Source organism: Coloeus monedula (assembly GCF_965178545.1).
Source record: "Coloeus monedula genome assembly, chromosome: 8".
Taxonomy (NCBI): Eukaryota; Metazoa; Chordata; class Aves; order Passeriformes; family Corvidae; genus Coloeus; species Coloeus monedula.
The window spans coordinates 26878629-26991252 of record NC_138788.1 but is presented as its reverse complement, the minus strand read 5'-3'; the positions used below and the strand labels follow the sequence as shown (position 1 = coordinate 26991252).

Genomic DNA, 112624 nt, shown 5'->3' with positions numbered 1-112624 from the left:
AAAAATAAACCCCGTTGCACGATACCTCAAATGTTGAGGCAGTTTGGATGCATTTGTTAAACCTGCCCTTTTTTGGGTTTTGGATTTGTTTTTTTTAAACCTTCAGCTAATTTAATGTCACAAATATTTTAATTTTTTTAATATGTTAAAAATGGACTCCTGAGTGCAACGGTGAAAGTGCTAATAGAACTTCTGCTGCAAATTTATCAAGAGGATTGGATCTCAGATTCTCTGGAGCTTTGAGATGGCATGTCTCCAAATTCACAGGGTATTTCCTTCAATCTCAAGGATGGTCCCTGCTTTAAATTACTCATGCTCTGTTGTACAGACATGTTAACAGATGAGTTGCACAAGAACAACAGAAAGTTTGAGATTTTAGATCATTTGCCAGGTGAGATTCCAGTAAGGTTTTACAGGAACATAACACATGAAAAAGTCATCCTGTGCATTATCACTGCACTTAATTAGAGCAACGCCCATGTGCCCCACCCCAAGTGGGATTAGAGATTGTTTGAAACTGGGAATATAGAAGGATGGTGCTACATGTTGGGTGCATGAGTTTAGTGTGCTACATTTAAAGTAGAGGAAAGGAAATACTGTCATCAGTATTCACTGATGGGTAATGACTTTAGGAAAAGATCCTGTTCAGGTTGGTATTACATGTTTAGCTGTGTTTACTCCATTTGCCTATGAATTTACCTGGTGTTTACACAGCGCTGCAAAAACATGACTCTCCCAACATTTGGCTGGAGACTCCTGACAGAGCTGGGAACTAGAGTGCCATCAAGCACTATCCAGTGACTATCCAATATTTTTATTGCAGAAACACAATAGTGATGGATATTATGTTATCTTCAATTTAATGATGGCAAACCAAAGTCAGACTGAAACCTTCCTCTCAAAAACTGCACATCTGTTTCCCTTGAGGAAAACAGATTATCCATGTGTCATTGATACTGACATGTTTATGGCACACTGCAGAGTGTTTCTCCTGCTGTTCTGCTAAGCTCACCAGTAAGGGCACACAGTAGCACATTCACTGCAATGCAGTGTTTATGAAGCGCTATAATGCTATTGTTTGATTTCTTTTATTGCTTTTGTGATCAGAATAGTTCGGGGTAAGCAAAATAAATGAAAAAAAATTAGGAAATTGTGGACTGGGTAATAAAATGATTTATCTCTATTTGCTGAACATACCGCTTCCCTTCAGATAAATTAGTTAAACCCCAAGGAACCAAAAGGAAAATGTCCTCCTTGGTTTCATTTTCTTTGGTATTTCTGTGATGACATTTTAGTGATAGGATTATTTTTTAGTTCCAAGTGTACACCAGTTTGTCTGTGCAGTTGAAAGATAGTATCCATGTACCCTCTCAATAATCTTGTGGTACCAGAAGAGCACTGGGGCTGACACATCAGCACTCTCAGGACAAGGACATGTTTTAATTCCCCTATGGGCATCACCTGTAGTAGCAAAGCCAAAATAGAAAGTAACAGTAAAGGATACTAGCTTTGAGTTTAGAAACTCCAGTTTGGCCTTTATGGGTTCTTCTCTTCCAGAGTGTCAGGAACATCGCAGAACTTCCATTTAACAGTTTTCTGGGCACTACAACCAGGCCTTTTCCCCCTAAACATTGCCACTGAGTAACTGGGGTGTTAGTCAACATACTCTGTCTTAAGGCACACATGTATTACCCCTTCTCTCATTTTTCTGATATCGGTTGATCTTGTTTAAAGCCAAGTGATGTATCCTGATGCATGAAGTACACTCCGCACTGTCTGCGTATTCTCTCTTGCCTGGGGCAGGAGGGTGGGGTGTTTTTATGTGCCTAACCACTAACTCCTGCAGAAAGTTTTAAAATCCTACCCACTTCAGCATCAGCCTAGGGCTGTGTTTTTGCTGGCTGCTATTCACTTCTCAGAATGATGTTCTGACTTGCTTATAGCCATGTAAATATATCAGGGAAAGGACTTTATAGACCAGATTTCTGGAGTAAAACCAGTTTACTACAACAAAAGCTGTTCTTGGGAGATGGATTCTGCTGTCATAGTGGTGCAAATGCCCAGTAACTAAAAGTGAAGTCTCTAGAATGACATCAGCATAAGCTAAAGCAAAAGTAAATTTTGCTTTTTCTGCTGTACATCTGTGGCTTGCGATTTTCAAGGTACCTGACTTGAAAAGAAAAACTTCCTGGATTTATTGTAGCTGAGGGGCACTGCAATTTGCCATTACAAAAGATAATGTAAGAGCCAGGCAGGATGGGCAGCGTGTGAATAATCAAGTGCATGTGTGAATAATCAAGTGGGTGAGGCACGGTGCTAATAAAAGGGGTCGGCATATGCTTGTCTCTTGTTTCTGTGTCTGTGGGATTTTCTCTGACATAGCAAGCTAAAGATTACAGTTTGAAGTCTTTATGAGACTGTAGCAGACAAAGGAAACAATAAACAGACCTTCAGTGTTCTTGTCTTTGCTGGAAAATTGATTGATCATTTTTTTAAGAAAAAGCCTTTTAAATCTAAGCCCTTGCCCAAACTAGTCCCTGGTACAGCATTTACATCATCTCTGATGGTCTGAGCATATTTTTGTGTTAAAAGTATTTGAGTTGTAGTGGAGCTCAAAGAGTTGTTTCATTTTCTCACATACCTGATTAAGAGTTCACTCTGTGCTGTGTGCACTTAACTCTTGGGTTGCTCAAATTTACCTGTACTGCTGGAGTTGGTGAAGCTGACAAAGTAAACGTGGTTTGTTCGCAAGTGCAGCCAAGCTGATTTGAGCAGTTACCCATAGTTTGGAGGCCTTGGCAGGACCCAGTGGATTAAGCTGGTGTACCAAACAAGTCATCCAGTGAGCAGGTAAGCACAGAGGGAGACTTCTCTTTCTTCCTGAAAGTCTGGGGATTTCACTGTTGCTCTGAGTGCAGACATGAGTGAATAGTGTCTGTCATCACCTCAGCAGCACCACTTCTTATTTTTTTGTTTTAGATCAAATAACCATGCTACTGAGCACACCCTACCAAACTGCAACATCAGCAGGCAAAGTTTAAAAATTCACTTCCTCCCTGGAAACGAATTAGGTCATTTACCTGAGACTAGAGAAAGCCTTATAAAGTAAAAATTTAGAAGTCTTTTCCTAAAGGTGAAATATTAAAGTGTTCATGGCAGTTTTCCATCTCTTTATGCTGCTGAGAATAAAGTCATATCTAGAGGGCTGAGATTTCAGTGTGGCAATGTTGTCAGCCACTGACCACCACCTTGTGTTGCAAATCAGGCTCACAAGTAGTACCCTGATGTGAGAGCTGGCTTAAAGCTCTCTCCTGTTTTCCATACAGTTAATAAAAGATATAACATTTCAAGTGTGCATGATTGATGTGAGATGGGGTTATGTCTGTGTATTATTTGTGCAAACCAAATCACATGTTCTGAGGACAGCTGCCTCAGAATTGTGAGGCTGGCAACTCACCAAAATTTGTGAACAGATATAAAACTGTCAGGTCTTAATGTAAAGGTTGAGGCAAATTCTTAAAAGTCAAAATATCTAAGGTACTCAAAAACAATGGGAACTCAATAAATACTCTTTTATCACACCTTCTCCCAAAATATTCAGCTAAAGGGAAGACAACAAGAATGTCTTCAGTGCCATTTCCTTTAGCAAGTAAAATGTGCAGTGAAGCTTTTTTGACTTCTTGTTTCTTGAGTGAAATATGCTGTTTATGCCAGTTATGGCTCATTAAAAAATTTTTTTTTTATTGTTTATGACCTGTATTGCTTTTGTTCCAATTATTTCCAAAGCAATTTCAGTGCAAATTTTCTACTCATATTCCTACCTGAAATAACTGCATTTTGAGTCTCTTTCTCTACACAGACATACAGAAAGCTTTACTGATGAGTGTGTAATATTTTCTTACAACCTCAGTGGGTTCAAGTGATTACTCTTATGTTATTTTTACTGTTGTTGTGTTGTCTTCCTGCAGAAGGGCACCTTAGCCCTTGTGACATTTGAAGTCATTGAGAAAGTTCCTGCTGAACTGAAGGGAAGCAGAGCTCTGCTATCCTCATGGAAGTTAGTGGAAGTGTGGCATATGGAGTTAGCTAATGGTATTATTTCATGTGGTGCTGAGGATACTGGAATTGCAGCTGACTGCATTAGTGTAAGTGCTTCACACTGTGTGGGAATGCAACCAGTCTCCCTCTCAACACATTAAGGCAACTGTATTTTGGGTGAAGAACATTTGTCTCAAGTGGAGTGCAGGAGCACTGAACTGTTGCTGAGTGAACCAAGTTAGCGAATGGCACCTTTTTTAACTGATGGGATGTTTTCCTGTCAGTAGCCCAGGTAACTTTGAGTCTGTGTCCTAGCTACAGTGACCTCCACCACATATCAACAGACACTGAACAAGCTCTCTTTGTCATCGACCTCTTTGGTGGCACCCATGCCACACCATATTACATGACACTCCTGAAAACAGAAATCCTGCGCTTCATTCACAGCTGAAAGAGTTATTCAGCTGAAAGAGTTTTAAAGTTTAGTGCATTTTTTCCTTGAGTTAATTACAATCATTTCATGGGCAACATATGCCAGAATAAGCTATTTCATCACTGTTAAATACATGGTGGTAACTCAACACATGGGTATGCACTGACAAGTTTTCTCTTGAAAGGCTCCTCAGGATTTAGATCAGCAGATAGATCACTCTTAAATTTTACATGGTGCATACCCTGCCTGTTCTTGAGACTGTGAAACTGGGCCTTAAAACTGTCCACATGATGTCTGGATAGGAAGTCTTATGTGGGATTCATTTTTCTGGGATCAAAAGTGCACATATGGGTGTACACTGCTTAATCACGTGTGAGATGTGGGTGCAAAGATTAATCAAGAATATTACTACCTACTCCCTACAGTCCACTCTGTTTGGTGACATGTTTCTTTTCCATCTCAGTGAGGAATTCTGGGTCAGAAAATTTTTTCTTTAAAGCAGGATTCTAACTATCTAAAATCAAGCCTAGAAGCTGTGAAACTCTCTGGTTTAGCACTTCCTAGTCCTAAAGTTTTGTCTCAAACCTAGAGACATGCTTTTTCACAAATACCACTATGATGCGAGTCTATTTGTCCCTGACAGTTCCTGAATACTTGACACAGACCTATTCTATGAATATTGCCCGTTCACACAATACACAATAAACAATTCTCTTGTGTTGGATCATACACTTGCTTATTGCTAAGTTGTTTATGTGTTGGGAGCTGTGCATCCCAAATTTTTTATTGTACACTTGACTTGTATTGCTTCTAGATGCTGGTCTTTTTTTACTAGTTTGTTATTGTTTCGTTGTGCAAACGCTATGCAATTGTTTTAGGCAAAGCTGAAAGATTCCACTTACACTGCAAATAGCTGCAGTAAAGTAAACAGAACAGAAGTAGCAACCTGTAATTCTAATAGCCCCTTTAACACCAGCCCAGTCATGGTTCACTGCCCTCCCACCTGTGAGCTGATTGCTCTTGCTTCTGGCAGTTGCTCAGTCTCTGTTTCCATTCTTATTCCCACTTGGTCTCTGTCTGCCTAAGTTTTCATTATAATCTTTTATGCACATGTATTGGCTTGTTGATTTCTTTATGTTTTGCTTGATTGCATACACTTGGCATGTGTCAGCTACCACAGATGCTGTTCTGTCTGCTGCATTTTGGGTGCTCAAATAGAGGGGATTGAACCTCATTATGGATGAGGTTGGGGATATATTTGTGTATCAATGTCTCACTGTGTATTAGGAATTTGGCATGGCTGTTCATTTTCAAATGAATTTGCTTCTAGACCTATTAAGAACAGCAGTTTCCAATATACACTGTTCATGCCTGCACTCTTAAGGAAATACCTTATGAAACTGTAAGTTAAACACTGCCTGCTGGTCAGGTAGATAAGATTCACAACAGTTTTGGCGCTGGTTGTCCATTAGCAAAATTTGGTTTTTACCTGCAGTTACAAATTTAAAGACATTTGCAAAACTGCCAGGTTTATCGTCAAAACAGTAATTAACTGAAATGTCATGCAATTAAACCAGACCAGCATGTGTTTGACAGCCTTGGGCAACACTAGAAATGAAGTCTCCAGCTCAGCATAGTAGTTAAATAGGTGTGTAGCTTTAAGCATGTGGATACTCCCTGTGAAGGCTGGAGGTAGTTTCCAGTGATTGGAAATCTAGGAAACTCAGTGTCTGAGGAAAGCTTCAGGAACAAGAAAAGCTTAGTTTGGTGTTGAAAACCCTAATGGCATATGTGACAACAGCATTCAAATACATAAAAGGTGACAGCAAGAAAAGAGATGAGTTACACTGAAAGGAAAGAGAGGAAGTGACTGTCAAGTCAACGTACTTGTTTGGAACTTCAAGACATTTTCTAACAGCAAGTGTGGGAGATACAGAGCAGATCACATCAGGAGGCTCTGAAACCTCATGGAAAGTTTTAAAAGTGTTTTAAAGAAAAATTTGTGAAGAATAATTAATGTGGAGGTAGGCTTTGGACAGAGAGATGGACAAGATACCTAATTGAAGGCCTTTTCAGCCTTATTTTCTACAGTTGTATAATTTTATGTGCTTAAAATTACACATGTACATCAAAGTAAGTGTATAAGACTTCTCACAGTGTTTTTCTTTACAGGCTTAGACATATGCTGTTCTGACAGAAGTTGGAGCCGTGGATCAGTGCTCTTATTGGGCCTCATCTTTCAAAATGGAATGGATTCAGTGAACTCAGTGTACTGAACTCCAAAAAATGCAAACACTGGTAAGTGAGGGTTCTTCAGATCACCACCTATATTCTATTTTATCCATTAGTTTTATATTGCCATTGTGCCTAACAGAACGATTTCTTAGTAAAAATTTTAATATTTGGGGGAGGAGGTGTAAATATTTTGTTCTGAACTCTTTGATTTATGCTGAAAACTGAAAACATCTTTAGATGTTGTAGTTACAAAGCCTTCAGCTGACAACTTTAATCATGGATGTTATTAAAGTAGAATCCAAAAAGCACCTTTGCAGTCACTGGATAAGGAAGGCAGCCACCATACCATATATCTGGCAACCCTATGATAACAATAAAAATACCCAAAAGGCTCCATGGGAGCAAGAATCTGAAATACATAACATATGGAGTGAGGATGAGCCCAGAATGCCTTGATTTTAATAAGAGAAAGCTGCGTGTTATCACAGGTCTCACAAGACAAACTTCTGATGGAAGCATATTAATGAGAATCTGAATGGCTGTAAAATGAAAAGTTTGAGTAACAACTAAGATTCCAGCCAGTCATCTTGCTGAGAAGAAATGACAAACAGACCTGGCTTTTGGAAAAGGTAATACTTTTGTGCTTTGGATAAGAAACAGGATTTTTCAAGCAGAGACATGAAAATAGAGATGGGCACAGTCAGAAGGTTCAGAGCCAAATCAGAAAACCTGCCAGAAACTGGAAGCAGATGCAACTTAAATAGCTTGGATCCAAGTTTTGGGTGTTCATTTGCAAATATTTTCTTCAGAACTATTTAGAAAAAATAATCTGCTAGTCTGAAGTCAGTGATCAAGGCCTGAAAAGGAAAGCTTCCTTTTTCACCAGGGTTCTGCCCTTCCAGCTGAGCAGCTGGAGCACAGAGTACTTGCCATCATGCTGTCTTTCATCCTTTTACTTTTGATTTTAAATACCTTCTTGGTACTGGAGAAAAGCTGGTTTGTAAAATTAGATCCTCTTATAGGTGACATTTTGAAGGAGTGATAGAATCTCTCTAGTGATAGAGAGCAGTAGTGATAGAGTGATTCTATCACCACTGTTCCTGACTGGGGAAAGCAAGGAGTAAAAGAGTCACTTGGAGCTTGGGAAACAAATTATGTAGAGGCTTTCCCAGTAAAGCCAGCTGCTGCTCATTGTGTTTCTCTGAATATTCCTTGCTTATATCTTTGTTGTTTTGCTCATTGCAACTGAAATTTTAATACTCACATTTAGCAAAGATGGTGAGCTATTCCATGAAAAAACCCCTTTGTGCAAGGCAGTGTTACCCTCAGCCAGCTCAGGATCATCAAGAGAGATGAGTGAAAAAAGTCAGCAGGTAAAGTGAAGAAGTGTTCCTGCCTAACTCCACAGAGATGAGTCCTGCTGAAAAGAAAAGACATCTCCATCAGTTCTGGCATATTGGAGAGCTGGTCCTACAATTGTCACCTTACCATTGTCATTTTCATCATAAGAAAAAGAGTGACAGCTCAATTAAATGAATTGTGATAGATGCAGCAATTTAGGATTGTCTGAGTTCTAACTACACATGAGGTAACTGTAAGACTACCACGCATGAAAGAGCTGCATGATTTTGGTAAAAATAATATTAGCTATTATTATTGTTCTGTCGTTATTACTACTCCTTTTACTACTACTACACTAGTAGTCATGGGTAGATATTCCAGAGACTGCACAGTCAAGAAGATAAGGCTTTGAGGTGACTTAATTATGGCATTCTAGTACCTGAAGGGAGCCCACGAAAAAGCTGGAGAGGTACTTTTGACAAGGGCAGATAGTGACAGGACAAGGGCTGAATGGCTTCAAACTGAAGGAGGGCAGGCTTAGATCAGATGTTAGGAAAAAATTCTCTGTAAGGCTGGTGAAGCCCTGGCACAGGTTGCCCAGACAAGTTGTGGATGCCCCATCCGTGGAAGTGTTCAAGGCCAGGTTGGATGGGATTCCGAGCAATCTGGTTTAGTGGGAGGGATCCCTGCCCATGGCAGGGGGCTGGAACTAGATGATCTTTAAGGTCTCTTCCAACCCAAACCATTCTGTGATTCTATGATTCTTCCTCGGTGTTCTTACAAGGCAGAAATAAATAATATGAAAGGGCTCACACTCATCTGTTTTGTTCTCTTCTGGGTCACAAATCTTCTCTGTTTATTCTTGAACATTCTTGGCTTGGAATTAGCATATCACTTTTGGTTTGTATGGAAAAGGTGTGTCTAGCTAGAGATTTGCTTGCAGAAGCATGATCTCTAATGAAAAGTGAGAAACTTGGAGAGTTTCCCATTCTGAGGGAATGGGAGCATAAACAAAATAACCATGAATGGTGCTGAAAACTGCTTTAAACCCACATGAGAGGAAAGCTGCAAACTAAAAGAAGTCCTAGATTAAAGGACAGTGAAAGATCATAAAAAAAAAAGATTGAAAAGCACTTGTTAATGAGCTGTAAGCCATGACTTTTTGCTTCTATAATATTGCTCAAATATTTACTCTTATTCTAACTATTGATAAATGGTGTGTCTCTAACTGCATTGTAACTCCAGCCACAGTTTCCAGCTTTTACGTAGGTCTGTTCTTAACTGACTCCGAGTCAAAGCAGAAAAGAAAATGCGAGGTCTGTCTTATTTTAACCTTTGTATCTGTTCTTTTCCAAATGGTTTCTGAAGGGAAGTATTGAGTCTGTGTTGTGACTGTTCTCTGGGGATCTGGTCTGTTCTGTTTCTGTGGGAACATTTGTATGGTCAGGAATTCTGTGCCAGGGTGATGGATGTAGATGAGGAACTTGATCAAGATTATTGAAGTGCTGCATGTCAAAATAGAAGGAAGTCTGCAAAAGCTATAATTTTAACACAACAAGATACAGGTGAAAGACACTGTGAAAGAGATAAATAATTACTATTTTCAAAAATCCATATTTAACGGTGGAATTTGGGAAAAATAGACCTTACACCTTTTGATCAAGAGCATAAAAGTAAATCCCAGTGTATAAAAACAATGGATTCCAATTTCAGTCTGTGTCAACTTCGTCATGAACAGAGCAAAGATCTGCGTTATCTCCAGAATAACCATTAGGGAGAAGGCAGCACACTGTAGACACTTTACTCTCTCCAAACTTTTTCAATGACCAGCTGAAAAAAGAAAGACCACTATGCTTTCTGCAAACATCATGTAAAGGAGTCTTTTTGTAAACAACCAATTCACCCTAAAAGTCAAGACAGAAGTATGTTCTGGTGAAATAGAGGCACAGTTGAAGTACTAAATTTGAAAAACTCACACAACTCTGTTTCACTGTGAATTGAAATAACAGCTTCCCTCCTATGACCACAAAACTTAGGAATTAATAAATTCCCATAACTACTTGCTAAAAAGAGAAGATGAGGAAAATTTGTGGAAGAAGTAGAAGGAGGACTGTTAATCTCTGTCTTGAGGAAGATACTAAGGAATTCTTGAAGACTGGAAGAGGTAGAAAACTGTTGGAGACATAATTTCAATAATTAAGGGAATATTTCCACAGAAGACACAACTGAAGAAATGAGAGCTACTGTCTCAATGTGATTGACTCATTCTTTACTTCAGTAATTTTTGTAGTGTGAGAGAGAAGGGTCTCCAACCTCAGTTCTGACGACGTGTCCGAAGCTTCCAGCTGCCACGTGAGGTGTGTTCTGGAGAGCGATTTTACCAAGAGTCTCATGTCCCATCTTGTGCTTGCAGTCCTGCAGGAGATCAGCAGTCTCCTAGTCATGTGTATCGGATAATAATATTTTATGCCTCTGGAATGTATCCTCTAATAAAGGAGTGCCATTTAAATTGGGGCTTTGCAAGCCTGCACATGGCAGGTTGAGCCTGTGTGCCCCAGGAAAAGCAGGTGCAGCATGATAGCAGCCAAGAAGAAGGATTCAAGCCTTTCTGAGGACCAGTTCAGCAAATAAATAGCAGTAGAAATAAGAATAAAAGCAGTTTCGCACACCTTCTTGCCACAAGCAGTAAAAACAAGTGCTATGTTGCCTTCAGAACCAAAATAAGATCCAGATTGCTCTTTTATTGTATGCTGTTAATCCAGATCTAAACAAATGCAACAGGAACAAGCCCAATCCATGTTTATGCTAATGAAAACCAGTTTATTGATTTAAAACTGTTTTGCAGTACTCAGATAAGCATACGTTTGAAAATTGTTTTATGGTTGTGAAGAACCCAGGAGAACAAAAAGCTGCTGTGAGCTGAAATGCCCATCCCTTATTATAACAACAGTCTGTACTGTGATAAATTCCAATCCATGATAAATCCATAATGATCAGTGGCAATAAACAGGGCTTACAGCAGAGCATGTTCCCTTAGAGGGATACTGTAGTAGCCCAGCAGGGACTTTTCATTCTGTTGTTTACACTGGCAGTGAAAAGTTAGCACCACCCTGAAATGTTTAAGAGCTTAATCACAGGAAGTACCTTCCTAGCAAAGAAGGAGAAGGATCATGGTGACAGGGACCATCTCTAGACAGAAATCTGGTAGAACTCTGCAGTCTTCCATTCAAAGTCTGACTCAGGAAATTTGCTGAATAGCCTCAGTCTTTATTATTCATGGTCCTGGGGGATAGCCAATACTTCCCAGGATATACAGAGCAATTCTGTTCTAATGTTTTGTACAAACCCTTTTTTTCCCCCCGTTTAGAAACTTTGCTAGCAAAGCCTGACAATTCCCTCGAAAATCTCATTATTTTAAAGGAAGCATTTTCTCAAAGCCCCTTCAGCCCAGGACAGAGTGCCTAATCTCATAGTTGGAGAGAACAATGTGAAAATCACAGGTTTAAATCACTGTACAGGTGTTTACATGTTCCAAGTGACTATATTCACCACTGGGATGGCCTTCTCTCACTTCTTCACAAAATATCAGAGTGTTTTGATTTCATTTTGATATAGGTTTCAGACTAAGGTTGCAGTTCAACTCTCCCTGTAGCAGCAGGTCTGGTGCTTTCTTCACTTATTCCCCAGCAGTGATCACAAGTGCTTGACCAGGTTCCTTGGACTGGGTATGAGCTGTGGGCTTTAATCACAATCTTGTGTTTAGTTTCATTCTCAGTGCTCAGGTACTTCCAGGAGATATTCTTCTTGTATGCACAAACTCACCTGAGTGACACAGCATCAGTGGCTCTTCTGTTCCTAAAGACTCCTGGGTTGTGAAATAATCCTTGATCCAAAAATGACCCTTTGAAACTTAGCAGGGAAAAGGGCTTGCAGGGCAGGAATGCATAGGGCTGGAAAAGGGGAAAGCAAAAGTAAACTGCTCTGGGAGACCCTTCAGGCACCATCCCCTTTTGCCTGCCTTTAGCATTTACCTTCCTGCTAATGAGAATCCATCTCTCTGTATAGGAGGTGAGTTGCTACAACCTGTAGCTGAGCCCGCCAGAGATTTTTCATCAGGATTCTTTTGCCAATGTGTGTTTTGAATTTTCTGTCAAGATTGCAGATAGAAATTGTGCTTGTTTGCCAACATCCGTAATTTTCTGGGGCAGATCTTCAAGATAAGCGGAGCTTTTGTCCAGCTTTTGTCTCCAGCTTTTGTCCTGTATGCAGTGTTGCACTGCAGTTCTCCTTGTGTTGCTTTTTGTAACAGTGCTTAAACATGCAGGCTTTGGACTGGCACAGGTAGAACTGGTAGAATTGTTTGTTTGTTTGAAATACTAATTCATTGAAATTTCAACCATGGAGAAACCATGCTGGTGAGCTGTTCACAAATCATATCTTATTTTCTTTGGCGCTGCAAGAAAGACAGGGTTTTTTTAGTGTTTTGGGGTTTTTTTTCATGGTGCCAGTTTTTTGTAAACAGCTTGCTTTGAATTTTCTCCGCTATGTATATTGGCAACACCACAGCCAGGTCATCTGGCACTGGTTGTGTCCCTTTGCTGTCTGCCTGAAACATTTGATATCTGAGGTTAGCACACATAGTTTTTTTCTAGAAGGCACTGGTGCTAAAACTGTTTAGTTGGGCTTTCAAACAGGCAGGAGTTTTCTAATATCCAGGGGATAGGAAATTATTTGATTCCTTGAATGCAAGTTGCATTCTGTGGTAAGTAAAATAGTCAAGGACTGGTTCCCTTTGACCAAGCAGATTGGGCAGTAGGCTTATTGGGAATAAATACCAGCATCAAACAAGAGACTCAGTTCAGCTCATAGCTGTGCTGCCATATGCAGCATGTGTTGCAGGCAACTCTTACCTAGAGGACAAAGTGAAAGGAATTATTCATCATGCCAGCACTTCGAAGGAGAAGAATCTTGTGGATGCAAATTACTTCATTTAAACTCGCAGTGAAACCCCTCAGAGTGGCAGTGATCAGGATCATCCGCTTCACAGCCTTGTTCCCTGGCAGATGCTGTGGTGTGCTGGACAGCTGGGGTAGCTCCCTAATTTCTATGGGGATGGTGGGGTGGGGTTGGAGAGAGGGGGAGGGAGAGATGACAGCAGGTCACCTTTGCACCCAGGTCAGCCAGCCGCAGTGCCATTAGAGGTGAGTCTGAGAGGGGTAGTAACTCTTGGCTCTGCCAGCCAGCTCCTGCTGTACAGCCTGATCTGTACTGAGATGTAAAATGTGCCCAGGCATCAATGTGCATAAAAAGCAGCATGGAGGACAAGGAGACTTGAAGACGTCACAGGTGTGTTTTGTTTGGATCTGTCTGTCACCAAAACTTACATTATCAGGAAACTTACATTATCTTGTATCCCAGAGACACAAGACAATGCACATGTCCATCCCCAGCCCTTGGACTGGGCTGCTTGCTAGTAACTATTAGGCAGTTGTATTGCAGACCACCGTGACAGCACCAGGGCCCTGCTGTCTGTACAGACTTGTGTCTGAGCAGAGATATGCAGCTGTCTACAGCTGCTGAAAAGACCCACTCCTCCTGTCTATATGGTGATAATAAGAGCAGCAAGCCCAAGTCTTCAGCTGCTTCTTCCCAGTTGCTGTGCCCCACCAGAACAGTCCAGCCCCACATCTGTGGGCCAGTACAATTCAGTTTGTCCTGCGCTGTTGAGGAACCATGTTTTGCTATACTCCATAATATGAAGCTATAGCTTTATTATAAATATTGTTATTTTTTATTTGCACTGAGAAGCTATGTGGAATGCTATATAAACTCAGGAGAGAGGAAAGGGAGTCCTTAGCTGTACAATCTTTGTATTAATGAGTACAAACAACCAAGAGTGTTGATCACTGAAGTATCCTGGGACCTGAGAGATGAAGTTAGCAATGTTTTTTTGCATCCTGACGTTACTCACCTCCCTGCACCCCAGAAAAGATGATTAGTTCCCAACAAGGCTTTTATTCATGCCCGGGGTTACTCACAGTGAGTTTCCCAAGTGATGTGCAAGCCATGGACTCAGGGCATTGAGTCAAGGGGGTGACTCAAGAGGCTCTGGTTGGTTCAGTGGCTGCCTGGCTGCCTTGTGTAAAACCAAGGCATGGAGGGAACTACAGTTGCTATACAGAAATAGGTGTGCCTTCTTCCTTGTGCAAACCATCTTTGTGTGGGCCTGCACTATTCCAATCAGCTTCTTGGCTGAATCACGAGTTGTGTAATTTATGTGTCAATCAAGACAGAATTATCAGACCAAGGTGCACCTTATTCTGTGCTCCACAGCTTCCTTTGAAGCTGAAGATGACAAGTTATCATAACTTGTTTGCTTCTAAACCATGAACACACCTTAAGCTTTTAGAGAATGGCCATGACAAAACAAGCTGGTTCAGCTTTGAGAACCTTTATCTTTGGACTCCCCTTGCAGAGTAAGAAGTGATTCAGATGTGCTGTAGCACAGCTCACCTCCAGGAGCAGTGAATGTGCAGAATAGAGTTCTGCTTCATCTTCTCAATCTTTTCAGTGTCATCATCAGGTGTCATAATCTCTTGGAGCATCTTTCACCAGGAAAATGGTGCTGTCTTCAACTGTGATTTGATGTCTGTAACTGCCAGACTGAGGCATCAACTGAAAGCTCAATGTCTCTGCAGCTGCTTCTTGTGCTGGGAGCAGGAAAAGCAGTAAACTCTGCATCTGGTAGAACATTCCCAGGTACACCCAACAGGAGCATGTCTCTACCTCAACAGACTTACACAGCTTCTACAAGCAAAATAAAGCAGGACAGATGGGGGATGGGAAGATGATGGTTGTTACTCCGAGAGGAGCTCATGGTGCCTCCCCTGCTCTAACCACCAGTCCACACATCACTGTTAGTGCAGGAGTGGCAGCTGATGACCTGAAGCTGGGTCTGCTGCAGTTCTTTGCACTGTGCCACTAGACATCTGACTTTCAGTGACTTTGAGTATCTGAGGCAATCACTGACTTCACTAAAAGGTGAAGAAGCTCAGGACCTCTCTAAATTATGTCCTTCATGTTGACACTTGCCCAGTAGGAACTTGAGTGAACTAATTAGTGTGTTTCAGCAGGCAGCACTCCCAACTCCATCTTCTTTTATACTGTCCCTGTTAAATGTGAAGTCAGTTCTCAAGAGGTTCTCAAGATGTGATTTATTTTCAGTTTCCTTTTAAATCACCTTCATGTTATATCCTACCTCCACCTTCTTTAACTTTCCAGTGAGAAATTGGCAAAATGACTCATGAAAAGATGCTCCTTGAGCACTTCGTTCTTAATAAACATTAAACCAGGATCTTTGTCACAACATTGCAGGGATTAAAATACTGTAATTTTCTTATTTTATTGAAATTGTGATGGCTTTATTTTGTTTATACATAAAGAAAACTGGTAGACGGAGGTAAAGGAGGATGGAAATGTCTCCAATCCTGAGAACTTTGTCTGAAAATGTGATGTCCTGTCTCTTGCTCCAGTGAAGTCTGTCTGCCATTCCAGTAAGTCTTCCTCATACTGATAGATTTTACAGAGCTAGAATAGCCCAGTGCATTCAGTGCTGTTTTCCTTGAGCAACTTGTGTGTCTGAAGCACACACTGCATTATGCTAAAAGTGAATGTAAAATAAGATGAATGAAGTGCAGGTTTTAGGTGCAGTTGATAACAAGAGGGACAGTTTTGTGTCACGTTCAAAGAGCACCAAGTTCAGAAAGCTAAAGCCAGTTTTATCCTTCTGGTCAAGTCTTAAAGCCAAATGCAATTTGACCAGGTCTCAGACTGAGTTATACACCTCTTAATGACTTAATTACCACATGCAGCTTGTTTAGACAACTAAGTGTTCTTTGATTAGTGTTCCAAAAGCAGAGTAATAGATGCTTCCTGAATGCAGGGAAGAAATCATGCTGCATAAATATCTGTCTGACTGAAGATAAATATAAATACAAGGTCTGGGATTTAGGAGATGCATTGATCAATTCTGAAGAATTCTTGATCCCCATCAAAAACACAGGGCATAGCCTTTGGAGTGGAGTGCAGTGCAGTGCTGTAGAGCAGCCATGTCCCTACACACCTTTGGAAATTTCCAATATGGAACTTAATAGGGCACCATCTTGACAGTACAAGGCTACACCCCCTCAAAAGGTCTGGGCAAAAATCCAAGTGTTAAGCAGAACGAATCTGTCAAAATCTGTGTGGGGCGAGAAAAGCCAAAGTGAACTCTGATTCTTACAAAGAAGCACAGGGCACTGTTACGTTCATTAGGAGGAAAAGTCTTTACACAAGGTATAGTTAAGCTATAAAAATCTTTGCTGTAGGACACTGTACGTATTAAAATGTACAGATTAAAAAACCAATTGGACAAATTAATGGAAAATCGCTTGTCAGCAAATGACTGCAGTGCTGTCACTTTTGACTCTGTACACCAGGAAAATATCTGCATGTGCTTGTCCTGTTCACCTGGTGTTCCCAGGGCTGTTACAATGAGCTGTGGTTAGAAAGCAGGGTCATGAGCTAGATGGAGGTTTGCTTTGACCCACCATGGCTGCGCTTCTGCTTCAGTTCCTACTCAGTGAGAAGTTTGCAGGTAGTATACATGGAAGAAATTCTGTTTCTTACTTAGTTTGGTGCATTTTTTATTTATTAATATTGCTATCTTCTGAATAGAAATAAATATCGATGGTGTTGGCAAAACACTTCGGATCACTGACTTGAGTTGTTTTCAGCCAGTTTGTAGTAGCTGGTAGTTCAGCCCATTGTATTCGCAAGCAGCAGAACATGCTTAGCTTGAAGGCAGCTTTGCAGCGGCATCAGCAGGTGCTGTGTAATTTCCTGCAAGAAAATGCCCAAACAGATCTCAGATCAGGTATCAGAGAATACTGCTATACATGTTTATATTCCCTGTCATAAGCCTTTTTACCTTTGTCTGGGATCTTAATAGTTAATCTACCTGAGCAAATAGGAAGGAGCATTTTTGCTTTCAATAAAGTTTGATTCCTGGAGGCAGATCTTTTTTTTCAGTGAGTGTCAGATAATTTGAAGGGTAGGGTGAGGCAGGAAACCACGACACGCCTTTGTTGGGACTTGTATAAGAGCAAGGGAATAGAAAAGCAAAAGAAGGGCGAGAATAAAACAGGATAAATAAAGAAGAGGTGAACATTTTTGGATGATCACTCAGGTTCCACACACCTTTGGAAGGACATGATATAAAGTGTAGGTGGAAAATTTTTGGTAGAAGGGAAGCAGTTGAGGAGGAAAAAAGATTTTCATTTCAGTAACCAAAGCACTCCAGGTAAGTTACATTACTTAAAAAAAAAAAAAGGGCACAAAAAGGGATCCTTTATTTTCTGTCTTCCAGATTCCTTTAAGAACAACGCTGACTTTTCATGCAGGATAAAGGAGGTGTTACATTTTTCTGTGGGGAATACAATATGAAAACAAGTTTGCATAGGGGCTGGGTCATTTTGGGTTTCTCTTTGTCAGTGAATACTACTCTTTTGAAGTGAGTATCCAGTGAAAGGAGTTTACCTGCTGGGAGAAATGAAATTTGAAGCCAAGTTATAGGTACATTTTTAATGCATTTTGTGAAACTACCACAAAATAGATGAAGTTTAGCTGAATATTCTCTGTTCCATAAGGGTACTGGCATGGTGAAATGCAGATCATCTGTTGGCTGTTTTTAAAACTGAGCAGATCTGGAATGTGGTGGAGGAGTAGTGATTGTAAATTGGAGCTTCAGATGGTGGGTGCAGGGTGTAATATTAAGGAATTAATAGTCCTGAGAATGCCTGGAACTGCTTCTGAGTGAAAGTTTGTGTTGCTGTGGACAAACTTGGCTTTGTCTCAGAAGTGGGTTGATTATCAGCAGTGACTCATCGATCATGTACTTTGTGCTGTATTTTTGTCATAGAAGATTATGAGGTGTTTTGGTCACAGTAAGTCAGAAAAGTGTGATTTGAGATTCAGTTTGAATCCTTTCTACAGCAGGTCCAGCAATTTGAACATAGTGACATAGAGTAAAAGATTTACCTTTTCCTGTCTTCAGACTGACTTGAGTGGCTTTAGGGAAGTTACTTGTCTGTCTGTGACTAGTTGCTTCATTTGTGAAATGGTGACAGCAGATCTTTCCCCTTCTGCAAATGCTTTTTTCATTAATACCAGATTGTTTGTCTCCTTTCGCATGCCAGAGCCAAGAAGCTTGTGCAGGTCAGGATGGCCTATTTCTTTTTGAGTAGCACAGTTAAGTAGGGACAGTGAGGACACACTTTTGAAAGGAAGGTGTCTGGCAGAGCAGAATGAAGTCTGGGCAGCTCTACTGCTTGTTCTCTGAGTTGTGAGCACATATTGGTGTCAAAGAAGCCAGGACAGGTTGTGGGCAGGGAAGAATTTGGTTCCTACAGCATGTCCAAGCTTTGGCTGGGCATCTAACTTGCTTCCCTGGAATTTGCATCATTTCAGCCTACAAAATGAGCAGATTTGGAAGTATGATTTGGTTTATTCAATTCTGACTGTGTGGGTTTTGGTAAAATAACTTGAAAGCAACAGCTTTTAGAACAGAAGATCAAATTCCTAGTCTGTGGGGTAAAAGAGATAAGGGATCATTTTTTAACCAGTTCTTTTAATTCCAGGCCAGTGGCACCTGAAAGGCTTGGTTAAAAGGAAGAGGCGCCCTAAGAGACGTGATATGATGGGAGACATAGTCAGTGGTATAATTTGGAGGCATCTGCTGAGTGTCAGAGTATTCATGATCAAAAAGTTCTGCTGACATTAAATAATATTGATCTCAGCAGCTGCAGGTGCCTCTTTCTCCTAATAGAGTGTATTACAGTAGGAACCTCTGGAGAGAGGAGAGAGCTGAAAAGATGTGCTGTGAGCACAACAGCATTGTGAGGTGAAAACTGGGAGAACATTGTGGAGGGATAAAAGTATCTGAAACTTTTTCCACCAAAGGACAGCTTTGTGGCTGTTCCACTCCCCTTTGAAAAACGTCTGTAATAAACTTTATTACCATTGCATACAATACCTAGATCCTAAAATAATAAAAGGGAGTTGAATGTCCCATCTCAGAATGGCTTAGTGTCCTTGCCAGTGTGCTGCCCTGCAGTAACATGGAACAGGGGGTGCAAGAGGTCAGCTGCATTGTCAGGCTTTTATGGAAAGCACAGATCTGAGCATGTCTTGCAGTGCTGGGCAGTTATTACTATCCTGTTTTCAATGCTGTACAGAGAGGAAGCAGCTTGCAGTGTGGCAGTGTGGCAGTGCCAGACCTCTCCTGGTTCCTAGTGCCAATAATGGCTGCAAGTTCTCTGTTTCTGTGGGTGCCACAAGCGCACTACAGCCCCTGAGCTTATGTAAAAGGGGCCATAGTGTTGCTTCCTGCACTGAGTGATCCCACTTCACAAGTTGCTGCTTGTTGCTTCAAGACAATTGCAGATGACTTCTCTGATTCAACAGCACTGTTGCTGTGCCACAGACATAGCCCACAGCTATGCTTTTGTGACTCCAGATAGGAGCTGGGGAGATGAGTCAGGCCTGACAGGTAATGGAAATGCAGTGCAGTCTGCCTGCTGGCATCCATGTGCCAAGCACACATGCAAAGGCACTGTGTGCTGGGGCCAGGCTGTGGCATGCATGGCTCCAAAGATGGGCTGTAACTTTTTTTTTTTTTTCCTAATTGATATCACAGCAAGATACTTCCCTTTCTCAAGGAAAGGCAAAGATGCAAAAGCTGCGTTCACTCCATGGTGGTGTTGGCCTCTTCCAGCATCCATAACTAGCACCACCTCCCAATAGCAGAGAGAAAGTGGAGTTCTGGGGCTACAAAGCAGTAGGAAAGCAGTTTCCAAATACAAAACTGTGCTCCTTGCCAAAAACACTGATAAAGCCAACAGTGCTGACATCTACACAACAGCTTCCAGCATCTGTTTCTAGGGAGAGAGCTTGAAAGATGCTTCCACTGTTGATGCAGTAAAGAAGAGTAGCAGGGATAATGCCTTTCCTTGGAGTGAATGACCAGAAACCCTTCTGTTGCAGGGGACTGTTATCCTGCTAGAGGAGGAAGTCTCCTAATGCATATAGCTCCAGTCTTGCATATGCCTTGGAATCGACACCCTGGAAGATCCCTTGGAAATCCCTAGTTTTAGCAAGCATTGTAAGGGTTGAGCAGCATCCTATTGCCACCAGGTTGTGTAAGGATTTGGATGTGGCCTCGGGAGCCCCACTTACAGGGCTGTTTAGACAAGCTCAGGGTCCGCAGTGCAGAGTGAGGGCTAGTGGGCACTGTGGTGTTCTCTGCAAAGTGCAGATGAGTCTGTCATGGGGGGCTAGAGTGGCTTGGCTGGCACTGTGCCTTCTCCACTCAAATTCCTGTCCAGCTCTGGGAATAGCAGGGGCTGGTTAAAAACAAAATTAAATCTGAATGTTGGATATTCCTGCAGATTCTCTGCTGCATCTTGCCTTGTGTCAGTATTTGTGCCTGGGCAGTACAAGTGTAACATCAAGGGGGCTGCAGTTTACAAAAGAGTAAGAGGAATGATGAGGATTAAACTCAAATTTAACAGAACTGGGGGACATGGTCTTGGGTTCTGCATCAAGCTGGGCTTTAAAACTTGGAAGGAATTTTGGCCAAAGCTTTTTTTAGACTCAGCATCTTAAATGTGTTGGTTTTGGTACAGCTGGGCCTTCAGTTTTAAGGAGGAGACTTCAAATCCAGTGAAGGGCTTTGCCCTATGGTGAGCTTGTGTGTGAATTAAAATCTTTTACTTCTCATTGTCTGTGGCTGCACAAGATGAAATGTTATCTTAGTAAGACTAGGAGTGAGCAATTGTGTGGTTCCTTCTGACAGAAGTGTTTTCTCTTCTAGATGATGTCTCTTTTCCACAATCATGTTTTTTGTGGTATTCTTGCCTTGGCAGACAGTCATACCTCTGCTAGAGATTATAATTTTGACTAGTGAGGGATCCAAGTAACGACAAAGTGTGTACACAGCATTCACAGCATTGATTCCAGTACTGTGTAGACTGACCTGAGCTGGCATTAAATTAGATCAGATTCCAAAGCCACAGACAAGGTCTCCAAACTGTTGCTGCTCTGCTTGTAAAGCAAGATAAAGCACTTCCTACCTTAAGTTCCTTGCTGCCAGAAATAGCTCTTTCAAAGGTACCTCCAGTGCTTTTTCTGCTTTGCTAAAGTCAGTGCTGTGGCTTTAGCATAAGTGTACCCTGAGAATGCACTATTACTGTCAGCAGAGCAGCGGTATGTCTGCTGAGGTTTTTCTGACAGTACTGGCAAAGTGCAGGTAGCTTACTCCTGCAACTTTGCCTGCACAGTTAACCCTGTACTGTTGAGTCCTGCCCAGAAGAGGTGTATGGGAGTAGTGCTTGGATCTTCTGGTTTTCATCAAACCTTTATAGGGGCACAGCTGGAAACCATAATGTAGTGTAGTCTGGATATAAATCCAGGTCTAAACTCCATCACTGAGTGGATTTGCTTCAACTGCCTCGACCTCACCTGTTGGCTTTACAGCCCCTCCTGGTATTTCAGCTCTGGTGCCTTGTGCAGCATCCAGTGTTGTAGGTGCCAGTCCGACAGTAAAAATCATATGGCTCTGGAAGGGCACTGTAAATTCCCTGGCACAGACATCTTCCAGGCAGTCTAGTCCCCATCCAAAGGGAGCAAAGTGGTGGGACTTGTGGGGAGCTGTTGTCATTTCTTACTCTTCACAGAGCTCTGAGTGCAGTCCCTCTGTTTTCTTTGCAGGTGGCAATGATATGGATTCTGTAACAAGGAAAACGAGGCAAGATGGATCAGAAGTTACTGAAAGACGTAAGGAGGAGATTTTAAATTTTTGTATCACACCCCAGAAACCCGAGAAGTGAATGGCCATTGCTGTAAGGGATTAAATGCTGACTGGAGGTCCAGAATTAAATTCTGCTCCGGGCCCTGGTCTGTATTGAAGTCAGAATAAGGAATAGAATGGGCCAAGATCAGACATTTAGAGATGTGTATCATGACCTGATTGTTTAACCAGATGATTGCCCTGTTGTAGCATGTCTAACCAGTAGTGCAGACACTGGTGTGCTGCTCCTACCTCTGCTATCAATGCCGTGGGTGGCCTAGAAAATGTCTGAGGACTTTGTGTGAAACAAAGGTTAATTTCTACTGACCTTATGAGAATTAACTAGTAGGAAGATACTAAGGGGTCTGACCATGGGCTTTGCTGTTACAGCAATGGCTGTGGTTCAGAAGTGCCCAGAAATTTTACAGGGATCTTTTTACAGGTAAAGAAAAAAAATCTTTCATGGCAGAAGCTAGCATTCAGAAGTAGAAAGACCTGCAAAGAAACACAGCATTGTGTGATAATGAGCCTGTAGCCACAGCCCCAGGCAGTGTGGTCTTAAGGAACTTTTATTTAAATGAGTCAATCTTCTTTGAACAAGTCATGCTTTTGCATAGAAAATAGGTAGAACATTGATCCAGTTTGGCTATATTAACATGCTGTTACTTCTGCACCCTTTTCTTCCCTCAGTTATTACAGAGACTGTAACCACAAGACTGACATCCTTGCCACCCAGTAAGTAATTCTCAGTCATTGCATTGCTTCTGCACAATGTTCTGTGCCTCTCCATGCTATTTATTCGTCTGCATTATTTTCATTATTTCCATAAATCCATGGGTGCAGCAGATCTCAGTGCATAAAGATCTGCACCCAAAGGAAAGCAGAAATGCCTTTCTCCCAAAATACTTGTTACCAGAGAGGAGTAGTATTTGGAGACCTGTCTGGGTATTGTCAGAAACAAAGCTCCATACTCCACTAAGACTGGAAGACCAGACTCTCCAAAGATTTAAGTCCAGATACTGGGTCTCCAGTGGTGATTGTTTATTGGGAAGAGGGATCAAAAGTGATGGGTCTGCAGCCTCCCCTGCTTGGGCTACAGTGTATTATTTTCTGTGTCATCTTACCCAGTTGGCAACAGTGAGCGAATCTTTTCGGATAATATCAGAAGTCACATGTTATTTCTACCTCTGCAGAGAAGTACAAGCTCCAAATAGGGAAGAATCCTCCACACTCTTTATCTCACCGTATCCTTGATTAGCTTGCTGCAGCTGAGTTGGCAAGGAATTGCACTACCATCTCATTTATGATGAGGGTTAACAGGAGTATTCTTCCGTCTGTGTATGGAGGAAAACGTGACTACAAACCTGCTGGCTGTGGAGTGCAAGTGTTTGTCTGCTCTGCCAAGACACTTCTCTGCAGCTCTGATCTCTCACCAGATAGGAAGCTGTACTTGTAATTGAGTGTGTGGACAACTTTGGGTCCCTCCTGCCTTGTCTTGAAGTGTCCTTGCCTTTCTTATCTTCTGCCTGGAGACAATGTCTCATTTTGTGCTCATTTCTTTCAGAAGGAGGGAGCAGCAGTGGGCTCAAAACATCATCCCACACTGGAGGGAGTGGAGTGGAAAAGCGGTCGTACACCCATGGAAGCAGCTATGTGACCTCAAGTAAGGAATGAAAGCATTGCCCAGTAGGAAACAGAGAGCAAAGGCAGCAGAAATGGGCTGAGGAGAGATTCAAGGCAGGGAAGTAGGGTGAGACAGGGGTAAGGAAAAGAGGGTTTATGAAAGTAACAGTGGCAAATAGACACGCAAAGTGAAGGTATTCCTTCCCTAAAGTTGGGTTTGAGAATGGGTAAGTTAGTGGAAAAAGTTCAATTTTCCACAGGGAAAACCTAATTTCAGGAGAACAACAAAAAAAGTCATTCCTACTGTTTTTAAGAAATCATTCAGAAGCTGAATTTCCCTTCTTTCAGTTTTTCCAAATCACAGTCTTTCTGACAATTTTTGTTCTAAAGGCAGTTTTGATTAATCTTTTTGTTGATCTTGCTGAGGGTAGAATATTATGAAAGAATTTCCTAGAAAATGTTTTCCTATGTTTGTGTGTCCATGACTTTAGCACTTTGAACACTCGGCCAGATTTTCTGGACATGCTAAATCAGTGTGTGCTGCCTACTCCATAAAACCAGGATTCTTCTCTAACAGCATTCTTTGCTCAGCTGTTAGACTGTCATAGCAAAGGCTTCTAAAGACAAAGCTTCCTAGCCAGGTACCTGGCACACTGCTCTGTCTCCAGTGGGACTGACTGTATAACTCTCCTTATGGAAAACATTCTTTGTGCTCAAAGGGAGCTGGCAAACCAAAGGGAGTGAAGTGCAGATTGGAAGCTCAAGGGGAGAGTTAGCCATACCAAACAGATCTGACAGACACCTGCATGCCAGTTAAAGGCCAGAGTGTGGAATCACTGGCTCGGGGCAGATGTGAAGTAACTCCAGTAAAGATGTCAGTCTAATTGGACTGGCACCAGTGTGAGAACTAAATACAGTCCTGCAAACTCAGAGGGCCATGCAGCATTACCATCTTCCTTTGATTACTTTCCAGTATGTGGAAGAAGAGAAAAGAACCTGAACTTCAGAGATACTGAGTTCTTGCAGTTTCACAGAGCATTCTGTAGTCTCTTCTTTCCCACTTTCTTGCAGAATGCCTCTAACAGAGGCCTACTTGTTACAGTAGTTCTTTCTGCTGAATTGAATGGAAAAGTTACAGAACAAAACAGGTCCTTTTAGAGGGAAAGTTGGCACAAAAACACTGTTGAGACCAAAAGGACACACTCTTTTTATAGGGATGGGTAAACAATATCCAGTTTGATGCTGCTGATCAGCATAGGTAGGTTGCAGTTTATCACAGAGCTCCCTTTTTGCTGCACCCTGATCATATTCCAGCATTAGATTTTGTGCAAGAGTATGAACACATTAGTTACAGCTGCTCAGTTCCTTCTCCACAGCACTGATGTGAATTAGGAGGGAAATTGTTTCCTCTGTCTACAAATAACAGCTGCTATTAACCTCCAGGCTGTCTCAGGCCTGATGCACACCTCAATCACTTCTCCAGAAAATTGACTAAGTGAGAGCATGGATAGCTGCTTTATAGGGAAGTGGACTCATCTCTGCTTTCCATTATCTCATAAATTGCATCCTTCAGCATTCTGAGTTTGGTTTAACAGTCTCCCAGTTTTTGTAGTCTGTGTCATGTAACACTTGAGTTTACAAGTGAATCTATATCCTAACCAAAACTCAGCATCATCCAGAACTAGATTGGTTTCTGCTTGGGGGAGATGGCTCACTATTGCCCTAGGCCAGAACCCAGTTTCATACTTATTATTGACAAGATTTGTCTTGAAACCACAGTAATAGCCAATACTCCTCTCTGCATTGAATGCTGAGGATAGCCAGAGTTAGACCCAAATATTGTTCTTGTCCATCTCTAGTTGTGAAACACCAATGCAAATTTGTCCAGCTCAGAAGACAGTAACACAAAGCACCCAGGGCATACAGAGTGAACAGCCAGGGCTTCTCTTCCATTTGCTGAGGGCGTTTTGTTTTAACTATAGGTGGAAGTGGTAGATTGAATTCAACATCATCATCCTCCAGCTACAGACAAGCTCAGTCTCCCAGCTCTACTCTCACCAAATCACCTGGCTCAACATTTGAAAGAAAAACCTATGTCAACCGCCATGCAACATATGAAGGTATCACAGAACGTGCCATAGAAGGGAGGCAATGTGCAGTGCACTCTGAGGTCACATTAATGCAGAATTGTCCCCAATAGCACAAGAATCCCATTGTGGTTTTCCTAGGAAATAAGCCATCAGGGACACAATTTAATGATTACATCCTTTTATCCTAAGAGTAATGCTCATTCCTAAAAGGAGCTGTGACATGTATTTGTTGAAAGATATTAGCAGTTCTTTCATGTGAAACCTGAATAGCTCTGTTTTTAAATGGAAATGTTTGCTGCCTACTGAGATTAAACAGTTGCCAGGAAGACATGTTTTGAAAGCTTTTAATGATCGTATGCAAAGTATTAACGAACACCTTTCTGTTCTTTGCAGGGAGCTCCAGTGCCAACTCTTCTCCTGAGTTTCCCAGGAAAGATTTTGGTATGTTCTTTTTAGAGCTGTTCCTCTGAATGTTATTGCAAGATCATGTGAGTGGATGACCATAATGGCTTTTTGTACATTGCTGTGTCCTGCTCCACCTGTGCTGCTTCTACCTGGGCAGTCATGCCTCTCCTTCAGAGGAGTTATTTGGGATTTACATTAACAGCTGACTGTCAGGTCTCTAGCTGATTATATTCAAACAGAGGGTGCATACTCTGTATCTGCTACTCTCAGCTGCTTTTGTGATGCTCCCTGTATGATATAGGACATGGACAGGAGAAGAGAGACATGGGTAACTCCATAGCATTCCCTTTACCCTTCAAAAATAGCTGGAAGAACAGCTGCAAGCAAGAAAGTCCAGACTCTTAGGGTTTTGAGCCATTGCTGGACATACTTTTCCCATAGCTCATTTCTAGACTTCAGCAAGTATATATGGAAAGATGAAGTGGTTATCAAGTGATATATTTACACTGAACGTTGTCAGCAGATACGAGCTTGCCCTTTGCAAACTCTGAGCTGCTGATCATGATCAGGTCACCTTTGGGCTCATAGAGAAGGCAGGGTTTCACAATATCCAGCATTGGTCAGTGGGGTAAACAGGCCTATTAACTTCCTTTTGGCCATTTGAAATGGGACATTGCCATATATGAACAACATTTCTCTGTACAATAAGAAACATCCGGTCCAGAAACGATAAAGGTGCTACTGTTTCTGTAAGATACCTTGTAGTCTAAAGGGGGCCTGGTAAAAACTCTTATGGTTCAATTCTCCCAACTGTGCTCCAAGAAAAGTTACTGTCTGAATATGAGCACCCTGAACAAGATCGGTATGTTAATTTTCAGAGGTGTCATAGGCATTAAAGACTAATACTGCTTTTCTCTCATTGCTGTTCACAGCATCTGCCTCTACAAGGGGGAGAAGCCAAAGTCGAGGTGAGTGATGCTGTTCTTTGAGAAGCCTACTTTTTTCAGTTCAGCATAATTCGGGTGTGTTCAATAGACCTGTTCTTTAGCTGGAATCCACCAGTTTACATGTAGAGCAGTCAGATGAGGTATGTGGATCTACACCACTTCAGATGTGAACCATGAATATGTAAGCAGTTGTTTAAACATGCTTGGTGTAAAAATTGACTTTAGTGAAGGTCATGGTAGTTTGGACTGTGTTGGGATCTACTTGGGAACCTGGATGTCTGAAGGCATAGGACATAGTCTTCCATCTTGTCTGTTCACTACCATAACCTTAGTCCATCCGTGCTCTGGGACCCACCTCTGACATATTTACAGTAATTGCATTCATGCTTCTCCTACTGTGACCTTTCTTGCAAACCATAAAGGCATACCCTGAAATAATCTCATGCTGGTAGTAAAGAGATGGTAAGAAAATTGTGGACTTACTGTGTTCTGTATAGCCAGCTCACTGTAAAGCTCTGCATTGTTTAAATCATTCAGCTCTCCTAATAATTTATTAACAGTGTTGGGGAAAGAAGGATTATCTTGGTCTCAAAGAGTGTAATATCTGTTTCCAGTTGCTTGAAGAGGAAACTATAGTGTCACTTTATTCAAGTTAATTTTAGCAGTGGCTATAAATCACAGCATGGTCTTGCACAGTCCTCCTGGAGTGTCACATTCCCAATTATTCTGCCTCAGATTGTCACAGTTTCTTCTAGCACACTACATACCTGAGCTCCCAGCAGAACTAGGCCATGCATAATAAAGTAGACACCAGAGAATCAAGTCCAGCTTCTCATATTACTTCAGAAAATAATTCCAATCCATCATCTTCTCCACATGAATGCCAAGATAGTGTTTCTTTTATAGTGCATGCACTGTCCGATTTCATCTTGAGGAGCATGTATCACAGGTTCTGGCTGGCCATTTTGCTGGTGGGAAGTCAGTTTAAAGGCTTACCCCAGCCAAATCACATTAACTTTGTAGTTTCGTGTGCTGGACAGTAAAGGTCCGGTAAAAGCAAAGTAATAGCATTGGGTACCTGGTGAGAATGTTGTCTCAAAACTGGCCTGGTTACATTCAGTGAGCCAAAACATAAGTCAGCACATGCTAAGAGACTGAACCATGCAGACCATTGTAGAGATGTCAGTTTTATCCAGGAAGTAGTAGGAAAATTGTGTATTTAGTAAACTTATTTTGGCTCTCTAGTTTTTTTGTTCAGAAGGACAATAAAAATAATATTTGTGATGAATGGGAACATCAGCATCATTGAGGACTGCATAATTAGACCTTCTGTTTATCTGACAGTAGCAGCACTATTGACTTCAACAGAGGCCATCAATGAGTGAAATATAATTCCCTGGAATTCAGAGTAACAGAATGTGATCCCAAAACAAAAAGTCACCCCAGCCAATTTGCAGCCAATTCACATGGGCCATAAGTACTGCTCAGATTAAGCAGCAAGACAGCAAGGTGGAATATAGACAGCAAGAAGGAAAGAATTCATTTCAGCCTAAAGATTTGTTCCCAGCCCAGGGCACAAATGAATGAATCTCCATATTCATGATCTGCTTTTTATCTTCCCAGAGAGTGAAATACGAGTCCGACTGCAGAGCGCATCTCCCTCTGGCAGATGTAAGTGCCATGACTTTTATCCCAGGGGTATCAGGGATAAGATAGAGGATGTTGCTGCTAGGGTTATGTCTTTTCCTGTTAAGAACATAAATTTGAGTCCCCTTTCTGGACAAGGAAGCATGCTGTGGGTTAGGTGGTGCTCTTGCAAAGATTAAAAATGGTACTTAGTCCCAGAAACATCCTCTGGAGCTTTGTCATTAAGTGGCACTCCCAAAAAGTAACAACTTCATAGACATGCAGATAAATTCCACTGAACAATTTATATCCAGAGCAAGATTACAGATCGGTGAAACACTGGCTTTTGGGTGATTTTGGACACTTGCTTTTCCTGCTAGGGACGGAGTTGGATGATGTGAAACGCTTGCTGAAAGGAAGTCGATCTGCCAGCTGCAGCCCTACTCGGTCATCATCCAGTACACTCCCGATACCAAAAAAGGCTGTGGTGGAGACGAAGATGGTCACTGAGAGCTCTCAGTCAGGTACTTGGCCTTTAGCAATGTTGCAGTCATTCCAAACAGCATTTGCCATAAAAAGTACTCAGTTGCTAAGAACATCCAGGTAAGAATACATGGTGTCCCAGTACAGGAAAAGGGTCAGAATGCTGAAAAACTGTCCAGGTGTTGCCACAACAAGAGCCATCTTTCTAGTGACTAGTCTAATTTCCATAAAAGTAAGTCCATTCTTTCTGCCACCAGCTTCAATTCAGAGGTATTTCTGGCAGAGATAGGAGCTCTAAGCAAATGTGTCTGAGAGTGATTTGATCTCTTATCTCCAGGTAAGATGGAGATAGTACTGAAGACAGCATTTCAGTGAGTGATTTATTAGCCATACCATTTGGTAGTAACTCATCAGGAACTGTGTGACAGGACAAGGGGGAATAGCTTCAAACTGAAAGAGGGCAGGCTTAGACCAGACATGAGGAAGAAATTCTTTACTTTGCGAGTGGTGAGGCACTGGAACAGATTACCCAGAGAAGCTGTGGATGCCCCATCTGTGGAAGTGTTCCAGGACAGGATGGATGAGACTTTCAGTAACTTGGTCTAGTGGAAGCTGTCCCTGCCCATGGCAGGAGGTTGGAACTAGAGTGTCTTTGAGGTCCCTTCCAACCCAAACCATTCTGTGATTCTAGGGTCCTGTGATTGTATAATTGAAGTGGTACTTAAAATACTTCAGCCTTCTGTAGTTATTTATATGCCTCACCACAGGGCTTGAGGAAGTGGTATTGACATTCACTCCATTGTCTTCCACCAGTATCTAAGAAAAATATCTTTTATCTTACTCAGAGCTCCAATCTTGTCTAAAACTGAGAATTTTAGTCCAATACACTAGTGAACCAGTCAGAGATGTGTGGGAAGCAAAAGCCATACATCCCATGGCTCAGGGTGATTTATTAATAGAATGGCAGACTGGAGTGGTTCATTCTGGTATACCGTAACATCTATGAGCAATGAAATCTCTTCAAGGTGTTTTGTGAATGATCATGCTATCAGGTCAATCTTTATTCCATTGGTTAAAATTTGTGTGGGCTGTAATCAGCTGACATTTGAGGTCAGTTATGCCATGTTGACCTGGCGTTGTTGGACTGACTCCACAAGGGTAATTGAAATTTAAGTTGTTTGCCATATAAACCTGCAGTGCATGCTAAGCCATACACCTGGTTTCATTGAAAACCACTTTTGTTTGTTTGGGTTTTTACAGTGTCGGGGACATATGACACAACCGTACTGAATACTGCCCTCCCTTCATACATGTGGTCCTCCACTCTGCCTGCTGGCTCTTCCCTTGGTGGATACCAAAGCAGCTCTTCCTTGATCAATGCCATGTCTCACTCTACTGGATCAGGTATGCTCCCTGGATTGCTCAGGTTTGAAGGATGGAATTATCCTGAAACTGAGTCAAAAGCAGTGCCTTTTTTTTGCACAGCATAAACTAAAATGATGGAATGATCGAGATGGTGAGGGGTATGCTTGAATTTTCTCTGGTTTTCTGTAATTTGGCACTCTCTGCTTCTACACTGACTGTATCTGAAAATTGTTCTTTGTGAGGACCTATTGTCCTGATTCTCTAATTGTCACTAAACTTTAGTGATGTCTTTATCAATGAGGTCAAGCTCACATTCCCTATAGTTTAGACTCAAATAAATATTGAATTATTCTGGCCCATTGTAAGAATGGCTCATATATTAAAAATAAGTAATTTTTGTGTGTTCTTACACCTGGTAAGTCCCATTTCTAAATGCCAGGGATTCTGCATTCCCCAGTTGCAGAGAAAAAACACAGGAAGCTTTATGATGGCATACTATTAAAAGCTTTACTTTCTCTCACTGTCACACAATCTCAACTTGTCTGAGGTAGGATTATTTCCTCTTTGTCAGTTCAGTAAAAGGGTGGTTTGTTGTCAAAATTTTCAAGATTTTTCCTCTGTGCAATTTTTGTGCATTATCATTAATTGCACTTCCAAGTTGACTCTTAATTTCTGGGACTGTGCCAACTGACCTTTGAGTGTTGGATTTATGATTTGAGAGAAGTAGTAACATTTTACTTCCTCTTTTTGCAGTTTTTGGTGTTCCAAATAACCTGGCTCCCACCAGTCATACCCTGAACGCGGGCCTGAGCTCTTCCTCTACAGGTCAGATTTTTCTTCCCTTCACGCTTTGACAGCACCACATTTCTGGCAAACAAGTACAGTGAGATAATACCTATATACCAGTTTCTCTCCTATTCCTGATCTGAGTGTCAGCAGCTTTTTCCCAGCTGCCCCACCTGCAGAAATGTCCATGCAGCCATGAGAGTGGCCTTGCAATGTAACTCGAGATAATGTTTTAAAATGGTCACCATTATGGTCCTGGGCCTACAATAACAATACAGCAAAGTGATCTAAGTTACAAAACATTTTGTGAGGAAGATCTTTCTACAGAAATGCTTAGGCCCGTGATGCCTCCAGATAGCTGGTGAAATTTGTTGGGAGAGGTCATTACTACTGTATCATTGGTTTTGTTTGGATTTTAGCCGGAATGCCACCTGCACTGCAGGACTCCTATAACCCTCATTGCAATGTTTTTCTTTGCAGTGTTTGGAGTTCAAAACAACCTGTCTCCAAGCTCTTCATCTGTGACCCAGAATGCTACAGCAGCCTCTGCAGGTCAGCAACAAAGTAAGCCTAGAGAAAGTGTGAGGGTCACCAATGTGTGCTTCCTTCTTCCACCTTTTCTGCAGTGACTAGAAAGTTCTTGACAGAGGCTCCCTCATCACCATCTTCTTGTGTGGCACAGTGTGGTATGAAAGGATATTGAGGAACATTTCCTCTGCTTTGCATGTGCAGGAGTAGCTCCCAGTGCTGATGCACTAGAGATTTGCTTGCTGGGGAAACCCTTGGTTGTTTGAGTTGTCCTAGGAACACTGAATGAGAAAAGATTTTCAAATGCTTTGGTGTGTGTACATCCCTTGTTATCCTTCATCTCTGTCATTGCTGATTTTCTTCTTTGCAGCATATGGGATGAAGAACACTTCTCAGAGCAACACCATGGCAAGTACTGGTGTCTCTGCCTCAGCAGGTGAGTGTGTCATTCACAGATGTTCAGGCATGGCCTTGTATAAGAATATCATAATACAAACAAGTTAGAGATTCAGCCCAGCTGAGTGATGCTCAAGTGCATAACTTGTCACTAGCCAAGTCTACCAGTACCTTTCTGAAAAGAAAATGAGTCAGAAGCTAAGAATGAGCAAACGAGCTGGTCTGATTCAGATCTCTGTAATAACTTGGATTCTTTAATTCTGAGCTATTTCTGCTCAGCAGGCAGGGAGCTGGATAGAAAAGCACGCATTAAATTGTACTTCATTTGAGGCTAAAACATTTGCAAGGTTGCTCTTAAAAATAATTTTTCAGTAGTACCAGCTTCAACCACTCAAAAATGAAGGAATTGACTTATACATATCAGATTATGTTTTTTTAATGAGAGAAGCCCTTTGTCCTTGATCAGTTAGGATTCATTCTTTCCAGCTCTTTTCTGCAACTCTGAGAGTTATAAATTATACTTTTCTGTGTGTGTAAAGTAAGCCAAGTTTGCTTTGTAATCCAAGGACTCCCAAAGACAAGGCTTAAAAATAGATGTAAAGACCACAGAAGTTAGGATAACATTTCTAATAAAGGTTTATTCCAGGTTCCGCAAGAGTAATGGAATAATACCTTTCTGTTTATCTTGATTTTCAATATTGTGTCAATTTGTGTGCAAATTCATGTTTGTACACCATTCCAGACATACTTCATAATGCCTTGTGGCACAAGAGTGACCACAGTGATGGTTTTGAACCTTGTTTGGCCTGTGCCAAACCTCAGTAAACTGCAGTTCAGTGTCTCTCCTAACCCTGCCTGGCTCCCAGGATATGGAGTGCTTTGTGCTTGACAGAGTAATTTGGCAGTGCTTGATGGGCTCCTCAGCTTGAGCTGTGGTGGCTCTGCTGACCCCTGAATTTCTCTCTCAGGTTGAGTTTCTTTGACTCCGTAGTAAGTGTGAGGAGCAAAGAGGTCATTGAGCAAATCACTTCTACATGTGATTGAATTCCAGATGTTCTCCATTTCTGGCAGCAGTTGCTCCCCTGCTAGTGAAATGCACATCTCCAAAGAAACCTAATGACATGCACAGCTCTCCTGTTACCTTTAGTGACCAGTGTGTCTCTTACAGGGTGCTTATGGTAGTGGCAACTCCAATCACAATGTGACCACCTGTTTTTATGAACAAAAGTGATGTGGCTTGTAGTTATGGACTCAATGGCTCACACTCATCTCCTCTTTACTGGCTTTTACCAATACTCCAGGAGGAACTGTTTTGAGCTCCCAGGGAGATGACATTCTGCGCAAAGACTGCAAGTTCCTGCTGCTGGAGAAGGAGAAGGCACCAGCAAAGGAGATGGAACTCTTGGTCATGACAAAGGACAGTGGCAAAGTCTTTAGTGCCTCTAACACTGGGCTTAATGGAGGTAACTTCCTTTTTTCAGGACATGTGGTTATTCTGAGGACAGAGAAGTGGAGACTGATCATAAGGGAAGTTCAGCGTTCAGGACACTATACCTGACTTGTACATCATACAAGAACCTCTGGAAGGCAGGCAGCTTTTAACCATGCCAGCTGAAATCTAGCTCTGGCTTTTGCATTTGAAGCTCCAGAGTATTGGAGATATTTGGGATATTTCACAAAGCTCAGGAGCTTTGAGAGCAAAAAACCTTGATCTGGTTTAAACAGGCAGAGCTATTGTGTCTTCCCAATAAAAATATGCCTTTTACCAATGAAAGAAGATAGGGCCGGTTGAACTTTTGGTGTAACATTTTTAATTTTATTTGGTTCCTGCTCAGGGTCTTTTGTAGAAGACACCTTGAAGAAAGAGAAGCAGGGATTTTCCTCCTCTTATGCTACAGATACTGGCCTAAAATCAGATGCAAATGGTAAGAGTTTGTTCCTGTGGAAATGCAACAGAACTTTTTCCTTCTGCCTCCATTACTACCTTTCCATTTCAAGCCCCCACTCTAAATTTTATTATGCACAGAAAGACTGATAAAACCTCTTTTACTGTTGTTAAAACAGGAGGGCTGAAATCCATGCCAAAAAGGGACAAAGAAACTTATGCAGGTAAGTGAGTGCAACTCAGTCTTTCATTGGAAGAATCACCAAAGCATGATATACAAAAAAAGCAATCATTCTTGAGGGACATGAGTGATCTCTGTGCAGTGAATCAGGGGGAGGGAATGTTCAGGAGGCTACCAGAGAAATTAGTACCAGTGATTTAATTGTAGAGGAGTGGGTAGCTGGGATATTTTTTTATGGCTAGAGAAAATCAGATAGCTGACAGTCCAGCTACATCCTGCTCCTGGGACAGATTTTTGGGGAAGAGAGGGCTCAGACAGACCATGCTGGCTATTGCTGTCATTTATGGCTCAGATCTGTAGAAAAAAATTACCCCTATGGGATCATGTTTTCCAGCTGTTATTTTAAAATGCACTGAATGTTTTTGTTCCCTGTTGGAAATTCCTTTGGAAATACTGTTCCAATCTTCCACAGGGACTAGAATTACACTCACTATGTGTGCAGAGTGGTGTAAAGATTTTTTCCGTAGCCCTTTGTATAATGGATCAGACCTTGGTGTCCTCCTTGTTAAAGATTCTTAACACTGAAGTCAAGGAACTTTTCATTAACCAGGAGACTGCTCCTTCCCTCTTGCAGAAATACGAGGTGGTGATGCAGGGGGTGCCATTGGATCAGCACCATCCTGGTGTCCCTGTGGTTCCTGCTGTAGCTGGTGGAAATGGCTCCTGGGTTTGCTTCTAGCATGGTTGTTTCTCCTCGGCTTGCTTTTTGGACTCATTGCTCTGGGTAAGAAATAACTAAGGAAAAAAATGTTGAATGGGATAGAAGGACAGAGCATTTAAGCTGGCAATGAGCCCAAGCACCAGAGATACCAAGCCACAGAACTGAGGAGAACATTCAGCTTGGTGGTAACTGCCACTAAAATATTACAAATGGACAGAAGGAATGGATAAGGAACACAATCTTTGGTAAGGAGTTACATAGTCTTGGGGTGAGCAGGATAGGAAAGTTCCTGAGATCTTACTGCTCTGAGACTGACAGATTCCAAAGTTGTCATTTAAACTCCAGATATCCCTGCTGGGAAAAGAAAAGATAGAAAGAATTCTGCAAAACTCAGTGGCCATAGCTACCTGACAGTGTTGGCATGTCCCTGTGATAGCACAAGGTATTTCAGGCATGCATATCTAGCAGCATGTTCCCTAGCATTTTCCTTTAACCTTCCAGCGGAAGAAGTGAGAAAGCTGAAATCTCGTGTGGAAGACCTGGAAAAAATCAATGGTGGCCTCCTGGCAGTTAACCAAGGGAATTCAAAAATAGAAAAGGATGTTTCAAGAGTAGACTTTCTTCATGGTATCTCACCCTCTTCAACCTTCCCATATGAAAATGAAGAGTCAGTCTGGTTGATGGTGAAGAGCAGACTGAATAAGGAAATAGAACGAGGTGAGCAGAGTCAAAAAATGAACCCTTACCTTATATCTCCTGCTACTTTTGTTAGCAAGGGAAAGGTGATTTACTTCTGTTTAGCAGATGATGGAAAGAGATTAACAACAGAGGAGGCTACATTTTCCCATCTTTGGAGATTTCATGTATTTGTGAAAACAAATTTACTGAGGAAACTCACAAAACCATACTGTGCTGCCTGTAGCCTCAAATCCAAATAGATGGATCCTTGTTTTTGAAACGAGTAGCTGTATTGTATAATGCACCCTAACAGCCCTTTCACTTCCTGTTACAGGCTACTTCCGAGGGGAGAGAGGAGAACGTGGTGAGAAAGGTACAGCCATATAGTCCTTCTCTTGCCCTGTCCAATTCCTTGGCTCTGGCAATGCACAATTTTGGGGAGGTTGTTGCTACAAGGGACAGTTAGTGGTGAGAAAGATGAAAATGGTTTTAATTTGAACAAAAAGAATCTTAGAATTGTTTAGGTTGGAAAAGTCCTTGAAGATCATGGAGTCCAACCATAAACATAACACTGCCATGTCCATCACTAAACCACCTCCCTAAGGCCCACATCTATGTGTCTTTTCAGTGCCTCCAGGGACAGTGACTTAACGTCTTCCCTGGGCAGCCATGCCAATGCACCATAACCCTTCTGGTGAAGAAATTTTTCCTAATATCCAATCTAAACCTCTCTGGTGAAGCTTGAGGCCATTTCCTCTTGTCCTATCGCTTGTTACTTGGGAGAAGTAGCTGACTCCCAGCTCACTACCTTCCTTTCAGGCAGTTGTAGTGAGCAATAAGGTCACCCCTTAGTCTCCTCTTTTTGAGGCTAAACACCCCCAGCTCCCTCAGCCACTCCTCACAGGACTTGTGCTCTAGACCCTGCCCCAGCTCTGTTGCCCCTCTCTGGACACACTCTAGCACCTTAAGACCTTCTTGTAGTGAGGGGCCAGAGCTGGACACAACACTCAAGCTGCAGTCTCACCAATGCTGAGTGCAGGAGGATAGTCACTGTCCTGCTCCTGCCAGTTTGCCATGTAAACTGTGGAGACCCTGACCCCACACAGAACAATACAGGAGGCCAAATCTTGCATTGTGCCAGTCTGAAAGGCCAGGTTGGGTCCGATCCTGTACTATTCAAGTGTAAAGTGTCCTATTTTGGCTGTAACTTCTTCATGTTTCATTGAAGGTGGGAAAGCAACTAGAAGAAAAAATGAATGAGTAATCATAGGATGTCTCTTGATTCAACTTTTTTTTTCCACTTTCCTCAGGTGACATGGGAATACAAGGTCCCAAAGGTGAGTCTGAAGTTACCTGATTTCTCAGGTAGATTGGCAGCCTGTCATAGGACCTGGGTAGCAAATGATTTTTTGTTACTCCAGTATTTAGGGAAGCTGATGCTAGTTATCTGTTAGTTCAGATATTGTTGTGAAGGTTGGGGGTTTTTTCTTGTTTTCTGGTCAAAGAAAATTTTAGAGTTCATAGTAGAAGAGATAACAGATCTCACTTTGAATCTGGGAGCTCCTTTCACCTGGATGAAAGTCATTCCTGAAGCCAGGCTCTACCTGGTTTAATCAGAGGGTGCTTCAGTGCACAGAGGATTTTTTATGGTGTGAATGACTCAATTCTTTGCATAAATACAAGGGAGACAATTGCTGGAGACACTAGAACTTGTAAATATTCCAGGAACATAAATTCTTTTTTGTGGGGGTGAGGGTTAGCCAAAGTGACTAAAAGGGAAGACTTATTCCCCACTAACTGTCTCTTTGTTTCCGTCTACAGGTGACCGAGGACTTCCTGGTGTCCCAGGTGGGCTATAGTTCAATTCCTCTTTGAGAGAGGATATTCAGTGACATTACTGTAGGCAAGAACAAGTTTTGTACCATAAACTTAACTCAAGATGGCTCTCTAAAGAGTCAATATTTGGCAGAGACTGAGTCACTTGATTATTACCTTGGTGCTGAGCTACAGACACAGCTCAGAGGCTTGGTTACAAGTGAAGCCTTGGACAGACTTCCTCTTAGCTGAACATGCTGAATTTGGGGTTGTGAAGATCCCAGTCTACCACTGGAAGACTCCTGTAACTGCATAAATAATTGGTCCAGCTTTCTTGTGCTTTTATATGTATTGTGTTCTTCTAAAGAGACCAAGTACCCACCTTATGAGTAATACATTTTTTACCCCATAGAATTAACCTCTTCAGGCTTCAGGTTCCCCTAACTTGCATGTTATTCTTTTATGGTACACAGTTGAGAACTCTGAACATTTACTGTGTTTTCTTCCAGGCATTCCTGGTCCAATTGGGCATGCAGGACCAGAAGGACCGAAAGGACAGAAGGGCAGCATGGGTGAGCATCTCTGTCAGTGCTGTGAGTCTTTCACAAGTGACTGACATATGGCATGGGAATACAGACACCTGGCTGGTGTGATCATTGCCTTCCCCAGTGGAGGGGGCCATGGATCCTTTTGCCCAAGGCCTCTCTCCCTCAGACACCTGTTTTTTCAAGGCATTTATTTCCTGTAGGTGAGCCTGGCATGGAAGGTCCCATGGGACAAAGAGGTCGAGAAGGGCTACCAGGGCCTCGAGGGGAGCCGGGACCACCTGGGTTTGGAGAAAAAGGAGACAGAGGTAGGAACCAGGTGTCTTCTTGTTGGATAAAACAGAGATGGTCAAAAGCTAGAGTTTGGTCACAATTATTAAAACACCTCAGTGATAGAATTTGATTTCACTATTCCCCTCACATGTCTAGACATTCCCCAGAGCAGATTGATATGGCCTAAAGGATGTTTTTTGCCAGACTTATAATGGGTAAATAAGGGTTGCTTTGGTTTCCCAGGTCTCACAGTCAAGTTTGAGTTTGACAGAACCAAAGTCACTTTACTATCAAGGTCATCTTCTTCCCTGTTATCCAAATCATCAAAGCTGGGGGATTTGTCTTGCTAAAGCCCAGTGAGGTCATATATTTTTCTTGGACAATGCATATGTATTTGGGTGTTTTGAACTGACCAGCAGATTATTCATGACACTTGCCAGAAAAAGAGTAACTGTAGATGGGATAATGTGAAAATGGGATCACAGCTGTATTCTACAGTGTCTATTCATGCTCTTATTTTGCAGGTGCTGTCGGTGAGCCAGGTCCTCCAGGGCCAGCAGGACCCCCAGGTTCTACTGGCCTAAAAGGTAAATGTGAAGATGGAGAGAGAGAACCTAGCAGAGAGGTTAGGAGTAAATGAGCATCCCAGCTGTCCTGTTTCACTTGTGTTACTCTGCACTAACCAGAAAAGTGAACTAATGGTCTGAAGCACAGATCCCAGCATCTCAGCCAAGATGGATGGCTTGGGTCTCTTTACTTTACTTTAGTGGAAAACATTTCCTCAATGTCACAAGGACTAAGTTCTGTAAATTTGTTGTCCTGGTTTTGAGGATGCCAGTAATGCAAATTCTTCTCGTGGCTGGGGAAATTCCAATCCACTAAACACCTGTTGGGTTGTGGATGCTGTTGAGCAAACTGAAAGCGATTTGTTCATTTTCTGCTTGTGGTGTTACTAAAAGGAAATCCATGTTCCTTACAGGTCTGATGGGTTCTCCAGGCCCACAAGGTCCTCCAGGTGAGTGCTGCATTCCTTTGCTGTGGCATCTAGAGACTGGGGAGAACAAAAACAGAGTGACAGCTTCTCATATTTTTTTCTGCATCAGTGGTGCATTGTGTTGAGTGGGATGAATGAAAACCCCCCATCTCATTTTTCTGCAGGTCCTCCTGGCCTACAAGGATTTAGAGGTGAAGCAGGACTCCCAGGTGCTAAAGGTAACTTTCTCTTCCCCCTGGCAGTTACAGCAGCATTAGCTGAGGTGCTTTTCTGCCATTTCTCTGAGCAGCAGATGTGGTCTGACCATGTCAGATTTTGATTCTGTGGGCAAAGAAAAGCGTAAGACGGAGGAAAGGTGAGGCAAAACGAAACTTAGTCAGTGATTGCAAGCAAATATTGAGAAATGCAGGAGACGTAGAGGTAATAGAGCAGTCTAAGTGAGGAAAAACAGTGGGATGGATGGAGCTGTGTTAAATAATTTCCTGTTTGAGTTTGTCTGGTAACAGAGAATCTGTATTTCCTATATGATTTTTCTTGATGCATTAGATGCCTTTCCCTTATGACTTGTTATTACTATTGTTCAATCATCCATGTATCTTTCAGGTGAAAAAGGAGCCAGTGGACCCCCTGGACCCAAAGGTATTTTGCTCAATTAGGTATCTTTTGTGGTTATTTTCTTTAGATTCCTTTAGTTATGGATACTATCCATGGGTTTTACCCCAATCCTTGGCTTTTTCTTCTGTGCTCTTGTCAGAAAGCAAACTTTATTTTCTCTGGTGGAAACATTTTACAATGAAGCAATCTCACAGAATCCTTCCCCTTTTTGTACCACAGGTGATCAGGGTGAGAAGGGTTCTCGTGGATTGACAGGTCAGTGGATTGAAATACTGGAGTAGCAGCCTATCTAATAAAAGTATAGCCCAGCCAATCTCAGTTAGCATTCTGAAACATTAAAATTATGTTAGTGGTTATAGGAGTTTTATTTTTGCACCAAAATTATAGACAAATAGGTCCCATTCTTGATTCCAGTAATCCTGGTAACAATCTTTGTATTTAGCTCTAGGAAAATCCTCTCTCACATGCCCTGTATTCATGTCACTTGAGCATTCTCATGCCCAGAGACAGTCGTGAATCATGAGGCCTGAATATCCTGTCAGTGCTGGTTTTCAGTTGCAAAGCAGCAATTACTGCAGACAGCATTGTCCAAGAGTTGTTTGATTAATTTCTGTACTATTTTGCTACAGGTGAACAAGGGTCAAGAGGAATACCTGGACCTCCAGGAGAGCCAGGGGCTAAAGGACCTGTAGGTGGGTACCAGAAAGCAGCTGTATTTATATGTGAGGCAGTGTCAGTGCCACCCAGATTGTGTTTCTGCGAGCACAGACAAGGAAACAACATGGAAGTGGAATCATGCTGGTTGTGATCCTAGGTTTTTTCTTTGGACACCTATGATTAGTCTGTACACTCAGAAAAAATGTCCTACAGTTAAATTTTGAGTGAATGCTTCCTGGATCTTCAGTAACTGCAGCCAAGATTTCTTTCAGATGCAATGTGATGAAAAGCCACTCTTTGGTTTAGGGCTGTGCTCCACTTAGGAGGAGGACAGGACAAGTGTGGTACTGTTTCAGGAGTCCCTGACAATCTCTTTCTTTGGGCAGGACAAGCTGGTCGTGATGGACAGCCAGGTGAAAAAGGTAAGGGCTTCCTTTGAGTGCAGGTACTTTCTGACTTGGCAAGAGGTTGATTTGTAAAAGTGGTGGGAAAAGATGGCAGCAGATTCATGTTCTGGGATCTTGCTGTCTCAGAACTGTAGAGTCACCATGTAAGCATGGAAGAGACATACAGTGGCTGTAAACTTGTGACAGAGTTGCCTCTCTGCAGAGCTCTTCTGTCACTTATGTTCCCTTCCCAGACACTGATGCTGGAGATGGCCAGTTGGCTGAAAGTACAATAGGCAGAAAGTGCTGCAGGACAGCCAAGCTTGAATGGATTGGTAGATTGTACATCAGTGACTTCTGCCTTGTAAATGGTGATTCTGTCCCTAGGTGAACCAGGTCTAATGGGAATGCCAGGTGCCAGAGGCCCTCCAGGACCCACTGGAGATGCCGGAGAGCCAGGTAAAAGCATACAGAGAACAAAAATGCTTTTTGTTCCATCAGGAACACAGATGTATTTGTCAATTTCTGGTCTTAATTTGAATTTAAGTCTGGCAGAGGATTTCTGTATTCTTAAGGTGGTGATGAAAGGAAAATACTCAGACAATCTAGATCCTTCCTTTATGATCCCAAAATTGCCCACAGTGCAAACATCAGTTGCTATGAGCTGATTCACATACCAGTTGCTAGGCCAGTTTCTACCACTTGTGAATTGTGTGCTATAATTTCACATAAATGTAATCTTTTTCTCCCTGTCTATCCTTTTCCCACATTAAATTTTTTAGACATCTTAAGAGTTTTTGCCTTTTTCTGACAGGTCTTACAGGACCCCAAGGACCACCAGGTAGGCTTTTCCACCATATTCCAATTTAACAATGACACACTTTGATATGGGCTCAAAAAACCCTTGTAATTTTCCCTCTGTGCTGCTCAGGGCTTCCAAAGTGATATCCCAAGGTTTCTGCATCTCCTTTGGCTTTTGAGAGAGGTTTTGTGCTTGATGTGTAATTTTTGAGCAATGCAGGGCTTTTGAGTGTTGAAATTTTGCCTTTTTCCAAAACATAGCGTTTCAGTTCCCTGTGCATCACTGAGAAGTCCTAAGCGGCAGCAGAAACAGAAGGGAGAGGATGTAGCAATAGAGATGGACAGAGGATGTGACATCTGTAAGCAGAGGTGGTTTGGGGGGGCAGTTCGTCAGGGAATTCATCCAGGAGCCTCAGGACAGGTAGCAGTACCTAAAAGAAGCTACAGGTAAATCTATGAAGCAGTCTCATCATCCAGGGAGCAGTGGAACCAGGGAAGCCCAGGGACACTACCAGCTCAGTCTGTTCCTCCACATGCTTATAAAGTCATCAGGGACCTGCTTATAAAGGCTGAAAGCTGGGGTCTTCAGTAGGGAGCTCCTTCTATAAACCCACAAGTGAAACTCAGCTGGGGCATCTGAAAAACATACAGCAAACAATATTTGCACTAACCATTTTAAATTGTTTGTCTACCTCATATCAGGACTTCCAGGCAACCCAGGCCGACCAGGGGCTAAAGGTGAGTTTTGTTTCTTCCCTAATGCTCATTTTCTCTCTAAGGATTTCATTTTGGCGAGGAGTAGCTGCTCCACTGACCAGTCCCTGGATCAACAGTGGCATCTAGTGGCTTTGGGAAGGGAAGGTTTGAGAGCACGGTAGCCAAAGCTTCCCTGAATGTATAAGGGGGGCAGTGAGGCCATGTGCCAGCTCTCCTCTGAGAAAACCTTTGGAGCCCGCTTCTGCCCTGAACACGAGTAAGATGTCTGGTGACTGCAGTGGAAGCCGTGTGCCTGCCTCGGATAAATCTAGGCTATTGCCTATGCTGGCAGATGTAGTGCTTGGAAAGCTGATCAGAGGGTATCTCTGGATTAGCACAGCTCTCTTGCTTCCCCTCGACCTTCTAGTGCTGTGACTTCTCAGACAAGACATCAAAGGCAGAGGGAACAGAAACTATATGCTTGATAATACAATGTTGTTGAGCTTATTATAGATCTTACCCGCCCCCCGAAAAAGAAGCTCAACTTTTGTCTCTTTGTTTTCCTAGGAGAACCCGGAGCTCCAGGAAAAGTCATAAGTGCAGGTATGTAGTGCTGTGAGGGGTCACACTTCTGATTTAGGATGATTTTCTCTGGGTTTTTTTGTGCTTCTTCAATTCATCTTGACTGTGTGTCAGACCTGTACCCGGGCTCCCTGTGTCAGGAGAATATCTGTGCCATAGATGTGGGATTCGTTAAGCATAGATTTGTTACACATTCACTGGATGTGTGAATATAAGTGTCTGTGTGCAAGTCTATGTGTTTGTTTTTCAGAGGGTTCATCAACTATTACTCTGCCAGGCCCACCAGGTCCCCCAGGCCCACCTGGCCCCACTGGTCCCCCAGGTGTTCCAGGTGAGTACTGATGGGTACAAAGTAGTGATACATCAAATCCAGGGACTAGAATCAAGCTCTTTGGCTGCTCAGGAAGGCAGGCTCGTGTCTAATCCCTTTCCCAGCACTGTTGCTGAAATCAGGAAGTGCTTGTTTTCCAGTCTCAACTTTGAGCTCAAGGCAGCAGAACTCCCACTCAAGCATCTGTAAATCTTTCTCACACACACACTCTAGCTGTGCATGAGCTTGGGCCTCAGACTCCTGTGTCCCAATCAGACACTGCCCTCCAGCATGCTGATGTCAGGCAGCAGAGTTCCTGAGCCCTGGTTCTCATGGCACTTCTGTGCCTGGAGCTACTCCTGGAGCTGGTTTGGCAGAGCCAGTCTCAGTTTCCAAAAGAGAATGCAAGAGGCCTATTGCATTCCTTTTCTGTTGTGGTCAGTGGCATTCTGGTTATTTCCCCAGTCCAAGAAGCACCAAGCATTTTAATTGCCAGATGATGGAAATTCAAGTAATACATGGGGCATTGATGAATTCATACCCCACAGCAATTCCATTTAGTTGTGTAGAAAAATACATTATTTGATAGTCTCAGTTCTTATAAAAGTCCTATTGATTCCTTTGTGCTATTGTAAAATACAACCAGTAAAATCTAATGAAATTTGTTTTTTTTCCTTTGAAACTAGGTCCTGTTGGACCAGCTGGTCTCCCTGGACAGCAAGGTACCGTTTTCCTTCAGCTTTGATTATGCTTCTTAAGAGAAAGGAATTCATTAGTTTTCCTTTGTTTCTAATTCTCTAAGCCCTTGGCACATTCCCTCTCCCTTTTGTTCTCAGATTCCTTCTTTCAGTTCATTTTGTTGCATTATTTGGCTTAATTAATCTTGTAAAGAATTTCTATCTTTTTTGTTTTGTTTTGTTTTCCCAGGGGAAGAAGGGGGGGTGGTAAGAGGGTGATAAGAGTCAGTGTAATGTGGATACTGCAAATGTCTTTTTTTTCTTATGCTATTTTTCCTGAGGGCTGGTATTTCTAAGGCACTTCTTAAGTGCAGTTACCTTTCTGTGATAGGGGACATAGCCCAGCTGGATACCTCCTGCCATTTTGAAAGGCAGGAGAACAAACTAGAGCCAAATTGGGATTAATGTCACTGTGAAAGCACTACCAGTTGGGCAGACATCTGTTTGGAAGGGCCTGAACAGAGCTGACCCCTAAGAACCTTCATTAGCTGGTTTTCTATGATCCTGTTAGAGCAAACTGGACAGTAATTTCCATATTTGAATGCAGTGTCCCTCAGATCTGGGGACTGAGTTCATGCTCCCAGTTCTCATAAGAAAGGTCCAAACCTCTTGTTGGAGTAGGTACAGAATGTCACCCTCTGTGTTACATAAATCCCTTTCTCTGTTGATTTTTTTTTCCTGGAAAAAGGTCCACGGGGTGAGAAAGGATCCCCAGGTGAAGCTGTGATGGAAACCATCAGAACAGAAGTCTCATCATTAGCATCTCAAAGTGAGTGACGCTGCCTTTCCACTCCTTTGCTTGGAGATAGGTCAGAGCCTCAAGGCCTGCTCACAGCTACCAGGAGAGGCACCTAACTCTTTCTGCTCAGTGTGACATGGGGCAAGTGTCTGTGTGTGTGTGTGTTTGATGGTGTGTCTGCAAAGCCAGCTACCTCTTCAGCCCTCAGTGCATCCCAAAGTCCTTTCAGAAGGAGGCACATGGCATCAAGCCCATGTCACAGAGAGGGAAGCTGAGGAATGGTGACTGGTGAGCAGCTGCTAACAGGGGAAATATTCACAGAGCTGAGAACGTTCAGCCACTGAGTTCCCACAGGGCAGTTCCCTGTACAATGTGAACATGGAGCCACCTGTAAGAGGAGAACCACTTTGAAAAGGCATGTTAATCTAACCAACAGGAATAATCTCTCTTCAAATTAAAGGATGAATTCACAGGAGAATAAATAAATTTTAAGATGAAAAAACATTTAACATTTTGTAAAATTTTTAAATATTAAGATGAAAATAAACAGAGCAGAACAGAATGGTTTAGGAACATCCCAAGAAAAGTGCTTGCTCTGTGCAACACTAGATGTGTGATGCACTTAGAGTTGGTATTCCTAGGATCTGGGACCTCTGCAAGTTTGCAGCAACATAGAAGAGGCCATAAAATTATAAATGATCCTTACCTGATCACCATCTGAATGGGACCATGTAGATTCAGACCATGCTTCAGTACTATCCAATTCCTTGAGAGTCTTGGCTCTCAGCATCACTGAACTTTGAGTTTGTGCCTCAGCTTGGAGGTGAGGGTAGATCTCACAGTACAATTAAGATAACGCAGTGCACCTACTTGTTAAATAATGTCTGTGTTATGTTCTGCCCCCAAAACTTGCCTCTTTTAAAGAATCTTTTGTCTCCTTGAAAGTGTTTTCCCTCCTTTGAGTCCTTTTCTCTTTCTCACAACAACCATTGCTCTCCTCCGTGTTTCCAATATGCTGCCATCCTGCTCAGTGCTGTATTTTGCTTTATGTCCTCACCAAACACATCTCTCCTCTCTCTCCTCTGCTTCATCTTTGGCTTAGATCACCCAGGTCCTGTCTTAGTCCACCTTTGACTGTAAGAGCTTCTAACAGCAATATATGGACAGTTTCCATAGCAGCAGTAGTTCCATAGCAACAATTTTCCCTTGTTTGTGTTTCTCTTTTGCACAGTGCTGGGAGATTTGCAAGGGCGAGCAGGACCACCAGGTCCCCCTGGACCACCAGGTATGTAACATACCGAGCTCAGTACCTAGGCCGGGGGATTCTCACACAACATGGCACATTTCTGGGTCATGCAGTATGCTGAGTAAATATTCTCTAATACTCCTGTTTCTTTTGTCATCAGGTGAATCTGTGCAAGGACCCCCTGGACCTCGTGGTCCCCCAGGTAAGAGCTTGTTCCTCTGAAACCAAATTGGAAAGTGATAGGTTTTTTCCAAGGCCTAGGGCTGGAAGCAGAATGTTACATAATGGGTTCACATCAACACAATTTCACTGCAGCAAGATGCTGCCCAGCAAAGGACATTTACTTTGGCAGAGGTTTCTAGCCAGAGTATTAATTAGTAAAAGCCATATCTTTTGGGAAGACACTCAAAGTTTTCAAGTTGCCAAAGGAAGTAACTGCAATCAATTCCATATTTACTTCTTACTTGTCCAGCCTTAACTTTCAACTGCAGACAGATAGGGAGGTTCTTATCATGAGAAACATATCCCCATGTGCCATCCTGTAACACAGACTTCCCTTTTGCAGCCAGGACAGGGAAGCTGTGGGAGCACATGTGAGAGGAGCAGAACCCCATTCCTTGCTCTCTGCTCAGTAGGAAACGGGAGCAGGTTGGGTGTGTGACGGGATAGGCCCCCAGTACCACAGAGTAAGGAGTTTCTCTGTCCTTTTCTGCTGCAGTGGCAAATGATAGTGAAAAGTAACTATCAGGGATAGATGTGTGAAGAAAACGGTGGTAAGAGCCTACATTGGGGAATACTCACACTAAGGCTGTGGCTGGAGATGTCGCAGCTCTTACGTGCACTTACTTACATTGCTGAGGTTCATCCTTCCTGAAGCCTTTCTGTGTCCCTTTTGCCTAGGAGAAGGATTGCCAGGACCTCCGGGCCCACCAGGGAGAACAGGATCATCCATGTCCACCTCAGGTAGGTTCTTGGCACTCATTCCCTCACCTGGTCCTAGGAATGTTTGGTTGGGGTTCCAGAGAGCACATACATGACTAGGACCAAGTGGAGCCAGAGAAACCATGTGTCATGTTCTGTTGGATGTCATGAAGAAATCTCTTTGTTTGAATTGCAGAAGCATTCTTCACAGGCCCACCAGGTCCACCAGGACCACCAGGCCCGAAGGGAGACCAAGGTGGGTATATCCTGTTGCCTCACCAAAGTGCTAGAGGGATCTCAGCACCTTAGACTGAAAAGAAGGAAGGGCTTAGGAGCATAAAGTTCTGCCTTTCTCTGTCTGTAACAAAGGTAGCACAGTTGTCGTTAAGTAGGACTCCTGTCTGCTATAAAACAAGTCAGTCTTTATCAAAGAAATTTGTTAGTCTCCAGTACTGGTATCAAGGCAGTCATTGTATTCAGATCCCAACTTTGCAAGCCGATTAGACTCAAGAATATTCAGAGCTTCAGATCTGCCGTTGAAGGGGGCAGCCTTTTTGCAAAATGCACTGTGGACTAAGTCTGCACTGAGGTGGCCCTGTGAAGTGTAGCTCAGCTCTCAGCTGGCAGGGAAGCATGGACCTGCTCCCTTTACCCATTGCTCCCCTACAAATTGAAGGCCAAGATGATATGCTGCAGTGTGGGCAGGGATGTTGCTGATGAGAATAAAGCAAATCCTAACACCATTCCTCTGCTCCCCTGTTCACAGGTGAACGAGGTCCACGGGGATTCACAGGTAAGGAGGCTTCCAGTAGATATCAGTGGGTTTCAGGGTAGTTTGCCTGGGTATATGACTGCTCCTCCATTTCTGTGTCTCATGCAGGAGAACCGGGTAATCCTGGCATTTCAGCATTCTCCTCCCACGGTCAGTCTGTGCCCCCTTTCCTCCTTTGAATTCATCATCCCTAGGCTGAAATCAGGGGCCAAAATCCTGCTCTATTCAGTCTAACTTAATTTTAGTGGAGCCAGGATTTTGTCCACATACTTTATTCCTATAAATCTCTAACTCTCTTTCTGCAACAGCAGGTGAAAGAGTCACCATACAAGGACCCCCAGGCCCACCAGGCCCGCCTGGACCAAAAGGTGAAGTTAAAAATCTTTATTTCTTTGGGGATGGCCTCACACATCCAAGCATGGTTGAGACTAAAGGATGGAACAACGCGGTCCTTTTGGAACTAGTGCTGTGCTCACCCCTGCCTTTTCAGGCAAAGCAGAATTCAGGCTCACAGAATTGCTGTGAGCACAAGGCGCTTGACCAGGTCACAGAAGGCTCAGGAAGGCTGCCATGGCCTCTTCCTTATGCTCTTTCCTGACAAGCTGGCACTTCAAGACAGTCATTGCAAGGGCTGGTAGTTGCTTCTCTGATGACATGTAGCTCAACTGCTTCACATGACCAAGTATGCAACATGCAGTCACACCCGTTACAGCTGTCTGACTCCCTCACTCTTTTCCAGGTGATGCAGGTGTCCCAGGCGCACCTGGCATCCCAGGAGCATCTCGAGGTAAGAGGCCAGACCGTAATTGCTCTTAACAAGGAATGCTGATACCCTGGTGGAGACTTTGAAAAAGGTCGTTTGACTTTTACCGGTGTGTGTCCCAACCTAATGCTGATGGGATTTGTATTCAAAACCTCTTTTTACGCAGCTTGCCTTAAATCAGAAAATTTAAGAAATTACAGTTTTCTTTTTCCAGCTTACTGGGAATCCTTTAAGCCAGAGTTTTGCCTCTGTGTAAACAGGTTCTTGAAGTGGTGCTGCCCAGGCTGACTGGGATTGGGAGCAGCAGGGCAGTGAGGTTAGACTAATGAGTTTGTGCTATGATCTCCATCTGTATTCTGCACAGCACTGCACTCTAGTGCACAAACCCACCAGGTCTGCCTGTACAAAGCCAGGAATGTCTTTGGACTCAGCCCTGCACAGGCTGAATTATAAGATGCTGAATTAATTGAAGACATTATATTGCCAAGTAGCTCATGCTCAGACTGTATTTAAAGATGCAGGGGAAGCCCCTCCATATTCCATTTCAAAAGGTCTTTCCAGACCTGTGGGAAGGGCTTAAAGCAAGTACACTTTACTATCAGTTGGTCTAATGCAGCTGTGCCAAAAACATTCCTTCTTCTTACAATACTTTCTGTAGGTGGATCCAGACAAATTCAGGGTCCCCCAGGACCTCCTGGGCCACCCGGTCCTCCTGGCCCAAGTGGAGGTTCATCTCAAGAGATTCAGCAGTATATCACTGACTACCTGAAGAGTGAGTATAATGAAATTTTTGCTGTGTCAGAAGTTGCATGCCTATCTCTCTTTTCCTCCCTAAGCCCTTGTCCCTCTTCTTTTAGAAACAGCAGCTCTGCTACTATGGGCTTATTTCTGCTGAATACTGTAAAGTGCTGTTGCCCACTGTGGCCTCTGCAGAACTTTCCTTCTGTTGTCCTGCTCTTTGTCAGTGGAAGAGTGTCTGTGGATATGGTCAGTCTTCCCTCTTAGTGATGTGGGCATATCTTGGACTTTCTGTAGGTGACAACGTCAGACATTATTTGACTGGTGCCCAAGGCCCACCGGGCCCTCCAGGCCCACCTGGACTTATCACCACTGCAGACGGGGTGACCTTGGATTATGCAGAGCTGGCTACCCGTGTCATGAGCTATATGACAAGTAAGCACCATGTTTGTAAACTCTGTACTGAGTCAGGCCCTCAGCTGAGCTTTTGAAGCACCTAGGAGGTGAGAACGAGAGGAGAAACAAGTCATTAAATAGCAGCACGCCAACCAGGTTATTCATCTTCAGCAGTCTAGGCCCAGGACTCCACACAGCTGAGGTGTCCTCTGAGCCTTGTCCTATTTTAATGGGTAGATTAACTAGCAGTTGCTGCTGTTTAAAAAGTCTCATACTAAACATTTGCTGTTAGACCCTTTAACACCACCAAGACCCAAACAGAGGTGGCTTTATTTAGTATATATGGTCTTAAGTATTCTGGGGTTGTCTTGTGTGCCTGGGGCCCTCCTAAAGTAGATGAAATTCCCAAAGCTTTTGGAAGTAGCCTGGAATCTCAGCCAGAAATGCACAGAGCACACAGCTGTGGAGATGACCAGGATGTGTGAGATAGCAGCTGTTGCATAGTTGGGGGCATGTGAAGGCCATGCTACCAGTTAATTAATTCATCTTTTTTTTGTCCCTTCCTGACCCCTCCTTACCTTTTGTGTTACCCTGCCTGATGTAAAACCTTTTCATTCCCACAGGCTCTTCAGGTCGCTATGAGTCATTTTCTAGCTCAGTATCAACTACATCCATTTTGTACCAAGAACTTCTGGATCTGCTGCAGAGTGAGTAACCCTCAAGGGAAACACGGGATTGGGGCTTAATCATCTCATCATCCTGGAGATCTCTCTTTCCTTTCCAGTCTCCAGTCTGCAACTGGAGTTACCTGCAGCTGCTTCAGAGTGTTCTTCTTTCCAGCTCCCCCCATGTTTCCCCCATGGCCTTGCTATGTTGTTGTTCTTAAGGTGAGGGGGATCCCCAACTCTGCATTCTTTTCTACACACACTGTTACTGTGGGCTGACAGGTAAATCTCCAGGATGTCATTTGGCTGTCCCTGAAGGTGTTGATGATGCTGGCCAGCACTGTGCTCCAGATGGCTGCTGAATTGCCACAAAGCTCAGCATGGTCTTTCCCAGCTGAGCTGGTTTTCATTCCCTTTACCCAAGAAGTTGTCCAGGGTGTCCTGAAAAAAACAGAGCACAAGGAATTAAGCAATCCAAATTCTCATCCTCCTCACACCCTTATTATAGGAGGTTCCCAGCCTTTTCACAAATGTTTCTGGCACTGTATACAGGACAATTCACTCAGAAAAGAGGGAGGAAAGGAGCTTTGCATCCATAGGTTTTGATGGTCTCCCTAGTGGTGGGGGCTCAGCTCATGGGCTGGGAACTCCTCACACTTGGTGTCTGTGCAGCAGCTGGGCAGCCTTAAAAGATGCATTTTTTTCATTCCTAGGAGAAGAAATTCGTCAGTATCTCATTGGACCTCGGGGCCCACCGGGACCTCCTGGGCCAGGAGGAGATGGAATGTCTCTGTCACTGGATTATGATGAGCTGACCAGGAGGTTTATCAGCTACTTGTCAAGTAATGGTTTTATTAGTGTGTGTTTCCCTCTGGGAACCCAGCACAAAGCTCATGCTGTCAGTTGGTAGAAACTATTCCAGTGCTGACTGTGTGAATCCCTCTGTACAGAGACCTCCTCACAGGGACTGTGAGAGACTTGGAAGAGAACAAAGATACCCTGTAGCTAAGATACCATCCACAGACTAGTAATGAATCCTTTCTTTGTTAAAAATTGAGTTTAGGACTATAATTTCATCTCAGACATCTTAGAAGTCCCATCAACACCTTTAAGTACCTTTCTAACCCTTATCTCTGTGGTCAGGATGTATCTCCCTGTGAAAGAGTTGGTCTGTGCCCACTTTGTGTCAAGGCAGCTCAGGCAACAAACTCTTAGAAGTTTAAAGTTAGTTGAAGCAAATTCCACATCTCTGCTTCATTTTCCCATCTGTAAAGGGGTGATACGGCATATAAGAACTGTTGGACAGAGAGGACTCTTTGAGCATCCCCCGTAGCAGTGCAAAAATGCCTAATCATGGTAGCTGCAACTATCTGCTTAAAAACACAGCCTGGCCCATGCTCAGTTTCTCTGAACCGCTCTTTGTGCCCAGATCTCACTAGTGGACTGCTCCTAAGATGGAGGGAATTTCCAGGAGGAAACTGCAGTTTAATGGCAGCACCCCAATGGCTCAAGCTGCATTTTGTCAACAGGGGCATTTCATTAAAGCAAATCACAAAGTGCAGAGTGTTGCCCCAGAGCTGCAGACACAGGGAGAGCAGCACATCCATCAGCCTGTGGGTCGCCCCTGAGCTGCAAGTCCAGGGGTGCCCCCACCCCATCATGGGTTCATGAGGTGCAGAGCTTTTGCCAGGAGTAGAGGCCTGCTGTCTGCCTGTCTGTGGGTGTCCTTGTGTTGGAATTGTCAGGGTAAACTCAAACCAGAACAAGGTTTGAGCTCTGGCTCCCTGCACAACCTGCTGATGGGAGCACTCCACTCTGCAGGAGCCCCTCCTGCATTGCCCATGAACAAGCCCTGCGGCTTGTGTGCTCACCCTGTAACAGCCTGTTCTGATAATGTGGATCTGTTTGATTTTGCAGATTCTGGGATGAGCATTGGACTCCCTGGACCACCTGGGCCTCCAGGGACACCTGGTATATCTTACAGTGACCTGATAGCATACCTGCGAAGTAAGCCAACTTCTATACTCCCCTGCCATGGGGCTCTACATGCCCCCAGGATCTTTTTTACAGCCTTAGAATTTCCCTTTTTGGCCATCATCACAAATAACCCTCTGATGGCCCTTTGTCCTTAGCAGCACTGCAGGCCTCTGCTGGCACCTGCACACTCCACCGGGGACTGCAGCTGGATCACCATGCTCCTGTGAGGAGCAACAGCAGTGGGGCTGTCTTGGAGATGGGCATGAAGGAGCCCTTTGTTGTATCCAAACTCTGCAGCATAGAGGCATCATTTCTTATGCCACTCTTTAAAAGTATATTTAAAAAATAGGGACTTTACTATCTTTGGAATCACCTGACTTTCCAATGTGACATCTACATGCAGGGAAGTGAGGTGCACCAGGAAGGCTGCACCCAAAGGTGCTGGAGAGAAAAAAAGCCTTATACTTGTCTGTATCTGGCATAACCTGTATTGTCAAGGAACATTCATCAGGGTTATGGTTGTTTGGGTGACTTATTTTCTTCCCTTGTGTCTTACAGACTCTGAATTCAGTGGTGTTGTTGGACCCCCTGGTCCTGCAGGGCCCCCGGGACCTCCAGGGATCCCTGGATCACCAGGCACCTCTCTTGAGGATGTCTCTGCCTACCTACAAAGTAAGCACTTGTGTTTCTCACAGCTGGCAGGGATATTCTGTTTGTAGATGCTGGAGGGACTGAGGCTGAGATTTAGCTTAGCAGGGATGTGACTGCCCACTGGGAACAAAGTCACTCTAAAGAAAAAAATCTCATCAATGTAATCTGTAAAGGGATGGAAGTCGGGATTGGAGCCTTTAAGCCTCCAAAAGCCCCAGACACACACAATTTTCTTGTCCTCTAACTGAAGGAAAGTAATTCTTCCTCTCTCTCAAGATGTTGGATACTCTTCCCTGTCTGGAGTCCGGGGCCCACCTGGCCCTCCTGGCCCTCCAGGACCACCAGGCTTCTCTGGAACTGGCCTTCTGTCCTATGCTGACATCACCCACAGCGACGAGTTCAGGAGTGAGCTGATCCAGTACCTGAAGAGTAAGGGGACACCATCCATCCTCCCTGCACATATCCCAAGCCATACTTTGCCTTATGTAGATGACTGGCTCTGCCACAGCTGAGACATTCCTGTAGGAGCCTTCTGTGAACTGGGGCTACAGCAACACCTTCCTTCTGCAGCCAGGTCTGTGCAGGACTGTGCTGCATCCTGTAGGCTTTTCTCCTCTCAGTCCAACTGCCAGCCAAAGTCTGTGTTGTGAGACAGCAGGGACAGGCACTGGGTAACTACAACTGGCCTGTGCTGAACAGTGAGTCCCCAGTAAGGTCACTGGCAGAGTTTTGCTATGGGAGAAGCATTTTCTTTGCAAACATCTGCCCAGAGAGCCATGGATAATGGAGGGTTTGGAAGGTGGCACTGAGCCAGCTGTGAAGCACCAGTGGTCTGAGCTCATCCTGGCAAGTTATCCAGGGCAGTCTTTCAAAAACACCTCAGTTTTAGCAAACTGGTCACAGAATGGCTCTTTTGGCAGAGGTGCTGAAATTGGCCTGAGGAGTGCACCCTTCTGCAAAATCATTGGGCGTGCTCCCAAGATTGGGCACACAAAATTGTAGAAGAGATGGGAAGGAGGAGGGTGTCATGCCATCTGTAGATTCCAAGGTTGACATGTGCCTGCTGCCTGAGAAATGGCACTGGATGAGGGTCACTGTGATGGTTGGTGGGACAGAACTTCACACTTCACTCTTCATTCAGGTGGTACCACAGGACCTCTGCCAAGCTCAGTGTCCCTGAAGTTCCCCTCTTGTATTTTGCAGGTGATGAAATTCGAAGCTACATCTCAGGACCCCCTGGGCCCCCTGGGCCACGGGGACCACCAGGACCCAAAGGAGACAGTGGCTTGGTGTCTGGGTCTATGTCTTCCTCATACCAAGGGTTACGAGCTTCTGAGCACTTGCATGGAGGGTCCCTTGGTGCTGAGGGCTCCCACAGGGGCTCACTGGGCTCAGGCAGCTCGTATGGCAGCTCCACGAGCAGCATGTCCTCTTACCACGCCTCAGTGGGCAGCGATGGCACTTACGATGCCTCCATGGGCACTGATGGGTCCTTTGATGGGCTGCTGACAGAGGAGGAATCACACAGGAGATCAGCAGGGTTGAGCAGATCCTTCAGCAACTCCTTCTCTGGTTCCCTGGATTATGACAAGCTGGCACTCCGTGTGTCAGAGAGCCTGCAGAGTGAGTGCAATGCCTGCTCATCCTGACCCTGCCTATCCCAGCCTACAACTCCAAATCCCCTGTGCCTGGTCATGCTCTTCACTTCCCTCCCGTTCTTGCTGCCTACAGCTCTCCCTTACACCTTCTGCCTCAGCATCCAGCCACAGTTCTCCCAGAGCTTCTTTCAAATGACATCTTTAATTCTGCAGGCCAAGGTATTCTCCAGGACCTGATGGCTTACACTGCACAGGGACCCGCAGGTCCCCCAGGCCCTCCTGGTCCCCCTGGCATCAGCAAGGTTTTTGCAGCCTATGGCAATGTCACCGCAGACCTCATGGACTTCTTTAGAAGTAAGTTTCATTTTGACTTGGCGTTTCTGGCTCATGCATATGCAGTCTCCCTGACCTCTCACAGACCTACTGATCTTTTCACCTTTGCACGCTACAAAAGTCAAGGTGCAGAGTTGAAGGTGGATGGTCTTTCCATCTCCTTCCTCCCTTGCTGGAGGTCTTATCATTAGGAAGGACATCAGTTTTTCCCACTATTTGTAGGAAACTCATCCCAAACCCTGAAGGCCTCTGTGCTTACAACCTTTGTAGCCCATTCTAACATGGCTGGGCTGGCACACATGCAGAAACATGAGCCAGTTGCTCACTCTGCTCTCAGATTCCCCACCCTGAGTGTGGGCCAGCTCCAGCCCTAGTGACAGCCAGGACACCCAGAGAGAGTGACAGAGCAGCGCTGGTGAAATGACATCCCAGCCTGTCCCAGGGACTTTGTTGGGACCAAAACCATTTTTAAAAATGTTGCTGTCAGTCTATTCCCATCTAACCAAGAGAAATGTCCTTCCAGTGTGACTCACAGCTTCTCTGAGTGGGCAGTGGTTTGTCCCACTCATTCACTCTCTCCTTCATTTCCCTCTCCAGCACATGGTGCCATCCAGGGGCCAGCTGGTGAAAAGGGGGAGAGGGGTTATCCTGGACCCAAAGGTAAGGCTTGCCATCCTTTCCCTCTTCAGCCCTGTGATGCCCAGGAAGCAGCACTGTGACCACAGAGGTCACAGCACTGCTCGAGGTCACACCCTCTCACAGTGAAGGTGGCACCTTCAGGATCTCAGCCAAAACGTCATCCTGACTTGGTTTCCCCCTTCCCCTGGCCTATCCCTGTCTGTGGGTCACTTGTGCTCAAGAGCAAACTTGGGTCTTCTTGTTCCTTCAGGTGACCCTGGGCCAATGGGCCCACCAGGACGACATGGGCACAGGGGACCAAAAGGAGAGAAGGGAGAGAAAGGTAGGAACACGTGCCATCCCCAGTCAAACCCTGCTCTCCTGTCAGGGAGTGGCACCAGCCCATCCCTGGGAATAGCTGGAAAACACAGCCCCAGTTTTTTAGTTTGGATCTTTTGTCTTTTTACATGAACTTTCCAATTAACCCTCCTTTTAACTTTCTTGTCCCCAGGTGAACAAGCGTATGTTAGCAGAAGAAAAAGAAGAAGCATTGGTGTTTAAGGAAAGAGGTAGCTCAGTTCTGCACAGGGCAGCATTCCCAGCAGCCTGTAGAGAATTAGCCTGAGTCTTCACTGCCTTGATGCTAAAACATCCTCACTGCTCAGCTGACCCCTTAGAGTTGATAGTTCAGATCTGAATGTCTCTTGTGTGTGTCCAGCATGGCCCTAGTGTGGGTGTTTGCTCCTGTTACTGATGTTTGGCTTCATGCCCCTGAGCTCCTAGGCTGATGTCCTTGGGCTGACAAGGGCTTCCTGTCTCACCTAATCCAGGCTTCTTGTACTACTCCCAGATATGTAAAAACCTGGGTTTTTTAACAACTAGCCAACTATGCAGCAAAAAGAAAAAACAGAAAACAATCCCATCCTCACCAAATGCATGGTTTGTCACGGATCAGATGTAGCCCACAAGGGCCCATAAGAAACCCTGGGACTAAGCTTGCACTGCCCTGGGATTCCCTCTCCACAAGCTCTGCCAGCCCTAAGTGGAGCCCGTTTAAAGCAGCATAGTGAGACAAACATGCACAGGGACTGAACCGAAGCACTTTTGAATATAATTTGTTTTTCTTTTAAAAATATTTTTGTATTTTTTCTGGGTTTTTAAACACTGGTAAAAAATAATCTTTAATGTAAACAGCCCAAATAAAGTGTTTTTAACCCCATCCCTGAACTACTCAGGACAGCTGTTCTGTGCTTGCAGGCTGTTGGGGGGCAAGGTGAGGCACCTGAGATGGGTCTGAGGTACAATGGTAAATACAGTGGCACAACATTAAATACTTTCTATATTCAGTTATTTCAAACATTGTACATCATCCCCTTCACTCACAATTGTACAAACCACTTGTATTTCATGCAAGTTTTCCATCAACAAAACTGAGGCATTCTCAGCAAACTGTGATTTTATTGTATTTACAGCAGAATTATTACAATATTCTACAGAAAGCCATGAAATCAAATTACTTTGAAAAACAAGACAAAAAAAATCCCAAAACTGTTGTATGGCTGCTACTGCAAGTTCACTTCCACGAGCTGTACAGAGACCCTTAGCCAATTACTCATCAATCTCATGATTTTTGGTTGCTTTCTATAAGGCAAAAATAACTTGGTTTGCGGTTAACACAAAACATTCAACAAACTGCTGGGAGAACACGAGGCTGGCAGTGCCTCAGGCGTGTGTTTTGTCACAGGATGCTCCTGCTCTGCTTGGCTTCTTGACAGAAAACGGGGTGACAGTTCAACATTAGATGCCACTCAATGTCCCTTTCTAGTTTCTGTTCTTTCCACCATTTTAGGACTGATTCTCATTACCAAAGAGGCTTTACCACCTAACTGTAGTTGTGGAGGATTTTGTTAAATCAGGGTAACCCTGGGCTCAGCCACTCCCTTCTGCTTTCAGTACAGTGGAAGCACATGAGCCCTTCCTCATGGGTTGAGCTGAGCTTAAGGGGTTTTCCTCTGGCACCACCCACTGCCTGAATGCCAGATGTGCAAAGGAGCTACAGAAACAAAGCACGAGGACTGAGATGGAGAAGGGGGATGCAGAACAAGTAAAAGTTCTGTAAAAGAAACACCATAATTTCCTTTGTATTCTCCTTCCCTTTATCTGTTCTCATCTTTCCCAAGACTGAGAAATGATGGGGCATCCTGGCCTTGGCTTGCCTGTGAACGAGGAAGGTTAATTCTCTCTGATCTTACTTCAACTGCTGTGAAGATGGCAGACTAGTCTGGGAATGGGAAATTTGCATGGACACATAAATGCAAAGAAGTTTCAGAGGTCCAGAAGTACAGATTTTGATGTAAAATGACCAGAGTGTAAATGCTAACATAGAAAGAAAACTTATCTACACAGCGATGGTCCTAAACACTCCTCCCTGCCCTTTCCTCCAACCACCAGAGTCACTATCCTCAAACTTGCCCATCTTCCCCACAGCAGATGAACCAAGAAGCAGAAGATCAGTGGAAGCAACTAGCACTGAGATTATTTGTACATTTCAGTTTTCAGCAAGGATGTATTTCTGAGGTCCTGGGAGCTGCAGCTGCACAGCAGTTCTGAAAATCAGGCTGCCTAAAAGTGGACTCAAGTGCCTGAATTTAAAACACCTTATTTGAATCCTTCCTATACCAAAGCAAGCTCGAAATACTTGCAAGGGAGATACTGTGTCAGTTGGAGAATCAACTTAAACTTCCTATGTGATACAGCTCTGACGAAAGACATGGTGTAACAAAAGCAATTTCATTGCTGCTTTGCTTAGCTCTGTCTTAAATAAGGTGCTACATTTCCAATTTTTAAGAAAAAGTCCTCTGGGACAGAAGAATAATTTCTTTAACTGTGTGACTGATTATATATTGAGTACCCATGAATGCAATTTTAGAAGGATATTAGCTTAAAAGATTACCTGGAAAAAAGGATGCAGCTCAGACTGAATATCAGTTTTTAATGTGATGTTAAAAATCACTCTGAGTGAATGCTGCTGGTCAGGACAGTGCAGCCCTGCCACCAGGGAATGTGAATTCAGGTGCCAATTCAAATAAAGGTTTTCTTCAGAAGGCATTTATAAATCAGGACCCACGTAATCAATCATAAAAACTTCAGTATCATATCTTCACATGCTGTATATAACTCTCATGTATACACCAGAGACAGCAGAGTGCTTGGAGGAGGAAAATTTGTTTTATGGGAATGAGAGAGGATAAAATGCCGAAGTATTTCTTCTTCATAAAATAAGCAGCAAAGTTCCCCTGGAACTTCAGAAGATCAAGGGCTGCCCACAGCCCATTTTCCCCTGGGTTGGTAACCCCTCCTCAGTCAGCCCCACTCAGGGGAGCTGCAGAATCTCCTAAAAACAGCCCCAGATCTCCGTGGATGCCTTAAGCAGTGCCAAAATGCACTTTCAGAGCTCGGGAAGCACATGGTGTGAGGCTGGGGCCCTGCAGGCAGGTTTTCTGTGAGGATCAGCTGTAAACACAGGAGGACTACCCACACACAGCACTGCAATCCAGGGATTTATTGCCTTTGCTCGTTGTCCTGTGGACAGAATTTACAATGTAGTAAAACACAAAGGTGAGCAAATACTGATTTGTGGTCAGCTTTGGAAGAGCATGCAGAGACAGTAAGATCTGCCAAATAGTAAGAATTTGTAAGTAAGTACATTGTTTTGGCTGCAGAAAACACACCTCACTACCCTGGAGATGGAGCTACTAACATTCATTTGAGGGAGGTGACATGAGATAGTATCAAGATTGGATTTCGCATCCCAGGAAATGTCTTTTAGGTCTATGTGAGACTAAATTAATTTGAATTGAATTTTCTGACACTAATACAATATTGTAACACCTCTCTCATGTTCTGCAACACTTAAACCCAATTTTATCAGTCTAGATGTGTAAGTACCCATGCTAGTTCTTGTTACCACCCAGAAAACGTATTTTCATGCTTGGTATCAATTCTTAGCCCAGTTCACAAGGCTGCAACTGCTTCACAGGGCTCCCCACCTGGAGACCTGAGCAAGGCTTCCATCACCACATCCGATCCCTCCCTTCATCCCAGAGCTCAGTTACAGTTATTTGTGCAATTTACAATGAGATCAGATTGCAGGGCCTGTGTGAAAAGGATCTTCAAATAAAAGATGTAAGAGATTCAGACAGAGGTAAACAGAATGCCAATATATATTAGCAACTTATCACTGAAACTACCAAAAATGTAAGGAGAAGATTATTAACATTTCCCTGTGAAGATTTAATGGGGATGAATGTAGACATAATCCAGAAGAGGAAATCTGCCTGCCCTGCCTACTCCCCAAGTAAAGCACTGAGCCTACTTCATACAAAATTGCAAACAAATTCTGTTAAATAGAGATGAAGATTATTTAATGTTATCTTAGTAACAGTCAATTTATGAAGGTGGAGCTTAAAAAGCAAAAGATCTTCAAAGACTTTTTTCTCCCTACTGAACAAACAATTCATAAAACTTTGCATTTAGCAACAGAGAACATTCTAGAGATACGGAGTGTGAATTTACAACAGTACACAATACACATTTATAATAATAATAAAATGCCAGAAATTAAGGCTAGCTATTAAAGTAATTATGCTATCAAAAAGCTACAAAATTTAAATTAAAACATGCATTTTCCAATTTTTTTTTACTGTGCTGTAAATTAAGTGTCTTCATTGAGAAGGTATCGGTTCAGCGTCCAAGGATTTGAGCATCCAAGGTTTCAACACAGCTGATTAAAGTCCTATGTTAATATCTGAGTGCATTGCCATGCAGCAACACTGTTCCCATGAAAGGAACACCATGGAATGGGCACCAGTTACACAGTCAATGCAAGCAAGACAAAATGGGTGCAGCTGATGCCCAAAGAGATCAGAGAAAGTCAGGCCTCAAAAGACAGAAAGCAAATACTATTTTACAAATGGAGCTCCAGCATACCCAAGTACAGCTTATACCACTGTCTTGATATGACTCAACCTCTCTCCACCAAAAGGAGTGCAGCAAACATGACCTAATACAGCTGTATTTCCCTACCCCGCTATAGGAGACACAGTTCAGATTTTCCACTGCAGATCAGTCAGGCAAATAACTTATGGTACATCTGTGAACTCAAAAAATAAAACCTGCCTATGTTAGTAGGTGGCAACACAAAAGCAAAACACCCAGCTTCATAAAGGAGTTTGTCTATATATTTAACTTAAATCTTTCCTTAAAATAAAATGACTAAAATAAAAACGAAAATGGAATCGAACACTTCTAGTGAAATCAGACTTTAGCCATGGTTATTTATAAATATGACCATCCACCTCCACTTCTGTGATGGAGTTTAAATGAACAGGCTTTGGTAAGAACAGAACAATGGCTCTACCCATTCCAGGTACAGTTAGAGAAACCATGTGCACTTTGCACGCCGCTTTCTAAAAAATACGTTCTACAGTTTTTCAATTTGTAGAACTAACCACCTGTATGTAATAGCTAAGGAAAATAATAAACTGTGCATTTTAAAGTTAGCATTTCTTTCACCTTTACATATTTTAGTGCAAAATATTTTAGGGTGAGGATTTACAACAAAAATGGCAGTAGCAGCAAGAAATCTTGTTTTGTACAGTAACAACAACGCTAAGGAGTTTTGTGTTTTTAAATGACAAAACAGTATCCTGTTGCCAGGATCAGCATATCTAAGTGTTTCAGGCACTGTATTAATTAAACTAGCACCCCATTTCATTATGGAACTAATGGACAAAACATGTCATGGAGATCAGCTCAGTTTAATGTACGCCAGAGGTTTCTTTTGAAAGAAGTTGCAAAGGCTTTTGCTTTTGCCAATTGTGTTTAAACATAAGGGTTTGTTTTTCTGATTACTGGCATGTTCTTAGTAATTAGTTTCAGTCCTTGCCATGAAGACACTGCTCAACATTATGAAACTTTAAACCTCTCTTGGCAGTTTCAATTGTGGAATTCTCTCGTGGAGAAATCTGATGCTTAAAAACACAGTAGCAGAACTAATATTATACCACTTAAATGTTCAGAAACCGTTTTTTTGTGATGAGAAAGAGCATAATTAATATTTCAGGCTTAAAGTCAAAACCATAGGTAATGTACTTTTAGAAACTGGGATAAAAAGCCCACTTAGTCTTGAAACATCTGAAGGACGTAACAATACCATTGTACACCAACACTTGGTTCGTTTCTTCTGTTCAGGGGAGTGAAGAAACCGCTCCTGACACTGATTGTCTCCACCGAAAACAAGACACGCGAGGTCCCTGATGTTTGTACGCCGTGGGTAAGTCGGGTTAGACCGTAAGGAGGGAGAATTCCAAACATGAAAAAACCTACAGCAGTTCCCAGAGTTATGACCCAGTAGAGTGAAGGCTGGGGATTGGGTAGAATTTGGAAATCCGGCTTTGTGTTGAAGGATTAAGGCATTCGGATTCTCCAGTCATTTTAAAGAAAACTTCCTGTTCCTGCAGTTTTCTGGCAAATTCTTCTTCCAGCATCTAAAACCAAAATCAGATTGTCACAGGATTAACAAGACAAAGTACAAGAAACCCATTATTGTGGAGACATTTTGTCTGATATATCTGAACTGTGTGCAACTCTAGTACTTTCCCTTTTAAAATAGGATAATCCCCCCCCCAAGACCAACTTGCTACCACCAGCTATATATATGCTATACATCACTCAATTTTTGTAGTAACCTACTGGCTTCTGAAATAAATTTCTCACCCCAGATTTGCCTCCAGCTAAGTTTTCCATGCAAACCTGCACACACGTGTTGCAGGTGGGAGCCCTGCAAGAGGCTGGTAACACCCAGCCTGTTTTGGTGCACCTGACTTTTGCTCAGTTTTTGCAATTTTTTAACATCTTTTATTATACAGTGAACTGCAACAGCTTTGTACAGCAGCTTGACTCTCCTCTGCAATACTTTTGTACTGTCTGTATTTGCTAGATCAAACCCTTGATAATTTCCTGATTTGTGAACTGCTCCCATTTACCTTTTTTCTCGGTCTCAATTTCTCTCTCCATTCCTTCAGTTCTTGGCTGTGCTCTTCATCCAGCTCTTTTAGCTTCTGAGTCTCATGCTCAACCAGTAGATGGCATTTTTCATTCTTAAAACAAGATAATCCTTATGTAAAACTAATTCAGATTAGGCAACTCAACATTTGTACAGTGACATATGTTGTCCTAATTCTTTCTAATTAGCTTATTCCGTGTAAATAGTGACGTGAATAATTACAAGATAAAAGTATGCTACGAGGCTGCATTTTCAAAAGCTGATCTTTCCATCGGAGCCAACTGAGATAAGAAACACTCGTAAATCCAAATACACTGCTGAGCATCATTAAGGCAGCTGCTGAGAGTGTTACTCAAAACTGTGTTTCACTGCCTAATGATGCTTTTCAAGGTCACACAGCATTTCTGCTTTGCTTTTTAAAGACAGCCTGTATAATTTATTAAAGTCAATTACATTAAAAAGGAAGCTGTTTTTTGGAAATCTTTCAACTCTTGGTGCCAAGAGCTAAGACAAACAAATGGAGCTTAAAGAGACAAACATGGTTGCAGAAGCAGCCTCAGAATTGCCCTATGAAAAAGATCAAATCACACCTCAGGTTCATATTCCTCTCATTAAGGTACCCAGGCATCTGCCTCACTTTCAGAGGACTTTTGAAGCATGGCAAGAAAAAAATTAATTATTTGGCTTCAATCTCTGTGCATTTTTAAGAGCAGTTGGCAATGGTTGTGTTTCTAGGGTTCTAGTCCCAAATGGGTCTGATGCAGAGTATAGAACCACAGCAACAAAAACAACAAGCACTTGGCTAGACCTGAGTGCAGCAAGGGGCCAGTTTTCCTTGTGAAGCTCAGAGCAGCCCTAATCTGCTCAATTTTACTTGAGCTGAAACTCTCAAAAGGCTCCCACGGTATTTGGGGATTTACTGGGGCATATTAGTGGCACAGCCAGGGACTGTTTCTGCAGGATGTAAGAAAGTGAATAGAGTAGAATGAGCTTCATTGGTCATTGCAGAGTTTCTCTAAGCAAAGGTTATCAACAGGTGATCATTTAATGCTTTAAAACTGCCTTGTGCCCCTGAAACTGGGAAAAGCTGATTTAACAGAAAAGGAGATCCAGCCTCTGGTATCCAGCAGAAACTTCTACAAAACACATACCTAAAGAGACAAATCAGAGCTCCTTATCACAAGGAGAGAATTCCTTCCAAGTACCTTCCCGAAGTTCACGTGCAAGTGGCAGCACTTTGTAAAAACCTCCTCATTCCTCTATTGCTGCAAACTTCTTGTGGGTAATGCCTGGTGCTGCCTACCTCTGTTCTGATTAATGACATTCCAGGAAAATCAGGTTAAAAGGAAATGCTGCGTACAGAAAATAGCCCTGGGAACTTGACAGATATTCCAGAAGTGATCATCTGCTTCTGGTTCATGCTCTTCTTGCATATAAAATGACTCCTCATTAATTGATGGAAGCATATGAATCTGGCTAAGCAGTGTACTTCAGGCCTTTGAAAATAAAGTTGAAAAAACTACACAGTAAAAATTAAGGAAAAGGTGTTTCTGCTTTGCCTGCATCCATTATTAACCTAAGTCTTATCACTGAATGGTCATTTAATATCATCTCTTTTTAACCTGTAACTGATGCAGTTCCCTGATGTTTGCTTCACATTGCAACTGAAGGTCCCGCATTTGGTTTTCATGTTTCTGATGCTGAGCCAGTCTCTCATTCTTCTGCCTCTTTTCTTCTTGAACAGCAAACTAAAATAAAAAATAAAATTATTTATATTGTGCCTCTGAACGAAACAGTCTGCATGAGTCAAAGAACTGCATCTAATGGAATGATCACATACTAAGAAGAATGGTTCTGGAAGATTTAAGTGATTATTTTCTGTACTTTTTCTTTTTAAAATTCTTACAAAGGGAGTGACCTACAGTTTTAATTCCCTTTCTCTGTCTGCACTATGATTTTTCCTTAAAATGCAGCACATTTCACTTTCAGACCCCTGAAATTACCTCCCTCTGAAGCTGTGACACAGCAGTGCTGCTGCAAGCATCGGTCAAGGCTGGTGTTAGACAGCTATAGGAGAACTGAGAACTCGTGAGAATGCACTCTATTCCATCCTCACATTTACATCACATTTAGCATTTACATTATTAAAACGAAATATTAATTTATTAATTACCTGCTTAATTTTCTCACGATCTTGGTCTGGAGAGGCTAATGAATTGATCCTTAAACTTTTCTTAAACATGGCCATCCGAGTCTTTGCTTCACTTCGCTGGATTTTAGGCAGTCTGGCTCTTTCCTGAGTTTGCTTGTTCTTTAACTCCTCTATAAGGCGTTGATTATACCTCTGCATTTGTTCTGTTTCCTGAAATGTTAACCACATGAAAATACTACACAGTAACTACGATCTTACACAATGTGCATCTTTTCATTAGTAAGTCCCCCGTGTGAGTCAGTGCCTCCCAGCAGAAACCATTCCCAGCCTCAGGAATAACAGTGGGGAGGAGGGGCTTCTTCCAGAGAGCTCAGGATCATGCCCAACCCTGAGAGAATTCCATAATAAATGTAAATACACATGTATTTTAACAGCTTTTACTCAACTCTTGCACTGACTTTTGCAAAGCCTGTTATTCAAATGGAGAAACTCTCTTTTGTGTAAGTGAACTCCACTCCAGCTGTGGAAGGGCAGTTTGCTGCAAAAGCTGAGGAAAGCAACAGCCCACATGATAAACCAGAGTGGACAGAACATGGCTTCAGTGGAGGCCGCTCATGCTCTGATCACCAAGGAGATCTTCAAACACCTCCCTATTGAACAATTTGCTTTCATGCATTCTATAAAAACCAAAATGCCTTGTGGAAAATAAGGATTTAGCTATAGAGAGACAGTTGTCAGCTACTTGCCCAGAAGCGAATCCAGTTCATTCTGCTCATTTAATTCCAGGATGATTTACTTCTGAGCAGATTTGTTCAAACACAAATCAAAATTGGTTTTGGTGGATAAGCAGAATTTGGTATTTTTATAGTAAGAGATTGATGTTGTGCCTGGATAGTGGGTTTTTTTAAAGAATCAAAAGGGAAAAATACCATTTATACTTCTATATACTACTGAGGTATTCAAGGAAGATGAGTAAGATTTTTTTAATTTCAACAGAACACATAACAGCTTCAAAATACTTGTGTGGGCTTGTGCAAACAAACAGCACCAGGAGAGATCCTCGGACTACTTAATAATAAAAAAGGATATTGCAATACACAAGAGAAAGTGTCAAAGTCAACACTAACTTTTTCATGCCTCTTAAGCAGCTGGTGCCTCTGCATGAAGTACTGATCCTTGAGCTGCTGCTTGAGGAGCTGGTGTTTCTCCTGTAGGTGCCGCTCCTCCAGCTCCCAGAATGCAGCTTCACGAGCTGGAAAAAAGAGGAAGGTTGGTTCAGGAACAGCAATCCCATCCCATACTTCCCAACCTCCTGGTGTACATTCAGAAGTGGCCTACAAGTGCATACTAAAAACAATACTGTTTCATAGCAAATGTTTTTATTACAGTTCTAGATCAGTCATGAAGGTTTTTGACTTCATAAAGTGAAGACAGGCCATTGTTTTACTAGAACACCAGTGCCTGTTTCAAAGAGAGAAGAGAGAGCCTGGTGCTGGATACCTCTCATGAGCTGCTGTTTGTTGTTGAGGCAATCTCGTTCAATAGTGGCCAGTTCTGTCTTCTGCTGCTGAATTATTTTCTTCAAAGATGCATCCAGTTCTTGTTGCTGCTTCTGCACAAACTCCTGCTCCTGGTAAAAACCAATAGAAGTCAATTAAATTGGGTTCTCCTAGCCACATTACATGTTAATGAAACCCCCAGTTCTCTCAGCATTAGCTATATATGCAAATACATCTATGAAAAGTTTGAGCTAGAATGCCTTGGCTATCAAATTACCCATCTTTTGTATTTTCTATGTACACAGTAGGTAAGAGCATATTCATGTTTAAAAATACCTTCAGAAATAAGACCAAAGGCAACAAACTAGCCAGCCATCTGCAACTCATTCCATCTCTTGTCTCTCCTCAGAACAAGTTGCAGGTTCAGAGCTAGCGAAGACAATATTCAATCTAAAGATGGTTTCATTCAATCAAGTGTTAATTATTCATATATGTAAGAAAATAAAGGTTATTTTGTATGGTTATTCTGCTTTGGGTGGTTAGTTAAAGCCTATATATTTACACAGTTGGGTTTCAGATCCGTGTGGTTTATCTTGTCCTTAGGGCAGGGCTGTTGAGGCTGGGAGTTCCACAGGACCCCTGTGCAGACCCTCCCCATGGCTCTGCAGGGCCATAACCTGGTCACACCCGAGCTGAGCTGGCTCCTCACAAAGGGATTTATCACCTGCATCTTCCCACTATCCAGGTGTATCACTGTTGCATCCCATCATGAAAGCAGGCAGCAGTAAGAGTCTCCCTCCCGTGCCCCAAGACCTACTGCTGCCTTTCTTCTTTGCAGCTAATTAAAAACCACAGCTATGAGCATGCAAGCATGCACACATACACACCCTCCTTAAGAACAAGAAATTGAATCAGATGCTTCCATCACAATATCAAGGTCAAAAGAAAGGACAATGGCATGGTTGTCAGAGCCAAGGTGGGCTGCTGAAGCACCTGCTGTTCTATGTAACAAATGGAATTAAATGTTTGTTTAAAGTACTTTTTATTATGACCAGAAGAATCCTGGTTTTCATCTTCACAGAAAGTTATTAATAGATGAGGCTTTCATGTCTCTTAGTGGACAGCAGAGTTACACTGAGACAGGTAACACAAAACCAAAGGTGAAGTAAGCCAATAGTGACAGACCTGAAGGTACAAAAAGAACTAGAAGGTGATGTCCGTAAATTAAGTCAGACACACCTAATCAAATTTATGGACTGACAAAAAATACAGTTTTTTCCATTTATAGATGAAAAGCATAAAAAAACTACTCCAAGTTTACTATTCTGCAGGTGTAGACATAATTAACACAGTGTTTAATTTGCTGGGAGATTTTTGATTTGGAGGGAGTGGGAGAAAGCTGTTCTAGTGTAGTCATGGTCAAAAAGTGATTATGCTTGAGCTTTACACATTTAAGCATTTAAATATCATTGCTGCTCTCTCTACAGAATAACTTCTGAAGTTTAATACCTGCTAGCACTGTAAGATAAACCAGGCAATCTCAGGAAACACACTGGCCTTTCCACTTCCCACATCTACTCAAGTATCACATAAAATAAATGCCACCAACTTTACTAAAGAACATGTTGGGTGGTTAAAAGGCAGACAGTGCAACGCAGTCAACCTTTTTCAAAGTACCACTTGGTTATGCCCAATAAGTATCTTAAAATAAATTCAAACATCTTTGAAATACATGGTTTCACTGCACACACAGCATACAAGTCACACAATGTTTCTCACATGTGCTGAACAACTATCATGTTGTATGTGTCAGCTCTCAGTGTCTTACTCAGACTGAATAACTACTGTCTTTTGGATCTTTTGACTATGGATAGTGCACAATTACCTAAATTGCTGCTAACCAGTTTGGAGACAGCAGTGACATTGATCAGCACATATGAGCAGAAAGAGAAGAGAAAACACACATCCATAAAATTAGGAAAATAAACTTTCATTGTGTTGCATTTTAAGACTTACATCCTGCATTTGTGCGTTGAAAAGTGTACATGAAGACAACTGAAATGACTGAATCATAACCTGAGCAACACCCTGTGGGACACAATGTAATTCTGTGTCATAATGTAGTGAAATGTATTTCTATTCTTAAAAAAAAGGAAGAAATGAGATCTGTTGTACATTAGTAATAAACATTTAAAATGTCAAGGCTCATCACACAAGTAGATGCTGATGGAAGTTCTAGATATTCTAAAACTAAACAGCTGTACCTTGTTTAGTACTAATCATTCCAAGTAAGGATATTTCACACTTAAAATTTTCTTTCACCTCTCTTCAATAAATTGAAACAAGCAAAGGAAATTAACCATGTCACTACAAACACTATGAAAACTTAGATTTTTGTTTCCTTAAAAAGTTTAGAGACAGGTATCTTTGATATGGGGAAAGTGCTGCAACTCAATCACTTTCTATCCTGGGAAATCCCTGCTTAAATTAAACACATAATCAAATAAAGTTGCTATTATTTTCTACTAGGTCACTCACATAAACATTTAATCTTTAAGTTACTCAATCCAAACCTGCTCTGCTGTAGTTTAAACTCACTCTGTATGAGCTGTGTCCATCACAAAGCCAACATTTTTCTAAAATACTAGCCCTCTTTCTAGCTGGGTCATAGAAAAGCAGCAAGTCTGAAGGCATGAAATCACAGACGATGTTTGTAAAGTTTCCATACACCTACACTTTGACATTTAAGTAACATTTTACCTAATCTGTTCTACTCCTATAAACAGGATGTCTCACACTTACATATTATATACATTTTCCTCCTCTGCACTTGGGTAGTTCAAAACTTCCTCCTGACTATAACCTTTAAAATTTGAAGGACCCGTGGAGTACTTACCACTTGTAAAAGCATTGTAAATAAACCTGCTGTCGAAAAATACCATTCTTTGTCAGTAGAGCACACAAAATACTACACTTGACAGTACAAACCTGGCAGCCGCTGCTCCTACATTTCTACCCAGTTAAGTCTATGATGTGACATGGGAGTACTTGAAGAAACAGAGCAGTTCGTAGGGTTAGTTTGAGTTAAGTTCCATATTCACTCAACAACAACAAGAAGTGAAAATCATCAAGCTGTGTGAATACTGCTGCCTTTTGTATTTTAGTAGCTTGAAGCTGCCATTGTTACCTGAGCATGCTGGCTTTGTGCAAGCTCCTCTTTCTTGCGTTTCATGAGCTCTTTTCTCAGCTCTTTTGGTGCTTTCTCCACTTCACATAAAACCTACAGTGTATATAAGCATGCAGAAGGTGGCAAAAAGAACACTTTGTCTCCACAGCAAGCATTACTGTGAACATAGGGACACGCAGGTCAAGCACTAAAGGTACTGGGAAGCATGCATTACTTCAGTGGCAGGGATGTTAGTTTAGTGAAAAGAGCTTAATGAAAAGAGAAGGAACAATAGGTGCTTTATGCAAGCCAGCAGTGCAGAGAGGAGGGATGTGCCAGCGTTTTTTGCATGCAAATGCTGCCCAGTGCTCTCAGAAATGGCAGTGCCTAGCTTGTGCTTCCATGCAGCTGCCAGGAGAGTCAATAGTTAAGAAAACCACCACCTGGAAAAGTGGTATTTTCTTGAATCCTTACGGCAAGAGGACTACAGAGTATGTTACCACACATAAAGCTGTGAAAAATGGTTGGAAGTTTAAAATAACTTCCATTGAAAACCAGCTATTTCTGACACTGTCTCTAACGTGAATTAACAAGATGCCTTTATTAGTGCCTCTGACTATAAATGACACCTACACAGCTTATGTCTTTAAAATAATCATATAAGCAAACAAAACATTATTTGGTTGTAAGTGGTTCTGAAGAATTTAAAGCAAAACCCACCAATAAATAAGAATGTTTTCAAGAAACTTTTCATGGCACGTATGCTGGGATGGAACGTGTTTCAGTACACGGTGAATTAGACTAGATTAGCAGAAAGATTCTAAATATAACCTGGCTAAATCAACTGACTATTAATCTGTTAATTTGCTGACGAGTTTTGTTTTTCAGAATTACAAAAATGTAGCATTGTACACTCCAATATAACATGGATAGTTTTAGAGCAGCACCTGCATTTTCCTTCAAACTGTACATCGCCTTTTTAAGCTTTAAACACAAAACTATGCACCCAGAGACAAATGCCTGTTTGTTTAATAGTGGAAGCATCATCAGAAAACAGAGTCCAAATCACCACATGCTATTCCTGTGTCCATGAAAGAACTGCTTTTAGCTCAGAGCAATATATAAAATTCTTCCCATTTCCCACATAGAACCCAATCACCAGTGAACAGAGAGAGACTCAAAATGCAAGAGGTACCGCAAAAGAAGAAAAATTGTTATTTACATATGAGCATACTGTTCAAACTGAATACAACTTATTTTTTAATGCACTTTTGTGCTACAGCATCATTCTATGCAAAAGCATGGACAGTTCAGCTGTCTAAAGAAATCTCTGAGTCTAATAACTATTAGAGCAAACGCTAGAACCATTTATATACAAATGGGCACTACACAGTTGAACCAAAAATGAAATAAAACAGCTTTTAAGATGCAAAATCCATATGGAAACAAATCACCTTTTCTTAATCCAATGCAAGTAAATTAATTGTACAAGTTGTCAGTGTCATTCATTCTGCCTTAACTGTATGACATTTATGAAACTAACTGTAAAATATTTTAGGTTATCCAGACTTCTCTCTCCTGACTTTCCTTTTTGAGCTAACAAACCAAATCCATATTACTGCTGTCACTTCGTAGAAAGAAATTCTAAACAATTATAGCACACACTCAATAAAGAAATCTAACAAATTAACAAAACCAAAACATATCTGAAATCAAAGCGTTTCACAGTAGAAATCAAGACCATATTATTGTCTTAGAAATTTTAATTTGATAAGTATTTACTAAGTAACTATAACTGGGTTTTTTTAAAGTAGAAATCTGAAATATTTTTCATAATCTTTATGAAAATACTTTTTCTTGATTTAGTATTTGAGAGAAAATATTTTATTAAATATTCTGTGAAAAATCTTCTAACTTGGTGATGTTTTCTAGATTAAGACAATACCTCAAGCTTCCTGTCAGCTGGTTGTCTATCACATTAGGCAGTCAAACAAATGAAACAGTTCTGACTGGTAGTGACACCTCCAAACCTCAGTACAGCGTGGGCTTGACAAGGCTTCTGGGAGACCTAATCTCAACTGTTTGCTAAGCCCATACTTGTTATTTTCTATATTATCATCATCTCTTACCTCTTTTTTTTTGTTTTTCAGCACATTCTGGAATTTGGACAACTCCTTCTCCTGCTCAGCCTTGATGCGCTTTGCTTCATCCCGTAAGCGATTGGTGTGCTCCTGCTCCAGGCGCTCGATTGTCTGCTTCTGCTGCTTTTCCAGGTTCTCTATCTCTTGATCATACTGTCGCTTTTTACTCTGTAAAAATAATTTGGCACCTTTTTTTTAGAAAGCTAAGTCCTGTTAAGTGAAGTGCTGTAGAACAGATGGGAATGGCCATGATGGACTGGTGTGGCAGGCAAGCACCTGCACAAGCTGGGCACCCCACAATGGAAAATGTTGCCTTTCATTTAAGAATGAAGGCTAAGCTAGAGCCATCATGGCAGGGAACACCTGACTGCTGTTAGCACTACTCTGCCTATTCCATCAAGATGTATTTTAAGAGCACCAAAATGCAGAAACTCACTGTCATTTCCTGCTCAAAACGTCTGTACATCTGCTCTCGCTGCTGCAGAAGCTTATTGCTGAGCTGCTGTTGGGCTCTCTGCTCCTCTTTCTGAAGAAGTCTCAGCTCTCTGAGCTCTTGACGTCTAATAAGGACAAAGAACACTTAATACTGATGGGGAAACAAAAGAAGTGGAAAATGACGAAAGACAAAAAGGACCATTGACAACTTTGGTCCAGTAAAACTAGTTTTGAACTGATTGTCTTAATAAGAAACACTTCAATTCACTTCTACTAAAAGTGATTAATCCCCAAATATAACTGAAATAAGATCATTAGCCCCCCCCTTCTTTTATTCAAAGAAAAAAAATCAGCTGCTAACCTCTTGAAAATTTTACTTTTAGAAACACTTACCGTAGAAATCGCATTTCTTCACTTTTTGAGTCATTTTCAGTAACTATTTTTGATGTGGTTACACTCACTTCTACTCCATCAACAACAAACTTCCGAGTTTTCTTTAATGTTTTCTTCTGCCTTCTAGTTTCCTAAATTAAGCATTGGTAAGTTATTACGTATTCATTTAAGTTATATTATTTTTTCCCCTTTTTCTTCATATAAAATTACATCAAATATTTCTGTGAATGTCTACTGTATAGTAATCAAGAGTCCTTCTCACTTATTAGTTGCCTCACTAATCAAGTGAGAATTTGAAAAATTCCAATAAACTGAAACTTTCTAGTAAGGAAAGAAAAACTGCAATTATTGGCTGTCCAAAGTACCAGAAGAAAAAAAAATTAAGCTAGATAAACTCTGAACAGAAATGACGCAGTTTGATTTTCAAGAGCTGAAGATAGCTTCATTTACTGTTTGCTTTTGACCATGATTTCCCCAGTCACCAACAGGTATTTAATTCTGAAAACCAGTTCTGAAATAGGGTAACAATTTACTCACCCATTTCCTTCTGCTTTGGACATAAACAAATGAGTTTAATTTTTTTATTGATCTATATTAGCCAAAAATCATATAATGATCTTGCTGACAAGCGGAGAAGTCTCAGTTGTCAGAGCTGCTGTTGTTTCATTACAAGAAGAGAGGGATCCCGGCTGAAACTGCATCATCTCCATTGTGTCAGGGCGACTGCAAACACCCTCATATTTAGCACAGCTATGCAAACCTATGATTTTTTTGTTTGGTTGTCTTTCTAGGTTTGCTTTCCCTCCATTCAAGCCCACATTACACCGTTACTACCCTAACATGGCTATATTCATTTTAATACAAAGATTACAAATACAGTTCATAGTCTGGAATTTGCTTCCTCTGAGTAAGCTCATTCATAGTGACATAACTGCATGGACACAGTACAACCACAGGATAACACTGACTGGAATAAACAAATCCAGCAGAATGTCTGCCTTGGGTCTCCCAAATCCAAACAGAGGGACAGAAGATGGAAGTGACAGGAATTCAGTATAAGATTAGATGTTCCAAGAGATTTTCCCCATTAAACAGGAATTCTGTGCATATAGCTGGTCTTCTTGAGTATCAGCTCTGAGCTACAACCATTCACAAATCTTCATGTTTAATACTGTTACACCTCCTGTTATAGGTTATACAATTATGCAATACAGTAAGACACTGATTAGCATAACAGCACAAAATCCAGACATTGTTGTACTGTGCAATTTAGAATAATTTGGTTTCTACAAAGCTTTGTATATATGTGCCTTACTGGTTTCTCACTCAGTACTTTTCTTTGTAGCAAGGTAACACTTGGAGATAATTTCAGGGTTACACTCACATGAGATTTTATATTAAAAAATATATGCTTAGGCTTACCTGTAAAGATATTGATCCTGTCTCTTTGTTTTTACTAAGGAAACTAGAAATGGACAAGTTCAAATCAATGCTGCTGTTATCAGCTGTAGAACCAGTGCCTGAATCTGCATCATTTTCCTTCAAATTCTCCGAATCCAGTTGCTGTAAAGTCTCAGTATTGCCTTGATTATCTGTTTTGACCTTCTCATTTTCTTCAGTGCTAATACTAATACTCGGGACTGGAGTGACTTCAGAGTCATCAGCTTGTTCACTGACAGCATCTTGAAGCTTATTCTTCATTATTTCATCAGAGGTAACTTCCGGATGTTCTTTGTCTGCCTGGATGTTGTTTTCCTGCATATTCTCAGGTGTGTGCTCTCCTGAATTTTGGTCCATACCAATCAGTTTATCCACCAGTTTATCAGGAATATCTTCAGGTTTGTTCTGTAATGCCTTCTGGTCTATGATGTCTTTTCCAGAGTCTTTGATCTTTGTTTCCTCTGTGCTGTTTGTATCACTGATACCCTCATTTTCATTTTCTGCCAGTTTTGTGTCTACTTCCATCACTTTATCTTGGCTTTCTGATATAGTTTCTTCAGAGCTGATTATCTCATGGACCTGCTTAGCCTGACTTTCCACTGGCTTATCCTCCAGCTCAGGTATTTTATCCCCATCACTGATGGGTGTTTCAGCAACAGCACCTATCTCCTTTATGTTGTCAATTCCATGCTTTATTAGTTCCTTTTCTTCATCAGACACTTTAACTGTAGCACAAAGCAGAGTTTCTGTAGTGGTGTCTACTACTGCCTCTTTCTGTGCTTCCCCTTTATCTTCCTTTTGCTCTGTATCTCTGTTTTCTGCAGGGACCTTTTCTTCCTCACTGTCCAAGAGGTCTGTTCTCTTCTCCTCTTCTTTTTCACCAGTTTCCTTAGAAATGCCTTCTTCAGTTTCTACCTTAATTTCAGTTATAGGTACTACTTTCAGTTTATCATCTTCTATCTGTTCATTTGCCACAGAATTTTCTTTCTCTATTTTTAAGTTAGATTCATTCTTTATTTCCACATCAAGTTCTTTACCTCCTTCCTGGGGTTCTGTATCCTCATGCATTTTTTCCAGGCTTTCTGTATGCTTTTCTGCTGGCACCATTTTACCTTGCTCATCTTCACCAGTTGGCACAGAACCGTTCTGCACTTTCACATCGCTAACGGGAGTATCGCATATGTTATCAGCCATTTTCCTAAGTTTAATGTCCTCAGATTCATCTCCGGTTGTTTTGTCCTCAATGGCATTACTTTCTGTTTTCTCAGAGAGAGATTCCAGGACAGAGGCATTCTGTGAAAGTTTATCCTCTTCAGAGCTGGCAATACTAAGGTCAGAGGATGCACGTTTCTCCGCAGGTAACTGCTAAAAAATTAAAGCAAGAAAAACATTTAATCATTTTGTAACTTAATCAAAGCAGTTTTATGGAAGAATACTTGAACAGAGATCAAAACTGTATTCACATGCAGTTATGTGAATTTGATAATCTCAGAGTCCTTCCCTTAGACTATCACAGAACAACTGCAGACAGGCTCTGAACAGAAAAGTTTCACTGTGATCAAGGAAAAGGGATCATGGTCATCAGCTACACTTCAAGGGTCTTTTTCTTTTCACATTCCTTTTTTTTTTTAATCAGTTCAGCTCCTCAACAGCCCCAGCTGCAGCTGGATTTGAAAGACAATTTTGTGCCACCTGGGCAAGGAAGAAACTGTAGCTTTAGTTGGTGTAGCACTGATAAAATGCAATATTAAGTCTTTCTTCTGCTTCACTTCGTGGTTTTTTGCTAAAAATGCCTGAGAACTTTTTATCTGGTTTTAATCACATTGAAACCTGATTAAAATGGTGAAAACCTCCAGCAGATCTGATTAACTGGCAGTACAGAACTAGAACAGAAACAGTTACCTCATTGCAGAAACTGCCGCTGCCAGAATATGAATGAATGTTATCAGATTCCTTAGAGACATCCAAAAGAATATAGTAATAAAGCATCATTTTAACCACAATTGCCCTGGCACTCTTCAAAGTGATTGTGATATCTCTCTGTCTGCATTTACTGTTAGAACCCTGTAATTTGCAGATCAGGCTTCTGATTTGCCATGGGGAACATCCTAGGTTAGCTGTTGCAGCAAGCACAGGTTTGATCGTGCATTTCCTACCTTAAGGACTTCCCAAGCATACAGAAAACAATTCCTTTTGAGTCAAAATTGCATTTAAAATATTTCTTCATGTAATTGTTCTAGAAGTTTAGTGTTGATCTCCCAGGAGTGTTTAAAACTACCCCAAGTAAATAATGTGAAGGCCTGTACCTCAAACTTTCCTACAATGCTGCTTGTGGGATACTTGATTGTGTCCCAGGGTGGACTTCACTCCAACCCTCCTGGGATCAATGGCTTAGCAGCTCCTCAGTGGAAGGAGGTGGTGGATGATCCACAGGAGGGGAGCTGGTGGGAATGCACGTTTGGAGACTGCAGGGTGGACTGGGAACACGGTAAGGAGGCCAGGGGACGTGAGGAGCGTGCTGATGGGAGAGGAGGGAATGGAGGCACCTGCTCCTGCTCGAGCGCTTGGCTTCTCCAGCAGTGCAGGGAACAGCTGCTCTGGATGGCACAAGGGAGCACAAAGTCTGAGCACTCTGCAACCTGCACCCCATCCCTGGACATCCCACCTTTTCCTCTGAGCAACCACACTTGCGCTGTAAGATTCTTAAAGCATCTTTAGAACTACATTCATTATAAAATATGTGGTTTCTTCCTTTTCTTTGATAGCCATGCTGTAAAAATCACAAACTTAGTTTACAGCATAATAGTCAAATACCTTTCTTAATCTTTTAAACACTTTATGGAATCCAAACAACGTGTTTACTATTCACCCAGTCATTATGACTTAAAACCATTTATATAAAAATCAGTTCGCAGTTTTAAAAATATCACATATGCGTGTAAAAAATGAAGATGTTAGTCTTTATTAGCTATTATTTATTAGTAGTTTTTAAGGAGTTCAAACATGCTAATTTTGAAATTGCTGACTACCTATTTTGTAATAAGGTTAGAGTATGTTTATGATATTATTCCTAGAAGACTTGATGCCAAAGTTGGGCCAATACAACTGAAACAAAATTCTTGGTGGGAAATTGGCAACCACATATTTAAAAAAGTAAATTTTAAACTGACCAGAGAATTTTCTGTTTCTTCTTCTTCATCCTCATCTTTGCCATCTTCAACTTCTTCTGTAACTTCAGCCTTAGCTTCTGCAATCAACTCTCTTATTGGTTTATTTGAAGTAACAGTAACAAATGGATGCTTGTGAAAACAAAAAAAATAAGTACAATATTAAGCGATGACTTCATAGTACACAGTGGGAAAATCATAACTTGAAAGAAATATAACTTCAGAGAAGTGTTACTTTGGTTCTCTCACATTTGAAGATTCACAATTAACATTAATCGCAACTGTCCTAATGTGTTTTTTTCTATATAAGTCTTAAAATCAAAACATTTGTATTCAAATATACTTTATAAGTAGTCTAACAAACTTGCTAAAAATAAAAATGATTCATTTATACTGACCTTTTTTACAATCCAAAGAACAGAAGTAGAAAGGTTTTTAAAAAGGTTATTTTTCCTGGAATTAAGTTTCATTTTAGTTCCACAGTTAAATTACTTCTTGACAAGCTTTATCTAAAAAATATTCTTTCTAGAAAAAAATGTGCTTTGTCTTTACAACCTTTCCTAACACAAATTAGAATTCTATCTTTTTCTTTAAGAGCAAACAGGTACCTGTTCCTCTCCTATTGCCTGAATCTTCTTTCTCTGCTGGGCCCTAGTGCTTAAATGTATTCAGCATGTGCCAGACAGATTGTGGATAAAGCAAATGGTTGCTGACGTTAAACACAACCAAATGTACCTGGTCACATCTATTCCTGTTCAGCTGTTCTGCAGTGACAGCATTACAGAGGAGGGCTGAGCACTAAAGCTTTTAAAACACCTGTCAGCAACTGGCTACAGACGTAAACAACTCCTTCATCCCTTGTAAGTATCAAAGTATAATTACTTATGCAAAGTAATTAGTTATATTACAGCAAAATATGTTAAACTAATAACCTGATCTACACTTGGTATCATTTAATCAAATTTTACCAAATAAGGATCAATTTTAAAAACAGATTGTGTGCAAACACCTAATTTGAAAATATTTAAGTAATTACTATAATACCGCTCTGCTTTTAAAAAATACAAAATACACTTGCCTTTAAACAACAGTTCTGAACAATTAACTCTTCCTACCTGTAGAAGTTGAGTTGCACTCCACCTTGCATCTACATTCTTTTCCAAACATTTCTTCAGAAAATCTTTAAAATCTGATGACCTACACACAACAAGCCAACAGGCAGAGGTTGTTCTTCTGTTTTAACATCAGACTAGCATATAAACTGAAATATTCTTTAATTTCATATGAACCTACACTACAACTCCAAGTCCTGCTACTGATTCAGGAAAACACAAAGAGAGTACAGGAACACCAAGACCAATACAGCACAAACACAATCTTTAAAAGGTTTGTCCATTAACAGAAGAATTTACTTTTTGCTCTGGACTATTAATACATCTCATCTGCTACATCACTAACTGAATGATGTGAAGATATTAAATTGACCAAACAGATAACGGCTTTTAAAAATATTTTCTTGGTATAAAAATGCTTTAGTTTCTTTTCAGCCATCTTTTTTAGATGGCTTTCAAGTCCGTTACTACAGACTTATTTTTGTAAAAAAGCTATTCCACACACATTTTAAGGCAAAACCTGTAAAATACTTCTGTATAAAAACTTCTACATAGAACTGTGACAAAAAACCCAGAGTTCCAATTGTGTACAACATATATAGGGTATGTATGTACCTGCCTTAATGCAAAAAGCTACACCACAAAGGTCGACAGGGCTCTGCTCATCAGTTTAGCAAACACACAACTTTGCATGCCTTGTACTCAAGTTGGGGAGGGAAAGCTGTCAATAAACTACAAACCATTTTGAAGGCTGTGCCAGTGTCGGCGGATCAGATTTTGCGATTTTCAGCAGCACTCGCATGGGATTTAATTCATGATGAGGTGGCTCTATTTGAGCCATTTCTATTAAAGTAATGCCAAGAGACCAGATATCAGCCTTGTAATCGTAAGGTCTGTCTTTAGAGGTCTCACACATTACTACCTCTGGAGCCATCCTGCAAAGAGAGCAACAAAGTTCCAGATTAGAAAATGCTTTTTGATCTGTTCTGAGAACAGGTCTAAACACAATCACTGAAGCATTTCCAGAAGCTCATTCTACCATCAGTATATTTACACAGTATTTTCAAGCTTGTAATATCAAATTAAAAGTAACATTAAGATACTAGTTCATACTCAAAAGTCAGCAAAAGAGTGCACTTACCAATATGGTGTACCAATAAAAGAGTCTCTTCTTTGTATTGTTCTGGTGTTTTTAGCTGATACTCCAAAATCCGCTTAAAGCAAACAGTAAAATACTATTAACAGGGTGGCAGAAAACATACTATTTTTTTTTTTACTTTACAGTTCTTTTAAAATGGTGTATGTTCCAGAGCAAACATTCTGCAGTATTAAAACTTCAAAGTGAGATAACATTTGTGTTCTGATAGCCAAGTGCCAAGGTTTTATAGCATTTATAATAAAAGATCTTGAATAAAACTTATTCTACATTTCTAAAAAAACCCCAAACTAAAATGCTACTGCTGAGCTGTGTGGGACAAAAGCAAAATATGTATTTACTGTAGGAAAAAGTGCATTACATTATTTTAATTAAAATTTCTTTAGCCGATGAAGTCTGTATTCATCAAAGATGACATCAACTATCTGATTAATTCAAAAACTCATTCAGTTTTTAATTTTAGGACTCAGATTTTCATGAAGTTACACCTTTCCTTCATCTTACAGGTTTCTTTCCACATGATTTTTCACTTTATAATAAATATCTGAAAGCTTGCATATGCACATTTCATGTAATATCTACCCAAAAAACAACTTCATCTCTTTGCAATTACTTATCTATAAAGCATTACATCTCTCACTTAAAAAAAAGATGACATTCAAATAAGTGTTATATGCTTATAACAGACAATTTTCTTAATGAAGATCTAGAGATTAGTGCAAAGGGACAAATAGCCATATGTTGCCATCTTTAATCTGTACAAAATTACTTGATGAGCTCAATACTTGAGAAGTCTAATTTTGCTCTGTGAAAAAAAAAATCAGGACTAAAATCTATTGGTTCAAATGCAAAAACTCTGAAATTCTGAGGGACTACAGGTATTTAAATAATAAAACTCATATCCATATAAAAATAAAATGCAATGAAAGAAATTTACCTGCCATTCACATATCTGTAAAACAAGGAATTACCCATTTCTTTGTATAACAGAATCCACATACAAGTAGTTTAAAAGGAGTAAAATGCTCCTTCAAAGGATGCTGTACATTTTTCAAAACTAAATCAAGTCTTTTTTTAGAAATCTTAATTAGCAAACCTGAATGCATCACCAAATGCACGTGTGGAAGAAATCTCTCTGTGGTCTGAACTGTTAAGTAGTATCTTGACAGCCTGCAAGGTGCTGTGTACCAGTTAAGCTTGACAAAACCTTAAAATAGTTCCAAGTCTGTATGAGGAGAAGCGAGGTCATGTGAGGAAATGAACTGAAACAAATTACTCTCTCTGACCACGAGACTCCTGCTATCATCTGAGTTTTCTTTGATAGCAGTGCCAGGAAACTAAGACAGTGGTTCTATTACATTTAAAAATCAGGCTGCGACCCCGAGTGCATCACTAAATGCTCAGGCTTCAAAGAAAAGCTACACCAGTAAAGTTACATGTACTCTGCAGTCTAAAAGAAAGCCAGATGCAAGGACTGTGTGTACAAGCAATAATCTTGTATGAAGGGATCCGGGGAAAAGCACAAACACACTGAACTGATCAATACAGCAAAGCAGGTTCCTAAATATTCTCCGTTTCTTAATAGAGAAGGTGCACTGTACCTTGCTGAGACTGTGATCAATTCGAGTTAGGCAGGAGATATATTTCTGAATTTTGACATTCTTGCTTCCATTTAAAAGGAATGTCTGTATCAAGGCTGCAAATTTAGAGCCCCAGTTCCCTGTGGCAATATTCTGATTCTCCTTACCTTTGCCCTCTGTGCATCCAAAGAAATACAATTGATCACACACCACTCAGAGGGAAGGCTTTGAGAGCACGGGAGGGGATGTCATGGAAGTATGCCATGGGTAGAGCCACTGTAAAGGCTGACAGCTTATACACATTTTCCCCTGAAACAAAGTGGATCCAGATAATTCCTGCCCTTTCCTGGCTGAATGAAGGGATGCTATTCACCACCACCAGCCCTTTGTCAGTTCTGCATGGAGGAATGCTCAGCAGAGTAAACATGTGGATGATTGCTTAAATTGAGAAAAAAAAAAAATCAGAAATCAATAATAGTAAGCTTGTATTAATTTTGTTCCAGACTGTTCTGTCTTAATTTCAGTGCAAAAATTGAAAAAGGCATGGGAAAACTAAGATGGTTAATTATTACTTTTCTCTCAATAAAGGAAGAGACAACAGTACAAGGTACTGCTTTTTGGTGATCATGAAGAATGTTCCTTTTCCAAACAAACAACTTCAAAGGCAAGTTCTGATGTTATCACAGTAAAGGTAAGTATAATCAGGAACTTTATACTAAGAAACAGTAAGATCTATGATGACTTCCTGTGCTGATTTTGAAGTATGGAAGATGTGACAAATATGGTCAGGATATTTGCTCAAGCTTTTTTTTTCCCCTTGATAGTATCAAACCATTTGCTTCTGAAAAACATCTCATTGTTAGATGGGTATTTCAGTAGGTAAATATTGAACTCTGACAAACTACAGCCTAAGGAAAATACTATTAAAACACCATACCAAGTTCCAGGACAGAGTTTTATTTGAAACATGCTTACCTAGTTTAATGTCTCCATCTAATGTGAAAAGAATATTGCCAGCTTTTAGATCTCTGTGGATGATCTTATTCTCATGCAAGTAGTTCAGTGCTTCTAGTGTCTGCCTGCACACCACTTTGATCTGTGGCTCTGTTAATGGTCTTTCAAGCTCTACAAGAGAGAGACAGAAATAATCACAACATTTTTGCATTTTACGTTATGTGTTCATAGCAAATGCTACAGTAATATATGGGAAAACTAATTAATCTGACAGATTCTAAGCATCACATGTCAGAAGAAAATTCTATCTTAGAATATTTCCTCCTTCCAATAAAGATCTCATTCCTTGAACCCAACCCCCTTCTCATTATGAATTATGTATACCTACATATCAGAACTGTGAAAAAGCTACATAGTTTAGAGACTGGTTCTTTTGTGTGGTACATAGAGATGCTAAAGACCAGGTCTTTTACTTACTGGTATTAGCATTCACCTATTTTGAAGAATAAGCAGAGAAAAATCCCTAACTTTAATGTAGATGCAATATGAAGAATTATCACAATGTAATTTGGAAGGTGGCAGTGGAAGGAGAAGGATGAGATCCTCAAAAGGGCTCATACAGATTATGTTATGACAGCAGACAGCTCCATAAGCAGATAACTCTTGACTTTCACTTAAAGAATCAAGACAAAAATATGCTTGGAAAAGTAAATAGACACTTTCAAAATGAAAGATACAGGTGTAAATACTAATTTTTAAACCCCAACATTCAAAACATATAGCACACCAATTACATAAATATTTGCATATCAATACAATACACATATGAAACAAGTCTTACTTACCCAACATCACTGCATCTACTGCTCCTCCTGCACAAAATTCAATCAGGATCTGCATATAAACAAAAAAACCAAAACCAGAAATTAGAAATTAAATAGTTCCACTGAATGGAATCATTGATTAAGGGAGCATTATTGGGAGATCAGAGTTCCAGACTACTTGGCCTCAACAAATTATTTTTCTAACCTGCAAGATATTGGTACTGTTACCCAGTAGGGCTGTGCTGCTTGAGCAAATTATTTGAAAATGCCTCGAGACCCTCACACAAAAGTTTTAATCCAAGTATAAAATAGCATAATAAAACTTATAAAACATAATGACACAGTCAGCTTAAATCTACTCCTTGTAATGTGATTTACATAATCCTTGCAAACTCATTTCTCGGTTATTAAGCTCTACTTCTATACTATAATCTCTGACTGAAAAGTCCAAGAGCTAAATGATTTTCCAGTAGCTGATGCTATCTCCTATATTGTTTCAGAGGAGATGAAAATATGGAAAAACACTCTTGAAAGCTACAGAAAATTACTAAATTCAGATGTTTACATTAATTTTCCTGCACTTTCATTCATACTTACTATACATCAAGGCCTTTATCCCAGAATGCAATAATACTAGAACAAGTCCATCTCCAGTTCTGAGTTTCCATTTGAAACAAAAATATATTGCAATTATTTTTGAGCACAAATTATGCTGATATGAAGGACAGAAAGAATATACATAAAGGAGAAAGAGGGGAGACAAAGGAAATGAGGGGAGCAAGAAAGAGGAAATGTCATCCAAGACTGATACCCCACTCTTCCTCATGTGTTTTTTATTAATTTGCACTTTAAACATTAAATTATAATCTTCCGTCTGACAGCTAAGAAGTATTTCTTGTCAGAATCTCAACAGTCAGTCAATGTTCTTGGAAATAGTATCTTTTGGTTTTTTTCTGTAGAGTAATTTAAAAATCAGAGTATAATTGCCCATAAAAGAGGAGACCTCAAAGTATACCTTGTACCACAACACTTCAAATTATTATTGCACAATAATATTATTATCCCCACAACAATGGTACCAACAAATGTATTATTTAATGCAACTCTTTGTAAATCCTATAAACATTATTCCATTTACATGCTTCTGTGTGCGGAATAGTTAAACGTGGGAAATTGTACATAAAGAATTTATTTCTCTAAAATTTGTAGTTTGGTCTGACAGAGGTCTCTTTGCTCGAGAAATCATGTTTCTAAACTTGGAAAGCAAAACTGTATTTAATGTCCAACTATCATTCTGTTTTTCCCCTGCATGAAATTCTGTTTATTTACCACATCATAATCCTCATGCCTTTCAAGCCCCTGCATTTCACTGTAACTATGTAGCTACGATTTTATTTTCAAAGTATTTACTTCTATCTTTATTCCGCCAGTGAAGCCTACCCACTCAGTTTCATATTGTGCTTCTATGCATACTTGCTTTCATGCTGACCTTCACGCATAGAAATTTTTTCAGTATTCCACTGTTTTATATAATATTTTACTCCGCACTGAGATCACCAAGTTTTGAGCTTAGCAAAATAAATGTGCATCAGGAAACATAGTATTACACTTCCACCATTTGCTCAAAGGATAAAGTTTATTTGTAAGGCTCCCAAGGAAATTTTCTTTTACTTGTTTTAGGTATCTTTTTGAAGTATAAACTCTTAAAAAAACCCCCAACCATGTATTCTTTGTACCATTCCAAAAGCACCTATAAATATTGCACTGAATGACCTAAAAGTACAAACTGTATTGTCACAGCTAAAGCTATCCAAGCAGACACACAGGATGTAGCACAGCAGGGATGTGCAGTCCCACGTAGGCTCACTGCACATCAAGGTACAAATACCCAGGGTTTAAGTAAATTAATTATGGTTCAAGTCCTGGTAAACTGTCCTTCCTGGGAGTGCCAATAAACTCACTGGTATCTAAAGTACATACTTCACAGGCTGACCTTTTCAGCATATTATTTATTTTTCCAGGTGTGGTTCTGAACCTCACTCTAAATCATGCTAATGTAATTAAAATCTGAGTCCTGGTGTTACAAGTAAGCATCAGCTGATAACTCTCTCAATACACCAAAATGAACTGCTAATTTCCACATTTTAGATTCAAACCCCTGACCAAATGACTCAGAGTAACACAATTCTACAGTGACAATTTCCTAAGTCATACTCACAATTTACAAATTAGTTTTGAAACCGAGTAGCTATCCCAACAGTGACAACCCAGAAGAAATCTGACTGACAAATGATATTTTGATAAAGAAAAAAGTGTAATTTCAGTAACCTTTTGAAATAAGCAAAAGCATTTAGAAAATGAAAGATACCTACCCACAGATTGTTTTCATAGTAGAAAGCATCTAGGAGCTTGACAATATTAGGATGATCACAGGATGCTAAAATATCAATCTCCACCATATAATCTTCAAGTTCTTCTTCTGATTTAGTATCTATCACCTTTGCAGCAGCCAGAACTTTTGTTTCTTTGTTCTGAGCCTGTAAAAGAAAAGTCACAGGAAACACATACATGAACTTCACCAGCCAACTGGCACCAGCAAAAAAAAACCCCACAAATAAACCAACCCTCTCCACACTACTGTACAATTTTCCTGCCTCTAGTTTCATCCTCTACAAAAAGAGAACACCTGCATATTAAAGAGAAGATAAAATCTAGTAGAAAAAGGGTTTAATAACTTTTCTCAATGTCAAGAAACAATGAAAGACAAGAATGTAAAAAAACTTAATTCTCATCACATTCTTTAAACCATTATCATGCAGTCAATAGCTCAGGATAATTGCTGCCTTACTAAGATGAAGTTTTGTGCTGCTCCTCAAACACCATCCATTAACACGTGGCAAGGAGTACGAAGGAGCCTCTACCCTCTGTTTCTGCCCTTCTGACTCTCCCCACATTGTGGCAGCACCGCTGTTCCCAAAGCCGCACAGAGAACCAGATCCTCCCCAGGAACCAGCAGGTTGCTCCTCTTCAGCCAGGGGCTGTATGCAAGCTCCCGGCTTGAAGAGCTGCCAAGCCATCATCAGTTTGTCTGGGCATTTTGCTCCCTTTGCTTCAGCAGCCTGGGAGGACTCCCACAGATGGGACTCCTGGAAGGTGGGGCACTGGAAATGCTGCCAGCCTCTATTACTTCTCACCCGCAGACCAGGGGGGACCTGGTGCTGCTGCAGTGATAGGGACAACTACAGAACAAGTAAAACAAGCAAAGGGAAAACAAGACTGGGGGTAGGGGGTACCCAAGGAAAAGAAAAGGCATTTCTGCTAAGCATTTAAATATTCTTTGGCTTTTTTCAAACATAAGAAATTACAGACAATTCAAGTGACTTATTTAAATAGTAAAACATTTCAGAAACAAGGAAATACTACTTATTAACAGAATACTGCTGAAACCTAATCACAAAAAATTATATACACTCTCTAATAATTCTCTTGTAAGTTATGTTTGAAGGAATGCTCAATTTCAAGCTGCAGCAAGCTTTAAACAAGGAGGTGTATTTTTCTCAAGCCATCATAAAAACACTATTTTGTCAAGTAGTGACATTCCCAGTGGCTAGCTCTGAATAAAGGAAGTGCAGGACTGAAGTCTACTTCAACCATTGTATGTGAAGACCACAAAGCGAAGTCCTACATTTACTCCACTGAGTTTTTGACATTCAAATGAAATAAATGGCAAGGAGGGACAGAGGCTCTCTCAAAAGCAGCAAAAGACAAGGATCTGCAGGGGCAATTCCAACTTTTGATGTGAAGCATCACAAGGTGGTTCATCCTGTCTCTCTGCTGATGTGGATTGTGCATGGCCCCAAACCTATTTGGGATGATCCAAGGACAGGACACAGCAAAAATCCCAAAACCTGAGCTTTGTCACCTACAGACTTTATACCAATATCAGACAAAAGCTGGTATCAGACAGCAAGTAAGAACTCTTAAGAATAACTTTGAAGGTCTAAATATTATTACTTGCCCAGCTATAAATAATTCTCTCAATGTGGCAAAAGATAATAAAATATTTAAAGATAAACATTTATATTAACATTCAGTAAAACAGCAGTAACAGCAAACCACACTTCTAAAGCATAGTCCCAGCTGATTCATCTCATGTTGAGGGTAAAGGTTTTCCATTACATTTCTTTTTATCTCAATATTCTTTCCAAAACAAAAACCAACCAAATCTTCCCAACCTCAATATTTGCCCTCCCATGTTTAACAACAAAGATAAGAAATCTGTATAACATCATTTGAAAACCAACTACTGAGAAGCTTTCCAACACACATTCTAATAATAAAAAGGAAAAGGTCTGCTTAGTAACGCAAACAACACTTGTTTTGGTTTCATGCTTTGTAGCAAGAATGAAAGACCAACCTTCCTATTCTAGAGCTGCACTGTAAATTTATCACAAAAAGTGAAACAGATGTCTAACCACAACAGAACTAGACTTGGTAGCTTTACATGTTCAGAAAAAAATGGTTTTTAAAGCATCTTTCTAAAGAACTCCAATTTTAACTGTAAATGTACTTTTTTGAAACATGCATGGCCACACACTCTTCACTGCAGCCTAAAGGATACTTAAGAAAATAAAGCTGAAATTAATTTTTACACGAATTTGCTTCCAAACTATATAATGGCAATAATCTTTTGTTTAAATAAAACCATCTACATCAGGTAACAGATGTTACTGCTTTCAGATTCAGTTTTACCTTTGAGCAAGAAAGGCATTGCTAAGTTAGTGTGAATGATTACACACTCGGGAGTTTGCTGCATTTACAGCACACATTGTCTTTTTCTACTGATAGAACACTTTGTATTTTGATTTTTTCCCAGATCCTTTTGCTTGAAGTTAACTAGAAATCTGCTTTGAGTAAGTTTCTATGATTTTCTCCTTTCGGCAGCTCTATTAAAACACCTTGCTACAAACCATGAATTATTATAGAGACAGTGTGGTTATCTTTATGAGCATCTTAGCAATTATAAACAAAACAAATGTTTGCCTTTGTTCTGACTTAAAATAGTAAAATTTTGTAGGTCTAGATCCAGACTTTTTTCCCCAGCTCTTAAAAGAAAAAAATATTTAGAATTAGCATATTTCCCCATGGTATTTCTGAGGACTGATGAAACATTTTAAGTATACATCAAGTTACACCTGAAAAAAAATTGTATCTTTTAAAGCTATTTTTGACTAAGGCATTAGTCACCTCCACCCCACAATGCACTCTATAAAAAATACCCATCTATTTGACTTACTGTAAGAAACGTGCTCTTTTGAACTGTGTAGGAAAGGATTTTACTGTTAATGCATAAGATTTATGAATCACTGTACTGTACTGAGAAAAAAAAACCTCTTTGGATTAGGAGGAACAAAAAGCACTTGCAACTTTGTGTGGGCATGTTTGTTTTTTCTAAACTTTGGCTGAAGTCTTTCTTCTTCCACATAACGTTCTCCAAAGGTCAGAGCCAGAGCAAAAATGATTGTGTAGACACAGTCTTGATTTGCACATGGAAATTCTGCATTTGGGTACACCAACATTTAAAGTCACCCTGCCATTTATGTTACAGGACGTATTTTGAAAGGGCAGAACTTCTGAGTAGCTGTAGCCCAGCATTTTCTTCCTATATTTTAGCTCTCAAGTACCAATTCAATTTATTCTAAATGCTCTGCTTAAATACATTTGATTCTGCTTCTATGATTAAGTGACTTAAACCTCAGTCCTAAGCGAAGAAATCCAAACTGGCATCTTCAATGGTTATGTGGAGACAAGGAAGAAAGGGGTAGAAGGATTAATTAACAAAATTTGATCTTTTTAAAAGATACATACATAATAGCTGAAAACTGAATTGGAATAACTCATTCTGTCAAGATCTGACTAATGCAAGATGACATGGATATTATTAACTATTACATGCAACAACACACAAATATTGCAATCCTTTCAGTAAAACTCCTATTTGGATTATGTATTGAAAGTTACTACAGCAAACATTTTAACTTAAGGAGAGAGAATGCACAAGGAAATAACAAGCTCTATTTTACAGCATGGTTTTTGCAGTGGATGGCACAGTCTCATCAGCTGTCAACACACAGAAAAGCACAGTTAATTCTAAGTTGAAGTACTTTAATAAAGATGGATTGCAGGCCTGTATAGAATAAATCATCTTAAAAACTACAACTTGTAAATTAATTTGCCTGAAACATCCCTTACACAAGACTGGCAACGTACATCTAATGCACAAAAGTGTTGTACAAATCTGAAAACATCTCAAGAAAGAAGAGCAACCATTCCACACAAAACCAGGACCTGCAAGTATGTGAAATTAGTGGCTCCTCCCTAACAATGCTGGATTTTTGCACAGTATCATATAACTAAATGTAAGTTCTAGAGGCAGAAGCTTTGTGAAGAGACTGACAGCAGAATATTAAAAGGCAGGTTTACTATCTGGGCACTAGGCCAAGAAGTTGCATATTCCCAGCCCTGGACAGCAGGGAGAGCAGAGCCACCGTTCCAGAGTAATAGGATTACAGCTCAGAGATAACACATAGCCTTTCATCTTCTGATGACCAATATGAAGTTTCAGCCTGATTGTGAGGAGCTGTTTCAGTTTCCTATTGCCAGCAAACGCTTCCTTCCCAACTGTGCATCTCCTCTGCAATGCAGCTTTAAAAATTAAAAAATATTTACAACTGGAAAAAAGTTAAGTACATCCTTCGCTTCTTGTTCAGCCAGCCACAAACCAAACTGAGATATGAGAGAGAAAATAATTCGTCACCTTTCCTCCTGATGCCTGATCTCTTGTAAAATGTTACATAACCCCACTGCATGTTTTGCAGGCAGCAAAACAAATCAATTAAGAAGCATTTCCTTTCTGACTCATTCTTCTCAACAAAACTGTATCGTTATAATCATGGATCATCAAAGTTGTCAAAAAGGGGAAAATACGCACATCCCTATTCAGTGAAAGATGTTTTTCCCACATAAAAAGCTCCACTTTTGTGTAAACTTGGGATTGTCAGCTCTAGTTCCATGTAAGTTTTCTGATGGTACCTGGGTAATCAGTACTGAAAAGCTGGCCTTGTACAACACAAAGGCAGATGTTTCTCTGAGCTACGGCAAAGCAGAGATTTCAGTCTTTCTTAAAACATATGAATAAAGGAAAAAAAAATCGCTCTCATTTTAAATTTTAGCAGCTTTATCAAACAAAGCTATAAAAAGTAGTCTGCCCTAGTGGAACAGCTACAGTGGACTTTGTTTTGTATATTTAACATTGTCCTGGATATTTTGAAAGTGAAAAAATCCTGTGTGATTGACTAGTATCAAGTGTTCAAATTTATTTTCAAAAACATGGAAAGATGTTTTTTATTAGCAAATTTTAGAAAAGAAATCTACTGTAGTCAGATAAAAGGAAGCATTAATTCTAACACCAAATGTTAAAAAATGTAATTAAAAATATCAGTTTGAATTCAAGAGCAAATAGCTACTCTTGCAATATTAAACCACAATTTTAACAAGAAATCACAAGTTCAGCCAATGAAGACAGCAACCCCCACAGATTTCTGCAAAGTTAAAATGAGCCAGTCATTTCAAAGAAGTTGTTATTTTGCAACAGTCTTCACTGCACGATGTTTGAAATAGTCGTAGTAATAAATTTTTTTTAAAGGAGATTATTTCAATTTTTCATTTAATTATAGATATGGTTGACCCAAGGAATTAAAAACCAGCTAATTTCAGTTATACCTGCTGAAACTTATTGAAATTACTGTTACAGAAGATCTATTCAAAAGATAATGAAAGGACAGTATCTCCCAAAGAAGATGATACACCCTTGAACTACAGCTGACCAGCCAAACATTTTCCCAGCATGCACCAAGTATCACAGCTACCCTACTATGCAGTTTTTTCTACTTAAAAAGAAGTTAATTAAATTCAGTTTCCCTGTTTAATGCTAGGGGGAAAAAAAAATCCAACACTGAAATAGAAATACAGATAAAAGTGCCTCTATTTCCTACAAGCAAACGCTATTCCTAGGAAAGTGGAGGCCAGGGTTCAACCCCAACTGCTGAAGCATCTTTATGATCCTGTGGTCTGGTGCTGCCTTTGTGGCTATGCTCGTTTAGGAGCTGTTTCCATGACAACTTCACTCTTTTAACATTATCCTTGTACTTCGTACTTACTGTGGTTCTTCTGCTTCCTCCACAGTTGGTTTCTGAGGATTCCACAAGTTATTTTTGGGAGTGGTATGAAATATAACTTTCATGTTTAACCTGATGTTTCCTGCTAAGTATTGTCATTAATTCTGTGTTATTTTGTGTACTAGCTAAGCACAATTCCCATCCTGATTGCACATGCTTTGTGCCACTGAAATTACAATACTTATATTCTTCTTGGAAAAGTACATGGGCTGAACTGGCAAGTATGTGCAAAATAACTGAAACAATTCTTTAGAGTAAACTTAACAGAGAAGAGGATCTCAGATTTCGGCATAATTCTTATTTAAGCAAATACATTTAAAACACAGGATGAAAAATAAGAAAAAAATTGCTACATACTGGCAAGAAGAAAACAGCTATGCTGTTCTATAATAACACATCTTATTTTCCCTTCTCTTGCTGCATGATGGTTTCCATAAAGCAACAGGGAAAACCAGCTGATGATATTGGGAAAACATTTGCAACTAAAGCATTAGGTGGTGTTAGAGGTGTAAGTGCAAAGGAGTGGTATTTTCCCCCTAAATTCAGTTATAATAACTGTACAACCTGCTTGCTAAAGCAGCATTAAAACACACAATACTGCATTACAATCAACTCCTAAACTTGAGAAGGGGGAGGTGTGACAAATTGAGATTTATCCCTGCAGGGTTAAGCTGCTTTGCCAGTATCTTTCCCCTGCAGAGGACACTAACAGTTGCTGGCAGAGGTTCTCAGTTTTATCCAGCAACAGACAATGTCAGCTACAAACTAATTTAAAACTTCCCAGGAAAGACAGTAACACAGTGGATCTTCATCTTGGATTACAAACATCCTGCAATTATTTATTTGGTTTTGTGCTATTAGAAAAAAAAAAAAAACTTAATGCTTACTAATTTATTTTAGTGACTACAGCTTAAAAATTAGTCTAGTCTAGTAATAAACACACCTTTATTCCAAATAACCTAATTAAGAATGCTTCCAAGAAACAATGTTATCAAGAAATAATTTTTAATCAAACCATAATTACTAACTTTGTCTTAATTCTACTGAACAGCTAAACAAGTCAGAGTTGAAGCTGTGTACAGACTGTTGTTTTATCAGAAAATTATCCCACTGACAGGTGGAGAATTTTATGATTTGCTTTTCATAATTTTATGATTTGTCTGAACATAGGATTTAAGAAACCTCCGATTCCTTCACCTGAGGATTCTGTTAGAATCTTGCTTCTAATCATTTAACATCTGTAACAAGCTTTAGCTCACTGGAGCCCAGAGCCAGCGTTACTCCTGCTAAGCCCCTTTCCCAGGGAGACATTTGGAGCTGTTAAAGCTCACTCTGGAGCCTTCTGCAGACAGAGACACCACTGAGTCTTTTGGCTGCACGTAGCACAAAGTCATTTTGTTTACTCGCACTTTGCAGAGTAGTGTACATCCACAGATGTACGAGTACCAGTCTAGTACACTCCTTTGTTCTTTTCCTTGCCTTTTTTTTTATTTTTTTTTTTTTAAATAGAGTGGCTTGGTCAACCCACAGCTCCTTGGAGTTAAGTTACAAAACAAAACTGAGATCTGCTTTGCCCAGAGCTTTTCAGCCAGATCAGATGCAAGATGGCTACAGCTGTTTGCTGACCCAGCACAGCCATTCATTATAACAAAACAAGAAAAAAAGCAGTACATCTGACTTGAGCATGGAAAATTCTGTCCTTCCTAACTGGGTATGAACAAGTCAACAAAATAATAAAGAAAGAAAAATGACAATTTCTTTGGACTTTTTAAGAACCCTTCAACAAAGGCCTTCTGACATGTTACTAGGGAAACTACATAACCATAGAAATGCAATGTGGAATAGTCATTAAGTTAAAAAAACTTGCTGTCCAAAAAGTAAAGAATATTATTAAAAACTCTACATTTCATATAGTAAAAGGAAGGCATTAAAAGACCTGCACCAAGACAATTTATTTTATATATTTATTGCAGAAGACGACGGCCTATAACAGATGTAACTTAACTATCATTTAAAGTGTAAACATCTTACTAGCTCAAATATATGGGCAATTTGAGAAAAGGTTCTGTATAATTTGATACTGCAATGTGAGCCATATTCAAATCTCCCAATAAGCACAGCTAAATAGCCAGAGGGGAAAGATTAAATTAAGAGATGAAGTGTCATCACCCCTTTTCATTCTTTGTCCTCCTAAAATGAACAACAAATGCAGTATACTTCATATATTTTAAGATAAAAATATAAACTATATATGCAGTTTAAGACTCAGTGTTTTATGAAGAGATACAGTTGTAGCAGAGGGAAAGGAAATGAGACTACATCAATACCACACTGAAACTGGCAACAGCTCTTGCAAAACTATCAAAGCATATATTCTGTTGCTTCATGCATACTCTAGTCTGTTAAAATGAAACTTCCTCTATTTCTGAAGGAGTAAAAGCAAGAAGTAGAGTAGATTTAGAAAGTTTTAACTAAAAAAGCTGTACATCATCATCCCTCACTTTTAAGTAAAATTGTTACAGAAACTAATTCATATTCTATTTATGGTATTGATATATTTTTTTTAAAATAAATTTTAGAATTCTAGAGGGGAGTCATTGGTGCCTTACATACACATCTCTAAGGCAATCTAACAGAAACTAACTGCAAAGACAGCAACAACAACAAAAAAATCAATAGAGTTAAGCTGGTGTCATTCAGTGCTCTGCAACGTAAACAAGTTATTTTCAAGTCAGTCCTACCAAGATAAACTTTATTAATTATAAAATTCCCTCTGCTGGTATATGCTATTTAATGCTGGTACAGCCTATGACTTGCAAGTAGTTTCTCCTTTGTTGTTAATCCTGACCCTAAAGTTACACAGCACCTCACAAGCACAAAATGAAATTTCAAAAGGTGCCTTACACAGTTTAGATGAGCTGGCTACCTTTGTGCTGCAAAAATGAGATCTTAAGAGATGAGAAAGAGCCATCTCAATAAACATTTGGTATTCCTTGACAACTGGCTATTCAAGTACCACAAAAATAGCATCCTGGGTTCTGTAAATGAACTTCATTCATATTCAGCACAGTAGTGGAATATGCTGCTTCTGATGCTGCCTTTCAGATTAATTGTTTGGTTTGTTGGTGTTTTTTTAATTGTTGAATTTAAACAACTAACCAATTATGAAAACCGACTACTCTGAGAAACTGTATGAATGCAAATCCTATTACTTAACAGTAGATTTCAAAGAGAATTTTAATTTAGAAACATGCTGATGATGATGATATTTTTCAAATTCTCATGTTCTATGCACTTGCTGTTTGACATTTTACTGATTAGTGTAATTTGTTCAGAATTTACCTAGAATGCTACTGATAAACACAAACAGCCATGGGAATAATTGCATTACTTGATAAAATTATTTTTTTAAAAATCCAGATAAACAAATAAAGACAAAATTCTTCAAAGCTCAAATTTCCTTGCAAAATTTCTTTGCAAAGCTCAATGCAAAAACTACACAGAAGAAAACCAAGTGCTATACCCATACACTTGCAACTAACAAACTTTTATCAATACAAGGTTTTCATGTAATGTTGGAACATTGTTCTTCCTCTGACAGAACTGTTGAGAGTCATGGTAACACTAAGCAGTTAGACACACAAGATGTTCAGGAGGAAGCACTCTTCTTGCCTCCCAACAGGGTGGCAATGCTACTTTCAATGGAGTTGTAGAAGCTTTATTTCGCCCATGTCCCCAAGACGTGACGTTGCACGGCTCTTAGGAGGAAATCTGTTGAGGGAAAACTACTTCGTCTCTTCATTCTTCTTCTCCCTCTCTCTCATGTTTATTTTTTTAATTTATTATTAGGATGAAAGCTTTTTGAAACAGAGGACTATGTTTTGTTGTGTATTTGTACAGAGAGAGGGAATGAAGAATTCCATTCCTTTTGGAAAATTGTCAAAGCCACTTTTTGCTTCAAAACACCCTACTCACTCTGAAATTCAATTCGGTTTCTGTACTTTCCTCATACAAGGTAGATTCAGTGCCAAATAAGAAGTATTATAAGATTTTCAATCTTTTCTAGCAATTATTGAGCACACCTAAAGTAGAAAAGAGAATCACCACCTGAACTAAAACTGGGATCATAGGCTTATAGTTAATTTGCAGTTAAAGATATGTCTACATAACAAAATTCACCTAGCATGGATATCAGTGGTGCTAAGGGACAGAACCACTGGCTGATAAAAACACCCACAGCATTTACCACAAGTACCTTTTTATTAGTAGTTGCTAAGAGCAAATGGTTCCTACAACAAGAGCAAGTCTGTTTTTTCTTTTGTCCTGACAAAAAGCATTCATCTGACACACCGTAACAACTTCGGAATATTGCTATGCCACTCTTTTACAGCTATTGAAGCCAATGCTGACGCTGTCCTGGCCATTTTCCCTTACATTAGCAGTGTCACTTGTCTGGCCCTCTCGTGAGCTGGTCTGGGCAGCCAAGAAGATTACACGGACAATCAGCTTTTGCGTGGCTTAGTTCGTTGAACCAGATCAACATGGGGCTGGCAAGCACCAGGCCTGTCACAAGGAAGATGTGGGAAGGTGAATACACTGTCAGAACCCTGCCTGCATTGACCTGCATCATCGGAAACTGCTGTGGAAAACAGTAGGTAAGACCCTGACACTCATCATTTGAATGTCACTTCTGTACTTATTAAAATGCACGACTTTGGAAAGCAGTGTGTTGTTGACTGTTTCACTTAGTAAATGTCACAGATCCACACAGTTTTACTGCTTTTCAGAGATTCAAAAGAATCTTCTTTATATTGCACTGGCTCAAAAGTGAGGTCCTATGTCAGGCCACTAAAAGCCACAAATTTACAACAGCACCAATAAACACTGAAAAAGGCACCACAAATAGTAGAGGAAACAAATCTGTACACGAGCTCACTTTTGTATTTCACTTCTAAGTGCTAGGGGCAGTATGTGGGGTTTTTGTTTGTTTTTATTCAAATGTAACATGCAAAATCAATAACCAACTTACTGGGTTCCTAAGCTGGCCAGAACACCTATGTTTGCTACCAAGAGACAGTTTGAAATTCTTGCTGCAGCCAAGAGCAAAGGATACATTTTCAGGTACCTCAGCTATCCCTGTCAACAGGAAACACTTGACAGTATTGTTTAAATGGTGATTTTTAAGCTTTCACACTTCCCAGCCCAGAGATGAAAAATAGCAGACAGGTTACCTATAAACTTGGTTAGTACATCTCCATTAATAGCAAAAACTAGTTGGAAAGGGTGAAAGAGTAAAAAAGCTTGGCTTAACTCTGAGAGTATCCATTTCTCCACATTACTGGGATGGTTTGAGTTTGTTTTGGGGATAATTCCTGTTCAAACTCTTCTGACCACATTTTCCCACGATGATCACAGCTTATGGTGTGCTATAGCTGCACAGACCTGTGCTTCTGACCCTTGACTATCCAGCAATAAAAACCAGGACTGTTTGCCTGGACGGTGAACTGAAAGACTTGTGACATCCACAGAAGTTAAGCAAGCAAGAGAATGAGAAGGAAAATCAAAATTATTAAAGGGTCAAGCAGTTATCTTATAAAAAGCAGACTAAAAAGGTTGGACCTCTTCAATTCAAACAGGAAAAGTTGAAGGTGGGGCAGGAACATGACTGAACTTTACAAAATAAAAAAGGCAGCATATTAATTGAATAAATTGAGACAATGGCTGTGAAGGAGATGAGGGTTTACTGCAACATTCTAATTTTTGCTGAAGCACTCAATTAACATTTCTCCATTAAGGTTTTGCTGCCTTTTGATTACAAAAGTATTCATTCTTTTCCTTTTCACTATTTAGAAATACAGTGAAAAGTTTTCTTCTATAATGCAAAATCTAGATGTGTTAGATAAAAGCTTTGTTTTTACAGCATAAATCTGTTTCAAGAGAACCATTACCTACAAGATAAAGAAAGAATAAAATCCTGTGCAAAAAGTGTTGCCAAGTTATTACAGTATCATTAACAAAGTTACAGTAACTTTCCTAAGAATACTTTCTGAATCATAGCCCTGACTAAACATTTCTAGAGACAAAACCCAGTTCCTTAAAGTCCTCCTTAAACAAGGAAGTCTCAGATCTAAAATGCCATTCAAAGAGATATGAAGAAGCAAAGGGACAGTATTCCCCCAACTCATTACCAAGTTAGATGGATTAAAACCCAGTTCTGCCTTAGGATGGGGATTCACCATTGCATCCATACCAAGTAAACCAATTGTCATCTATGCACAATTTCAGTTCTGGGGTAATGGTTCCCCCCAAAAATACTTCACTTTCTGTTCACCCACCCATTTTTAATAATTGCAAAAATGCAACTTCAGAAAAATTCTTCCTGAAAATAATAAAGTTTCTTTATTCACAATGGCATCCTTTGTTTTCAAATTTTCTGAAACAACAGACTGATTTTCAAGATAGGCACTTGAAGGTAACAGTCAGTCCTCTACAGTAAGGAGAGATTAAGCAGATTTTAAACACTAACCAATAAATTGATTTGACTATTGTAGAACAATCTTACTTTTTCACTTCTTCATGTTTTTCTCCACAGAAAATTAAGTGAAATTCAAAAATCGTATCATAGAATAGTATGCCTCAGGTAGTCAGAATATTCTTAAAGCTACACTTTGGGTGGAACTTGATTCAAGTATGAGTCTAGGTTTGAACAATTTCTTGCTCTAGGCTATAGGTAATTACGTAATTAGAAAATGGCTAAAAAATATAAACATGGCAAGGTAGAGGGAAAATACTTTTAGCTTCCAAATCACCATTCATGCTTATCTGTCTTACATTAACCTCTCTATATATACACATGAAATCCTACAAAATACTGAAAAATCCAGTCTTAATCCAAAACAGTAGAAAAAAAAAAACAAAACAATGACAAATCTATAACTTTAATATTGTAACTTGCTTTTACATACATTGAGAACTCCTTCAAGAAACACTATATCCTCCTAAAACCAAATATGGTAGTTTAAGCAGGTGAATTAAATATTAAAAGAATCTTACATTACCCTTTTATTGCTTTTTTTTATTATTATTTAGGTAAATCTTCTGCTGCATATACTTCAGTTGGTTTGTATCATGAACATAGAGTTTATTCAACAGAAAATCTGAAATGCCAGTGGAAAATTAACATTTACAGTAAAGCCTTCATTTTTTGTTGAAGTATGAATACCATTACGAAGTGGTTTGAGGTAGCCTAGCTTTTATTGAGTATTACTCAGACAATTTTTATTGCCTGACATCCTTCAAACATATTCTACAAGTACTGGGTCTTCTTTCTCTCTAAAAAAATTTCCTTCCCATTTGTGAGTGGAGAAACTGTGTTTCCACATGACATATTTGAGATACATCTGAGACTTTAAATTTCTTTCAAGCATTCCATACTGTAATTATGTTATAAAATCATTAAAAATTAATTAGAGGGTGTATTTTATATGTTTTTGGAGAAAAATTATAAAACATCACTCTTTCTTTAGTCTATGCTATTAATTCAATCTGCTTTCTGTGCAATTAATTCAGTCTGCTTTGTTTTCTAACTGCAAATTTCATGGCTTTTCCATCACTAAACATGGAAAACTGGAACAATCCAAACAGTATCAAAAGAAAAGATAGCACAAGCATTGTATTTGAGTAATTTGGCAGCTACTGTAACATAACACAATAGGCAAAAGAGGTGAGACACTATGAATCTGTCAACTCTGTGTTTAATCTGAATATAGTTAAAGGTTATTGAGGGAGCACAAAAAACAAAGGCTGAAAAAGTGTTTATATATGACACATCAGCCACCAGGGTCTCAAGGAATGTATTTAAAATCTCAAATCAGAGAGTTTAATTACAGACTCCTCTTGAACACAGACGCAACTGTCATTGAAGGAGAATGATGTTTACAATCTTAGGAGATTCTCAAAACGTGGGTCACAGCCCACGAAACATGGAATTCATAAGTGCATTCAATTTAAACAGCGACAAAAATGGTCAAAACTGGAATTTGAGTGGTCACCAAAAGAAACTTTTCAACTACTGCTCTGCAACACTGGCGCATTGTCCTTTACTACTTGGAGGATTGTAGTTCTGGAGGACCCTGCCAATGATTAAAGGTTTAACCATATTGTCTACAAAACAGTTAACAACCTCCCAAAAACCCAACAAAAACCCCAAAAAACCCATACCAGAATTATTTAATTAAATGGACTGCATGTGAGGATAGAAGAGTTATTTCACCAAGTTAGAACAGCTTAAAGAAACTTCATTCTGCAATCTATTTGACATGAAAGTCACGCTTAGCTTACCCCTGAAATCTGAAGTTTTACTCTCCAGAAAAGAAACCAGTCCAAACAGTTACACAGTTAGCTAAGAAATATGATAGATCAGATGACATGAAAAAAAAAACCAAAAGGGAACTTAATAAACATGAATAAAATCAAATAATTATTTACTTAGCGTTTTAAACAGTTTACATAACTATGCTCACACCTTGGGAAAGATGACTGCCTTACCAAAGATTGATCATAAGCATTCTACAATTACCCTCCACAAACTTGCCTGCAGTTTTAATTCCAAATGCAACAGAGAGACAATATATTACTCATAAGTTAAGTATTGTGATGCTGATTTTAAGCCAAGCGATGCAAATATGTCCAAAAAGTGAGACACACATGTGCTATGTGCCTTTCAAATATTTCCCTGCTACAGACAAAAAGGAAAGGTAAGTAACAAGTAGCCATTCAAGTCAAGAAAGTTATCTCAATCTACAATTTACAGATGACTTTCTGGCATTACCATTTCCCCAGAAAACTTACTGGAGTAACAACAGGTGTAAAGAGTTCTGTAAAGCTTCCCCTTGACAGATTTCCCAGAGTTTAAAACAGTGATACTGCCTTTTCCTTATCTGGATCTTCTAATCAGGCTAAAACTGCAACAGTGTGAAAATAAAGATAACATTGTAGAGCAAGTCACCAAGCCTTCTATGAACTGTCATGCATCTCTCCTCATTATTCACAGCAGCCCTAGAATACCCAGGCTACTCTTAGAGATTACTGTTCATAGCAAGCTTTAGGTAAAGTTTTAGCTCCATTTTACTTAGACTAAGTATTTAAAATTTACTATTGGTACCTTATACATTAGTCTCTTGAGAGTAAATCAACTCTCCTGTCTCCTCTATCTACTAATGCTTCAATGGCTAAACAAAGCAACATAGCACTTAAGAGAATCTTATTAATTCAGATCTCCTGAGGGCAACTGCACTATTTTACCGCTCCAGTTTAATGAGGGGTCAACTTATATAGTCAATTATGAATGAAAATAAATTAGAAGAAAACATATTTGGTATAGCAAACAATTTTAATCAAAATTGCCAAGAGTTCTGCACCACTGATTCATTCTTCTGTATTGAACTTCAACTTAGGACATTTTCACCTGCTATTTATTACCAGGTCTGGGCTCATGGCAGAGTCACACATGAAACTTGTTTGTGAAACACCATGTTTGACTGGAAACTTTCAAATATGAATTTATCTTCCAGCTAGTACCAAACATATAGGACTTCAGACAAACTCAAGCAACATCCTTCCACGGGGAACTATATCATTCGTGTAGGAATGTCTGCAAAGTTTCAACAGCTCTACTAAATTCTTCTAAAGAATTAGTGGAACTAATGACACCACATAAGCAAAAAGATAAAGAGTAGAGAAAACAAAGCCTATCTGTGTTTCAAGCTTAGATATTAAGTAACTGGTCAAAATCTGTTCCTGTGAGTCCTAGGTTACAGATGTAAAAGATATCCACCCTAGGAAGCAGAACGATACATTATTATCATCTGGATAACTTCAAGTTGTAATATCCAAATGTAGGAATTTAGAACAATGTGCTGTAAGATGAAAGAAACTAGAAAGTATAAATTCTCCTTGCTCTGCCCTTATTTTGTTTATAGGTCAGACTAATTAATACATTTTCTAGAATTAGAAAATAAGTTATGATGTTAGTGGTACACAAAAAAGTACTTCTAAGCAGCTACCAGCAGTCAGTTCATATTTTAACATTAAAAGGAGTTAAGAACACATAATCATTAAATTATAACTGGTCCAGTCTTATTAAATCACTACTTAAAAATTCTATTTGTTTCTACCTGTTGTAGAAGACATTAAGGCAAAACCAAGCTGCCCTGTAAGTCATATAGGTACATAGATAAGATGGTTTCAAATACAGATACAAAAGCTTAACTTAAATGAAGCAACACCATTGGATTATTTGACTTGAAGAAACACTATTGTCAAAAGTCCACTATCACCAGCCAGGGATGAGCTGGTACTGGCCACGACTGCCAACAGAAGTAAATAGGAACACTTCATGTAGTTATAATTTTCAGAAGATAATGCAATTGGGTAATGCTGTTCACCACGATTATGGTTATCAGCTTGCACAAAATTTCTTCTCTGAACCTTAAGAAAAACCAGATTTCATTAATGATGTTTATCTGTGGCAAGAAAGAGCATCACATCAGGCATTTGAAAGGTCTGTTTTCACATCATCTGAACATTTACTACTGGGAATTTAGAAAGTAGTTTAAAGCTGATGAAAGTCATTAACACACTGATTTACCTTAGAGCTATGTTTACTATGTGCACAGAACTGAGATTTGACACAATAGAGTACTAGAACACACAATACAGCAACATGATATAATAATGTAACTACTTTCTAAAGCAAACTGATTATAATTACAATAAGAGCCCACATTTTTTTCAGGGCAAGTAACCTGATCAAATCAAGAGCAGTTTCAAACTGTCCCTCTTTTGTTTTTAGGGTTCTTTTGTGTCTGACTGCCAAATGTCAATGTTGAAATCAGCCTCCAATACTAATATTATGCGTCTCCAGTGTCTGTCAGAACTCTAGCAGTCCACTCATTTATTCTAAATAGTCCATGAAAAGCACATTAAAAAGACTGGAAAAAAATTCTACCATCAGGAAACTTGAAATTCTCTACAAGGGCCATCACCTGACACTGAAGTACTGCAAGGATCTATAAATTGTGAAAGGACAGAAAAGCACACCATTATTCATTAGCCAAGAGCAAAAAGAAAACAGCCTAAAAGTGGCCTCTTTGAAGAGGCTGACAAGGGCCAGAATGAAAAGTCCTACACGGCCATAAACCTTTGCCATCAGTAATCTTCAATTACAGAGCTCCTCTGATCACAAGAGACTTGCAACAGCAGTTGAAACACTCAGAGTATTTCTAAACATTACTTAGAAGTCCGTGAATACAAATGTATGAATTGTCAGAACTCAAAAAGCCTTAGAACGCTGGAACAAACAGCTTCAAAGGAAATAAGCTCTTCTAGAAATTTGGCTAAGGTACTAAAAAAAATAAGCAAGATCCTTGTACTTGATTGCAAAGAAGAGGAATGAATCACAAGTTTTCAATGCCCTTAAGACTTCCATACACAAAATTAATTATCACTGGACAGCATTTTTAAGTAAATAATTTAATCAGCAAGGCTTCCCAGTACTGTCAGAATCATTGAGAGTTGTTTTTGAGGTTTTATTTAAATATCTGGCACTTTGGTCAGAAGATCAGTTACACAACTAAACCAATTATTCCTCTATGGGGAATCATAGCATGTAACCAATCTAACCTACTTTTTAGAAATTCCAAGTATACAAAGACTTATGTATATGGCAATTCCATTTTAACATACATCTGCCAAAACCCTGTCACACACAGATCCTGAGATCTTAAACAAAGGCAAATGTAGTTTTGGCAAATGTAACTGACACTAGGGTGATGGGGGGGTTTGGCAAATAAAACAAAATCCATTACACAAAATGAAAACCCCAACCCCCACACTTCCATTACCTAAAGACAAAGTCTTCAAGCTTTCTTGAGAGCTTTATTCTAGCTTATAGTTTTGAATTCAAAATTTGAGAAGGAATTGAATGTCTATTCCTGCAGCTTCTCATTTGAGGTGTATATCCATGAAATAACAACCTTACACACCTTTCCTGCTTTCTAAAGTTTCTTGGGAAGCACTTTCAGATGCAGGAACACAAGTACAGTTTGTATCTGTGTGTAAGCCTCCTTCTCAAACTAGATGGAAGCAAAAAGAATGTTGATGAACACATGCAGTAACCTACTTCTTTTGTTTAAATTGGAGAGTTTTTTCCAGGAATACTGCCTGTTAATTCTCATAAGGGCCAACTTCAACAAGTTGACCCGTTTAACCATGTGTAATTCTGCCTACAATCAATTTCAACAGTGAACTCTGTCCTTTCACAGTCAGAAATAAATCTCGAAGAGAAAAACGACATCCAAGTGGAAAACATTCTCCTGTTTGTGTACAGAGTACACTGAAATACAAGATTTACCAGCTGCCTTGCTCAGACACCTTCCTCTACTACTATTGCTAACGCAGACATGCCTACAGATAAAAAAGAAGTGAGAAGAGGTTTCAGGATGGGAGGGGAAATGCACGTCGGGGAAGAGGAAAAAACACATTTAGTATTGTATCTGAGGCATATATTCAGAAAATGGGAATCAAAACTCCACTATGAAGCTCAAATTAAAACTTTAATACGCTGCAAACGCCATTAGAGACGTTATGTTTTTGTGGTGAGCAGGCTTTATGATAGAGCAACTTCAGACATATTCCCAGCCATTTTAACAAAAAAGCCAAAACTCTGATCTTCTAAAATGACATGAGAACCACCATTTAGACTGTGTACTACACCAGCATCTAAATAAGCTAGATGTTCTTAATATAGAACATTGACACAAATTCCTTGGGCAAAATGACCCCACCTAACATTCTGAAATGACTGTGGCACTTCTGCTCACAAACAGGTGACACCACCACAGTACAATAGAACCTAAAATAATTACTACCAAAAATAGCACAAATTTCACGGGTACCCAGATTTCATAAACTCTCAAATGCAGTACTCTAAACGTTTCTTGACCGAATTAGCTCTTAGAAACACTGTAAATGCCATCCTCTCATGCTATTTTTTCCTAGTCTCCAGAACCTGCCCCAGAGTTTCAATTCACATCAGTTCCCAATTCTCTCATGCTTATCGACCAGGATGTTTTTTCCACGCTATCCCTAAACCAAACATGGAGCATTAAACACCCTTTTAGAAAGGGGCAACGTGGCTGAAGATTTGCCAGAACGCTGAAGTCTTGTCAAACACTACCAGGGTTGTATCTATGTCACTGCAGTCTACTCAGCTTGATAAATTCTAGATAAGCATCCTTAAAAACCCCTACTTGTACCAGTACACTTAAAGATTGAAAGAGCAAACAACTGAGAGAAGTTAGGAGATCTAACACATGAATTCTGCCACACAGGGAGAGCAAAGAGAACACAGCTATTTAATTCAACTCCACATGGAGCAAGATGGGAGAATGCCCATTAAAGCGACGACAGCCTGGCTCTGTACACTACACATGAAGCACAGGAGTCAATTTTACTGTTCATGGGCTTCCTTCCGTACAGGGGGGAAAAAAAAAAAAAAAGTATTAACTTCAGATCTAAGAAAATGCAGTCTTTGTAAGGTTAGGAGACATACTGTACACGAGTCTCAAAAAAACCCAAAACACAGAAGTGAGCAATCCAGCAGCGGGCAGGGTGGAGCAGAAGGCGGGACAATGACCTAATAGGTCTTTTCTATCTTTAGTTTCACGAGGCTTCGTGGCCAAGAGGCGCCGGGATCCCCCCTCTGCCTCCGGCCGCGTCTCCCCGCAGCGCTCAGCGCCCCAGCCAAGTTCTCCCGAACTCGCCGCTGCCAGCAGGAATGCCGAGGTGAGGGAGCCGGCAGACAGGAGCCCGAGGCAGCGCTGCAGGCAGAAGCAACGCTCCGAGTCACTTCTCAGCTATGAGCAACACAAGCGATCCGCGCTGCCCGCCCTTACCTTGAACACTTTACCGAAAGCACCATCTCCCAGCTCTCCTATGATTTCCCAGAACTCCTCAGGGTTCAAATCCCTCTTGACGTGCTCGTATTGTTTCTTCTTCTTCTCGCCGCCCAGCTTGAAGATCTTACGAAAGTTGAAGAAGGACATTTTCGCTGCCCCCGAGGGATGGGGCGGGCGGCGGTGCCCCCAGAGCCCGCGGGGACCACCCGGCGCGGGCGGTGATGCAGGGCGCGATTCCCACGCGGAGACCGAAGTCTTGGCGTCGCCCGGGAAGCACCGCCACCGCCGGGCGCTGCGGGGAGACAACACCCCGCGATGCCCCGTACGGGGCCGGGCTCGGCGCTGCTCTGCCCGACGCGGTCGGCGGACCCTACTCGGCCGGGCCGGTCACCATCGCGGCAGCAACAAGTGCCGGGCTCCCTCCTCGGGACGGGCGGCGGCGGAGCCGGAGGAGGGGTCACGGCTCCGCTGGGCGGGGGCAGCTACTGCGCGCCCGGCAGCGGGGAGCGGTCACGTCCCGCCCCGCAGGACGGGAAGGATGCAGGGAGGGGCGGGGGCTGCCCCGCTCCAGGCTCCCGGCCGGTGTCCTCTCGGAGCGGCGTCCCGGCGTGGCACAGCGGCGGAAAATGACGCTTCGCTGCCGGCCTCTCTCCCCCTCGCTCGCTCCCTCGCCCTGTCGCGGAGCGGGGCCCGGGCGGCTCCGCTTCCTGCGGGGCGGCACCGGCGGCACCTCCGCCCCCTCCGCCCTCGCTCCCGCCCGCCGCCGGCGCGTGCGCGCGCCCCGCGCTCCCGCCCCTCTTCCCGCGCTCCCGGAACCGCCTCGCGCCCCTCCCGCCGCTCCGCCACCGGCGCACGCGCAGCAGCGCGCGCCCCCGCCGCTCCCCCTTTTCCCCGGCGCGTGCGCACGCGCCGCACCGGCAGCACGCGCGCGGCCCTCCCCCGCCAACGGCTCGGGCCCGGCACTGGCGGCGGGAAGGGGCGGGGCTTGCTCTGCCCACGTGATGCGGCGGCGGCGGCGCCAGCCAATAGGAGCGCGCGCAGGCTCCGGGCGGGTAAGTCGGTGTCGGGCTCAAGATGGAGGGGGCGCCTCCTCCAACCCCCCCGTACCTCAGAGTAGGACGGCAGCCCTGGCGTGGGGATGGCGTGCTCGTCCCTCCCTCTGTCCTGTTTCCCTTTAGTCCGCTGTGTGCTGTTACGGGAGGGGCGTGTGGCAGAGGGACCCTTTATCCTCTGATCCCGGAGGACACCCCGCGCCTGTCTCCCTGCCGCTCTTCTGTCCCATGTAGGGAGGGTGTCACCAGCTCTGTGGCAGAGGTGATGTTCCCTAGGCAGGGGGACAGCTTCCTCTCAGTGCTGGCTGGGTGAGGGGCTCCTGTATGTCAGGAGCGCTGTGTGGGCAGGTAGTGCCTTCTGGGGGGCTTGGGCTTGGACGTGGCGCTCTGAGGAAGGTGTTGATAACAAACGTTGGAAGACTTTTTCTTTTGTTTGCGGTCCAGTGCTGTCCCTAGACCTGCTACTGGTTTATCTTCTGTCATGGCAGGATGTGATGGTTTTGTGCTGCCCGTTTGGTATCTTCGGCATCTTACTTAATCACTGGAACAGGCTTGAATTTCCTTATCTCACAACCTTCTCTTCCCGCAAGTGATTCCTTCCTCACCCTGAAGTATAATTGTATTTTAATAGTTGTGTTGTGTACATGCCACCAAATGTGAGGTGTTTCCTCACTTGAAAGCAAGAGGCGTTCTCGTTGCCTGGATTAGGGGCAATTAGCAGACATGGGGACAGAGTTCGGGCTGTGACAGGCAAGAAGTCGATCCAGCAGCTGAGGCGATGCTGAGACCTCAGGGACATCTGACGGTGAGACAAACACCCAGGAAAAATCGTGTAATACCGTATCCTCGTATGAACCTGAGTGCCTGCAATTGCCATTAACTTAAGCTGCATGATGAGTTTCTAAAGACCAAGCCTCTGGTGTGCATCATTCCTCAGACCATTTTACTAGCGTGACAATAGTTTGCTGTATAAGAAGGGTAGTCCGTGTGTAAATGCAGTAATAATAATGCGGCATTGAGATGCCCCTGACACAAAGCGTTTATGAATCAAACAACAGTGTTCTGTCATGAGTCAATTTCTTTAAACTGCATAGAATCAGTTTCAAGGGCAGTCCCACCCTATGAATGGAGAATCTTTCAAGTACTCTTGTGAAACGGATTTGTTGTAATAATCAGCGTTTGTTTTTCAAAAATGATATTGGCCTTTTTGTGTTCCCTGTACTGACAGCTTGGCCACAAAAGGTAAAATTGTTAAGTAGGGTGTTGAAACCAAGACTGTTTATGTGTATGAGGGCAAAATCAAGAAACAACAGCAATCCTAAGGAGCTGTTTTCTGTGATCTGGCTCCCTGGCTCCACTTACTAATTTCATGTGCACGTTTCATTCAGATAGTTTGGATTAAATACAATAACAGAGTGTTAGCAGCAGCACTTTAGCTTCTGATATCTTACTTTTTGAAGTTCAATTTCTTTTTCCTCTCTATTTTTTTTGCCCGTTCAAGTGGGATAATAGCTTTGATTTGCATGTTAAAATATAATGATGGCTTAAATATTAATTTTTGTTAATATTTTTATTTGAATATTTTTGTTTTAACTTGCTTTTTCTTGGATAAAAAGTGCTTTGGGACTAATTTCTGTAGGTTTATTTAAACTGACTGGTTGATAGAGGATGAGAGAAAAAAGGAATCCAAAGCCATGGCATGAATTCCTTGTATTTAGGCAGGATTATCTTTTCTTTAGCCTCAGAGTTAATGGCAGTGGAGGGGAGGGGGGGGGGTTGTTTATGTGTGAATGTCAGAGTTTGTAATAACTGGAAGGAAATGCAAAGCTAAAAGAAAATTTTATAAGTGATATGTGAAGAAGTGTAGTTGAGCTGGAGACGTTCTGGGCTGGGATAGCAGGGCCTGGTTCTTCCTCAGCTCTGCTGATAAAGGTTGGACTGTGCACAGTTCACACACAGCATCTCTATCACGTGTCAGCTTGCTGCGAACGTGTGTGTGATAAAAGGGGCTCACTCAGAGCAGAACGTTCGTGCCATCCTGCCAACGACTGAATGTTAGCAGGTACTGCCTGTGTGTTGCTTTAGACTTGTATAAAGAGAGTCTTCCTGTTCCAGGGAGCTTTTAATTCATATAACATTGAAAATATAAGATGAAAGTCTGGCACAAGAAAGGCACAATTAATCTAGTGATAAGGTTTTGCTTTTACCTTTTTCTTTCTTACTCTTTAACAAGTAATTCAAGATAAAACCAGGATATCTGAAAAGGAAAACTGTGACTCCGTCTCATTTTTTCCCTTTTTCTTTCACGCTGGAGTTACAGCCTGCCACTCAATCCTAAAAAGAAACTCTATAAGGTGAAGGTTAAGTGCTAGTAGCAAATCCTTCCCAATTTGCTGCAACTTCCTGGTTTGGAGGAGGCTATATGAAGCCTGGATTTTGTGTGTGTGGTTTTTTTGTTCCTGATAGCAGGATTTTTTAGCGACTGTAAATGTTTCCAGATGGTAAGAATAAAAAGGTAAAAGAGAATTATATTAAAATTTCTCCTTTAGGAATTTAAAGCAATGCTATTTGAAAATTCATTGCTTCCTTTAAATGTCAGAGGAAGATGTTAAAGATGTTAAAGAACTATCTTGGTTGTGCATCAAATAGACTGGCTTAAAATAGCTGTAAACTCTTTATGACAATCTTTTTCATCTCTTTGTGAATTAGAAGTCTCCTTTATACTTTCTGCTGCTTCGTATCACCATCCTTTCTCATTGACTCAACCTACACTTGCTACTGTTCCTAACTCCCTCTTTAAGTTCTCTTTCTTTTAAACTGCTCCAATTTCTCTTAATTGAAAGTAAATACTTCAGAAATTTAGTTTGAAATATGTTCTTCACAGCATATATTCCCCTTTCACTTCAGTCCTACATTCTGTCTTCAGTTCTTTCAAAATATTTAATGATATATTTTTATATTGTCTTGACTTTCTGTCCACCCACGTTTTGGCTGATCTCCAAAATTCTTTCTGGTGATTGAGCTCATTGAACTGCTGTAAGGTCACAGGTGGCTTGTTCGTGGTTAAATCTGAAGCATAATTCTTGTTTCATCCGTCTTAATCTGTCTGTCACCTTTGGCACTCAACACTGTCCTTTCTGTTTTCTTTAATCAATGTACCCCGTGTTTTTATTGATATTTTCCAGTTATGTGGTGGCATTTTTTCATAGGCTCTGTCATTTCTCCTCTGATCTGTTCCTAAAGTTAATGTTTTGTGCTGTATTGAGCTCATTTCAGTTCTAAGCACCAATGTAGCTTCTAGATCACTCTAGTTAACCCAGCACAGGGGATGATCACTGTCCTGGTCCTGCTGGCCACACTGCTTCTGATATTCTGCCACTGGCATTCTTGGCCACTTGGGCAACTTCTGGCTCATGATCAGCTGCTGTTGACCAGTGCCCCCAGGTTCTTTTTCTCTGGGCCACTTTCCAGCCACTCTGTCCCAGCCTGTAGCCCTGCATGGGGCTGTTGTGAGCCAAGTGCAGGACCTGGCATTTCCCCTCATGGAGCATCACACCACTGGCCTCAGCTCATTGATCCAACCTGCCCAGATCCCTCTGCAGAGCCTCCCTGGCCTCCTGCAGATCAACACTCCAGCTTAGTGTTGTTTGGGAACTTACTGTGGGTCATCTGGTCATAAAAGGAGATCAGGTTGGTCAAGCAGGACCTGCCTTCCCCAAACCCATGTTGGCTGGGCCTGATCCCTTGGTTGACCTGTACGTGCTACATATACAGCACTCCTAAAGCCTATCTAACAAATGTACCATTGATAGAGCTGTGTCTTAGAGACTTCTCTTTCTGTTATGCAGAACAAAAAAGAGACTTAGTTTTGTACTTGGTATTTTATGAGCCTTTATGATATGAGTAACAGGAATAGTTCAGTCATATATAATATAAACAGAAAAAAAATATAATACCAGAGGCTGCACACTCAAGAGCTTGCCCATATCTGATTAGCCAGAATCAATGCTCAGGCTCCTATCAATAACCTGGATATATAACTATTACGTGGTTTGGGTTTTTTGAATGCCGTACTGCAGGACCAATTAATCTAAGAATTGCCATAGAAACATGTGGCATTTAGAAGCTTCAACATACAGGGTATTACTTGATGTTTGCAGTAAAAACAACATTGAGAGTTAAAATGTTTAGGAATAGGATTGATGTTATTTTGGCTTCAGAAAAGTCTGTGTGTTTAATCTAAATTGGTCACACTTTTTCAGCAGTCAGTGGGGAAATGTATCTTCACAGGGCAATTCACCTTCCCCATTTTAGATACTTGTCTTTATCACACTATTTAACTGTGTAAGATGAGTTTTCCTGGTAACATATGATGGAAGTTCTTCTTCCTACCTATGGAGACCATCCTACCACTGCCAGCAGAGCTCTTGGAGTGCAGTTCTCTTGGTGTCAGCAACACTTCTGGGAATGATGACAAAGCAAATACAAAAATTGCCGGATTACCTGAATGTTTCCAAGTAAACCTGTGATGTTGTATTGAATAGGCTTTATCTGAAATTAAATGGCAGGGGAAAAAAGCAATATAAATGTCGGAATTTGAATAAGGATCAGATATTTCAACAAATAGTACAAGAATATTTCTTGGAAACATGGCATGTCAAAAGCATTCAAGTTTTAACATGTTAACTTTATTGAAGCTATAGCAAAAAAGAAATTTTTTTCTTATTGCTTCTAGTTGATGTGCAAGAGAACCCTCTTCAAGACTGATATTCAGAAATAGTCATATATCTTTGTAGGGGAGTGTGAAGCAAACCTCAGATTTAAAGGAAAGTGTCAACAACTTGAAACTTACGTAGCTGATTCTCTTTGATTAACTGATTAAGGCAATTAAGAACTTCATATCCTCATGATAAAGCTTTTCAAGAAGGCTACATGTTTTTTTGGTTTGTATTTAGCTGAAAAAGCTCCTTTTATAAGAATTTTTAGTTAATATTGAAATACTGAGCTGCACTGGTGGATAGTTGCATTTTTTAAACACAGTAATTAGTCTGATAAAAGTTCTCTCCATATTGTGATGACTGTAACAATCTTTCACAGAACCACACAGGAATAAGTCAATCTAGAACACTCTTTTTAAAATATTAATATCCTTTAAAACACTACTACTCTTAGGTATAATGCTGTGTTCTTTCTAACTATTTTAATAATTTGAGGTTATATTTAATTTGAAACAAGATTTATTTGACCAAAACTGTACATGAACACAAGGCAAATTATTTAAAACTTGTGGAGCCCCTTCCATCTGATGGATATTAGAAGCTTTAGTTAAGTCACATGAAAGCATGTCTTGCAAATGCTGCACCATGTTTGCCTTTCTACCACATGGTAATTAGACCTTTTCCTCTTGCGTAGCAGTCACGAGCTGATTTGCTCTATTTGTTTGTGGCTTTCAAATTTGCATTAGTTCACATAGTAGCTAGGATTAGAAATTTATTAAGGGATAAAGATAGCTTTGCATCTCAGTATTGCTCTCAGTCAATACTGGCACAAAAAATGTCTGAACAAAAAAACCCACATGTATTGCTGGTTTTCTTTCTGCAAATCCTGATTTTCTTTCACTGTTTCCCAGGAGTCTTTTTTTTCCAGAATGGGCATTGTGTTCACTTGTGATCCTGATCAGCTCTGGAATCTTGGGGCCAAATAACTTGTTCTGTAATATGAAAATGAATGATTTTTTAATCTATGTTCTTTTATGGCTGGCTGGCCAACCATCACACCCAATTCTGGTTATGTGGTAAGCAAAACCCAGAAGTTTACTATACCTTCTACAATTACTATTAAAAATACACCATTCTGAAAAATAGGGAACATTTCCTACACACACAATAAAGGAAAATCTGACAAAAAAATAACACTAGAGACTATTGATTTTTTAGTAATATCCCAAAAAGAGACAGTGGAATAATATTGGAGATATGTCTACTAGCAAAAAGGGGAAATAACATACAGAATGTGAGATACCAACTGTTTATTAATGTAAAGCTAGACTTTAAAATGCTACGTGATTTTACTAAAAAAACCAGCAGTTTTTCATTGCATAATGTTATTTTTGTATTACAACCATGTTTGTAATAATTTCTCTGTGTGCAATGTTCTTCTGTTTTTACCTAGAAAATGAGGCAAAAAAAATAGTTGACTGTGTTGTAAAGTAGAATTTGGTTTTCTGTAGGATCTCATCTTGGTATAGTAGCAATGAGTGGAGCTGCAATAGTATGTCAGTTGTCAGGGCAAACAGCAGCTATTGTGTTTCCAACAATAGTATGTGCAAACTTTGGGCACTAACACTTGCTTATGACAAAACAGAGTATTGTGACGTGATGCACTTTTTGTCTCGAGTGTCCTGAAATGTTTATTTGTTGATAGAAGGGATCTTTAGTAGCTAATCCACAAAATTATGTTTTATAGTACACAGTGCAATATTTATGGATTAAGCCAAAAAAGCCCATTACATTACATGGACTGAATTGTAGCAGAAAATAAAATTACCTACATGAAAAAGAATTCGTGTGGCTTCTGACTGAGCATTAATGTATCTTTCTGGATATACAGGAGTGACTTCCTTTCAGAGCATGAAGAGGAAATGGCATTTATTCAAATTCAAATGCAATTAAGGAGACACTTAAATTAGTTTATAAAGGCTGTTGGTTTTTTTACATACCAAGAAGTAGGAAATAGTAATGACTTTATCATGTTAGCTGTGACAGTGATTCATGGAAGAAGTTACAGCCACAGTTGTCAGGGAGGTATTTTTTTTCAAT

The 112624-nt window shown here is 40.8% G+C and overlaps 3 protein-coding genes across 4 annotated transcripts; 2 read left to right on the top strand and 1 right to left on the bottom strand.

Moving 5' to 3' along the window:
• Positions 1-21864: 21864 nt before the first annotated feature.
• Positions 21865-56035, top strand: COL17A1 (collagen type XVII alpha 1 chain; the record flags this gene model as incomplete). The annotated part of the gene is made up of 56 exons (XM_082285682.1): positions 21865-21919; positions 22623-22667; positions 23497-23595; positions 25538-25675; positions 26039-26086; positions 26983-27018; positions 28621-28668; positions 29004-29147; positions 30367-30510; positions 31225-31296; positions 31738-31809; positions 32156-32221; positions 33483-33644; positions 34017-34106; positions 34246-34290; positions 34882-35031; positions 35470-35685; positions 35981-36019; positions 36957-36983; positions 37468-37494; positions 37971-38033; positions 38210-38314; positions 38804-38866; positions 39259-39294; positions 39438-39491; positions 39877-39912; positions 40108-40143; positions 40518-40580; positions 40932-40967; positions 41319-41390; positions 41746-41772; positions 42435-42470; positions 42996-43031; positions 43261-43341; positions 44007-44042; positions 44746-44826; positions 46028-46081; positions 46203-46244; positions 46949-47005; positions 47160-47219; positions 47730-47756; positions 47844-47885; positions 48047-48103; positions 48475-48522; positions 49157-49270; positions 49534-49671; positions 50256-50339; positions 51011-51139; positions 52215-52304; positions 52833-52946; positions 53202-53354; positions 54129-54548; positions 54737-54877; positions 55454-55516; positions 55746-55817; positions 55986-56035. 56 exons carry the CDS (start codon positions 21865-21867, stop codon positions 56033-56035), a joined length of 4539 nt encoding a protein of 1512 aa, XP_082141808.1.
• Positions 56036-59871: 3836 nt separating this feature from the next.
• Positions 59872-105052, bottom strand: SLK (STE20 like kinase). 2 transcript variants are annotated; one of them, XM_082286511.1, is made up of 18 exons: positions 104752-105052; positions 84932-85096; positions 82581-82629; positions 81757-81906; positions 79187-79259; positions 78786-78980; positions 78049-78130; positions 76937-77065; positions 73749-75131; positions 72327-72457; positions 71935-72058; positions 71487-71666; positions 66193-66322; positions 65820-65944; positions 64714-64902; positions 64163-64288; positions 62521-62634; positions 59872-62022 (listed from the first exon to the last, which is right to left on the bottom strand). In XM_082286511.1, exons 1-18 carry the CDS (start codon positions 104899-104901, stop codon positions 61876-61878), a joined length of 3642 nt encoding a protein of 1213 aa, XP_082142637.1. In that variant the 5' UTR covers positions 104902-105052; the 3' UTR covers positions 59872-61875. The 2 variants fall into 2 exon arrangements, with proteins under 2 accessions (XP_082142637.1, XP_082142638.1); XM_082286512.1 differs by having other exon boundaries at positions 73749-75128.
• LOC309575425 (uncharacterized protein) lies at positions 104976-105756 on the top strand (the record flags this gene model as incomplete). The annotated part of the gene is given in 2 exon segments (XM_082285841.1): positions 104976-105476; positions 105478-105756. Coding segments are annotated over 2 exon segments (780 nt in total).
• Between the last annotated feature and the right edge of the window lie 6868 nt (positions 105757-112624).

Coding starts and splice junctions, on each gene's coding strand:
- SLK (XM_082286511.1), bottom strand. CDS start 104,901: ATGTCCTTCTTCAACTTTCGTAAGATCTTCAAGCTGGGCGGCGAGAAG. Junction 82,630..84,931: donor ACTATGAAAACAATCTGTGG/GTAGGTATCTTT, acceptor GTTTATATGCAG/ATCCTGATTGAATTTTGTGC. Junction 78,981..79,186: donor TTTATTGGTACACCATATTG/GTAAGTGCACTC, acceptor CTCTCTTTGCAG/GATGGCTCCAGAGGTAGTAA.